The sequence below is a fragment of the Heterodontus francisci genome, chromosome 2 (genome assembly GCF_036365525.1).
Source record: "Heterodontus francisci isolate sHetFra1 chromosome 2, sHetFra1.hap1, whole genome shotgun sequence".
Taxonomy (NCBI): Eukaryota; Metazoa; Chordata; class Chondrichthyes; order Heterodontiformes; family Heterodontidae; genus Heterodontus; species Heterodontus francisci.
In genome coordinates, this window is record NC_090372.1 from 43,228,062 (window position 1) to 43,372,240 (window position 144,179).

The 144,179-nt window shown below is 44.9% G+C and overlaps 2 protein-coding genes and 1 pseudogene across 5 annotated transcripts; all 3 read left to right on the forward strand.

Annotated features, from left to right (window-relative positions):
• The first annotated feature begins 19,063 nt into the window (after positions 1-19,063).
• Positions 19,064-19,616, forward strand: LOC137380574 (histone chaperone ASF1 pseudogene; annotated as a pseudogene).
• A 6,362-nt stretch (positions 19,617-25,978) lies between these two features.
• On the forward strand, positions 25,979-81,606 carry LOC137384085 (uncharacterized). 4 transcript variants are annotated; one of them, XM_068057678.1, is made up of 9 exons: positions 25,979-26,355; positions 31,912-32,020; positions 34,201-34,334; positions 34,760-34,909; positions 35,018-35,045; positions 58,778-58,831; positions 58,944-58,988; positions 62,493-62,550; positions 80,737-81,606. In XM_068057678.1, exons 2-9 carry the CDS (start codon positions 31,966-31,968, stop codon positions 80,927-80,929), a joined length of 717 nt encoding a protein of 238 aa, XP_067913779.1. In that variant the 5' UTR covers positions 25,979-26,355; positions 31,912-31,965; the 3' UTR covers positions 80,930-81,606. The 4 variants fall into 4 exon arrangements, with proteins under 4 accessions (XP_067913779.1, XP_067913789.1, XP_067913798.1 ...); XM_068057688.1 differs by lacking the exon at positions 80,737-81,606 and adding an exon at positions 69,539-70,080; XM_068057697.1 differs by lacking the exon at positions 80,737-81,606 and adding an exon at positions 64,611-64,751.
• Positions 81,607-87,159: 5,553 nt separating this feature from the next.
• On the forward strand, positions 87,160-88,609 carry LOC137380581 (general transcription factor II-I repeat domain-containing protein 2A-like). The gene is made up of 3 exons (XM_068052622.1): positions 87,160-87,474; positions 87,616-87,879; positions 88,001-88,609. The coding sequence occupies exons 1-3, from the start codon at positions 87,160-87,162 to the stop codon at positions 88,607-88,609; spliced, it is 1,188 nt and encodes a 395-aa protein (XP_067908723.1).
• Positions 88,610-144,179: the final 55,570 nt, after the last annotated feature.

Genomic DNA, 144,179 nt, shown 5'->3' on the forward strand with positions numbered 1-144,179 from the left:
CAATCAGCGGGCCGGCAGCTCTTAGTCTCAGCAGCGCCAGTGGGAGCGGTGGCCACTGCTGGGACTGCAACCCAGCCGACTGAGGAGGACGCAGTGGAACCAGGCAGAAGGTAAGTTCGGGCAGCCTCACCAGGTAAATCGGTCGTGCCCTGGTGAGGCTAGGGTGGTCGTTTGTGGGGAGAGGGGGCGACTTGCATCCCGGGGTTGGGTTGGGAGGCAGGGGTGGCCCTCAATCTGGCACCCTGTGCCTGATTGTCAGGCCCTCCCTGGGGTGTGGAAAGGCCGGCAGCTATAGCTGGGCGGCCTTTCATGTCCCCGGCACACCCGCTTGTCATGGGTAAAATACCCGTGGAGGCGGGCGAGAGCCCTTAACTGGCTGTTAAGTGGCCACTTAAGAGTCTTGATTGGCCTTGGGCGGGCTGGCCGCTTCTCACACCTCCGCCGGACCTCCGTAAACTTGGTCGGAGGCGGAATCGGGGCGGTTAGGCCTCCCGGAGCCTGCCGCTCAATTTTACGCCACCCCCACGTCACCATCCGACCCGCTGAGGAGGCGTTAAATTCCAGCCGATATCTCTAGAACTGGAGTAACATTCTTTGTAGATGCTTTGGAGCAGATAGGGACTTGAGGAAAATGCTTTGAAGTGGTTTGTGGTTGGACTCGATTGTCACTTTGTCTCTTCCAAGTAGTATTGATGAAAATGTTCACAAACAAAGACAATGGCCAGGCACTCTTTCTCGATCTCAGTGCAGCATCGTTCCGCTTGCATTAATGCCCTGGATGCAAATGCAACGGGTTTTTCTGTTGCATTAGGGTTGCTCCAAGTCCTATCTCACTGATGTCACACTGCAGGGTGACTTCATCGTTTATATCATAGTATTTCAGCACTGGCATTGCTGTCTGTTACAACCAGGTGAGAAAGGGGTCTGGGCTTCCCTGTCAGCCTTCACCTGGTCTTACTGTAACAGGCTTTAATTTTTTGTTAAAAACACCATGTTTTAGCTCCCCCTTAGTGAATCCTTGTTTACTGCTTTCCAATTATAAGGCAAAGAAACTAGCCAGACAGGTTTTCTTGGGTTTAAAGAAAAAAGGTTAAACTTTATTAAAATTAAACTCTAATTTGGTTAACGCCTACAGATATGTGGCACGCCCATGCTAGCATGCTCGCGCAATACACACATGCAGATAGAGACTGAAAAGAGCAGAAGAAATAAAGTGGAAAAGTTTGAGGCAATATCTGAAGATGGTTTTGGTTACTGTTTATTCGCGCTTGCTGTAAAGTCCTCGATTGTAGGTATGTCTTGCTTTTCGTTGGGGCCCTGTATTCTTCGTAAACCTTGTTTGAGGTAGGAGACTTTTATCTCTTGGGGTTCATGTGTCCTCAGTGGGTCCAGAGGCTTGTGAGAAGGAGATGGAAACAGACAGGAAAGGTTTTATCACTCCAGGAGCAAACAGTCTTTGAGTTCAAAAACTCTGTGGCTAGTTCAAAAAACTCTGGACCAGACAGTTGGTCATGTGACCAACTGGTTTAACGAGTCCTGGCTTTTGTGGATTGCATCACCTTAGCAGTGACCAGAATGCTCTTCCTTACACCTTCAATGTCTGGTGATCAAAATCCATTGTGGGTTGAATGTGTCAGGGAATGGTCCTTTTGTCTCCCCAAGCACTGTCTGTTAGTATGCAAATGTTTTTCAGATAAGTATCTGGAAGCCCTTGCAACAGGCCTTCTCTTCTTCCCAGCAAGTTTAAAATCAATATTCAGATGACAAAATTAATATGCCTTGTTCTTGGCAGGTGTGGGGTCTGCTTGACATCTTCACTAGTTGCTTGATTTTCGTGAACACTGCTTCTTGTTCTGTCTTGCAATTCCACTGCACATCCTTAGCAGTGAGTTGGCATAATGGTTCACACTCCAACAACAAATTGGGTGAGAATTTTGCTAAATAGTCGACAAATCCAACAAATCGTTGCACTGCTTTTATATCTGTTGGTCGCTGCATCACTGCTACTGCTCTCACCTTTTTTGGATCTAGGCAGAGATCTTTTGCTGTCAGTACATGACCTATGTACTTGAATTCGGGCATCTTTAATTGCAATTTTTTCTTGTTCAACTTCAGGTTCGTCTGGCGAGCTCTGTCCAGCAATCACACTAACGTTTGAGCTTGGCCAGTAATGGCTTCATCCATAGAATTATCCATTCTAGCTTCCACTCCGGGAAGATCACCAACTGTCTCATGCTGTCTGTGTTGATACTCCTTTGGAAACGTGGAAGTGCCAAACAGCATGCACAACCATCTGTATGTCCCGAACAGCATTCAGAATGTAATTAGAAAGCTGCTGCTTTCATCCAACTTCACTTACCAGTAGCCATCCTTCGCATCTAGGGTAGTGAAGATTTTTGCCTTTGCAAGTTGTGGCAAAATTTCTTTGATGGTTGGCATGGGGTAGTGAGATCTCTTCAGAGCTTTATTTAGATCCTTTGGGACGATGCATACTCTCAGCTTTGCAGGTTGTTTCACTGCTACCATGCTGCTAATCCATTCTGTAGGGGTTGTCACTTTCTTGATTACTCCCTTCTTTACCAGCTCTTCTATCTTGTCGTTCAGGCTGGCCTTGAGGTCAGCTGGAACTTGCTTTGGCAGATGCTGAATTGGTCTTATCCTCTAATCTACTTCAAGATGATATTGTCCAGGAATATATCCTAAACCTGTAAACACATCATTGTACTCCTCTAGGATCTGTTCCACGGTTGACGGTTTAGTGTGCTGCAACACGTTGCACATCTCCTTTTGCACGTTGAGGTTTACCAGTCCAAGCTTTTGACTTGCTCCGGCCAAAGTGAGTAACTTTTGCTTGCCATAGATTATCTGGAACTCCAGATCTTCATTCCTGTCAGTGCATTGGGCTCTGAGGAATTTGTCCTCTTAGCACTAGTATGGTGCCATTGTATAGCCTGAACCTTACTTTTGAGGGCTTCATTTTTAGATTGCTATGTTGAGCCACTTTACACATGTCTGTGAAGGTCATGATGTTGCATGATGCACTGGTGTCTATCTGACACTTTATGTTGACTTGATGTTCTCCTTCGGCAGTCATCATTCCAACAGTCACAAACCATTTATCACTTATCGATCTGACTGAACCAACCTGTTTTATGGTGTATAATGATTCGTCAGAATCTTTGGCTGATATCTCTCCAGTGGCAATCTGTATCTGTTGTGCTTCCTTCTAGCCAAACACTTGTGTGCAAAATGATTCAGCTTCTTGCAGCGAGAACACTGCTTTCCTCATGCTGGATCCCTTCTTTTCCTGTGTGTGATTTCCTCTGCAGTATTTGCATCCTGCCCTTTGTCCATGATCTTTCTGCCCTTACGTTCTGGAATGTCTATCAGCATTATGAAAAGCCTGGTCTGTTCTGCAATGAATATGCCCTAGCTGCTGATTTGCAACTGCAGCACTTCTGCACATGTCAATCACTTTCCTGAGAGTAAGTTTGTCTTCTCTCAGTAGACATGCTCTCACTGCGGGATCTCGTGCCTAATGCAATCCTGTCTGAAATTAGATCATCTTTTAGTTGCGCAAATTCACAGGATTTTGTGAGCTGTGTTAATGCAGTTACATATTGATCAATGGACTCTTTTTCACTTTGGGCCCTAATGTTGAACACATGCTGTTCATTTTATGTTCAATTGGGGTTCAAAGCATGCCTTCAAGGCTTTCAAAATTTCTGCTGTCTGCTTTTTTTTTTCTTGAGAGATTTAGGGTAGAATACATTTTTGTAACAGTCTCTTCCCAACAGTGATAAAAGTGTAGCTACTCATAGCTGCTATGATTTGTTAATTAAATCTGTCACAATTTTGTAATTGTGCCATTGCATGTGGAAAAATTGCCAGTTCTGCTTCATATCACCTTTCATTTCTACCGGCACCGGGAGAGGAAGATTTGCAGCTATTGTGTCTTACCCGGTGCTTTCAGTGCTTCTTTGTTCCTTTTCTGTGGCTTTTAGCAGCTTTCAGCTACTCTGAACATTCCTGTGCTCCTCTTTTTTTAGTACGTGATGAAAACCACACCTGCCAAGAATGAGGCATATTAGTTCCGTCACATGGAACATTAATTTTAAACTCTTACTGGACTGAAAACGTGGCTGCACCTGCATTCCAACAGGACAGTGGCTGGAAACATTTGCATTCTAAGAGACAATTGCCTAGAGAAGACAATAGAACTGCTCCTTGATTCAATTAACCCAAATGGATTTTGATCACCAGACATTGAATGTGTGAAAGTCAGCATTCCAACCCCCGAGTGAGGATGTCTATTAAGATTGAAAGAATCCACAAAACCTCGCCGGGCAGGTTGTCTCGAAAAAAAAGAACTAGTCACATGACTGGCCTGCTGGCCCAGGTTTGGTTTGAATTGTGTTCACAGAACAGTTTGAAGTTAGACTGCAACTGAAGTTGAAGGAAAGCAGCATCTCCCTGTCTCGCTCTCTCACGAAAAGAAGAAACTGCAACTGGATTTCAAGAAGACAGAAAACCATCGAAACAAGTTTGAAAGTGTGTACTGGGCCCCAATGAGGTGGCAAGATTTAATTGCAATCAAAGACTTTATATTGAACTCAAAAGACAGTAAATGAACTCCAGCTATTGCTTCAAATCTTTCTCCTTTTCTGTATCTATTTGCATATAGGTTCATCGCGTATCATGCTAGCATGGTCGCGTCACATATTTTTAGTAGTTTTAAGGTTAATAAACATACACCTTTCTTGTTTAAATCTAAGAAAATCTGTCTGCTTAATTTCTTTACCATTATAATTGGAGCACAGTGAACAAAGATTCACCTGAGAGGAAACTAAGAACACGGTGTTTTAAAAATTAAACCCTGTTACGATCAAACCAGGAAAGGCTGAGAGGGAACCCCTAGACCCCTTTCTCACTTGCTCGTAACAAGTAGCTGTGCTTCTATACAGCTGTTCCATATTCAATCTCAGCTCCACTTTGACACCATGTTAATGAGTTCACAGGACAACAGTCTTGTACTGTGTCTTTATTGAACTGCCTTCCGATGGATGTCTGCAGTGAGTGCCTCATGGTAGAGGTCACATGACTATGGCAAACCAGGAGGCACATTAGTACAATATTGCACTTCTCTCCCAAACAGTTTCCAAACTTCGCCTTATGGCAACCATTCCCTGCTCCCAATGTTAAGCGGATCCAAGCTAACTGGCGATGAACAAAACAATAGACAGATCCTTGTCTTGATAAAAACAAGAAATGCTGGAAATACTCAGCAGGTCTGTCAGCATCTGTGGAGAGAGAAGCAGAGTTAACATTTTAGGTCAGTACCTGACAGAGGTAACTTTTGCTAGTTCCAAAGAAGGGTCACTGACCCGAAACGTTAACTCTGCTTCTTTTTCCACAGATGCTGCCAGACCAGTTGAGTATTTCTAGCATTTCTTGTTTCTATTTCAGATTTCCAGCATCTGCAGTAATTTGCTTTTATTTAGCCTTGTCTTGATATCTGGTTTATTTTCAGAATGCAGCATTACATATCTCTGCCTTCTGTTCAATAACAATGCTTGTGAAGAGCAGGCTTTCTTTATATATAATATATAAAAGCAAAATACTGCAGATGCTGGAAATCTGAAATAAAAACAAGAAATGCTGGAACCACTCAGCAGGTCTGGCAGCATCTGTGGAAAGAGAAGCAGAGTTAACGTTTCGGGTCAGTGACCCTTCTTTGGAACTAGCAAATATTAGAAATGTCAAAGGTAATAAGCAAGTGAGGCGGGGGTGGAGCAAGAGGTAACAAAGGAGAAGGTGTAGATTGGACAAGGCCACATAGCTGACCAAAAGGTCATGGAGCAAAGGCAAACAATATGTTAATGGTGTGTTGAAAGACAAAGCATTAGTACAGATAGGGTGTTAACGGACTGAAGATTGAACAGCAGCAAGTACAAACATGAAAAAAAAAAGTGGGTAAGCAAACTGAACAAACTAAGATGAAATGAAATAAACACAAAAAAAAATTGTAAAAAATGTAAAAAAGAAAAAATAACTAAAAATAAAAGTAAAATGGGGGGCCCGTCATGCTCTTTCAAGCAGGTTGCAGAGTCGCCTGCAGATTTACAATATTTGTATGCAAAGAACACCAATTACCTTGTGAAGCAGATACGAGAAAATCATCGTAACCTGTACGCAGTGAATTTTTTAATAAAAACAGCAGGAAGCAGGCATAATCACTGTGACTGAGTACACGCTATAGACACATGACGGCTGAGCTACCTACAGCTACACCTTCTGGATTCACCAGTTGTTGCCTCTGCAAGTATGCTGTCGTTGTGCAGAGGCCTTTATTTTTTTTTCTGGGGAGACTTTTCCTTGACTGCCGTTGTTGACCATCTCGGTCAGATAGAGCTGGCTGCTGGAATTGTTGTTACCGAAGCCCAGACACAGCCACTAAGCAGCTGTGAGAAGCATCATATTGTTGCAGACATCACACATTAACTCCAACCTTACCAGCAGCGGAACAAAGATTTTCCACCCAAGAGTTGACTATTTTGAACAATAGATTCACAAATGGCAGCTAGGACTGGGAGATGAAATCGAATGTCTTGATGTAACCACTGGGCCAAGTAATGTATTGCAGACTTTGCATGAAGTGGCTTTGGATGAAGCAGGCTCCATTGTCCCAGCTGCCTTTGGTGACTCTACGAATTGCATCCATGGTCTTGAGGATATAAACATCATGTCACCATCACTGGCTGGCAATGATTCTAGGAATACGGAATTAGTGTAGGATTAGTATAAATAGGTGGTTGATGGTCGGCACAGACTTGGTGGGCCGAAGGGCCTGTCTCAGTGCTGTATCTCTAAACTAAAAAGCTTCTGGTCTCCTGAGCACTTTGATCATACAGCTAGCTAGAATTATAAAATCATAGAATGGTTACAGCACAGAAAGAGGCCACTTGGCCTGTCAAGCCCATGCAATTGTCAAGCCCATGCAATTGTCAAGCCCATACAACCCCACTGCTGGCCACAGCCTCAGTCATGGCCACTCCAATGATTGCCAGCATCATCATCTCCATGTGGCTGATGGCGTGCAACCATGCCTGTCTCCTTGCTGGTTAGCTGCTGCTGCTGCCTTTGGTTGTGCGTCACCTTACCCTGCAAGCGAGAGGAATGTATGTCAGTGAATGTGATGCAATGTGTTTGGGTGATGTGCCTGTCATGGATAAATAGCTGACCGTGTCTAAGCTGTGAGATGTGAGTGTAGGCTTGCAGCAGTGCTCAGTGTGTGAGGATGAGGTGAAGCTATGAATGTGAGGTATAAGTGGTGATTGTTGGAGATTGATGATAAGTGAGTAAACGGGGTGGTGGTGAATTGAACAGTGTGTGAGGCTAGTGGTTCAGTTGTAAGAATATGGCATTTGAGGATGAATTCACTGACCTTGAGCACTAATGTGAGATCATTAAACTTCTTCCTGCACTGCGTAAAGGTCCTTGGGGCTACATTGCTTGCATTGGCAACAATGGCTGTCTGCTCCCATTGCATTTGTAAAGTTTGTCTGGCAGGCCTCCTGGCCCTCCTTGGAAAGAGGACATTTCACCTCGTGTCTACCTTATGCACCAAGATCTCAGTGCTGTGTAATTTTCTGCCCTGTAGTGCCATATTCACATTTCTTCCTGCACACAATATCTTCCCCAGCCACTTCTAGCACCTACTCCAGGCAGAATGCAGCATCCCTTTAAAAGGTAAAAACAGGTGAAAAGTACTCATAAGTACTCAGCCTCACCCTCTGCCTCCATGCGTAGGTCTCCTTTTTGGTCTCCAATTAGCCCTACCCCTCTTCTTGCTCCTAACCTTTTTACTATTTATCCACCTATAGAAGACTTTTGGATTCCCCATTATGTTAGCTGCCAGTCTTTTCTTATACTCTTACTTTGTCACTTTTTATTTCTTTTTTCACTTCCCCTCTGAACTTTCTATATTCAGCTTTGTTGTCACTTGTATTATCAAACTGACCTGTGTCATATGCCCCCCTTTTCTGCTTCATCTTGCTCTCTATCTTTTTTGTCATCGAGGGAGCTTTGTATTTGGTTGTTTTACCTTGCCCCCTCATGGGACTATATGTCGACTGTACCTGAGCCCTCTCCTCTTAAAGGCAGCTCATTGTTCATGCCTTTATAACACTCCACTTTACTCAGTTGAGCAGCCCTCTTCTCGGTGGTCTGTCACATTAGAGGAACCAGACACCTTACAGCCACAATTGTGGAAAGCAATGCCATGTACACACAACCACCAGCTTCCTTGTGAATTCTGACTTCTGAGACAACTGCACTGTTCCTTCTAAAGCTCCAATGTTGTTGGCTGGTGGCTGCCAAACAACAAAGTTACCTGAAGGGACTGAGGGCTTGGAGAACATTCAGTAAGGAGAAACAGTGAGGGGTGGGGTGGGGGGAAAGAGAAAGTGACACAATCCACAGTTTCTACATGAGTAGCCCGCCCAACCATCAATGCACAAAGCTGATGATTTCATGGATGGAGTGTGAATGTGGACGCTCTTGCTGGTTCCACCTTTGCACATTTCTGTGTTAGTGATTTGCGTAAGAAGATAAGAAGAGCAGGAGTAGACCATTTGGCCCCTTGAGCCTGCTCCACCATTCAATAAGATCATGGCTGATCTAATTGTGGTCTTAACTCCAGTTTCCTCCCTGCCCTATAACCCTTGACCCCCTTGTAGATCAAAAATCTGTCCAACTCAGCCTTGAATATGTTCAATGGCCCAGCCTCCATTGCTCTCTCAAGAAGAGAATTTCGAACACTAATGACCTCCTAAGAGATGAAATTCCTCATCCCCATCTTAAATAGAGATCCCTTAATTTGAAATTGTACCCCCTAGTTTTAGATTCCCCCTCAAGGGGAAACATCCTCTCAGCATCCACCCTGTCAAGCCCCCTCAGAGTCTTATACATTTCAGTAAGATAACCTCACAATTTTCTAAACTCCAATGAGTATAGGCCCAACCTGCTCAACCTTTCCTTGTAAGATAACCCCTCATCCCAGGAATCGGTCTAGTAAACCTCACTGAACTGCTTCCAATGCAAGTATGTCCCTCTTTAAATAAGGTGACCAAAATTGTACACCGTACTCTCGGTGAGGTCTCACCAATGCCCTGCACAGTTGGAGCAAGACTTCCATACTTTTATACTCCACCCCCCTTAGCAACATCAGAAATAGGAGCAGGAGTAAGCCAGTCAGCCCCTCGAGCCTGCTGCGCCATTCAACAAGCTCATGGCTGATCGTCTATCTCAACACCATTTTCCTGCACTGTCCCCATATCGCTTGATAATCTTTAATATCGAGAAATCTATCGATCTCTGTCTTGAACATACTCAATGACTGAGCCTCCACAGCCCGCTGGGGTAGAGAATTCCAAAGATTCAGCACCCTCTGAGTGAAGAAATTCCTCCTCATCTCAGTCCTAAATGGCCTACCTCTTTTATTCTGAGACTATGTTCCTTGGTTCTAGACCTCCCCTGCCAAAGGGGAAATCTTCTTTATGCATTTACCCTGTCGATCCCAGTAAGAATTTTGTATTCTTCAATGAGATCACCCCTCATTCTTCTAAACTCTGGAGAATATAGGCCCAGTCTCCTCAAACTCTCATAGGACAATCCCACCATCGCAAGGTTTCATCTGGTGAATCATTGTTGCACTCCCTCTATGGCAATTAAATCCTTGCTTTGGTAAGGAGACCAAAACTGTACACAATACTCCAGGTGCGATCTCACCAAGGCTCTATACAACTGCAGCAAGACTTCTTTACTCCTGTACTCAAATCCTGTTGCAATAAAGGCCAACATATGACTTGCCTTCCTAATTGTTTGATGCACCTGCATATTAGCTTTCAGTGACTTATGAACAAGGACACCCAGGTTGCTTTGGACATCAACACTCTCCAATCTCTCACCATTTAAGAAATACTCTACATTTTTTTCCTACCAAAGTGGATTACATCACATTTTTCCATATGACATTCCATCTGCCATTTTCTTGCCCACTCAATCAGCCTGTCTAAATCCACTTGAAGCCTCTTTGCATCCTCCTCACAACTCGCATTCCTGCCTAGTTTTGTGTCATTGGCAAACTTGGAAATATTACATTTAGTCCAGCAGGCCCCGGCGATGGGGGGGATGTGGGTGAGCAATGAGTGCGGGGGGAGGGTGTTATCGGAAGTGGGTTATTTGCTGCTGAGGGCCCTCCGTGGGCTCCAGCTTGCCCACAGAGGAGGCACACCCCCACCAATGTCAGCAGGGAGGTCTCCTTGTTTCAGAACTGATGAAAGGCCACTGACCAGAAATGTTAACTCTGCTTCTCTCTCCACAGATGCTGCCAGACCTGCTGAGTATTTCCAGCACTTTTTGAATTTATTTCAGATTTCCAGCATCCGCAGTATTTTGCTTTTATTATAGAAATGGCTCTCTCTCCCTTATTAAGAAGGAATCTATAGCACGCGACCAGCAGACAGATACAGGACAACGTTGGCCTGTTATCTCTGCCAAGCACATGACTCAAGCACAGGCTCTGAAACAAGACATTCCTAAAGCTGATAAGATGAAATCTTGTACCCTCTCTAGAAAAGTGTCTGGCAGAAGTTAACTAAGAGTACCAAGTACCAAACACAAGATAAACTTTAAGGTGACTTCGGGGACAGAGTGATGGGCAGGGGAGGGGTTTACTTTGGGTTCTTAATCCTTGGTGGTTAGGTAATGGGATCAAACAAGTGATTCACATGGGATACCCACCAGCCTCAAGAAGTAAGGTACATAACCAGATGCTTGGGAGGGATGTCTTCATTCTTCTTCGGATGGAAAAAGACTACTTTGGTTATCTCAAGAAGACTGACAGCAGAAGACACTGCTGCCACCAGCTACGAAGACCAGCACTCACTCCGTCATCCATACGTTCATCCTCTAGGACCAGTAAACCATTCCCATCTGTCACGGGTCGTATATCTTTTCAGTCTATTTAGTTTATGCATCATTATATTTAAACTGCTGCTTCTTAACAAATTACTTTAAAACCACCTATGACGTTAACCCCCTTTTTGGGTAATCTGTGAGTCTCAAACCAAATCTTACCGGAAAAATCCCCAAGGTAGATCCGACGCTAGCTTCGGCTTAACATCTTTAGCCAGCTCGGGGGACGACCAAAGGAGAAGAGATTGTTATCACGAGCTGCAGAGATCAAACCACTTCGTCTCATCTATCTGTCCGATCCAGAACCAGTAAACCATCCCCACCTGCTACAGGTCATGTGTCTGCTTATTCTGATTATGCATTGTGTTTGATTTGAGCTATCGCTTCTCAATAAACTACTTGTAACTCCTCAATTGTTTTGGGTAATCTGTGACCCTTGAACAAATCTTGCAGTGGTGTCAGAAATAGTAGGGGTCATACAGGCCTTGGTTGGAGAACTGATAAATTTGGTCAATGTGGTAGGAAATCTTGAGAAAGAGAGGCCGTTTCGAATGAGTAAAGCCAGAAGTACGATGGCATTGGCATATCACAGGTGTTATGACCAGGTGTGAAAGGTGTCTAGGGGTCCCTCTCAGCCTTCACCTGGTCTTACCGTAACAGGGTTTAATTTTAAACACCCTGAGTTTTTATCTCCCCCTTTGATGAATCCTTGTTCACTGCTTTCCAATTATAAGGCAAAGAAACCAGCACGAGCAAGCTTTCTTAGGTTTAAAGAAGAAGAGTTGAAATTTATTATACTTAAACTTGAACTCTAATTCGGTTAACGCCTACAGATACACGATGCGCCCGTGCTAGCATGCATACGTGATACACACATGCAGATAGAGATAGAACAGAGCAGAAGAAATAAAGTGGGAAAGTTTGAGGCAATATCTGAAGAGTTTTTGTTACGGTTCTTTGAGCTCACTGTAGAGTCCTTGGTTGTAGATAGATCTTGCTTTTCGTTGGGGCCCAGTATTCTTCTTAAACCTTGTTCTCTGTAGGAGATGTTTCTCTCTTGGGGTTCATGTGGATTCAGAGGCTTGTGAGAAAGAGATGGGAGCAGACAGGAGAGATCTTCTCAGTCCAGGAGCAAACAGTCTTTCTCTTAGTTCAAACTGTTTATACAATTCAGAAAAACCCAGGTTGCCAAGCAGGTTAGTCATGTGACTAACTGGTTTGACCACATCATGGCTCTGTGGATTGTATCATCTTAGCAGGGCCTGGAATGCGCTTCTCTGCCTTCAATGTCTGGTGCTCAAAGTCCATTGTGGGTTAAATGGATGAGGGAAGTGACCTCTCTTGTCCCTATTGGTATGTAAATATCTTCATGCCAGTGTCTGGCAGGTCTTATAACAGGCCTGCTCTTCTTCCCAGCAACAGTTTGGCGAAATTAATATGCCTCATTCTTGGCAGGTGGGGGTCTAGCATGACACAGGGAACAGTTTATTGATAGTCTGACAGAGAAAATAGGATGCCTGGGATGAAAGACACCCTATGAATTTGAGGATTGTAATGGGGATTAGAATCGCATTCATGGTTGGCTTTCTGAGGCTGTCTAGAAATACAGGCTTAAGATATAAAAGGGCCAAGCTAAGTTGACCTATGGGGCGCACTTGTTAACCTCACAGTTAAATAATATAAACAAAGAATTGAAAAGAACAGGTTGAGAAGTTACAATAAGAAAGCAAAGATTGTGCAGGGATGGCAATGCTGTCCTGCCAATCAGTTACAGTGGGAAGAGGAAGCACATGACAGGGCATGTTATACACTGAAAAAGCTAGAGCAAATACTGGAACAAAAAATTGAGCTGCAGGCAGAAAATACCAGACTAGGTGAAGAGTTAGGAGATGCAAGGGGATCTCTGAGGGAGCTAGTCCAGCATCAAACTGTTGCCTCCCCCAAAGCACACTACGCCCTGTGTTTCGCTAAAATCTGACAGCGTCAGGCACAAATCAACCAACAGCAGGCAGTGGTGTTCTGTTGTCTCCAGAACCAGAGCAGGAGATCCCAGCCCTTGTTGGGATAATATAGTTAAGAACCTCACTCCCTCTGCTCTGCCTCTTCCATACAAGGACGGCAAGACAAATGGTAAATACCAATGTGGGCTGAATTTTACAGACCTCCTGACATCAGGAGTCGTGGTGAGCGGGGCAAGGAAATGCCTCCGGGAGAGGGCCACCGCAGACCCTGATGCTGGGAGGGCCCAGCCCAATATTGCCGGCAGCGGCGAGGCTTCGGTGATGAGACCCCCACTGCTCGGTGATGAGACCGCCACTTGTATATTTAAATAAATTTAAATCTTTGAATTAATTATATTCACATTCCCGTCGTCTGTCCCGGTGTGATCGTCACGCTGCTGGCCAAACTCCTGTGCATTTGCATCCCTGTCCAGGGAACCGAGGCGTAACACTGGTGACAAGGGGGTAAGAGGTACATTTCTCAGTGCAGGGGTGTGAGGGAGGTGGGGTAACTGGGTTCAAAGTAATATCATTTGTGTAGGGGATGGTGGGAAGGGTCATATTTTAAAGTTTATGCACTTTGGCAGGGGGAAGGTCAGGTGGACAAGGTAAATGTTTTGGGGGGGGGGAATGGGAAAGTAATTAATTCTATGGTTATTGGGGGGGATGGAAGAGGGGCAAAATAAATGTTTTTAATCTTCATTCAATGTCTCTTTAAAAATTTAAATTGAATGGTCGGGCTCAAAGCCCTTTAAAAACGGCAGCAGTGCCTGCACACAGGCAGCTGACGCCATTGCCGGGAACGAACAGCCCACCTCTTCCACATCATCGGGGGAAGGGGGAAGGGGGAAAGGGAAAGGGGAAGGGGAAGGGGAAGGGGAAGGGGGGCCCGCCCCGGCTATTTAAATGAGCTGCCGCGCTTAATATTGCGACGGCTCTGCGATGTGCAGTCTGCGCCGATTTCAGCAGTAGGAGTACAAATTTCAGCCCTCTGTGTTGTCACCTGATCCAGGGCTGCATGCCAACTTAGGCACAGGACTGATCGAGAAGGGGCCAACAGCCTACCATCCACGACCACTGATGATGAGGAGAGTCCACCACCACAACCACGTGTAAGTTTCTTACCTCAACTGAGATCAGGGCTGTAAAGGATGAACTGGGAAAGGTGGACATGAACACCAGCTCCCTCGACCTCATACCAAGGTGGAAAATTTTTATTTTAGGGTCATTCAGAAAGAACTAGAAAGGAACAACTTTAAACAGGTCCTCCTGACCCCACATTCCTTGGAGTTAAAATGAGGGCATGGTCGAGGTGATGGAGGCCGATCTGAGCAGGATGCTGGGAGCATTGATTTCTACCAAGTCCTGGCCAATACCAAGCAGGACCATACCGATAGCCTGACTGTCTTCGCAGAAGGGCTCCATGACATCTTCCAGCGCTCTACAGATATTAGACAGGAGCACTTTAACTCCCTGGGCTTCAAATCTTGTTTTTGAACAGCTTCCAACCATTAGTCCATAATGCGCTGGGTGTCTACGTCACCAAAAACAGAAGCTGGATGGATCTGTGCACCCACTCCAGAAATGTTTGGGAGCAGATCCATGCCGGTATTCCCCAAACATCCACTAAAGCGAGGTAGTGGCTGTGGAGGGTCCGCTATCGAGTCAGGGATCCAGGCAATTCAGAACACCTGTTCCAAAAAAAGGGAGCTCTGATGCGTTGTTTTAGTTGCTACCGCCTGGACCACTATGCCGGGAACTGCCACAATGGACACATTGATAAGTCCGACATCAAAGGTGATTCCTGCTATTCTCCGAGCCAGTTGGATCCCAATGATCAGCGGCAGGAGAGGATGGAGGCAGCAGTAGAGACCAGGCAGATCTGTAACCGGGCTTGGCTGGTTGCCACAGTGCATCAGGCACCCAGGCAAATGGCTGAAGATCCTCAGTGACTCCAGCAGGCCTTCCAGGTAGGGGTCGTTTCCTCTCTCTGATATAGGGGTAGTGGGAGACCGGTAGTCCACACTATTGATACTGGAGGCCAACAACAATTAATGTTACTAACGTAATTACTCTGGCTCCTCTGTCACAATCATTCACGATCTACACCCCAACCCTCTGAAAGGCATGCCCCAAGTTTTATCAGGCTTTGAAAATTTGACCCAGATAACTTTACAAGGATCCCTTTCCCTACAGCTAGACATAGATGGGGTCCAAGTCACAGTTCTGTTCCCCATCTATATGGGCATGTATAATGGGCAGAGACTGCTGGGGAGCAATGTGCTCAAAAGTAACCTTAAAAACAGACCCACAACTCTGGAGTTTAGCGTGCACTCGGTATTCATGATTAAAAAATCAGAGAAGTACAAATTAGCCATCTCTGATGACCCTGATGTACAGCCAGTCCGAGAGGCAGCGCCCGGCGTGTTCACAACCCATAAACATGATTGCGGAAAAACATGACCAAACCCGATACTCTTATCCAGCCGAGAGCATATTGTACATTCAAGCCACCGTCGAGTCATTGTTAAAGCCACGTGTTGTTCACAAATATCAAAAATTGAAAAATTAGTTTGAGAAAAAGTGTGGAAGGGTTTGGAAACAATTGGCGTTTAATCTCAAAGTTTTCCTTTGAAGTTGATAATGTTTCAAATGATTTCTGTTTTCAATTCTTAAAGATAAAATTCATGAAAGTTTAAAAAGTTACTAAAACTTGGGGAAAAAAGTTTAAAATGGGAAATTTTTCAATTGGGAAAGTTTTTAAAAAACATTACGTGATGTGATGCAATTCTCTGCGTCCGAGAATGTTTTGCTACGCCTCTTGCAAACAAGCAGAGAAGTGCTAACTCTTTTTGATGAGAGCTTTTAAATTTTTTTGTATTGTTGAATGCATTTTGGACATTATTACATTTTAAGTTTTAAATTGACATTTTAAGTTCCAAATTGACATGATTGAATGAATTAACCCATTGGGCTCTTAGGCAGAGCCCCACTGAATTTTGTTTTTCTTTTAAACAGGTGACCATGGTTTTCAGTAATAAAAAACAAGAAATGCTGGAAATACTCAGCAGGTCTGGCAGCATCTGTGGAGAGAGAAGCAGAGCTCACTTTTTAGGTCAGTGACCCTTCATCAGAAATGATAAATCCTGATATCATGGCAAGAGATCCAGCAGCTTTAAGAACTTATCTACAGACATCAAATATCACAGCATGGTGACAATTTGGATTAAAGACTTTGCCTTTCAAAGACCAGGCTTTAACCTGTTTGTTATATTCAGAGACAAAATGCTCCATATGGGCGCGATATTAGCTGCCAGCACCATGTGAAACTATCAAGCCTGGGCATTACTGTTTCAGATATTAGAATTGATAAATTGGCATGAGCTGCTATTTCGAACACTTGAGGAGGGAAAATCTACCTGAAATTTAAGGGAATAATCAAATTTTCAGTAAAAAAAAACGAATGAAAAGAAGTCTGCATGGTTTCTGCGTATCAGGGAAGGAAATTCTGGGGGGAAATAAAATTGAACATTAGCAAAACCTGTCAGTACAACAATACTGCCATTTGTATTTGGGATAACTTTCAAAGGATAAGATGTCAGGTAGAATACAAAGGGTTATTTTTGGGACATAAAAGGTCATCTAAAATAAAGAATAAACAAAATGTGTTAATAACTGAGACCATGAGGAAACATTTGATTTATATTTTAAAAATATTATGAGAATATTGTATTGGACAGTAAAATTCCTCCAGGGCTCATGAATGAGATAGATTGGCAACTAGAGTCATACAGCACAGAAACAGGCCCTTCGGCCCATCGTGTCTGTGCCGGCCATCGAGCACCTAACTATTCTAATCCCATTTTCCAGCACTTGGCCCGTAGCCTTGCATGCTATGGCATTTCAAGTGCTCATCTAAATACTTCTTAAAAATTGTGAGGGTTCCTGCCTCTACCACCTCTTCAACTAATGGGTGCCCCACTTAGGATAGAAGATAGAGACAGGAAAAGCACAGTAACAAATGGGAATTGAAATAAATCACTCTGGGTGTAATTCAACGAAATATATCAATCTAATATCAATGTACATTCTATTGAAAGTCAGGAAAGCATAGTTAAGAATTGTAAGTTGGCAAGTTTCTTTTTGGAGATGTTTGTATCCTTGTCTATGAACTATTTAAGAAAACCACATTTGATAGTCTGGCCACTACCTGAGGCATTGTGACCATTCAAGGGAAATAAGCAGATACCCCAGACAAGTTTGAAAGGATATATTTGTCTCCGGTCTCCTATCAGCTACCCCCGAAGTCTGCTTGCAGGTTAAGAGAGGTCAGAGACTGATGTGGATAGAAAGCATCATGACAGCTCCCTGGGAATCTGGCACACACCTGCATAAACCTTTTCCTGTTGTTGCACAGCAGCTGAACATTGATGGAGTGGAACCCCTTGCAGTTTATGAATATGCCTGGCTAATCTGAGGGTGCCTGGATTGCCATGCTTCTGCAATCGATGACACACTCCACCTATTGGAAACGAGCCAGAGATGCAAACCTGAGTGCCTGCTGATTCTGACTGATGTCCTCACTGGTGAAGTTAACTAAAGTTTGCCAGCCCCGGCAAACAACCCATTGGTGATGTGTCTGATGTATTTATGTGCAGTTGACTGGGAGATCGTGGATATGTCTCCGGCGACACCCTGGAAGTCTCTGGAGGCAAAAAAGTTGAGGGCAGTTGTCACTTTCACAGCCACTGGTAATGACTTTGCAATCACCAGGTCCAGTAGGTAGCAGGTCTTCTTCTAGGAGGCTGCAGATGTCTGCCACCACTTCACATGACAATCTGAGCCTCTGGAAACACTGCTGTTCCAAGAGGTGAGCAAAGCTGAACCTCTGCCTGTACATCCTGTTACATGAGTAGTGCCTCCTGAAATCTTGACCCCTCTGGAATCTATAGTCAAGACAGAATGACTGCAGGCTTCGAGAAATTTGAGCTGATTCGAGAGATCAGATGTGGATTTGTAAAAGGTCGATCATGTCTAATGAACCTAATTGAAATTTTTGATTAAGTAACTAAAGTAGAAAACAGGAAAATGAATTCAAGAAGGCATTTGACAAGACTGCTCGTAAGAGACTGTTAGCTAAAATTAAAGCTCATGGAATTGAAACCAAATTATTGACCAGAGATTGGTCTGATGGTGGAAGACAGAGAGTAGGGATAATGTGTATGCAATCAAAATGGAATGAAGTAGCTAGTGGTGCCACACAATGATTTGTGCTGGGCCTCAATTAATAACTATATTTATTAATGATTTAGACAATACAATAGCAAGCCATGTATCCAAGTTAGCCAATGACACAAAGATTTGTGGCATAGTGAATAGTGTTTTTTGTTCATTCTTGGGATATGAGCATTGCTGGCAAGACCAGCATTTGTTGCCCTTCCCTTAATTAACCTTGAGAAGGTGGTCATGAGTCGGTAAACAGGAGCATAAAATTACAAAGAGACATTGTTAGATTAAGTGAGTGAGCGAAACTGTAACAGTTTGATTTCAACACAAGTGTGAGATCCAAGTATCTTTTTAATGGTGAAAAGTTAGGAATGGTGGAGGTCCAAAGAGATTTAGGGGTCCTTATGCACCGATCACTAAATTGTAGTAGTCAGCTACAAAAATAAAGAATGTTAGCTGTTACAGCTACAGAGTAAGATGATGGTCATGCTGACAGTTGAAGTCACCTGGAGAGCGACAGACTCACTGTCAAGGAGATGAGCCCGCTCCAGTCTTCTTGGCTCATCCATTGTGGTGTCTGAGTATAACTCAGCCAGGCAGTGTTTTCATTTTCCACCAGCCAACGAAGTCATAAAAAATAAAAACAGAAAGTCCTGGAAATACTCAGCAGGTCTGGCAGCATCTGTGGAGAGAGAAGCAGAGTTAACGTTTCAGGTCTGTGACTTTTCATCAGATTCAGAACCAAGACTTGGGGCCTGTCTCACTCTGACAAGCAGGCCCACAGTCTCAGTTTCTGCTTTGAATTGGTGCAGGTTGGCCTGAGGTAGAGTTTAAAAAATAAAGAGAAACACGTAGTGGACATGGTGAAAGTGCAGGTGAACAACATGGTGGTGCTGGACAGCCCAGTGCTGTTTCTCAACCCTTTTCAGTTTGATATCACCTTTGAGCACATCGAAGATTTGTCTGAGGACTTGGAGTGGAAAATCATTTCTGTGGGTTCAGCTGAAAGGGAAGAATGTGACCAAGACTCAGACTCTAAGCTAGTGGGACATATGTTTGTCTTTCAGACTGATCCAGCAAATCCTTCCCTTATCTTAGGTGCCTATGCAGTTGAAGTAGGTATAATTTTAATAGCCTGCACTTACTGAGGTCAAGAGTTTATCAGGATTGGATATTATGTATACAATCGAGAGCAGCGTGAAAATCCTCCTGTGAAACCAGATTTTTCAAAACTCCAGTGGAACATTTTGGTATCAAACCCATGAGTTACAAGGCCCCATCTCAACTGGGATAACGGCAGTGACAAAAAAAGATGTTTCTGAGAACACAAATCCTGATAGGCAATCTATTCTTTTCACAAGATCATTGCCTTCAACTTCAAAGGGCTTCAGAGTGGCATCAGGGAAAAATTGAAACAAAATGCTAAAGGCATTATATCTAAATGCATGAAGCATTTGCAATGAAAAAGACTAATTATTAGCAGAGATAGAAATTAATGAGTTTCGTCTAATGGTCATTACAGAAATGTGGTTGCAGGGTGACTAGGGTTGGAACTAAATATTCCTGGATACTGGACTTATAGGAGAGACTGGCAAAATGGGAAAATGGGGAGAGGTAGCCCTGATAATAAAGGAGGGGATAAAGGCAATAGAGAGAAAGGATCTTAGCTTGGAAAATCAAGCTGTAAATCAATTTGGATGGAGCTAAGAAACAACAAGGGACAGAAAAAGCTGATGGGAGTAGCTTAGAAGCCCCCGATCATTTGTTGTAGTGTCAGGCAGAGTATAAAACAGGAAATTAAAGGTGCACGTAACAAGGTAATAAAGTAATCATGGGGGACTTTAGTTTTCATATAGACTGGGCCAATTCTAGAGTGAAAGACTCTTCCACAAGTGCTGCAGATAAAATTGGTTGTCAGGGCTGTTACACAGTTGGCTCTCCCCTTGCACTTCCGTCTTTTTTCCTGCCAACTGCTAAGTCTCTCCGACTCGCCACACTTTAGCCCTGCCTTTATGGCTGCCCGCCAGCTCTGGCGATCACTGGCAACTGACTCCCACGACTTGTGATCAATGTCACAGGACATCATGTCGCGTTTGCAGACATCTTTAAAGCGGAGACAAGGATGACCGGTGGGTCTGATACCAGTGACGAGCTTGCTGCACAATGTGTCCTTAGGGATCCTGCTATCTTCCATGCAGCTCACACGGCCATCTCAAGCGCTGCTGGATCAGTAGGGTGAATATGCTGAGGATGTTGGCCGCCTCGAGGACTTCTGTGTTGGAGATACGGTCCTGCCACCTGATGCCAAGGATTCTCCGGAGGCAGCGAAGATGGAATGAATTGAGACGTCGCTCTTGGCTGACATACGTTGTCCAGGCCTCGCTGCCGTAGAGCAAGGTACTGAGGACACAGGCTTGATACACTCGGACATTTGTGTTCCGTGTCAGTGTGCCATTTTTCCACACTTTCTTGGCCAGTCTGGACATAGCAGTGGAAGCCATTCCCATGCGCTTGTTGATTTCTGCATCGAGAGATAGGTTACTGGTGATAGTTGAGCCTAGGTAGGTGAACTCTTAAACCACTTCCAGAGTGTGGTCGCCGATATTGATGGATGGAGCATTTCTGATGTCCTGTCCCATGATTTTTGTTTTCTTGAGGCTGATGGTTAGGCCAAATTCGTCGCAGGCAGCCGCAATCCTGTCGATGAGTCTCTGCAGATACTCTTCAATGTGAGATGTTAATGCAGCATCGTCAGCAAAGAGGAGTTCTCTGATGAGGACTTTCAGTACTTTGGTCTTCGCTCATAGATGGGCAAGGTTGAACAACTTGCCAACTGATCTTGTGTGCAGGAAAATTCCTTCTTCTGAAGACTTGAACGCATGTGAGAGCAGCAGGGAGAAGCAGATCCCAAACAGTGTAGGTGCGAGAACGCAGCCCTGTTTCACGCCACTCAGGATAGGAAAGGGGTCTGATGAGGCGCCACTATGCTGAATTGTGCCTTTCATATTGTCATGGAATGAGGTGATGATTCTGAGTAGCTTTGGTGGACATCTGATCTTTTCTAGTAGTCTGAAGAGACCACGTCTGCTGACGAGGTCAAAGGCTTTGGTGAGATCAATGAAAGCAACGTAGAGGGGCATCTGTTGTTCGTGGCATTTCTCCTGTAGCTGGCAAAGGGAGAACAGCATGTCAGTGGTGGATCTCTCTGCTCGAAAGCCACACTGTGCCTCAGGATAGACACGCTCAGCCAGCTTCTGGAGCCTGTTTAAAGCGACTTGAGCGAAGACTTTCCCCACAATGAACTGGAAAGTAGGTTAAAAGGTAAGACGGTAGATAAGCAGTGGCAGACATTGAAGGAGATATTTCATAACTCTCAGCAGATATATACTATCAAGAAGACTTTAGAAGAAGGATGTACCATCTGTGGCTAACTAAGGAACTGAAGGATGGTATCAAATTGAAAGAAAAGGCCTACAATGCTGTGAAGATTAGTGGGAGGCCAGAAGATTGGGAAAAATTTACAAACCAGCGATGGATGACTTTAAAAAAAAAGGGAGAAATTAGAATATGAGAGTAAACCAGCAAGAAATATAAAAACAAATAGTAAGAGATTCTACAAGTATATAAAAAGGAAGAGAGTAGCTAAAGTAAACATTGATCCCTTCGAAGATGAGACTGGGGAATTAATAATGGGAAAGAAGGGAATAGCAGAGAATTTGAACAAGTATTTTGTATCTGTCTTCATGGAAGAAGACGCAAAAAATATCCCAAGAATAGTAGAAAATCAAGGGGCAAAAGGTAGGGAGGAACTTAAAGCTATCACTGGAGAAAAGGTACTAGGAAAACTAATGGGACTAAAGGCTGACAAGTCCCCTGGACCTGATGACCTGCATCCTATGATCTTAAAAGAGAGGCTGCACAAATAGTGGATGTGTTGCTTGTAATATTCCAAAATCCCCAGATTCTGGAAAGGGTTCAGAATTTTGGAAAACTGCAAACGTAACATGTCTATTCAAAGAAAGGAGGGAGACAGATAGCAGAAAACTATAGGCCAGTTAACCTGAGACAGATATCAGGAAACTATAGGCCAGTTAGGCCTAATATCTATTATTGGGAAAATGCTAGAATCCATAATTAAGGCAGCAATAGCAGAATATTTAGAAAATAATAATGCAATCAGGCAGAGTCAATATGGTTTTGCGAAAGGAAAATTTTGATTGATAAATTTAATAGAATTCTTTGAGGATGTACCAAGCAGGGTGGATAAAGGGAAACCAATAGATGTAGTGTATTTGGATTTTCAAAAGGCATTCGATAAGGTGCGACATGAAAGGTCACTACACAAGATAAGAGCTCATGTTGGGGGTAATATATTAGCATGGATAGAGGATTGGCTGACTAACAGGAAATGGAGAGTTGGGATAAATGGGTCTTTTTCAGGTTGGCAAAATGTAATGAGTGAAGTGCCACAGGGATCAGTACTGGGGCCTCAACTATTTACAACCTGCATTGATGACTTGGATGAAGGGCTCGAGTGTATTGTAGCCAAATTTGCTGACAATACAAAGATAGGTAGGAAAGCAAGTTGTGAGGACGACATAAGGAGTCTGCAAAGGGATATAGATAGGTTAAGTGAGTGGGAAAAAATGTGGCAGATGGTGTATAATGTGGGGAAATGTGAGGTTGTCCACTTTGGCAGGATGAATAGAAAAGCAGAACATTATTTAAATGGGGAGAGACTGTAGAATGCTACGGTACAGAGGGATCTGGGTGCCCTCGTACATGAATCAGAAAGTTAGCATGCAGGTACAGCAAGTAATTAGGAAGGCAAATGGAATGTTGGCCTTTATTGCAAGGGGAATGGAGTATAAAGTAGGGAAGTCTTGTTATAATTGTACAGGGTGTTGGTGAGACCACACCTAGAGTACTGCATACAGTTTTGGTCACCTGATTTAAGGAGGGATAATTTGCATTGGAGGCAGTTCAGAGAAGGCTAATTCCTGGGATGAAGGTGTTTGCCTTATGAGGAAAGGTTGTGCAGGTTGGGCCTATACTCATTGAAGTTTAGAAGAATGAGAGATGATCTTATTGAAATATATAAGATTCTGAGGAGGCTTGACAGGGTAGATGCTGAGAGGATGTTTCTCCTCGTGGGGGAATCTAGAACTAGGGGTCAGAGTCTCAAATGAAGCGGTCTCCCATTTAAAATAGAAATGAGGGGAAATTTCTTCTCTCAGACGGTCGTTAATCTTTGAAATTATTTATCCCAGTGAGCAGTGGAGGCTGGGTCATTTAATATATTCAAGGCTGATCTAGATAGATTTATTACCGACAAGGGAGTAAAGGGGTATGGTTCAGGCACAAAAGTAAAGTTGAGGCTACAATCAGATCAGCTATGATCTTATTGAATGGGGAAGATTTAAACTAAAATGGCAGCAGGATGGGAACCTTTGCAAGGAGTCAGAGCAGGGGGATCAAAGACAAGAACAAAAGAAAGTAAGGGGAATAAGAAAAGTGATAGGCAGAGAAATCAAGGGCCAGAATCAAACAGGTCCACAATGAAAATTAGTGGGAAGGGGACAAGTGATGTTGAAAAGACAAGCCTTAAGCCTTTGTGCCTTAATGCATGGAGCATTAGCAATAAAGTGGATGAATTAATCGCGCAAATAGATGTAAACGGATATGATATAGTCGGGATTATGGAGACATGGCTGCAGGGTGATCAGGGATGGGAAATGAATATCCAGGGGCATTCAATACGGTACCACAGAAGAGGTTACCACTCAAAATTAGGGCTCATGGGATTGGGGGTAATATATTAGCATGGATTGAGGATTGGTTAATGGATAGAAAACAGAATAAGAATAAACAGATCATTTTTGGGTTGGCAGGCTGTAACCAATAGGGTACCACAAGGATCAGTGCTTGGGCCTCAGCTATTTCCAATCTATATCAGTGACTTAGATGAGGGGACTAAGTGAACTAAGTTTGCTGACGATAGGAAGTTAGGTGGGAAAATAAGCTGAGGAAGATGCAAAGAGGCTGCAAAAGGATATAGACAGATTGAATGAGTGGGCAAGAACATGAAGAATGTAATGTAATGTGGGAAGTGGGAAGTTATCCACTTGGAAGGAAAAATAGAAAAGCAGATTATTTTTAAAATGGTGAGAGACTGGAAAATGTTGGCATTCATAGGAACCATACACGTATCACAGAAAGTTAACATGCTAGTACAACAAGCAAATAGGAAAGCAAATACTATGTTAGCCTTTATTACAAAGGGATTAGAGTATAAGAGTCTTACTGCAATTGTATAGTGAAACCACACTTGGGGTACTGTATACAGGTTTGGTCTCCTTACTTCAGGAAGGATGTACACGCCTAGGAGAGAGTGCAATGAAGATTTACTAGACTGATTTCTAGGATGAGGTGTTGTCCTATGGCAGAGACATTGGAAGGACTGGGATCATATTCCATGGAATTTAGAAGAATGAGGGCTGATCTTATTGAAACACATAACATTCTTAAAGGGCTTGATAGGGTAGATGCTGGAAGGATGTTTTGCTTGGCAGGAGAGTCTAGAACTAGGGTCATAGTCTCAGAATAAGTTTTCAGCCATTTAGGACTGAGATGAGGAATAATTTCTTCACTGAAAGGATTGTGGATCTTTGGATTTCTCTACCCAAGAGGGCTGTAGAGTCTTAGTTGTTGAACATATTCAAGACAGATATTGATAGATTAGTGAATACTAAGGGAATTAAGGAATTATGGGGATAGCTCAGGAAGGGGGAATTGAGTTAGAAGATCATCTATGATCATACTGAATGACAGAACAGTCTCAAGGGGTTGAATGGCCTACTCCTGCTATTATTTCTAATCCTAAGTGCAGGGCTGGAACATAAAGGGAAGGAAGTTTTACTGCAGTTATTCAAAGCCATGGTTAGGTCACATCAGGAATAAGGTGTACAGTTCTGGGCACTGCACCTTAAAAAGTATGTATTGGCCTTGGAAAGAGTGCAGCACAGATTCACCAGAATGATACCATGGCTCCATGGATTAAACTACAAGGCAAAGTTACATAAATTAAGCATTTATTCCCTACTATATAGGAGGTTAAAGGGTTATTTGATTGAAGATTTTAAAAGGAATTGATTCAGTAGATAAAGCGTTTTTTTCTGCAGGTGGGCGAGTCTCGGATAAGGGGGCAAAACCTTTAAATCAGTGCCGGGCTATTCAAGAGAAATTAGAAATCACTTCTTCACATAAAGGGTGGTAGAAGTGTGGAACACCCTCCCACAAAAAGAAGCAATGCCTACATTAAACAGTGACTATATTTCTGAGGTACTTCATCTGCTCTACAGTGCTTTGAGACATCCGGTGATCATGAAAGTTGCTAAATAAATGCAAGTCTTTCTTTTAGCTCAATTAATGATTTAAATCTGAGATCAATAAAGTTTTTTTTTTCTGTCCAGGGGCATTAAGAGATAGGGAGTCAAAGTAGGTGAATGGAGTTAGGGGACAGATACTAAAACCAACACAGACATTGTTACAATTATATTAGGAACAAGGTGGGCGGGAGCAATGTGGGGCCAATTGCCAACCCTCCTGGATTGTCCTGCTGTCATCACGATTTAAAGATTAATCTGGAAACTGTGATGGAAAACCTATGAATGTAGGATAACGTATTATATTGGGTTGTTAATGATTTAATTCTAATTGTTTAATATGCCAATCATATACCGTGTACGTCATCACAAGAAGTGATGCAACTTCACATGATTTGTGCTGGTACCGTCCGGGAAAATGTAAGGCAGCGGAGTTCGATGTGTTGTAGTAAAGCTCCTGTTTTATACACCTTTGCAGACGTAATACGTATCCAACACCGTTTACTAGTTATAAAATATATTGAGGGTGGGAGGAGAGGCTGTTAGACTGACCGTCTAACAATAATTCACCCGGTCAGAGATGCTTGTGCAAGGAGTTGCGGCTTCCTGTCTCTGTTACTCAGGTTGTGTGAACTGTGTGGGTAATAGTAAATAAGCAGAAACATTAGCAGCGTTAGAGTAGGATCCATCAAGAGGCCGAGTCTCCCTTGGGTGTGGAGGAATCCAGCCGACTGTTCCAGGTCTGTCTACAGTTGCAGTGTGAGCCGGTGAGTTTACAGTCTCTCTATGTATCTCTATCCATTGATTGTGATTTGGGGAGGAGGGGGAGGGTGGTTGTGGTTAGCGATTGTGGACAGAGGGGAAAGGGATTAGGGAGCTCTCTGCTCTGTCTCTGATTTAGTGCCTTGGGCTGTGGTTACTCTGTTCCCGCTCCTACTCGGGATACTTGGAATTCCCCCGTACCGCCGATCGACGCGAATTGAAACGATGGCTGAAAGTGACCGGACAGATCTTCACAAATGTTACTTGGGAGAAGTTGCAGTCCCCAAGCCAGCAGGTGAACAGGAGAGTGAACTGGAACATTGCAGTGTTAATCCTTCAACACATACTCTCAACTGATCTGACGCTAAAATGTGTTTCCTGTGAATGGTGCTTTCTGCTGCACTGAGTGTTCGGCGGAGCGGGTTCCTCGGCGATGTGCTTTCATCACGGCGGCCTGGTCCCCTTCATTTAAATAGAAGCGCAGGCGCTACTTTTAAAGGGCTGTCAGCCTTACTATTTTTAACTTTTAAAGGGACATCAGTAGTAATTTTTATTAAATATAAAATTAAGTGATGGAGGCCCTTCCCCAACCCCCCCCCCAATAGTTATTTAATTGCCCCAAATGACCAACAATTGACTTCTCATATACCTAAACTGCCCCCCCCCTTCCCACCATCCCCACATCCAATCAAAAATTATTTTTCCCGCACCTCTACCCATCCCGACCTGAAATTTTTATTACTCCCCACTGTCTGATGGATGGTGGGCAAAAGTGTTTTTCTGCACAAACTTTTTCATGAAGGTTAGATGGTACGGCATGGTCCAACTGAATGGAGTATCTGCGGCAATGTGGCCAGATCCATCCTGCACAACACCGGGGACGGATAGAACCTCAATATGTAGTGACAGTTGGCATTTGCATACCAGGGCTGTATGGACAGCTTGATGCAGCCGCACGCAAAGGTGTCCATCAGGATTAGGGCAATGTTGGGTACGTTGTTTCCCCCTTTTATCTGGAGGTTTGAACATCATGTTCCTCCAGACAGGATCCATTTTGGATTTCCAGATAAAGCAGAAGGTTGCTCGGGTGACCGCCACAGCGCAGGAGTGGGGTATAGGTCAGACCTGCGCCACGTTAAGTAACAACATGAGCAGTTCGCACCTGATGACCAGGTTCTCCTGCAATGGAGAGGGGACACTGCTACCACATGCTCAGTGTCATGCAGACCCCCACCTGCTAAAAATGAGACATATTAATTTCATCATATGAACACTGATTTTAAACTGTTGCTGGAGTGAAGAGATGATTTGTTTGAAGATCACCAGACACTTGGCTGGAAGAACATTTGCATACTAAGAGGCAGTGCTTTGAGAGACAAAAGAATTGCTCACTGATTCAAGTAACAGAGATTGGGCTGGGCAATGGAGAGCCACATCTTGTCGGTGTAAGAGACAGAACTACACCCCACCACCGAGAGCTTTGAAATCCACAAAGACATGAGTGGTTAAGCCAGCTGGTCACATGACTGACCGGCTGATCCAGGCTTTTGAATGAGATACAGGACAGTTTGAATTGAGATTAGAGTTTGCAACTGAAGCTGAAACAAGACCGCCTCTCTCCTGGCTGTCTCTCTCTCGCTTTCTCCTAAGCCACCGGATCCCTGGAAGACATGTAAACCTCGAGAGAAAAATCTCCTACATTGAAACAAGTTGAAGTGTGCACTGGGACCCAACGAATTGCAGGACAAAGACTCCACATTGAACTCAAAGGACTGCAATTATATTCCCAATATTGCCTCAAACTTTTCCCCTTTTATTCTTTTCTGCTTTTTCTGCCTCTATCTGCGTGTGTGTTTACCACGCTTGGTCACGTCGCATATTCGTAGTTGTTAACTGGATTAGAGTTTAAGATTAATAAACGTCCACCTTTCTTGTTTAAATCTAAGGAAAGCTGTCTGATTTCTTTGCCTTACAATTGGAGCAGTGAATGCGGATTCACCTGAGGGGGAGCTAAAAACACGGTGTTTCTAAAACCCTGTTATGGTTAAATCAGGCAGAGGCTGAGAGGGAACCCCTAGACCCCTTCTCACCTGGTCGTAACATCAGTTTATGGTTTACCATGGATACTCACTCCTTCCAGGTTTTGGCACATGCCCTGGCCTCTCTGAACCATATCCCCAGCACGTTCAGGTAGTCTGATCTGATAGTGAAGGGGACAAAGGATCGGTCAGCCCAGTTCCTAAAGAACATGACCTCGCTTTTGCCACGATTTACTTTGGCTCCTGAGGCCCGTTCAAACTGGTTGCAGATGCTCATCAGCCTACGAACGGACAGTGGATCTGAGCAGAAGACAGCGACGTCATCCATGTTCAGAAAGGCTTTGACCTGAATGCCTCAGCTGCCTGGGATTGTCACCACTCTTATGCCTGCATCCTTCCTAATGGACTCAACAAATGGTTCAATACAGCAAACAAGCAAGACATGGGAGAAAGGATTAGTCCTGTCTGACTCCAGATTTGATCAGGTAACTTTCCAATTCCCACCCATTGATTGAGACTGCGTTACTGATGTTTGTGCAGAGCAGTTGGACGCAATTGCGGATTCCCTCCCCAACCCCCATTTTGGAGAGCGCGTCCATGTACGTGTGTGATATCCTGTCAAAAGCCTTTTCCTGGTCCAAGCTGGTGTCCACCCATCCTGTCCTGCATATAAGTGTTCGTATCCCTGAGTAGCGCAAGGCTATCGGATCTTCCTGCCGGGTACAGTACAGGTCAGATCGGGGTGAGTTACCAACTCCAGAGCAGACTTGACTGGTGATGGCTTTGGACAGAATCTTGTAGTTTACGTTAAGCAGTGAAATGGGCTGCCAATTTCTGATTTCTACCCTCTTCCCCCTTCCTGTGACTGACCAAGTCACACTTCGCAACTGCAGCAACAATGTCTTTTGTGAGCTGTAGCTTTATACCCCTTTCTGACCCTGGCCTCTTGACATATAAGGTACTATTTTGAATTGGGTCATCCAATTAGGTTTCAGTGCTATATCAATCCCACACTGGCTATGCAAGACCACCTGCATGTGGTCATATCCTGCTCTCAGCACGGTGGTGGGGGCGGGGGGTTGGGTGCATACCACCCATGGATTTGATTTCTGCATCTTGATAAGGTAAGAAGGAAACCATTCACACGTATTTCAAAAGGCCATTGCCCATGAGAATGGCTGTTGACAGGCTGTCTGATATTGTAACAGCCCAGGCTACGCCAGTGGCATGTCCTGATTTGTCTGTCTGTGTTTGGGGGTCCTTTGTTCAGTTACATTTGTCTTTTTAAAATAAAAGTCCAATATAAACCCCAGCGATGCTGTCTTCAGTCAGAATTCTTCTTCCTTTGTCACAATATCCTCCGCCTCTATATTTTTACCACTCGATGAGTCCCACATGCTAGTCCACAGAACAACTGGTTACATTTTACTAATACAAATGCAAGAGATATTAACAAATGCATCACAATATTTAAAAAAAAAAAAAATCCAAATGCTTTACAATGTGAGGTTCCTTGAGAGGGTGCAGATGATATTTACCAGAATGGTTCCAGGGATGGTGGATTTTAGTTACAAGATTGGGTTGGAAAAGCTGTGTTTGTTCTCCCTTAGAACAAGGGGAGATTTAATACACGTGTACAAGATTCTGACGGGCTTAGATAAGTTAGACAAGGAAAATCTGTTCTCATTAACAAACGGTACAGGGACTAGGGGACACAGATTGAAAGTTTTGGATAAAAGATACAAGGGGAATGTGAGGAAGCACTTTTTTATGCAGTGGGTAGCAATGACCTGATACTTGCTGACCACGAGGGTGGTGGAAGCAAAGATGATCGGTGACTTCAAGAGGAAGTTGGATGGCCACCTGAGCGAAGTAGACTTTCCGGACTACGGGGATCGAGCTGGGGAGTGGGACTGACTGCATAGCTCCATGGAGAGCCAGCATGGAATCGATGGTCTGAATGCCCTCCTTCTGTGTTGTAAATGACTCTGACTCATCAAATCTTTCATTCTCTTTTTTTTTCTGTGCTGTAAATGACTCTGTCTCTGAGTCATCAAATCTTTCATTTCCTGCCTCTTCTACATTACAATAGTGACTGCAGTTCTAAAGTATTTCATTGGTTACAGTTGTAAGGGTACCACCAGAGCAGAAATCATTCAATATCCTTGCACTTTAATTAAAAAAATTTTTAACTCCGAGGAAGTATTTCTGTTTAATCCTGCTGCTGCCAGTCAGAATGTGGAATCGGGCTAAATGGAATATGGGCTGGAATTGAACTGAGGCGGTGGCCTTGACTACCAGCTGGAAAGTCAGGGGAGAGCCCACCTCCACGGGGCCTGGAAGAAGTTCCGCCTCCAAGAGCTGTGGTATGCCCCCCCCCCCCCCCGCCCAACCACCTAGCCCACTGCTGGGGCAGTTTGGGGGGCGGGGGGTAGAGCCATGGTTTCTGTCACCATTAAATGTATCAGGGAAGGAGCAAGCTCCTAGTAAATGAAATCACAATGGGAAAATTCTTGTTAGCATCCAGAACCAGGTTGCCACGGCTTGCAGATAATCTAAGGTTATACAGACATCTTATCTAATTTTATTTAGACATATCAAGGTAGCTCTGAATGCAGATCATTATAGCCTATCCTATCCTATCCAATGAGCCTTTCTTTTTTCCCTTCAGGTTAGTGAGAGTTTTGTTTGACACTGAATTTTAGTTGAACAGGGTGTTGCTACTAACCTTGACTATGGTTGAATGGAAAGACCGGCCCACCACCTGCTTGCTGCTATTTTTAAAGTGCAGTGGTCTGAAACAAGCTTTACAACCTTTAGCAGAAGGTATGGACATTTCATTTCATGGGTAGCACAGAAATCCTTGACCTTTCCTGTTCATAAAAGGGAACCCATTGGTTTACTGACCCTTCATGAACTTTTTTTTTCAAGCATGTGGATGGGCTTCTCCCATTCTCATCTTGCATGCGATAGCTGGCAGTTGGGTTATCTGTTGGTGCCTTGTGGGGCTGTGAATCAGACTCTCACCAGTCTCCTGTGCTGGACCATTTGTCACATTGCTGGAACAAGTGCAAGAGTCTGAGGTGTTCCCTGAGTCTTCGACATACAACACCCTCTGCTGTAATTTGGGTGCAGGCTGAGCCCCCACTATTGTATACACTAAAGGCAGTTCCTAGAACTAAATCTGCTTTGGTTGTTGAATGTTTCCTGTTGTCTGCCATCCATTCAATGACTACACGTGTTTGCAGTAGCTGCAAACACCCAGTAGTCAAAGAGAGAAAGAGGAAATACCTTTGATTTATGTAACATCTTTCACCACCTCAGGATGTTCCCAAAGTGCTCTACAGCAAATCAAGTACCTTTCAAATGTAGTCACTGTTGGAATGTCGGAAACACGGCAGCCAAATGGCAGCAGCTGCTAATCACTACAGTTATCATTCCATAAAGCATGTAAATGCCTTAACTACTTTTTCCTTAATGTTTTCATTTTTTTTCGGACTCCTTGTTTCCTTTTTTTTCCAGATCCAGTGTGACTCCAGCTTCCTCTGTCTATCGGAGCAGTTTGGTCCGATCGCGATGCTTCAGAGTCAGAAGCTGATCTTTTTCATTCTCCTCATCGTAGCAACAAAATGTAGGTGAAGCATTGTTATGATATCTTTTGTTTTCTGTAGGAGTTACCAGTTATGCTGCCTAGTGAATTCACAATTGATGCAGAAAAATGTTAAATGCAGGAGATCATGGCTGTTGTAAATTGAGGCTCTTCCACGCTTTCAATTATGGGTATGGTGGCATAGGGTTAAGTTACTGGAGTCTAATCCAGAGGCCTGGACGAGTGATCCAGAGACATGAGTTCAAATCCCACACGGCTGGGGAATTTAAAGTCAGTTAATTAAATAAATCTGAAATAAAAATCTGGTATCAGTCATGGTGACTGTGCAACTACTGAATTATTGTTTAAAAATAACCCTTCTGGTTCACTATATGACTTTTAGGGAAGGAAATCTGTCCTAACGCAGTCTGACCTGTACGTGGTTCCAGACCCACAGCAATGTGGTTGACTCTTAACTGTCCTTTGACATGGCCTAACAAGCCATCCAGTAGTCTCGAGAGCAGTTAGGAATGGGCAATAAATGCTGGCCCTGCCAGAGGCGCCCATGTCTCATGAATGAATAAAATAAAGGATCCTATAATTTGATACTAGGGAGAGAATGTTTACATTTATTTCAGTGTGCTTCAGAATGTTGGATGATGTCCTGGTCTATATCTTGTGATCACAGCACAGATTGTAATTTTGCTTAATGATGAACACCCCAAGCTTAGTTTTATTTACCATGAACTTCTTCAGTACAGAAGGCCCACTGTGCCTGTGCTGACCTCTTGTAGCACTATCCATTAGTCCCACTCCTCTGTTCTTCCCCTGTAGTCCTGTAAATTTTTTCCCTTCAAGTATTTTACCAAGTTCTTTTTAAATGTCGCTTGTGAATATGCTTCCATCAGCTTTTTCTCAGTGCATTTCATGTCACAGCAACTTGCTGTTATTTAAAAAAAAAAATGGTGTCCTCATGTCACCTCTGCTTTTGTTACCTTAAATCTGTCTATTCTGTTTACTGACCCTTCTGCCACTGGAAACAGTTTCTCTTTATTTATTCGATCAAAACCATTCATGATTTTGAACACCTCTGTCAAATCTGCTCTTAACCTTTTCTGCCCAAAGGAAAACAGTCCCAACTCCTTATGTCCACATAACTGAAGTTCCTCATCCTTGGTATCATTCTAGTAAATCTCTTCTGCACCCGCCCTAAGGCCATACCATCCTTCCTAAAGTGTGGTGCCCAGAAATGAACGCAATACTACAGCTGGTTTGCAATACTTCCTTGCATAACTCTATTAATAAAACCAAGGACCCTGTATTTTTTTTTAACAGCCTTTTCAATTTGTCCTGTGTACCTACACCCCCAGATGTCTCATTTCCTGCATTCCCTTTAAAATTGTAAAATATAAAGGCCCTCAACTTTCTGTCCACCACAGCATTGTCTGAACTTCAACAGGACAGGATTCCTGCCCATCCCCTTCGTCATGCCCCCAACACCAGCCCATTTCATGGGGTCAGGAGCAGTTAAATATTTTGCCTGGGGAATGGGGCCTGTGTGGCACGACTGGGGTACCATTTCCCCCACCCCATCTCAGGTGGAGCAGGAGGGAGGGCCTCTGATGGCCTCGGGAATTTTAAAAACTGTAAAAAGTGGGAAGCTGGTCCTTTCAAATTTAACCTACCCAACCCACTGTCAGTCCTTCACGCACTGAATGCTAGGGCGACGCAGGTATCCCTTGTGGTCAACATTGCAAGGTGAAATTGATGGAGAAATGTGTTGCGTGATGCACTTTCCTCATTTGCATATTGTGTTCCTATGCCTGCCCACTTCTGGTGGGCAAAGAAGAAAGCAGCAGTAATCCAACATTTCCTGCTCAAATTATACTAGATTCCTGGTGCAACAGCACAAGAAATTCAGGGCCAAAGTTTCCCATTGAGAGAATGAAGTAAAACTGTAGTAATGGTGCTAGCATTTGCACTATATGATGCAGAAAGTTGCATTGATACCTATGCTGGCATTAAGATGGGTATAAAACAGAACAAAGCTGGCATGGTAAATTAACAGTACAAGTTTTTTTTTGTCTGTATTGAGCACACGTATATAATAAAGTTCAAAAATGACATCATGTTACAGCACAGAAACAAGATATTCAACCCACGAAGTCTGTGTAGAATCTGTACACTGCTATAAGTTCTTATATAGTGCTTTCAATTTACAGTTACTGCAACAGAAGCAATAATTCAAGAGGAAACTGACATAATCATTGATGAAAATGAATGTAGAATTGAGACTAAAAGCATCTCTTCTGACTGCCCAGTTGGATCTCAAGATGAAAAAGAATGGAATGTGAATGTAAGTTTTGAGTTTTAGAATCTTGTTTCCATTTGTTCAATATCTAACAGGAAGCAAAGATGCACTTGGAGCTTAAATTTCCTCTGTGATGGATTTGTGTCACCACAGGGTAAAGGCAGTACAGTGGAGCTCAGTTCTCTGCTCCTCCACCACTGCACCCCCCACCCTAGCCTGTCCCCTTGCTTGTGCTCACCCCTTGCCTCTTCTCTCCTTTCTCTCGTAAGTGGGGAGTAAAAATTGAATTGTAGAGATCATTTGGCTGATGCACTAGGGGGTTCTATTCAACATCATTGCTTTCTGTTTATGGTTTTTTAATGTGTTATTTCTAATTTCATAGTAAATTTGAATTCCTTTTGCAAGAAGTAATTTATAACTGGATGTCATTGAAGGAAATAAAAACATATTTAATTTTTTTCTTTCCACAGAACAGAGTCATTGCTATTTTGGAGAAAGGCAAACCATTAAATTGTATTGAGCCTTGCAAAAATCTACTGCCACATGCGATCTGGTTTAATTGCACTTCATTGAAATATCTGTTATTAAAATATACACACAGATGCACAAAAGATAACCGGGTAAGATTCGAGTGGGAAAAATCAGTAAATGATGTTTAGTTTGACTATTTGAATATTCATTAATTTCTAATGTTCTAATCAGCATGTTCTTTTTTATTTTAAATTCAGGTTGTTGAGATCATCTTTCCCATCAGAGGCAAGTATCAGTTTGGATTTTCACCATTTGAAGTAGCAAAATACTAAGGGCTGAATTTTACCGGCCCCTCGAAGCCGCGGGTGGCAGTGCAGGGGCCAGTAAAATGTTGAGGGGAGAGGTCCGCCTCGACCCGTGACGTTGAGAAAGGCCCGCCGCATATTACTGGCGGCGGGGGGATCTTGGGCGATGTGCCTGGACCATACTTCATGGGCAGAATCCTTTGTGTTTTTAGGCAACTCCATGACAGGGATTTTCTGTGGAGATGGAAAGAGAGAGGAAGAGTTCTTGCGATAGGCATTGGAAGGTGGCTACACTGTCCCAAAACTGCCAGCTGAGGAAGGGGATAAATTTGTTTTAAGTTTCAAATCGCAGGGTCAGGGAGTTGAAATGATGACCTCCACGTGGAACTGGCAGCACTCTAACACGAAATTTAGGCCACGAGTCTTTCTGCTGGTTAACAAAGGCAGTCAATGAGAGTATCCAATCAAAAACTAAGGCCTACAAAGTAGTGCAAACTGGTGGTAGGACAGAGGATTGGGAATTTTTTCGGAACCAGCAGCTGATGACTAAAAAGCTAATCAAGAGGGACAAAATTGTTTTTATATTTATACCAATTTACTTTCATAATCAATCAGCAAGAGCTTTTTAGATTAGAGATACAGCACTGAAACAGGCCCTTCGGCCCACCGAGTCTGTGCCGAACATCAACCACCCATTTATACTAATCCTACACTAATCCCATATTCCTACCAAAAATCCCCACCTGTCCCTATATTTCCCTACCACCTACCTATACTAGTGACAATTTATAATGGCCAATTTACCCATCAACCTGCAAGTCTTTTGGCTTGTGGGAGGAAACCGGAGCACCCGGAGAAAACCCACGCAGACACAGGGAGAACTTGCAAACTCCACACAGGCAGTACCCGGAATCGAACCCGGGTCCCTGGAGCTGTGAGGCTGCGGTGCTAACCACTGCGCCACTGTGCCGCCCTAGCTTTTATGGGTATATAAAAAGAGAGTAGCTAAGGTGAGCATGGGACCCTTGGAAGATGCGACTGGAGAATTGATAATGGGGAACAGGGACATGGCAGATAATTTAAACCAATATTTTGCATCGGTCTTCACGTGGAGGACACGTGATCCCACAAATATCAAATAAGCAAGGAGCTAATGGGTGGAAAGATCTTGTAACAGTCTCTTATCACGAGGGACAAAGTATTTGACAAACTAATGGGACTAAAGGCAGACAAGTCTCCAGGACCTGATGGCCTACATCCAAGGGTTTTAAAGGAAGTGGCTGTAGAGATAGTGGAGGCATTGGTTGAAATATTCCAGAACTCACTGGATTCCGGGAGGGTCCCAGTGGATTGGAAAATCGCTAATTTGATGCCCCTGTTCAAGAAGGGAGGGAGACAAAAAGCAGGAGACTATAGGTCAGTCAGCCTAACATCGGTCGTTGGGAAAATGCTAGAGTCCATTATTAAGGAAGAAATAGGACATTTAGAAAGGCTTAATACAAACAAATAGTCAACATGGTTTTGTGAAAGGGAAATGATGTTTGACAAATTTGCTAGAGTTCTTTGAGGATATAACAAGCAGAGTTGGTAAATGGGAACTGGTAGATGTAGTGTATTTGGATTTCCAGAAGGCATTTGATAAGGTGCCACATAAAAGATTATTGCATAAGATAGGAGCTCATGGTATTGGGGGTAATGTAATAGCATGGATTGAGGATTGGTTAACTCACAAGACCGAGTCAGGATTAATGAGTCTTTTTCAGGTTGGAAAGACGTACCTAGTGGAGTGCCACAAGGATCAATTCTGGTGCCTTAATTATTTATTATCTATATTAATGACTTGGAGGGGGGGGGGGGGCAGAGTGTAATATATCCAAATTTGCTGACCATTCAAAAATAGGTGGGAGGGTATGTTGTGATGATATCTATATCCCCTTGCAGATTCCTTATGTTTTTTTTTCAATTTAACGGCTCCATTTCTACTCCAGAGACTTGCCATCTTGGATTCATGTAAAAGATTCCAGTATTCGAAGAAAAAAAAGGGAAGTTCTTCCAGTCTCCTGGCTAATATTTATCCAAAAAGCAATAGTTCAGGAAAGCAATTATCTGGTTATTACCACATTGCTGTTTGTGTGTCTTTGCTGTGTGCAAATTGACTACTGTGTTTCCTACGTGCCAACAGGTACTCCATTTCAAAAGCACTTTAGAATGTCCTGAGGTTGTGAATGCACTGGGCTAAAAATTGACTTGTCCTGATTTTTGGCATAAGGTATTGTGATTCGTGCCCTGCTGATACTGGTTCTGCTGGACGTTGGCAGCATGCAGATTTGGTACTGCTGCCTCATTTACCTGATAGTATCAGAAGGCTGAACGTCTTCCACACTGCTGGCTACTCCTGTGCTCTGTGGGGGGAGTGGGGGGGCAAGCTAATTTGTATTGATAGCACATGGTGCAGTCAGTCTTCTGTTCTTAAAGCAGTCTGCCCCTTTTAAAGGAAAGCTGCACTGAATTAAAGGAGGCTGCTAGCGAATAGTGTGGATGGAATTCTAAACCAGGAACTTGGAATACCAGTAAGAGTTCACTTGGAGAGTAGGAAACAGCAAAATCAGAGCGGAGCATAAAGAGCCCAGGGGAGAGAGCGAGAGAGCAAGAGTTCACTCAGATTGCAGGAAACAGCAAGAGACGAGCAGAGCTTAATGAGCCCGGGCGAGCGAGAGAGAGAGAGTTCACTCGGAGTGGGAAACAGCGAGCGGAGTGGAGCATAAAGAGCCCGGGGAGAGAAAGCAAGAGTTCACTGAGATCGGAAAACAGCGAGAGAGGAGCAGAGCTAGCTGCTGCTGTCGCTTGTCTGAGGGTTTTCGGAAAGAAAAATCGAGCTGTGAAATCACAGGGAAGCAGATAGGTGATTGGCTGGTGAGTGTTGCCGAGTTATCGAAACAAAGAAATAAACTGGTACGTCTTAGCTTTTTTTTAATGGTAACGTTTACTACTACCACCAGTAAGGTTTATTAACATTAGTAAGGAATTGCAGGGCTTCTCCAACCTCTAGAGTGCACATCCTGTGCTATGTGGCAACATCAGGACACTTCACGTATCCTGAATAAGCATATGTGCAGGAGGTGTCGTCAGTTGCTGCAGCTTGAGCTCCAGGTTTCGGAAATTGAGCAGCATTGTGGTGCATCCGCATGGGTGAGGGCTTCATGGATAGCACGTTTATAGATGTAGTGTCCCTGCAGCTTAAGAGTATGCAGGGAGAGAGAGAATGGGTGACTGCCAGACAGTCAAGAAGAAATAGGCAGGTAGTGCAGGAGACCCCTGAGTGCATTTCACTTTCCAACACATATTCAATTCTGAATAGTGAGGAAGGTGATGGTGCATCTGGGGAGTGCAGTCAGAGCAAAGACCATGGCACCATGGGTGATCCAGCTGCATAGGGCGTTACAAGGAAGACTGGAAGACCGATAGGGATAGGAGATTTAATAATCAGGGGAACATCCAGGCGTTTGTTGCCTCCCTGGTGCCATGGTTAAGGATGTCACTGAGCGGCTGCAGAGTATCCTGAGTGGGGAGGGTGAACAGCCAGCAGTCATGGTCTACTTTGGTACCAATGACCTAGGTCCTGCAGAAAGAATTTAGTGAGCTAGGTAAGAAATTAGCAAGCAGGACCTCAGAAGTAGTAATTTTCGGATTACTCGCAGGGCCACGCACGAGTACAGGAATAGAAGGATAAGACAGATGAATGCGTGGCTGGAAAGTTGGAGCAGCAGGGAGGGCTTTAGATTCTTGGGACATTGGGACCAGCTCTGGGGGAGATGGAACTCGTACAGGCTGGACGGGTTGCACCTGAACAGATCCAGGAGTGAGTTCCTTGCGGGACGTTTAGCTCGTGCTGTGGGGGGAGGGTTTAAACTAGTTTGGCTGGGTGATGGGGACCTGAGGGTAGACTCAGTTGGGACAATTTCAGAAATGAAAATGGAAGGCAGAAAATTAGTGGATGAGTCTGGAAGGCAGAGGAAACAAAGGTTAGAAAATTTAAAAAAAAGTTTGGCAGTGCTCAAGAGTATCTACTTCAATGCAAGGAGTATAGCAAATAAAGCAGATGAGCTGAGGGTACAGAGGCACATGGCAGTATGATATCATAGCAATTACAGAAACATGGCTTAAGGAGGGACAGGAACAGTAGCTCAACATTCCTGGTTACAGGGTTTTCAGACACGAGAGGGAGGGGGAGAATTAAGGAGGAGGAGTGGCAATTTTGGTCAAAGAAATAATTACAGCTGTGAGGAGGGATGTGTTGGAAGGTTCATCAAACGAAGCCATATGGATTGAACTAAGGCACAAAAAAAAGAGGATGCAGTGGCGTAGTGGTAATGTCATTCGACTAGTAACCAAGAGCCCCAGGCTAATGCTCTGGGGACATGGGTTTGAATCCCACGACGGCAGATGGTGGAATTTGAATTCAATTGATAAATCTGGAATTAAAAGGCTAGTCTAGTGGTGATCATGAAACCAATGTCGATTGTTGTAAAAACCCATCTGATTCACGAATGTCCTTTAGGAAGGAAATCTGCCATCCTTACCTGGTCTGGCCTGCAGGTGACTCCAGACCCACAGCAGTGTGGATGACTCTTAACTGCCCTCTGAAATGGCCTAGCAAGCCACTCAGTTGTATCAAACTGCTATAAAGTCTAAGAAAGGGAATGAAACCAGATGGACCACCCGGATCAACTTCTGCACCGGAAACAACTGCAAACGCAGCCCTGCTGACACTGCAAAGTCCTCCTTACTAACATCTGAGGGCGTATGCCAAAATGGGGAGAACTTTCCTACAGGCACTTCAAGCAACAGCCTGATATAGTCATACTTATGGAATCATACCTTTCAGACAATGTCCCAGACACTGCCATCACCATCCCTGGGTATGTCCTGTCCCACCGGCAGGACAGACCCACCAGAGGTGGCAGCACAGTGGTATACAGTTAGGAGGGAGTTTCCCTGGGAGTCCTCAACGTTGTGTCCAGGTCCCATGACATTTCATGGCACTAGTTCAAACATGGGCAAGGAAAGCCCCTGCTGATTACCACCTCGGCTGATGAATCTGTGCTTCACCATGTTGAACACCAATTGGAAGAAGCACTGAGGGTAGCAAGGGCACAAAATGTACTCTGGGTGGGGACTTTAATGTCCATCATCAAGCATGGCACCACTGACCGAGCTGGTCAAGTCCTAAAGGACGTGATTGGGTCTGCAGCAGGTGGTGAGTAAATTGCTCCATGTGACATTAGGAAATGGCTGAAGGCAATGGATACTGCAAAGTCTATGGGCCCTGACAACATTCCGGCAATAGTACTGAAGACTTGTGCTCCAGAACTAGCCGTGCCCCTAGCCAAGCTGTTCCAGTACAGCAACAACACTGGCATCCGACAATGTGAAAAATTGGCCACGTATGTCCTGTGCACAAAAAAAGCAGGACAAATCCAACCCAGCCAATTACCACCCCATCACTCTACTCCCGATCATCAGCAAAGTAATGGAGGGGGTCGTCGACACTGCTATCAAGCGGCACTTGCTCAGCAATAACCTGCTCACTGATGCTCAGTTTGGGTTCCACCGGGGCCACTCAGCTCGTGACCTCAATACAGCCCTGGTCCAAACATGGACAAAAGAGTTGAACTCCAGAGGTGAGGTGAGAGTGACTGCCCTTGACATCAAGGCTGCATTTGACCAAGTATCGCCTCAAAGAGCCCTAGCAAAACTGGAGTCAATTGGAATCAAGGGGAAAAATCTCTGCTGGTTGGAGTCATACCTAGTAAAAAGGAAGATGGTTATGGTTGTTGGAGGTCAATCATCTCAGTCCAAGAACATCACTGCAGGAGTTCCTCAGGGTAGTGTCCTAGGCCCAACCATCTTCAGCTGCTTCATCAATGACCTACCCTCTATCATAAGGTCAGAAATGGGGATGCTCGCAGATGATTAGTACAATGATCACCATTCGTGACTCCTCAGATACTGAAGCAGCCCATATCCATATGCAACAAGACCTGGACAACATCCAGGCTTGGGCTGATAAGTGGCAAGTAACATTCGCGCCACACAAGTGCCAGACAACGATCATCACAAACAAGAGAAAATCTAACCATCTCCCCTTGACATTCAATGGCATACTATCATTGAATTCCCCATCATCAACATCCTGGGGTCGCCATTGACCAAAAACTGAACAGGACCTGCCACATAAATGCTGTGGCTACAAGAACAGGTTAGAGGCTGGGAAGTTTGTGGCTTGTAACTCGCCTCCTGTCTCCCCACTGCCTGTCCACCATCTACAAAGCACAAGTCAGGAGTATGATGGAATATTGTCCACTTGCCTGGATGAGTGCAGCTCCAACAACACTCAAGAAGTTCGACACCATTCAGGACAAAGCTGTTGCTTGATTGCCACCCCATCCACCACTTTCAACATTCATTTTCTCCAGCACCAATGCACAGTGGTAGCAGGTGTACCAACTACAAGATGCACTGTAGCAACACACCAAGGCTCCTTCACCAGCACCTCCCAAACCCGCAATCTCTACCACCTAGAAGGATAAGGACAGCAGATGCATTGAAACACTACCACCTGCAACTTTCCCTCCAAATCGCACACCATCCTGATTTCGAAATATATCGTCGTTCCTTCACTGGTCATTGGGTCAAAATCCTGGAACTCCCTGCCGAACAGCACCCAAGGACTGTAGCGGTTCAAGAAGGCAGCTCACCACCTCCTTTTCAAGAGCAATTAGGGATCGGCAAAAAATGCTAGCCTAGCCAGCGATGCCCACATCCCCAGAATGAATTTTTAAAGGGGGCAATCTCACAGCTGAGAGTAAACTATAGACCCCCAAACAGTCACAGGGAGATAGAAGAGCAGATATGTTGGCAAATCTGAAGTGCAAAAACGATAGGGCAATAATAAGGGATTTTAACTACCCCAATATTAACTGGGATAGTTTTAGTGTGAAATGAATTGAGGGAGCAGAATTCTTGAGGTGCAATCGAGAGAACTATTTTGGCCAGTATGTAGCAAGTCCAACAAGAGAGGATGCAGATTTAGACTTTGTTTTAGAAAATGAAGATATGCAGGTGGAAGGAGTGGCAGTAGGAGAGCATTTTGGTGGTAATGATTATAATTCAGTCAGTTTTTACATAATTATGGAAAAGGACAAGGATAGAACAGGAGGCAGACTTACTGGGTGGGCAGGAATGTGGCAGATGGAATATAATGTAGAAGAATGTGAGGTTATCCACTTTGGTAGCAGGAACAGATGTGCAGAGTATTTCTTAAATGGTACGAGATTAGAAAGTGTAGATTTACAAAGGGACCTGGGTGTCCTTGTCAATAAGTCACTAAAAGCTAACATACAAGTGCAGCAAGCAATTAGGAAGGTTAATGGTATGTTGACCTTTATCGCAAGAGGATTTGAATACTGGAGTAGTGAAGTCTTGCTTCAATTGTATAGAACCTTGGTTCGTCCACACTCAGAGTACTGTGTGCATTTCTGTTCCCCTTACCTTCTGAAGGATGATATTGCCATAGAGGGAGTGCAACCAAGATTCGCCAGACTTGTTCCCGGGATGGTGGGACTGTCCTGTGAAGAGAGATTGGGGAAACTGGGCCTGTATTCTCTAGAGTTACGAAGCACGAGAGGTGATCTCATTGAAACCTACAATATAGTTAAAGGGATAGACAGGGTAGATGGTTCCCCTGGTTGGGGAGTCTAGAACCAGGGGACACAATTTCAAAATAAGGGGGAAGCCACTTAGGACAGAGATGAGGAGACATTTGTTTACTCAGGGTTGTCAATATTTGGAATTCTCTACCCCAGAGGGCTGTAGAAGCTCAGCCATTGAGTATGTTTAAAGCAAAGATTGACAGATTTCTAAATACAAATCACATAAGGGGATATTGGGATAGTGTGGGGAAAAAGGCATTGAAGTGGATGATCAGCCATGATCATATTGAATGGTGGGGCAGGCTCAATGGGCTGAATGGCCTATTCCTGCTTCTATTGCCCTTCTAATTGGGGCACGGCCAACTTTACTAAGCTGAGGAATGATTTAGGGAAAGTGGACTAGAAACAGCTATTTGAAGGTAAATCAGTGTCGGAGCAGTGGGAGGCATTCAAAGCAGAGATTCAAGGGGTTCACAGTAAACGTGTTCCCACAAAGAAAAAGGGTGGGACGGCCAAATCTAGAGCCCCATGGATGTCAAGGGACTTGCAGGTTAAGATAAGGCAGAAAAGAAAAGCTTATGTTCAACACTGAGAACTCAACACCACAAAAAGCCAAGAGGAGTATAGGAGGGGGAGGGGTGAAATCAAAAAAGAAATTAGGAAAGCTAAGAGAGGGCATGAAAGAATTTTGGCAAGCAAAATCTAGGTGAACCCAAAGATGTGTTATCAATACATTAAGAGTAAGAGGATAACTAAAGAAAGAGTAGGACCCATAAAGGACTAAAAGACCAAAATGTTAACCTATGTGTAGGGGTGGAAGATGTTGGTATTGTTCTTAATGAGTTCTTTGCATCTGTCTTCACAAAAGAGGGGGACGAGGCAGATATTGTAGTTCAGGAAGAGGGATGTTGAGTATTGGATGTGATAAACATAGGGAGAGAGGAAGTATTAATGGGATTAGCATCCTTTGAAAGTTGATAAATTACCAGGGCCAGATGAAATGTCCCCTAGGCTGTTAAAAGAAGCAAGTGAGGAAATAGAAGAAGGTATGACCATCATTTTCCAGTCCTCTTTGGATACAGGTGTGGTGTGGATGGATTGGAGAACTGCTAATGTTGTACCTTGTTTTTTTTTATATACATTCATGTGATGTGGGCATCGCTGGCTAGGTCAGCATTTTATTGTCCATCCTAAATGCCCTTGAGAAGGTGGTGGTGAGCTGCCTTCTTGAACCGCTGCAGTCCATGTGAGGTTGGTACATCCACAATGCTGTTAGGAAGGGAGTTCCAGAATTTTGACCCAGTGACGGTGAAGGATGGGCGATATAGTTCCAAATCAGGATAGTGTGTGACTTGGACGGGAACTTGCAGGTGGTGTTCCCGTACATCTGCTGCCCTTGTCCTTCTAGTTGGTAGAGGTCGCGGATTTGGAAGGTGCTGTCTAAAGAGCCTTGGTGAGTTGCTGCAGTGCATCTTGTAGACGGTACACACTGCTGCCACTGTGCGTTGGTGGTGGAGGGAGTGAATGTGGATGGGGTGCCAATCAAGCAGGCAGCTTTGTCCTGGATGGTGTCGAGCTTCTTGAGTGTTGTTGGAGCTGCACCCATCCAGACAAGTGGAGAGTGTTCCATCATACTCGTGACTTGTATACAAGCTTTGGGGAGTCAGGAGATGAGTTACTCACCGCAGGATTCCTAGCCTCTGACCTGCTCTTGAAGCCACGGTACTTATATGGTTACTCCAGTTCAGTTTCTGGTCAATGGTAACCCCTAGGATGTTGATAGTGGGGGGATTCAGTTTTAAAGAGGAGCGAGGGATAGGCTGAATAATTACAAGCCAGTCAGTCTTAGCTCAGTAGTGGGCAAATTATTGCAATCAATTCTGAGAAACAGGATAAGCTGTCAGTTAGCAGGGCACAAATTAATAAAGGGTAGTCAGCATGGATTTGTTAACGGAAGATCTTTTCTGACCAACTTGATCAAATTTTTTGAAGAAGTAACAAGGAAGATTGATGAGGGTAATGTAGTTGATGTGGTCTGCATGGATTTTAGCAAGGCTTTTGACCGGGTCCCGCATGGGAGATTTCTTAAGATAAGAGCCCATGGGATCCAGGGCAATTTGGCCAATTGGATCCAGAACTGGCTTAGTGGCAGGAGGCAGAGGGTAATGGTCGAGGGTTGTTTTTGTGAGAGGAAGCCTGTGACCAATGGTGTACCACAGGGATCGGTGCTGGGTCCTTTTGTAGTGTACATTAATGATTTTAGACGTGAATATATAAGGTATGATCAGTAAGTTCGCAGATGACACGAAAATTGGTGTCATAAATAGTGAGGAGGAAAGCCTTAGATTACAGGATGATATAGATGGGATGGTAAGATGGGTGGAGCTGTGGCAAATGGAATTTAATCCTGAGAAGTGTGAGGTGATGCATTTTGGGAGGACTAACAAGGCTAGGGAATATACAATGGATGGTAGGACCCTAGGAAGTACAGGTGGTCAGAGGGACCTTGGTGTACTTGTCCATAGATCACTGAAGGCAGCAGCACAGGTAGATAAGGTGGTCAGGAAGGCATATATGATACTTGCCTTTATTAGCCGAGGCATAGATTATAAGAGCAGGGAGGCTATGATGGAGCTGTATAAAATGCTAGTTAGGCCACAGCTGGAGCACTGTATACAGTTCTGGGCACCGCACTATCGGAAGGATGTGATTGCACTGGAGAGGGCTGGAGCATTTCAGCTATGAAGAGAGACTAAAAAGGCTAGGGTTGTTTTCCTTAGAGCAGATAAGGTTGAGGGGAGATATGATTGAGCTATAGAAAATTGAGGGGCATTGGTGGGAAGAAATTTTTTCCCTTAACAGAGGGGTCAGTAACCAGGTGGCATAGATTTAAGGGAAGGTGCAGGAGGTTTAGAGAGGAGTTGAGGAAAATTTTTTTCACCCAGATGGTGGTTGGAATCTGGAACGCACTGCCTGAAGAGGTGATAGAGGCAGGAACCCTCACAACATTTAAGAAGTATTTAAATAAGCACTTGAGATGCCATAGCGTACAAGACTACAGGCCAAGTGCTGGAAAATGGGATGAGAATAGTTAGATGCTTGATGGCCGAAGGGCCTGTTTCTGTGCTGTATAATTCTATGACTCTATGGCAGACTGTTTTTAAATAAAAAAACCATGGGATCCAGGGAAATGTAGCAAGGTGGATACAATATTAGCTCAGTGACAGAGACAGGTGTTTCTGCGACTGGAGGGCTGTTTGCAGTGGCGTTTTGCAGGGCTTGGTACTGGGTCCCTGCTTTTTGTGGTATATATTAACGATTTAGAGGTATATGCAGGGGGCATTATCAAGAAGTTTGCAGGCGACACAAAGATTGTCTGTGGTTGATAGCGAGGCTAGCTGTGGGCTGCAGGGAGATATTGATGGACAATTCAGATGGGCAGAAACGTGGCAAATGGAATTCAACCAGGAGAAGTGTGAGGTGATGCATTTGGGGAGGTCAAACAAGGGAAAGGAATACACGATTAATGGGAAAATACTGAAGTGTAGAGGAAGTGAGGGACCTTGGCGTGGATGTCCACAGATCCCTGAAGATAGCAGGACAGGTCTATGAGGTGGTTAAGAAGGCATATGGAATCCTTTATGAGCTGGGGTATAGAATATAAGGGCAGGGAGGCTATGCTCGAACTCTATAACTCATTTGTTAGGCCACAACTTGAGTATTGTGTGCTGTTTGGTCACCTCATTACAGAAAGGATGTAATTTGCACTAGAGAGGGTACAGAGGAGATTTATGAGGATGTTGCCGCGACTGCATAAAATTGTGAGGGGCCTGGATAAAGTGGATGTGAAGGGCCTACTTACATTAGCAGAAAGGCCAGTGACTAGATGGCATAGATTTAAAATGATTGGTAGAAAGATTAGAGAGGAGATGAGGATTTTGTTTTTCACCCAGAGGATGGTGGGGGTCTGGAACTCACTGCTTGAAGGGATAGTAGAGGCAGAATCCTCAACTCATTTAAAAGGTGCCTGGATGTGCACCTCAAGTGCTGTAACCTGCAGGGCTACGGACCAAATGTTGAAAGGTGGAATTAAACTGGATGGCTCGTGTTTTTTTTTTTTAGCTGCCACAGACACGGTGAGCCAAGTGGCCTCTTCCTGTGCTGTAAACTTTCTATGATTCTAAGGAGGGCTCCAGAATCACAGATGTGGAGATGAACAGCATGAGATGCTGAGGTTCCACAGGAGGTCCTCGAGGACCACCCTCAGAAGGGATTTGTGAGCCGGTGGCCAGGGAGGTCAATTCCAGGTGTTTTGACCAGGACCTGGCAGCAGGGCCACAGGCAGTCTATGTCCTCATATGGCTCGTCAAGGTCAGTGAACGCATCTTCACTTGACATCTGTCATCCACTGTTCCGCCAGTCTCTCTTGCTGCTCAGTGCACCACATCACTCATCCAGTAGCAGTCCCTGGCACTTGAGACACGTATAACATCCAGATACTCGAGATATCTATCAATACTGCCAGCCTCACATTCACCTCTTGCTGCCTCCAGCTAATCTGTCAAGGCAGCCACATCATCCAAACACTGTGCTACACAATTAGTAGCATTCTTCCCTCGCTCTCTTGCAGGACTAGGTGGTACACAGTAGATGGAAGCAGAGCAGAGCTGGCGGAGGGACAAGAGCGCCTGCATCTCCTGGACCCTATGGAGGAGATGGTTCTTCACATTATGGGGCCAGCTGCAACGGAGCCTGTGGCATTCGGTGTCACTGAAAACATTGAGGATGGCGATATGTTTCTGCCTTATCCCCCTTCTCAACTCTCCCTCATCCTGCTATCTGGCATGATCGGCAAGTGCAGGTGATGGGGTGTCTTGCTTTGCACCCCACCCATTTCCCTCGCCCCCAACCTCTCCTTTCTGGTTCTCCAATTCCAGGCACCCAAGAACAGCCACAACAGCCCAAGGAGGAAGGGAGAGAGAGCAATAACACAGCAATGATGAAGAGGCCCATCACTTGATCTGAAACTCTGAGCCACTAGCGCAAATACTGGGACTGCACATATCTAATATAGAATTGGGCTCAGAATGTGCTGAGTCACTGGGCACAAATGAGTTGCAATCAGGCCAGGGGTAAATAATGGCTTGTTTGTCAGCTCAACAGAGAGCGAGGTTGCAAAAGAGTTCTGCTACAGGGAACTCAGATGAGCACCTTGAAGGGGCAACATACAGGAGAAGAGTACTGCACACAGTTCCAGCCACCACATTACAAGAATGATGTGACCACCTTGCAAGGTCTGCTCTTATCGTCCCACAGACATGATGGGCTGAATGGCCTCCTTCTTTGCCCGAAATTTTCTATGTTCCTTAGACCTCTGGGCATGCAGACAAAAGATGCAAGTGTATTGGTTAGGCTGCCAGGGAGCCTCCTGTCACTGTTGAGCATGGAGGAGTCTGGCTGCAATTTGGCAGAGGGCATCGTGCAGAACTTGCTCTCTCTTCCTCTGCTCCATCTCCCCGTCCTGCTGCAGACCCAGAGACACTGCAACTGCAACCCCCATCTCTGTTCCAGCCTTTTTATGGACAAGTCACCTAATCCTCTGTCATCCCTCTGAGGATGCAGCAACAAACCCTGCCAAATTCAGGAACTCCCCACAACCCTTCCAGAAACATTACAGAGTACATCCACACACTTTGCAATATAAGAAATCCTTTGAATTTACCTTGCATGCAATTTTGGTGGCGGGTCTTTTAAGTAATGCTAGTGCTGGACCCTTCGTGCTTGACATTTGATCCTTGGTCAGTGATATACAAATCTGTTGAATTGACTTGTGTGGTCCAAATTAAGGTAATAGGCATCACATCAGTCTGTAGGGCTGTGTGATATCCTGTTGGGACGCATTCAGCTGTTTCCAGCGCACGCAGGGGACACCCGTACAAGAGCCCTTTTCAAGGTAGTGTGCCAGACTGGAAGTGGCTGACATTGCAGCACATTGCCCCAAGAGGGCAATAGACCTACATAGCACCGCCTTCAATGGTGGTACAGATATCATTGTGAATTACAATACTACATTGTATAAATGCAAGTTCTTTCTTTAAAGTTAAAGGCTGCAGCTGCTGTTTAAAAGCAAGTGGTGAAATGTAGGAAGTTATATTGGATTACGTTATATTTAAAATGACAACATTGCTGGTAGAAAAGCAGCCCATTAGCACTAGACTATCAGCATTGATGCTTATGTATAAGTCCTGGAGTGGGATTTGAACCCCTAAACTTCTAGCTCAGAAGCAAGTGTGCTACCAACTGAGCCAAGCTAACAGCTGTCAAGATGGCTCCTGTGTTATAAGCTCCCTAGGAAGCTCCCATTCTGTGCAACTCTATCCATGGCCATCTGCTCCCTTTCTTAGTGCTTTCTCCCCCAATCTACCCTCTTAAACTGTTTAAATTCCCCTGGCTCTTTACTCAGTACATTTTAGCCCGAACTACAAGTTAACAGCTAGTTTAATGTTACCTGGGCCCACTGCCCTCCCCCAGCCATCCCAGCTCTTTGTTTTCCTCATTGAGCACTCAATGAAATTGAATGAAATCCAGACGAAATTGCAAAGTACAGCTGGTGATACTCTGATCTTCTATCCTGTTGTCTACACCGTCCAGATTGTCCGTGGCCACGGCGTGCGGTAAGTCCATTGTGGAGAGGAAGGAGCAGCGGAACCCTAGGGTAATAAGACTATTACAGAGGGGAAGCCTTGAGAAAAAGGTGCCCCGAACACGTAAAAAGCTACGAACGGCTCCTCGGCCACAACTTCAAAGCACCTGCAGGAGATGTGAGGCTCGTAGCGTATCTGCAGCGCAATGTCGGCGAATTCCTGCTGGTACTGGCGCCCGAGGCTGTCGCTCACCTCCCAGAGGACGCGGATGAGCTTTCCCGGCGTCGATGGTGGGAACTGATGAAATGGTTTATTACCTGCACCCCCTTTTTCCTCCCCTTCCCCTTCCCAGCTCCCCCTCGCACCCCTTTCCCTCCACCCCTCCCCCTCCTCCCACCGGCATCCTCCTACAACAACCCCACTGCCTTGTGGGCGTCTCGGGAGAGACCAAGGCTAAGGGAGTAAACCCTAACAAAATCCGGAGCGGAACCCCGTAGGCGGTCATATGTCTCCTTTGGCATGTTTCCGGCAGTTCCTGCAGCCATACCGGTGTCAAACATCGTGCTCTGCACTCCTTTGGACCCCACCAGAAAGGCCGAGAGGGGGGGTTTTGACGCTTGGGCAACTCTCAACCTCCATACATTCGCCCAGGCATGCGCCATGGAGAGGTCACTCCATAGTCGTCTCTCAGTGACCGAAACAACACGGAAGGCAGCAGTTACGGGTTGTAAGACCAGCTCAATTGGCGTAGAGATTGGGCGCCACGGGTTGCCTTTGTCAGCGGGAGAGGTCATCGCACCTCACTGGACAGCTACTGCCCACCTCAAACTGGGCAGCCCCCGGTCAGTAAGGTTCTGTCCCGTCACAGTCCACCTGCTTCAATGGGTGCTTGGAGCTCAGGGTCATTGCCCGAAAAGTGGACTGCAACACCGCACCAAACAGCACGAAAAAAGGAAAGAAGGTACCAGCCCTTCGTTTTGCAAGCTGGAACGTCAGAACTATGTGTCCTGGCATGTCGGAAAACCTTACACAAATCAACGATTCTCGGAAGACCGTCATCATTAACAATGATCTCAGTAGACTCAATGTAGACATTGCAGCACTTCAGGAGACACGCCTCCCTGTGAGTGGATCTCTAACAGAGCAAGACTACACCTTCTTCTGGCAGGGTAGGGATCCTGAAGAACCAAGAGAGCATGGAGTGGGCTTCGCCATCAGAAACTCCTTGCTCAGCATGATAGAGGCTCCCTCAAATGGCTCAGAACGCATACTGTCCATCCGATTGCTCACTGCCTCTGGTCCAGTACACCTACTCAGCATCTATGCTCCAACACTCTGCTCCCCACCTGAAGCTAAAGACCAGTTCTACGAGGAACTCCATAATATCATTAGTAGCATACCCAACACCGAACACCTGTTCCTGCTGGGGGACTTTAATGCCAGGGTTGGGGCCGACCATGACTCATGACCCTCCTGCCTTGGGCACTATGGTGTTGGAAGGATGAATAAGAATGGACAGAGACTGCTTGAGTTGTGTACCTATCATAACCTCTTCATCACCAACTCGTTCTTTCACACTAAACCCTGTCACCAGGTTTCATGGAGGCACCCAAGATCACGTCGTTGGCACCAGCTGGACCTCATCGTCACAAGGCGAGCCTCCTTAAACAGTGTTCAAGTCACACGCAGCTTCCACAGTGCGGACTGCGATATCGACCACTCTCTGGTGTGCAGCAAGGTTAGACTCAAACCAAAGAAGCTGCATCACTCCAAGCAGAAGGGCCACCGCGCATCAACACGAGCAGAATTTCTTATCCACAGCTATTACAAAAATTTCTAAATTCACTTGTAAAAGCCCTTCAAAACACTCCCACAGCGGATGCTGCGACCAAGTGGGCCCACATCAGAGACGCCATCTATGCGTTAGCTTTGACCATCTATGGCAAACGTGTGAAGAGAAATGCAGACTGGTTTCAATCTCATTTTGAAGAGCTAGAACCTGTCATAGCCGCTAAGCACATTGCACTGCTGAACTACAAGAAAGCCCCCAGCGAGTTAACATCCGTAGCACTTAAAGCAGCCAGAAGCACTACACAAAGAACAGCCAGGCGCTGCGCAAATGACTACTGGCAACACCTATGCAGTCATATTCAGCTGGTCTCAGACACCGGAAACATCAGAGGAATGTATGATGGCATTAAGAGAGCTTTTGGGCCAACCATCAAGAAGATTGCCCCCTCAAATCTAAATCAGGGGACACAATCACTGACCAACGCAAGCAAATGGACCGCTGGGTTGAGCACTACCTAGAACTGTACTCCAGGGAGAATGTTGTCACTGAGGCCGCCCTCAATGCAGCCCAGCCTGTACCAGTCATGGATGAGTTGGACGTACAGCCAACAAAATCGGAACTCGGTGATGCCATTGATTCTCTAACCAGCGGAAAAGCCCCTGGGAAGGACGGCATTACCCCTGAAATCATCAAGAGTGCCAAGCCTGCTATACTTTCAGCTCTGTATGAACTGCTATGCCTGTGCTCAGAAGAGGGAGCAGTACCACAGGACATGTGCGATGCCAATATCATCACCCTCTATTAAAAACAAAGGTGACCGTGGTGACTGCAACAACTACCGTGGAATCTCCCTGCTCAACATAGTGGGGAAAGTCTTTGCTCGAGTCGCTTTAAACAGGCTCCAGACGCTTGCCGAGCGCGTTTACCCTGAGGCACAGTATGGCTTTCGTGCAGAGAGATCGACCATCGACCTGCTGTTCTCCCTTCATCAGATACAGGAGAAATGCCGCGAACAACAGATGCCCCTCTACGTTGCTTTCATTGATCTCCCCAAAGCCTTTGACCTCGTCAGCAGACGTGGTCTCTTCAGACTACTAGAAAAGATCGGATGTCCACCAAAGCTACTAAGTATCATCACCTCATTCCATGACAATATGAAAGGCACAATTCAGCATAGCGGCACCTCATTAGACCCCTTTCCTATCCTGAGTGGCGTGAAACAGGGCTGTGTTCTCGCATGGGATCCCACACTGCTGGGATTTTCTTCTCCCTGCTGCTCTCACATGCGTTCAAGTCTTCAGAAGAAGGAATTTTCCTCCACACAAGATCTGGTGGCAGGTTGTTCAACCTTGCCCGTCTAAGAGCGAAGACCAAAGTACGGAAAGTCCTCATCAGGGAACTCCTCTTTGACGATGCTGCTTTAACATCTCACACTGAAGAATGCCTGCAGAGTCTCATCGACAGGTTTGCGGCTGCCTGCAACGAATTTGGTCTAACCATCAGCCTCAAGGAAACGAACATCATGGGACAGGACGTCAGAAATGCTCCAGCCATCAATATCGGTGACCACACTCTGGAAGTGGTTCAAGAGTTCACCTACCTAGGCTCAACTATCACCAGTAACCTGTCTCTTGATGCAGAAATCAACAAGCGCATGGGAAAGGCTTCCACTGCTATGTCCAGACTGGCCAAGAGTATGGGAAAATGGCGCACTGACACGGAACACAGTCCGAGTGTATCAAGCCTGTGTCCTCAGTACCTTGCTCTATGGCAGCGAGGCCTGGACAACGTATGTCAGCCAAGAGCGAAGTCTTGACTCATTCCATCTTCGCTGCCTCCGGAGAATCCTTGGCATCAGGTGGCAGGACCGTATCTCCAACACAGAAGTCCTCGAGGCGGCCAACATCCCCAGCTTGTACACACTACTGAGTCAGCGGCGCCTGAGATGGCTTGGCTATGTGAGCCGCATGGAAGATGGCAGGATCCCTAAGGACACATTGTGCAGCAAGCTCGCCACTGGTATCAGACCCACCGGCCGTCCATGTCTCCGCTTTAAAGACGTCTGCAAACGCGACATGAAGTCCTGTGACATTGATCACAAGTCGTGGGAGTCAGTTGCCAGTGATCGCCAGAGCTGGCAGGCAGCCATAAAAGCGGGGCTAAGGTGTGGCGAGTCGAAGAGACTTAGCAGTTGGCAGGAAAAAAGACAGAAGCGCAAGGGGAGAGCCAACTGTGTAACAGCCCCAACAACCAATTTTTTCTGCAGCACCTGTGGAAGTCTGTCTCCTTATTGGCCTTTATAGCCACTCCAGGTGCTGCTCCACAAACCACTGACCACCTCCAGGTGCTTACCCATTGTCTCTCGAGACAAGGAGGCCAAAGAAGAAGATATTTAAAAATATTATGGCATGAAGTATCTGGATAGTACCAAGTACCTCTTGGGAGGGGGGGCGCGGGGAAATAATAATGTGGAGTAGCAAGAATGTTGAGCCAGGAAGCAGAGAATTTTGTCTTCACCATTTGGGTGGTAATATGAATTGTCAATATGGATGGAAACAATTGGAATAAAAATGGGGCCATTCTACAATGGGTACACACAGGTGGTAAAGACAAATATTAACCCCTGCGCCTCTGGGCAAATCAGGACAAGGCAGTAACATATGTGGTGAAATCAGTTGCAGGGCCGTGTCTTGATCAGCATAAAAAGACACATTGGCACATTGTCACTGATAAACACTTGGAATTAATCACGTCACTTACTGTAGCTACTAGGAGCAAAAGAACATAAGATGTCGGAGCAGGAGTAGACCATGCAGGTCTTCGAGCCTACTCCATTAATCAGTAGGATCATGGCTGATCTTCTACTTCAACACCTTCCCACCCTGTCCTCATATCCCTTAATTCCCTTAGTAACCAAAATCTATTGATGTTTAATTCAAAGCAAAATACTGCAGATGCTGGAAATCTGAAGTAAAAACACGAAATGCTGGAAATACTCAGCAGGTCTGGCAGCATCTGTGGAGAGAGAAGCAGAGTTAATGTTTCAGGTCAGTGACCCTTCATCAGAACTATTGATATTTGTCTGAATGTACTAAATCCCTCAGCATCCACAGCCCTCTGGCATAAGAATTCCAAAGATTCACAACCTTTTGAGCAAAGAAATATCTCCTGATTTCAGTCCTCAATGCCTGATCCCTTATTTTAAGACTCCAAGTATGGGGACATTCTCCCAGCATCTGCACTGTCAGGTCCCTTAAGAATTAGAGGTTTCAATGAGATTGTTCGTTGAATATTAACCTAAAAAAACAGGTGGGTTTGGGTCAGGTGGAGGGTTAAAGTCTGAAGAACTGTTTCCCCATCCAAACCCATCTGCTTCTGTTTCCAGATTTAACTGAGGCCAACCCACTCTAAAGAATGTTGGGAAACCCAACAGCTTTATTGAGGCGGAGTATTGGTAGTTTCAGGAGAGAAGTGCCTTCACGCCTACCTCCTGAATACGGTTGCCTGTCTGAGAAGCCTTCTCAATTGTGCACCCTCCCCCCGAGGCCTCTGATCTACAGTTCCCTGGCCTCCAAACTTTGTTTCTCTCCCTCCCCATGTGGTCGACCTACCCCTGGTCCCTGGCACGGACTTACCTGCTGCTGCGACCTTCACTGAGCAGCTTTCCACCCGACTCTAGGCCCAGTCTGTGAATCAAGATGTCCTCTGGGTGGGGAAATGATCAGTCACTTCACTGATGCTATGGAGTTAAAACTGCTCTTCAGACATTCACTTCAATCCAGGAAAGAGTCTGCTAAGCCTACTTTACACATCCTCTAAGGCAAATGTGTCCTTCCTTAGGTCAGGAAACCAAAGCCACTTAGGACTAGTAGTATACGTTATAAAAGAGGCACGTTATCCCTGTCACTGGAGGACTGTTGGGAAAATAGTAAAGGTATGTTCGTGGAATTCACATACACAAATAAATTGATTTGAACATTGTCCAGAAAGTTTTCTTTTTGATTGTCATGAGAAGTGCAGCGATGCAAATACAGAAGCAAACTGAAGAGTTATATAAAAAAAAAATTGGAACAGTTTTAAAGAGACTGGTACATGTGCTGTCAACAAAATGGAGGACCAGACATCTGACACTCAGCATCTCTTGCACTCAAATCCACATCTGTTTCTGCTAAGATTGAAAAACAATTAAGCCTCGTCTGTATGGAAATGTACAAATAACCACACCTGGATGTGAGCTATACTCAAACACAATGAGACAAGACCTTTCTCAGAGTTCTCATTCCCAACTAACCTCCACTACAATGGAGTGTGAACGACCCTTATCTCGTCAGAATGGGGCTGTCATCAAAGCCTTTATACAGTCCAGCTCGGACTGAAACTTGAAATCGCATGGGCGAAGCCAACTCATGTAAACTTCACTTAAAAGGTAATCTTTTTGAAGAAAAAAGGGAAGTCCTTTCAGGACAGGACTAGAGACATCATCATCAGTCTGGTCTGTCCTCAGCCACGCAGTGCAACAAAAAGCCATTTTGAATTCCAGCAAGGCTGAGAGATCATTTCCAGGCAATACAGTTGAACCCTGCTGAGACATGTTGGAAGCTAGCTCCAGCAGAGACAAGAGAGTGCCTTGGCAAAAATTACTTTTCTACTAGTGAGAATTGGTCTGAGACATCAGCACCATCTTCAACCCAAAGTGAACTACCAGGAAACAGCAATAGCCCAATGCATACAAGACAACCAGCAAACTGGCCTGCAACTTTAAAAATTCACCTTCCTAGGGGATCCCACAGGTTATTCCTAAAACAACAGACTTTTACAACATGATATCTGAACACCTTCTACCCTGTATGTTTCTCTCTATAATCTCTCTCGAGTGCATATGAGAGTGAATGCATGCGTGAGTAGTGTTGTGATCATTTGGGGATTTGTTTAAAATAAATAGTTTTTTTTTTAACCTATGAGAAAACCTGTCTCTGTCTATTTGGCAAATAAAACACAAGCGACTAAAATACTAGTAACAAAAACACTTGCTGTGGTCACCTGGGACATGAATAGTGGAAACCAGCCATGCCATCACCAACATGGCCATAACATGATGTAGAAATAGTAGCAACAAATCAAAGGATGGAGAATCATTGCATTTGAAATAGTGTAGGTAATGGAGATGGTCTGGTTGAATCAAAATGGTTAGTTAATTGGCTGATTCGAGGCACCCAAGTGAATCTCTCGTCTCGTGCCTGAAGTACTCGTCCTTCTGGCTGCATCAGTGCTTCATTGTTGGTGTCCTGATGTGAGCTTGCCTGTAGGTCGGCCTCGACCTCCAAGGTTAAATGTCTTTGATGGCAAAATTCTATAATATGCAGCAGACACTGATGCTCTTGGAGACCCTGGTGAATCTGTTTTGCTAGTCCACTACCTAATCTGTATAAGCATCTGAAATGCTGCTTGAAGATAACAGTAGTTTGTTCTATAATCACTATAGTAGATAAATTGTCCATTCTGTCTGTGATTCTCAAGACATTTGCCAAGGCTATGGATGACTTTGTCTCCTCAGGGCCATTCATCCAGCCTATCTTCCCCTTCAAATAATGCATCCTTGTGTGTGGTTTCGAATAAATGAATCCTCATTACTGCTTGAGGAAGTGTCTGTTGGGCTGCATGATCCTAATTTGCAAGCCATTGACCACTTGGACTTTGGATTGGAACCCTTTGCAGTTCCCAGACATGAAAAGATTGTCGTACCTTCTCATTCTGTTATTGCTTTACTGTCAGGAAAGGAATGAAGGTGTTTTCTCTGGTGAATAAGGCCAGCTTGATACCTCAGTGCATTATGTACTGACTGTTATTGTAAATATCCATTGCAGTGGCTTGGAAAACACTGGAAGCTATAACGTTCATGGTTGTCATGACCTTGACTGTCACTTGTAATACTGTGCAGTGAACTGTTGTAGAAGTTATTAGCTGGTGGTACAAGTCTGTAACTGCTTCCCTGGTGAAGCTTGGCCTGTAAATGAAGTTTTCTTCAGCCATTTCCAGATAGCTGTGTCTGGTCTTTAAACAAGGAAGTGTTGGTAATGGCAGGTGTGTGCAGTCCACCTTGGGTGCAACAGGACCTCCCTCTCATCCCTTCCTTCGTCCACTTGCATCTCCAACAAACCCACCATATCTTGTTCCATGCTGAGTGTTACTTGGAGTCTTTTGAGACTTCATTGATCTTTTACCTCCATTGAGTTTTGTGATGACCCAATTACTGATCCTGCCACATCGACAGCTGCAGTGTGGCTCAGTTGGTAGCACCTTACCTTCTGAGTCAGATATGAATGCATTCTAGAACCATTCCAGGAGTTAAACACATGATCTAAGCTGAAATGTAGTACCAAGGGAGTGCTGCATTGTTGGAGGTGCTACCTTTCAGGTGAACATAAACGATACCCTGGTGGTATTATTCAAAGAAGCATAGGAGTTCTCCTCTTGTCCTTGCCAGCATTTCACCCTCAACCAACATAAACAATAACTGATTAATTGGCCGTTCAATTCATTTGCTGTGGTGGGATCTTGCTGAGCCCATGTATCAACAGTGACTGCACTTCACTTCAAAAGTAGTTTATTGGAGGTGAAGCACTTAGAGCTGCATTAAAAACAAAAAGACAGAATTTGTGTCTGACATCTTTCGCATCCTTTTCTTCACATTCAGTTACATACTGTAGAAATGCAGTCACTGTTATATATTTAGGAAAGATGGTATCAACTTGTGAGCAACCAGGTCCCTAAACATTAATCTGATATTGTCCAGATAATCTGGGGTTTGAGATGTTGGTGAAGAATTCTGGGAGAATTCCCATGCTCTTCTCAGGATCGTGCCATGGGATCTTTTATAGCCACCTGAGAAGGAAGATGGGGCCTCGGTTTAACTTCTTATCAGAAACCAGTCGTCTCCTACATTGCAGCACTCCTTCTGTAAAGCACTGGAGTGTCAGTCTAGATTATGTGCTCAAGTGTCTGGAACACACAGCCTCTGCTAAAGGTGAGTTCTGCCACTGAACCTGATGACTGCACATATGGAAGTTCTTTAACTTAAATTTAGTTCTTTCTCTTTTTAACTAGGCATGAGTTCTTTCTCTTTTTAACTAGGCGTGAACCTTGCTTAGAAAAGAGAAGGAAGGAGGAAGAGTTATTTAAGACAGTTTAGAAGGAAATCAAGAGAGAATTTGCAAGTTCTCCCTGTGACCGCGTGGGTTTTCGCCGGGTGCTCCGGTTTCCTCTCACCGCCAAAGACTTGCAGGTGATAGGTAAATTGGCCATTGTAAATTGCCCCTAGTGTAGGTAGGTGGTAAGGAATATGGGATTACTGTAAGATTAGTATAAATGGGTGGTTCTTGGTCGGCACAGACTCGGTGGGCAGAAGGGCCTGTTTCAGTGCTGTATCTCTAAATAAAAATAAATAAAAAATATTGCGTCAAGTAAAGTGTTGAAAAAGTGCATTTACACAGAAATTAGTACTTTTCTGAATTTCTTAATTTATCAAAGGTGTTGTTAAGTCTCAAAATAATCTTTCCTTTTCTAGCAATTATTCAGAAGCTGGTACCCTCTTTTCCAAACCTGACATCAGTTACTCCAGGTAAGCTCTTTGCAAATATTTCTGGGCAGCCTACTGAATTCCTTGTACTTCCATAAAATGATTTCCAATCGTGATTAATCCCACACTTTTTTTGTGTGCTCTTTCCATGCAGGACCCCAAACCAAAAAAATAGACCCGGAGAAGAATACGCATATAGGTAAATCAAAAAAAATCTAAATCTTAACCTGTATGAAAGTATGGTGAAAGTATTCAGTGTTACTGCTAATTGATGTGCAGCGCAGTGGTTAGCACCGCAGCCTCACAGCTCCAGGGACCCGGGTTTGGTTTTGGGTACTGCCTGTGCGGAGTTTGCAAGTTCTCCCTGTGACCGCGTGGGTTTCCACCGGGTGCTCCGGTTTCCTCCAAAGACCTGCAGGTTGATAGGTAAATTGGCCATTGTAAATTGCCCCTAGTGTAGGTAGGTGGTAGGAGAATTGAGGGAAGGTGAGGATGTAGTAGGGAATATGGGATTAATGTAGGATTAGTATAAATGGGTGGTTGATGGTCAGCACAGCCTCGGTGGGCCGTAGGGCCTGTTTCAGTGCTGTATCTATCTATGTATCTCTCTATATCTGCATCAAAGTTAAGGTAGCTTGGTGTCAGTAATAATGGAGCGCCCATCCCTGTTCCCAAGGCTCCTTCAAGGAAATCCCAATTTAAATGTGTTAACGTGTTTGTTTTTTGGTTTCTTATGGATGTGTTCAGCATCAATTTATGTGCACATGCAAATTTGCAAAATTCCTTAAGGGTCAGTTTTTGTACCTCTGTTCCTGATTGAGATAAATAACCTGGATACTAAATCAACTGCAAGATTATCACATTTATGGATGACATTAAAATGAAACGACCAATAAAAGCTGACATGTAGGATTTGGATAACTTTTTTTTGTTCTTGGGATGTGGGTGACCTTGATAAAACAGTATTTATTGTCCATCTTTGCCCTGAAGACGAGATTCAATAACTGGGGTCATGTTTAGGCCAGACTGAGTAGGTGCAGTAGATCTCTCCTTGAAGGATACTGGTGAACCAGTTGGAAATTTTCAACAATCAGTCGTTTTCATGGTAACGTTGCTAGTATTAACTCACAAATGACGAAATTTATTGAATTCAGTTTTACGATGGTGGGATTTGAACTCATGGCTGTTGGATTATTAGTCCACAACTATAACCACTAGGCTACCATATCTCTGCTAGTAACAAATGGTAGATGAAATTTAATGCTGAAAAATGTAGCCTGTTTGTAGAAATAGTGTGAGACACATGTAATTTGGATGGAATAAGATTAGGTGATTCAGAAAGGGACATGGGGGCAAGAGTGGACTGGTCACATCAATGTTTAGGCAATATATTGAGGCAAGTAAATAGCTATTATAAGCCCCACAATTGTGTGGCCTCTTACAGAGTCTTATTTGATAGGAGTGTAGATTGGAGATTTGGCTGTGGAGGTCTGTGTGCGTTTGTGATCCATAACTTTATAATCAGAGGTATACAGTACAAAAAAAACAAGCAAGTTATGCTAAGCCTTTTAAAATCTTCAACTGGCATATTGTTTTCTATTCTGGGCACCAAATCTTTTAGGAAGGATGTCAAAGTGTTAGAGAGGGTGCAGAGGAGATTTGCTAGAATGGTACTGGGGTGTGGAACTTCAGTTATGTGGACAGACCATGTGAGTCTGTGATTGTTGTCAGAGCAGAGAACATAAAGGGGAGATTTGATTCAGGTGTTCAAAATCCTGAAGGGATCGGGTGAATAAGGAGAATAAGAACTGTTTCCAGTAGCAGAAGATTTGGCAACCAGAGATCTCAGATTTAAGGTATTGGCAAAAGAAGCAGAGGTGAGATGAGAATTTTTTGAAATGCAGCAAGTTATGATGATCTGGAGTGCACTGCCTGAAGGAGTGGTAGAAGCAGATTCAATAATAACTTTCGAAAGGGAATTGGATAAATACTTGAAGGAGGAAAAATTGCAGGGCTAAGGGGCAAGGTCTTTTTCAAAGAACTGGCACAGGTATGATGGACTGAATGGCCTCTTTCTGCTATATCATTGTATGATTGAAAGTAACAGTGCAGGTCATAAACAAATACAAAATTCTGGGGTTCATTTCTAAATGAATAGAATTGAAAAGTGGACAGTTTCTCTTTATTCACTGCATCCCTTCAGGATTTTGAACACCTGCATCAATGTCTCCTTAATGTTCTCTGCTCTGAGAACATGTACAGTACTGGTCTCTGCATTACAAAAAGGATATAGCAGCACTGGAGAAAGTGTTAAAAAGTTCCCAAATCTGAGAAGGTACGGCTGAGGGGTGCCTTCTTTAATATTAGTAAGGGTTTCAATTTGGGTAGACGTAGAGAAGATGCGAATATAAGATGGTCACTAAAAAATCCAAGAAGGAATTTAGGAGCAACTTCTTTTACCCAGAGAGGGGTTAGAATGTGGAACTTGCTACCGTGTGGAGTAGTTGAGGCCAATAGCATAGATGTATTTAAGGGGAAGTTTGCTAGGACAAGAGGGCATAGCCTCAAGATTAGAGGGAGCAGATTTAGGACTGAATTAAGAAGGAACTTCTTCACCCAGAGGGTTGTTAATCTATGGAATTCCTTGCCCAGTGAAGTAGTTGACGCTTCTTCAGTAAACGTTTTTAAAGCTAAGGTAGATATCTTTTTGAACAATAAAGGAATTAAGGGATACGGTGAGAGCATGGGTAAGTGGATCTGAGTCCACGAAAAGATCAGCCATGATCTTATTGAATGGCGGAGCAGGCTCGAGGGGCCGGACGGCCTACTCCTGCTCCTAGTTCTTATGATCTTATGAAGTTAGATAATTACATGAGGGAGAAAGGGATGTTGGTGCCATCTAGTAACAATCTCAATTCCTGGAGAAGTGTAACATAGTTGGATTGAAATGATAGTATGCTCAATTTCAGCCTCAAAATGATCCCTGCTTAAAACAACTTGATACTTCCATTTACCACCTTGGGCATGCCATGCCTTTTTGGAGTAGGATTGCTGATCTAATGCCAATTTAGACTAAACTAGGAACAGTTTTACTCTGTTATAGACTGCCAAATGTATTTCAAGTAATATTTTTACAATTAGCAATCAGCTGTGAATCAGAAGGTTGTAATTCAAGTCCCAGTGCAAAGACTTGAACACATAATCCAAGGTGACACTTCAGTGCAGTACTGAGGGAATGCTGCACTGTCGGAGATGCCATTTTTCAGATGAGATGTTAAGCCAAGTCTCTATCTGCTCTTGCAGCCGTGCATAAAAGATCCCCTGGCACAACTTGAACAAGAGCAAGGGAATTCTCTCAGTATCCCGGCCCTCATTTGTTTCTCAACCAACACCACCAAAACAAATTATCTGGTAATATATCTCATTGCTGGCTCTAGGGCTTTGCTTTGTGAAAATTGGCTGCCATGTACCAATATAATAACAGTGACAGCACTTCAAAAGTACTTAATTTGCTGCAAAACATTTTGGGATGTCTTAGGATGTGAAAGCTACTAAATAAGTGTAAGTTCTTTGTCTGTGTCATCAAGCTTCTTTTGCTTGTGTGTGCGTGTGTATATAGGAAGAAAATATAGTGACCAAGAAACACTGGCACGAAAACAACCTATTAATTTAATTGTAATATTCACTAATCATTTTTCTTTAGGTATTTTCATATTTCTTGGGTTTGCAGTTCCAGCAGCATTAGTTATCTGCTTAGGAAGGTGAGTGGGACTTTGAGCATCTAATTTTGAATCTTTACATTTTCGGGGCTGTATTTTATAAGCCGGCGGCAGGCGAAAACAATGACAGCCCACCTGTGCGGGATGCACGCCAAAGAGCCACCGCGATTCCAAGCACAGCAGCTCACAGCCGCCCCTACCCCCCGTCATGTGGAGGGGGCCAGCTGCCCGTTCCTGGCAATGGCGTCAGCTGCCTGTGCGCAGTTGATGACGGCATTTTTAAATGGTTGTTAGCCCTCCCGGTAAATTTAAACCTTTAAAGAAACATTAAATGAAAGCAAATAAATACATTTCTTTTGCCCCTCCCCCACCCCCTCCCATATCAATTAAAGTAATTATTTGCCCTTTCCCCCGCAAAAACACTTCCTTCACAATTTGACCTCACCACCCCCAAAACTGCACAAACTTTCAACTATAACCGTTCCCACCATCTCTACGCCCGCGACGTTCATTTGATCCCCACCCACACCCTCACACTGATGAACTTTACCTCCTCCCCCGTCACTACCACTGTTGCGCCTCATTTCCCCAGACGGGGATCCAAAAGCTCTGCAGTGCTGGCCACCGGGCTGGAGGTTGCGGTGGTACTTCAAGAGGCAACAGGAAAGTCATTACTGCAGGTAAGTAAATTTATTTGAATATTTAAATTATGGTCCCGTCGCTAAGCAGTGGGGTGGGGGGGTTGCGGGTGGCCACCATGAGGTCTCGTCGCTGCCGGCAATATCGGGATGGGCCGGGCCAGCCTTGAGGCCCGTGGTGGGGCTCATCCGGGGCAATCTTCATGTCCCTGCCCCCTCACCCCGCCACGGATCCCGACATCAAGGCCTCTATAAAATCCAGCCCTCTTTCATTCTGGAAGACCATCTGAAGAGATCTAAATAATCAGTTTTGAGATGCATTTAATTCTGGGTCATTGGTCAATCATGTATTACTAACAGCTTCAGACTAGCATAAAAGCTGATTTGATAAATTCTCCCTCCTGGTCGGGATCTTCAAATACGGAGACTTTGTATCTGAAACTGAGGAGCCCAAACTCTCCATGAGTTTCTAGCCATTCATTTTGGACACAAAATTGTGGAGAGCGGCATCAGAATTCCTGTGATGTGCTGCAGGCAGAAGAGGCTCCTTACCAGGAGAGTGATTTTATTTCATTTAATTCATTATGACATTGCTAACAGAGAATTCTGTTCTGTTCTTTGTTTGAAACTCAGCAGCGAGTCAGTGAATAATACCAATTTATTTTGCAACTGACATTTTCTGTGGCCAATTACACCAGCGTGGAATTATTGAATTCAATATCATTATAGTTGGATTTGGCCTTATGATCGCTGGATTACTAGTCCAGTGCTATAACCAGTAGGTTACCATACATCTGAGGGTCATTAACCAAACAATGAGACAAATGGGAAATAAAGTTTAACGTTGCCAGATACAATGGCCTAGAAATTGGATTGGATTCAAACTTGACTCTGTTTCTGGTGCTCTGCGTACACCTAATGAGGCCGAAGGCAGGACCACAGCAAATTTGTTTTGCTGGCATCGTGGGGAGTGAATTCGGCCAGATTTGACACTTGCTGAGGTCCAGGGGCAATTGGGTTGCTGGTATGTGTGGGAAGCACACTCCTGCTCTTCCAGGTTCTACAATAAGGTCCATGAAAACGTGAAGACATAACCCTTCAGATGGCAGCTTGTAGTGGTCCTTTAAGAGCTGCTAGGTTTGGCTGTTAAGCACCTGAAGGAACTGACAGCAGCATGCCTGGAACGTGCAATTTTCCAAAAGAGCCTGTATTTACATATGTGTAAGACTTAACACCTGTTTCAGACACGCACACTGCACCCACGATATTTAGCAGCTAATGATGCTACCATGAAATGAGCAAGCCAGGGATCAGACTGGAATTATATCATGGACTCTTTGCAGAGCCACACTAAATTGGCCATGCAATGCAGCTACTGTCATGGACCAAGGATAGTTACTATAAATAAATACAAGTTAGAGAATGGATGCATGTCATAATTCACTATAATCTATCTGTTTCCAGTTTTAGGCAATGCAAGAGAACCAGAAGAGCAACTGAAAGACTGAATGAGTTGAACTTATGAATGAAACAAACTCTGCCGTGCAGAAAAGCTGTGACATGATTGGGGAAAAACTTAGATATTTCATTAAATTTTATATAATATATCTTGACTTTTTAAAACCTAGGGAAATATTTATTATATGGGGTAGGGTTTCCGTTTTGGCGCACATTGTGCTGTTTAACTGAAGTGAAATCATGGTTCAAGCCTTTGCTCAAACATAGCTGCAAAATCAGACATAAAGGCCAGAATTTTATGCACCTCCCACCAACCCCCACACCCTTCCCCCCCTGCACCCACACCCTGGGAGTGGCTGGAGGTGGGGTAAGAGGCGTAAAATTGCATGGGAGGCCGGGTGCTGTTCCCGTCGCCTACCTGCTCGTGCTTTCATTTTACCAGCAGCAGGGGAGGAGGCAAACAACCCACCCGCCCCAGGCCAATTGAGGCCCTTAAGGGGCCAATAAATTGCCACTTGAGAGCATCCTTCCACTGCCGCTGGAATATTGACGGCTGGACACCACTTCAACTTGGGAGGCCGTCGAGTAATATCGTGTCCAGTGGTTTTTGGGGGGGGGGGTGGGTTTGGTGGGAGGTGCATAAAATTCTGGCCTTTATGGAAGGCCCCAGCTGCCTGAGGGTGACCTGAACTGGTGCTGGACTCACAGGCACTGCAGCTGCTGGAATTGAGCTCACGGGCTGAGGAACCGGTGTCCACACTGAGTGCCCTGAGGGGAACTCCCAGCTGTGGAGGACATCCCCTCCTCTCCTCTTCCCAGAGAAGTTTGAGGGGCGGGAAAAGTCTCCTGGTTCCTGGTCCTCCTTTTGCCTTGCAACTGTTGTGTTGAGCTCATGGCCAAGGTGGTAGTGTGCAGGTCTACACACATTTGTGGGATCTGACTCTCCATGAGGGTCGCTAAACTCTTGATGGAGGAAGACGTGCTCATATGCCTGAGACATGCAAAGAACAGTACAGCACAGGAACAGGCCATTCGGCCCTCCAAGCCTGCGCCGATCTTGATGTCTACCGAAACTAACACCTTCTGCACTTCCGGGGCCCATATCCCTCTATTCCCTTCCTATTCATATATTTGTCAAGATGTCTCTTAAACGTTGCTATCGTGTCTGCTTAGCAACGTTTAAGGGACATCTTGACAAATATATGGCAGCACTTGTGCCATGGATGAACTCTTCCATTGTCTGGTCATGTCAGGGGAGTTGATGGGGGTGAGTTATGAGGGAAAGTGGCCTGTGGCTGCGATGCAGCCATGCATCTGTCAGGATGAGGTTATACCCTAGACACTCTGCTATCACTGTGATATTGCCACCCTCCCCATGTCATTTACCCTCCCATGTAGTCACATGCAATTTCTGAAAATGAGAATAGTATGGAGCACTCACCTTGGCTAATGGCAGGAGGTCATTGACCCTCTTCCTGCACTGTACCCAATTCCGGTGGGTGACCCCTTGGCTGTTGACCTCCTCTGCGATCTCTACCCAGGCTTACTTGGTTAGGTGGGAGGACCTCTTCTTGCCATCGTAGGGGAAGAGAACCTGCCTTTCCCTTGCAGCCTGAAGGAGAATCTGCAGCAAGCCATCACTGCAGCATGGGGCCACACTTTGTCTTGCCTCAGCTATCCTGTGTTATTCCCCTCAGCGGGTTGGGGGGGATGGATACAAAAATCAGTCCAGCACCATTTTCAGCTGCACAAAACTAACAATGACTTTAAGGCATGCATGAATGCAGGGCTGGCAGGCTTTAAATACAGCACCAGCACCTGTTCCAGAGTCATCTGACGCTATGATTGGCGACCCGCGTCCTATCCCGCCATGTGATTGGGGTGGAGTGGGCAGGTGGCTTGTCCCCAACATGCAAAATGGCCGCCTGCCACTTGATCACTATGGAGTGGTTGCCCATGTGACACACGGGAAAGGCACCTATTTCTGAGCCTGCCACCAGGTCCGGCAGCAGGCTCATTAAATTCAGCTAATCATGAACAAATCAACTGCGAAATCGAGGCAATCAGCTGTAGATTATCTTCTGAATTCTGAGGCCAGAAGATGGTCTTTTCCAATCTTCCTGTAGAATTTTTCAAATATACATTGTCAGCGGGTGAGGTTTCTCACCGACCACGTGCATTTGTGAGATCGTCACTCTAGTCCGAACTCTTATTTGAAAAGAAACAGAGATGATCAATGCCAAAATGCTGAAGTTTGCTCGATCTCCCCTTAATTGACATGTTAAATTTCACCTAGCATAAGAGGGCTTGCAAAGAACTTTAGCAATTACAATATAAGCACTAAGAATCAACAAGCATTGGAGGTAATTTCCCCAATATACTGGCAGGTGGGCCACTTTACCTGCCACCAGCTGACTGGAGCTAACATTAATGGGAATCCCAAAGTTTTCTATAGATATATAAATAGTAAAAGGAGGAGTGGGGACCAGAAAGGGGATTTACACATGGAGGCAGAGGGCATATCTGAGGTATTAAATGAATACTTTGCATCTGTCTTTACCAAGGAAGAAGATGCAACCCAGGCAATGGTGAAAGAGGAGGTAATTCAGACACTGGAAGGGTTTAAAATTGATAAAGAGGATGTATTAGATAGGCTGTCTGTACTTAAAGTGGATAAAGCACCAGGACTGGATGAGAAGCATCCAAGGATACTGAGGGAAGTGAGGGTGGAAACTGTGGAGACACTGCCATAATTTTTCAGTCTTCCTTACACTCGGGGGTGGTGCCAGAGGACTGGAGAACTGCAAACGTTACACCCTTTGAACGTGGCGGGGCGCCCGCATTTGCCAGCCGCCGCCGAGCCCCCGCGATATTACTTGCAGGGGCTCATTAAAATCACTGCGCCGAGCCGCCCTCCCCCTATTACGCGGGGTGAGGCGGGACAGTCGGCGCAGTGGGAGAGTTTTTGACAGCTGTGCAGCAGGTGCTGGGACCTTATTTTAAGCGCTCCAGCACCTGCTTCCTGACAGCTGTCAAAGAAATCATTACTTGACTGCTGAAGAGTGGGGTTGCTGTCAATCTGGCAGCAAAGCAGAAAATCCTGCAGAAATCCAGCAGGTCATGCAGCATCTGTGGAGAGAGAAGCAGAGTTACTTGTACAAGTTCACAGACCTGAAAGTTAAGTCTGCTTCTCTCTCCACAAATGCTGCCTGACCTGCTGAGTGACCCCAGCACTTTCTGCTTTGCTGCCACATACTTGCCCTGCTGTGTCCCAGTGTCCTGTGAAGTTGCGATCCTCTTCTACCACTCAAGTGGAACATTCCTTCTTGTAGGCGTGCCGCACCAGGGTGAATAATCTTAATTTTACACATTCCAGGACGTGAGGCTTAAATAGACCATAAAAGGTATTACAGAAGTTTACAGAGAACACACTGGCACAAATGGGAATGTGCAGGTATCACAGCACTGTAAATACGTCTTTCACTGAATGTTCCTCACCAACATGTGTGTCCTTTTCTCTGTGGGAATGATGTGTGCCAGCATGTAGCGCCAATGTCACATCCCTTTGCACCATTGGCCCTTCAGGAAAGCCAACGTATGCACTAACACCATTGCCATGCCACCATTACTCATGAGCGTCTCCATGGATTCAGTGACATGGACATTGGCTCAGTCAGCTGCTGCCTCTAACAGTTTACACAGGGATGCTGCAGATGTAGACTGGTGCACAGCAGGTGAGCGAGGGTGACGTGTGGCTTGCAGAGCTCATGTTGGTTCCTATGGAGCAGACAGCCTTTATCTGATAAGACCCTTCCGTATGTTCGTAGCTCACTGCTAGCCCTGCGTGCAGAGCCTGGGTGCCATCTGCCCTCCCAGGTGACTTTCATATTGTAGGTCCTCACTGTCCTCATAGTCCGAGGAGGAATCCTGTTGACGTCTGTCCTCATCATGCCAGGCCTGGCCCCTATTGGGTGCGTAGATGTGCAGAGCAGCAAAGAAAGGAGCTGGCCTTTTCGGTTCATAGCGCAGGGCATCAGCCTATCCATCCAGGCATTGGAGGCGCTCTTTCAGCATGCCAATCTCCTGCTTAATGGCTGCTCATGTAGCTCAGTGGCTGGCGTTGTATCTCTTCTCTGCAGCAGTGGTGGGGTCTCTCACTGGTGTCGGGAGCCATGTCTTCAAAGGATAGCCCTTATCTCCAAGAAGCCACCCCTCCATCTGAGCCAATTCAGTGAACAGCGGTGGCAGCCGGGACTGGCACAAGACCTAGGTGTCATGGCAGCTGCCTGAGAAGCGGTCACACTTTCACTGCAAGCAGCCGTGGTGAAAGGTCACCATAAAAAAACAAACCAGGCCCCTCTTCCACCCGCCCGCCCGCCCCCCCCTGCAATGATATAGAAAAGTTTCATTTTCCCTTCGCACTCCCCACCACCCCCCCCCCCCCCGCCCCCAACCAGCCGAAAACAATGCTTTGCCAGTCATGTCCTAACACCCCCAAACTGAAAAATCTTTATCTTTCAACCCATTCCCACCATCCCCTCAGCCAATGGAATCAGTTTTCTCTTCTCCCACCGCCCCCCCACTCCCGACCTGAAAATTACACTCCTCCCCACTCCCCACCAGCGTCTCACCTCGGTTCCAGGTACGGAGCGGCCACCCCCTTTATGTCATTGGGGGTGGTTGCTCCGCCCCCTCCATTTAAATGAGCCCCCCTGCGAAATATCGCAGGAGCTCAGCAGCGCAGGCAGACCACCAACTTGAAAGCGCGCCGCTGTGATTTGTGGACGCTACTAAAATTTAGGCCAGTGGGTGCTCTTCAAACTGAAGTGGATATGAGGAGTGATGTGATTGAGTAGGCTTGACAAGACAGTTGTGAGGGAGGGGTGGATGCATTACACGATGACTCTGTAACTGTACTCACCTTTCCTGGTTAGGTCATTAAAGCACTTCCTGCACTTGATCCAGCTACGGGCCACAACACTCCTGCTGCTCAGCCACCTCTAACCACTCCGTCTTTGTCTCAGCAACAAGCTTCTCTTTGCGTTGCTGGGGAACAAGCGATGTGCCTTTGGAAGATCCCATGTCCATTTTATACAATTGCTGTCACTTGCAAAATTTCTCAACTCCTCCAAGTTCCATCTTTGAATTAGCCCTTAATAAACTTGAGTTGAGATTGCATCAAGAGTGTGCACACTTCACTGACATAAGACCGACCGGTCAGGTGATAGTGAGTATACCTGAACACTGTAAGTAAATTTTGTCTATTGTGGTTTTATTCAATAAAGAGCATTGAGAATGGGTTTGCAACCAAATTCTGGTGTTGGTGTCTCATCTTGTAATTGTAGTGTTTAAGAAAGGGAATTGAACAGCCACACGTCAGGGACGTGTAACCCGGGCGGGGTGGGGGACACAGGAATTCTTCCTGCAAGTCATAGAATCATAATGGCACAGAAGGAGGACATATAGCTCATTGAGTCCATGCCGGCCCTCTGTAGAGCAATCCATTCAGTCCCATCCCCATTCTATCACCATAGCCCTGGAAGTTTATTTCCCTCGAGTGCCCATCCAATTTCCTTTTGAAATCATTGATTGTCTCCACTCTCAGCACCCTGGTAGACAGTTCCAGGTCATTATCACTTGCTGCATAAAAAAGTTCTTCCTCACTTTTGCCCTGTATCTCTTGCCCAAAACTTAAAAATCTGTGTCCCCTGCTCCTTGTACCATCACCTATTGGGAGCAGCTTTTCTTTGTCTATGTTATCTAAACCTGTAATGATCTTGTTCACTTCTGCCAAATATCCCCTCAACCTTCTTTGCTCCAGGAGGAACAGCCCCAGCTTCTCCAACCCAACCTTGAAGCTAAACTGCCTCATACCTGGAACCATTCTGGTAAATCTCCTCTACTCTCTCTCAAGGACCCTAACATCCTTCCTAAAGTGCAGTGGCTAGAACTGGACACAATTTCTGGTTGTGGCCTAACCAGAGCATTATAAAATTTTGTACTCAATGCCTTAGTTTATGAAGCCCTGAAGTGATTTATGACTTTAACCCCTTGTAGGGACTAAACCAAATCAGGAGCACATCCCCACAAATCTCCCTTAATCAAGTTCAAACCAGACAAATTCTCAGGCACTTATTTGGGTCCAAAGAATTGCACTAACTTTCCCTCAAAGAAAGAAAACCAACAGACAATTTTACCATCTTTCGGATAGTCAACTTCCAATATTTTTATGGCTAAGTCATAAATATCTCAGATATTATAAGGGTCTGGGAAACTCTCTTCAATACATATCTCTCCACTTAAAGAGATACAGAGAGGGAGTTCTTGTAGTTGTATACAGAATGCTACATGAGACGATTTATTAACTTTTATATATTTATTCAAGAATTTAACATGCAATAAACTTCTTTAGTGGATAAGTATATCACAATATAAAATATTACTGAGAGATGTAACCCATATTCTTATTTCTAACACAGAATCCACCTTGCTAATGTTACAGCAAAATTATCTTAGAATATCCAGATTATCCATCAAAATTTAAAGTAAACTTGTATCTTAAATGCCATGTAGTTGAGAAGCATTGTTGAGGATACAACACTTCCAAGTGTCTGCGGCAGAACCTTGTATTTTTATACTATTTCTAAGGTGTCATATGACTTTTGCATTAGATGTGACCTTTCTGTGTTCCCTTTTAAAATCTATGTCTTTAATGTTTTACTGGAATTTGAAATTTGTGAGCTTTTATCTGGTCAAAATGTTTATAATTGTGTTTACCTGACCTCTCTTGTTCCTGTGAGTACATTCCATTTATTGCTAATTACCCTTTCCATGGTACCCATAGCAACCTCCGGAGCTGACCTGTCTGAACAACAACGCCACAAACCAAATTAAGTTTTATTGCTACCTCTTACTGAGGTCACACAGGATATTTCAATGTGTGTGTTTATCTTTCAAGTCCCTGGTAACAGCAATTCTATTCTAACATAGACTTTGAAATGTTTAACTCTACCATCTTAAAGGGGAATTTCAGTGAGCTCTGAAAACTAACCATTTATTCAATCTTTAACTCTAAAGGCACAATACACTGACTATTTCCAAATTCTACTTAATCAAGCCTATTATACCTATATTCCTTCACAGCCCAAGATCCCATTTGCTTTGCTAATTACTCTCTGAATAGATCCCCACCTTCAAAGATCTTTGCACATGAGCTCCCAGGTCCCTCTGTCCCTGTACTGTGTACAATAGTACTGTGCTATTAAACCTATATTGCCTCTCCCTATCACTTCTGACAAAATGAATCCCCTCACATTTTCCTGTATTAAATTCCATCTGACACTAGTCTGCCTATCTATGCCCTGTTACAGTCGATTGGTATTATCCTCACTGTCTGCCTCACCTCTAAGTTTGGTATCATTGGCAAATTTTGAACTTTTACTTGAATATTCCAATATCATGCACGAGGACACCCAGAACCCTCTGCACCGAAGCACTCTGAAGTTTCTCTCCATTTAGATAATAAATTGCCTTTCTATTCTTCTGACCAATATGGATAACCTCACACTTATCCACTTTAAATTCCATCTGCCAATGTTTGGCCCATTCACCTAACCTATCCATATCCATTTGTAAATTTCTTATTGCTTTATTTCAACTTACTAACCCACGTATTTTCATGTCATCTGCAAATTTGACTATAGTACCTTCTATCCCTGCATCCAAGTCATTAATATATATTGTAAATAGTTGGAGCCTGAGGACTGAACCCTGTGACACCCCACTAGTTACATCTTGCCAACCAGAAAAAGGACCCATTTATCCCGACTCTCTGTTTTCTGTTGGTTAGCCAATCCTCTATCCAAGCTAATAAATTGCCCCGAACCCCATGTGATCTTACCTTGTGTATTAACCTTTTGTGCGGCACCTTATCAAATGCCTTCTGGAAGTCCAGATATACTACATCTACCGGATCCCCATTATCCACTTTACTTGTTAACGTCTTCGAAGAACTCTAGAAAATTAGTCAAACATGATTTACCCTTCATAAAACCATGCTGACTCTGATGGATTGCGTATTGACTTTCTAAATGTCCTGTTATTACTTCCTTAATAATGGATTCTAACAATTTCCCAATGACAGATGTTAAACTAACTGGTCTATAGTTTCCTATTTTCTGCCTCCTTCCCTCTTTGAATAAGGGCATTATATGAGTATTTTTCCAATCCACTGGAACCTTTCCCGTATCCAGGGAATTTTGGAATATTATAACCAATGGATCCACTATCTCCGCTGCTACTTCCTTTAAGACCCTAGGATGTAGGCCATCAGGCCCTGGGGATTTGTCTGCCTTCAAGCTCAGTACTTTTTCCCTAGTGATGATGATTGTTCTAAGTTCCTCCCTTTCTATGACCTCTGCATTACCTGTTACTATTGGGATGGTGCTAGTGTCCTCCACAATGAAAACTGAGGCAAAATACTGATTTACTGTCTCCCACATTTCTGCGTTCCCCACTATTAACTCCCCGGTCACATCCTCCAAGGGATCAACATTCACTTTAGCTACTCTCTTCCCTTTTATATACTTATAGAAGCTTTTGCTATCCGTTTTTATATTTTGCACTAGTATAATAATCAAGAGTGCCAAGAGTGCCAAGCCTGCTATACTCTCAGCACTACATGAACTGCTATGCCTGTGCTGGGACGAGGGAGCAGTACCCCAGGACATGCGCGATGCCAACATCATCACCCTCTATAAAAACAAAGGTGACCGCGGTGACTGCAACAACTACCGTGGAATCTCCCTGCTCAGCATAGTGGGGAAAGTCTTTGCTCGAGTCGCTCTGAACAGGCTCCAGAAGCTGGCCGAGCGCGTCTACCCTGAGGCACAGTGTGGCTTTCGTGCAGAGAGATCGACTATTGACATGCTGTTCTCCCTTCGTCAGATACAGGAGAAATGCCGTGAACAGCAGATGCCCCTCTACATTGCTTTCATTGATCTCACCAAAGCCTTTGACCTCGTCAGCAGACGTGGTCTCTTCAGACTACTAGAAAAGATCGGATGTCCACCAAAGCTACTAAGTATCATCACCTCATTCCATGACAATATGAAAGGCACAATTCAACATGGTGGCTCCTCATCAGAGCCCTTTCCTATCCTGAGTGGTGTGAAACAGGGCTGTGTTCTCGCACCCACACTTTTTGGGATTTTCTTCTCCCTGCTGCTTTCACATGCGTTCAAATCCTCTGAAGAAGGAATTTTCCTCCACACAAGATCAGGGGGCAGGTTGTTCAACCTTGCCCGTCTAAGAGCGAAGTCCAAAGTACGGAAAGTCCTCATCAGAGAACTCCTCTTTGCTGACGATGCTGCTTTAACATCTCACACTGAAGAATGCCTGCAGAGTCTCATCGACAGGTTTGCGTCTGCCTGCAATGAATTTGGTCTAACCATCAGCCTCAAGAAAACGAACATCATGGGGCAGGATGTCAGAAATGCTCCATCCATCAATATTGGCGACCACGCTCTGGAAGTGGTTCAAGAGTTCACCTACCTAGGCTCAACTATCACCAGTAACCTGTCTCTAGATGCAGAAATCAACAAGCGCATGGGTAAGGCTTCCACTGCTATGTTCAGACTGGCCAAGAGAGTGTGGGAAAATGGCGCACTGACACGGAACACAAAAGTCCGAGTGTATCAGGCCTGTGTCCTCAGTACCTTGCTCTACGGCAGCGAGGCCTGGACAACGTATGCCAGCCAAGAGCGACGTCTCAATTCATTCCATCTTCGCTGCCTTCGGAGAATACTTGGCATCAGGTGGCAGGACTATATCTCCAACACAGAAGTCCTTGAAGCGGCCAACATCCCCAGCTTATACACACTACTGAGTCAGCGGCGCTTGAGATGGCTTGGCCATGTGAGCCGCATGGAAGATGGCAGGATCCCCAAAGACACATTGTACAGCGAGCTCGCCACTGGTATCAGACCCACCGGCCGTCCATGTCTCCGTTATAAAGACGTCTGCAAACGCGACATGAAATCGTGTGACATTGATCACAAGTCGTGGGAGTCAGTTGCCAGCATTCGCCAGAGCTGGCGGGCAGCCATAAAGACAGGGCTAAATTGTGGCGAGTCGAAGAGACTTAGTAGTTGGCAGGAAAAAAGACAGAGGCGCAAGGGGAGAGCCAACTGTCCAACAGCCCCAACAAACAAATTTCTCTGCAGCACCTGTGGAAGAGCCTGTTACTCCAGAATTGGCCTTTATAGCCACTCCAGGCGCTGCTTCACAAACCACTGACCACCTCCAGGCGCGTATCCATTGTCTCTCGAGATAAGGAGGCCCAAAAGAAAAGAGTATTCTTTCATAATTTACCTTTGCTCTTTTTATTACTTTTTTAGTAACCCTTTGTTGATCTTTAAAAGTTTCCCAATCTTCCAGCCTGCCACTGGCCTTTGCAATATGGTATGCCTTAGTTTTTGTCTTTATGTTATCCTTAACTTCCTTACTTAGCCATGGATGTTTTTCCCCCTCTTGCAATCTTTCTTCCTCTCTGGAATATATTTTAGTTGGGAAGAATTGAATATCTCCTTAAACATCTGACACGGCTCATTAACTGTCCTACCTTTTAGTCTTCCTGCCCAGTCCACTAAGGCCAAATCTGTCCTCATGCCTATGTTTAACTCCAGAATGTTAGTGTGGGACTCCAGTTTCTCGCCCTCAAACTGAATTTGAAATTCTAGCATGCTATGATCATTCTTCCCTGGATGATCCTTAATAATGAGATCATTAATTAATCCCACCTCATTACATAATCCCAAATCTAGAATAGCCTGCTCCCTGGTTGGTTCCACAACATATGGCTCCAAAAAACAATCTCTAATACATTCAATGAACTCTCCCTTGAGGCTACCCTTGCCAATTTGATTAATCCAGTCTATATGCATATTAAAATCACCCATGCTCATTGCCATGCCTTTCTTACAAGCCCCCAGTATTTCCTGGTTTATACTGTGCCCCACTGCAGAGCTATTGTTTGGGGACCTATAGATTACTTTTGATGGCCCCATGTTGATATGAGGACTGTTCACACTCTATTCTGGTGAAGGGTAGTTGGAGATGTAGAGTCTGGGAGTGTCTTTGTTTTAGCTCATTTTGTGTATAGTTCACATCTATGTGTGATAAGCTGTCTCATTTACATGTAGACAGGGTTAATTGGTTTTTAGTTCTAGTAGACATGGATGTGTATTGTAGTGCAGGAGGTGGTATTTGTCATGTGACTGTCCTCCATCTTGTTAACAGCAAATGTACCAGTCTTTTAAAATTGTTCTAATTTTTTAACTTTTCAGTTTATTGTTTTGTATTTTCATCACTCACTTCTCATAAGCGTGACACTTCTTTAAAATCCATATACACAACATCCATTACATTGCCTTCATCAACCTTATTTTTTATTTTTTTATTTAGAGATACAGCACTGAAACAGGCCCTTCGGCCCACCGAGTCTGTGCCGACCAGCAACCACCCATTTATACTAATCCTACATTAATCCCATATTCTCTACCACATCCCCACCATTCTCCTACCACCTACCTACACTAGGGGCAATTTACAATGGCCAATTTACCTATCAACCTGCAAGTCTTTGGAGGTGGGAGGAAACCGGAGCACCCGGCGGAAACCCACGCAGACACAGGGAGAACTTGCAAACTCCGCACAGGCAGTACCCAGAACTGAACCCGGGTTGCTGGAGCTGTGAGGCTGCGGTGCTAACCACTGCGCTGTGTTATTTCATCAAAAAGTTCAATTTGATTAGTCAAACATGATCTGCCTTTTACAAATCCTTGCTGGCTCTCCTTTAATTAACTCAAACCTCTCCAAGTGCCTGTTGATTTTTCCTCGATTAGTATCTCTAATGATGTTAAACTAACCAGTCTGTAGCTGCTAGAAATGTCTTTACACTTTCTGTTGAATAAGGGTGTCACATTTGCCACTTTCCAATGCTCTAGTACCTCCTCTGTATCTTGGGAAGTTTGGGAGATTATAGCAAGCCCTCCTGTGAGAGATGTGTTGGAGAGGATTGTTTGGTCAACCTTGTCAAAGGCTGCAGGCAGGCACGAAGGATGAAGCAAATCAAGAAGGATGAGGAGGGATAATTTACCATGGTCACAAGCATATAGGAAGTCATTTGTGACTTTGATAAGAAATGTGATTTTTATTGTTAAAAATATGGTAACATGTTAATGGAGGTGGAACACAAACACTGCTGCATGATACGGCTGTAAAGTGATCCTGTTGGAACTCCTCCCGTTTACTGTAGAAATCCAGATACGTCTGTTGTATTGACTAGAATAGCCATCATAGACATCAGCACCTCAGGAAAATTGCAAATTGATTAAACGGCAAACATCAATTAAGGTAAACAGAAGGCTCATCAACGACAATGTGAGTGAGATGAGCTACTAAATGGCAGTCACGACTCACATCTAGTCATTCGTCATTCTTGACTTTATGTTAATTTCTGTCAAGACATTTGATAAAGTACCACCTAATAAACTGGTTAGCAACACTAAAGCACATGAGATTAATGGGGCAGTGGCAGGCAGTACTGTGATGAGGATAAGCTCTGTATCCAGACTCTTTAATGACTTGTAGCTTCAGTACATTCAAGCAGTAGAGGCTATGAGTCCCACCAACCCACCCTCCTTGTCCAATGCCTCAAGATTCATCAAACTGCATCTTAATTTTTCCAAGACTATCAACTTCTCTGGGCTATCGATCCCACCATTCACCACCCACCATGATATGGTTTGGTGATAGGGTAGGATAGGGAGGTTACTGTTGCTGGCCCTCAGGAGGCAGCAATGATTGACTCAATGGGTTCTTCAGGGGATGCCAAGAGAGGCACAGAGGGAAGCTGTAGGCTTAACCAAGAGAGGGTCAAACCTGAGATGGCGGCAGGCGAATAGGATTTAAAGAGTGTTGAAGGGTTGGAGAAGGGATTTGGAGAGCAGAGTACCCAAGAGGGGAGAAATGAAAGGAGGCACAGTGACAAGAGAAAGGGGCCTAGGAGAGTGAGAAGAAAGGAGAAATAGAAGTGATGGGAAATGGTTCAGAGCAGAGGCAAAAAAGTGTACGTGCATGGACAAAGGGAAACTCAAGTTATATAGGCATCATTACATAGCAAGGTTAAACTCGGTTGGTCGTGGTAATGAGAAAGAAGCTATTTTGAAGGGTTGAGTATTAGATGATGCACTGCTAGAAGTATTTCCATAGGAATCAAGAGCCAGGAGGTTTTCAGATTCAATCTCCGGCAGAAACATAACATAAAAGTTGGAGGTCATGATGAAATTCAGAAGCTGCAGAGAAATGGACAATGGCCCAGGAAAATGAATTTCTGGCTGAACAGACATAAGCGTGACAGATAACACAAAGTCGCAGCAGATAATACAATGTCCAGTGGAGTAGTGTAGATTTAATGTCAGAGAAGTACAGGAATTTGGAAACCAAATTTGAGCATGGTAGGGGTTGGGAGGTGTGCATAAGTAACTTTAACCTTGGCACTTGAACTTGTAGTTAGGGCTAAAATTCACCCACTATTAGAACCAGAGGAAATTAAACAATGGAAGGGAGGCGATTGTGGAAAAAAAGGGAAAAGGATGGCAATGGATGGCCAAGGATAGAGCTGTTCAGCAAAGGAATTCCCTGGGGAGCTGCAGCACAGGAACTGTGTAACCACTCACAAAGTTAAACAATTCTGATATTAACACAATAAACTTTAGATATTAATCAAGATATTTAAAGCAAGATAATCTCATTTACATCAAGGTGCTTGCTGTTCCTCAGGATGTTTACTCTCGATGCTGTTTTGGTTTGGTGGAGCTTTCAAAGGTCATGGTGGAGATGGCAAAGTGAAATGTTTAAAGGTCGTGCCAAAGGAACAGACATCTGTTCAGGTGTGCTGACGTTGCTGCGTGGACTGCATGCAGTAATCCAGTCGCTCCACAGAGTTGTACAAATGTGTGGTGCTGCACATGCTCAAGGGTGCATGCTGTAACGCGGCTATTAGTCGAGTGCTTTCAAAAAGCCTTAGATGAGTTGACAGTTGAGACCTATGCGACGAGTAGACAGATTTTGGGTTGGAAAATAATCCATTCCATAGACACTGACTCCAACCTTCTCCCTGGAAACTGTCCGAGACTGAACCAGACTGATTGCAACCTTGGTGTCATATTTGACCCTGAGAGGAGCTTCCGAGTACAAGCCCTCACCATCCCTAAGTCTGCCTATTTCCATCTTTGCAACATCGCCCAACTCTGCCCCTGTTCAGCTCCTCCATGCCTTAGTTGCCTCTAGACTTGACTATTCTAATGATCTGTTGGCCAGCCTCACATCTTCCACCCTTCATAAACTTGAGGTCATGTATGAGACAGTAATATTTTTAACAAAGTAATTCATGACAACGCTACTTCATCGGACACGTCATCAGGATGCGCTGCGGTGCGCACATGCGCAGACGGTCTCATGCCCCCTGCGCATGCGCTGCGGTCCGGCTTACCAGGACCGCTTTGCGCATGCGCAGATGACGCGTACGCGCATGCGCACACAGTCTCTTCATCTCTGCGCGTGCGCTGCGGTCCGACCTGCCGGTAAGGTTGCGCGCATGCGCAGATGACGTCATCGCGTTATTTCGTCTTCCTCGCCAACGCGCCAGTTTGGCCTCTGCGCATGCGTCAAAGCTTCGGCGCGACTTTTTGAAAGTGGAAGGAGGGGAGGTTTCGTCGGGCATCTTATCTGAATTATTTATTCGTTTTGGAGACTTGCTTCATTTTTATTTGACACAGGAGATTGTTCCAAGGTAAGTTGCTCTGCCTTTGAAGTTGCTCTGAAAACATTTCCATTGTCTGGGCCATCGCATGTTCTCCAGTCCCTGTTGTGAGTTGCTCTGAAAACATTTCCATTGTCTGGGCCACCGCATGTTCTCCAGTCCCTGTTGTGAGTTGCTCTGAAAACATTTCCATTGTCTGGGCCACCGCATGGAGCAGGATGAAGGCACAGTGACTGTGATTTCTGGCGCCAAACAGTACACACTGCAGATACATGATGGCCAGGCTACCTGCATCTGCATCTTCTCCATTCAGACTTTGTTGCCCTGCAAACATGCTGTTGTTGTGCAGAGGCAGCTGGGTCTGCCTTTGGACAGGGTCGCCCCCAATTGTCGCTGGCGTGCATCTCAGACACCAACGACGACAGGCATGGCTGCTGCCATTGTGATTACAGAGGAACAGCCAAGGCCCCTCAGCCACAATGAGAAATACCGCTTGCTTTCAGATCAAATGTACCAGCTACAACAGGCCGTTCTGCAGAGTGCAACGGCAGCATTCATGAGGAGACTGGACTGGCTGCGGCAACAGACTCTCTGCTGGCAGCAAGGACTGGCTGATGAGATGGAGCCATTTACTATGCCCAACAATTGCCCGGAAGCACCTTCGGATGGAGGTGGCCGCGCGCTGGACATCAGTCACGTGTCACAAACCCTGGATCCTGAGCGTCTCACTCCCTGGCCTAATGATCTGATGGACCATACATATGCCTGCCTGTTCAAATCTCCACTTCCCCTACCTGTGGTACCCTCTCCTTGCTGCTCAGTTACACAGTCACCTGCTCCTACACCCATCAGGGCAGTGCACATGGACACACAGTTACCTGCTCCTACACCCATCAGGGCAGTGCTCATGGGCACACAGTTACCTGCTCCTACACCCATCAGGGCAGTGCTCATGGACACACAGCCACCTGTTTCCCCATCCGATGTTGAAACAACCATGCAGAGCCTTGTGAGACTCCGCAATTGCCAGTTGCTGTCTGTCAAGCAGAGAGGGCGTCCAAAGGGGTCAAGCACTTGGGGAACATTCAGCAAGAAGAGACTGAGCACTAAAAGAAACAAGCATGCCGTGTCCAGTGGTAGTAGAAATGTGAATGCTCTTGCTGTGAACACAACTGGTGATAGTAGTAGGCAGGATTAAATGGGAATGGATGGGAAGACGCACGAGTAACATAACCACTAGCAGGGAACTGCTGGGCTAAATGGCCAGCTTTATGTTCATAGCCCAAATGAAATGTGCTTCTTTTCCAGCACCCTCACATCATTCATGTTTTCCCTGAGAGCAGCATTGAACCATCACGAGATAGGGGCAGTAACATCATCCTGCCTCCTACAGCTGAGGTGGGTACTAAGTGATTCATTGGCGGTGTTATCAGTACATGCCTTTACCGCAGAACACAAAGCATTCTCAACAGTAATTTCATTGGAGGGAGGGAAGCTCTGACACTGATGTTCTTTCCTTATTTTCTTTCATGTAAAACGTGCCCTTGAGAAAACAATCCTCGACACTTAAGGACGGCATTCAAGGAAAGGAGGCAGTGCGGGAGAGGACGCAAGGATGTGCTGATTCCTGCACCTGAGGTGGGTAATAAGTGCTTCATTGGCAACGTTATCAATTGGTGCCTTCACTGCAGAACTTAAAAAGGTGTGCACAACAGTAATTTCAGTGGATGGAGGGAGGTAAGCTCTGACTCTGATTTGCTTTATTTCTTTTCATGTAAAACATGCCGTCGAGAAAACAATCCTTGAGACTTAAGGTCAGCATTCAAGCAACGAAGGCAACTGGATCATGCTGCGGAGCTCATCACGATGTGGAAAGGAACATTGCATTTATGGATGAATTGGGAATGCACATTGGGATGCGCTTGGGGAACATTCACCAAGAATAGACTGAGCTCAGACTCTTGTGACTTTGCCTTCTTCACATGGACAATACAGTAGTGGAATAGAGAGCCATGCGTTTATTCACCACAAGGCTCTCCAGGAACAATCTCTTTAGCTGTGCATAGCAGAGACCCGGCCTGTCTGTCTCACGGGAATGCTGGACACAACACTCATGTATCCATGCACAGCAGTTCCTCGGATACTTAATGAACTTAATAAAACTTTTCAATAATTAAACCCAGAATTGTTGAGGTTTTGTTTTGCATGCTATTTCCCCGACTTTGCAACTGCACTTCAGATATTCAACTATGGTGGGGGGGTAGAGGGAGGGGTGGGTGAAGAGGGGGAGGGGTGGGGAGTGCGGGGAGGGGTGGGGAGAGGGAGCATGCAAAATGCAGGGACCAAACAGTTGCAATGCCTGAAGTATTGTGGAGAAGTAGAGAAAGCAACTGGGTAGGGGAGAAAGCAACTGGATTGGGCATCCGCAGCTGGAGGGAACGGCTGAATGGAGAGGGCCGGAAGCGAGAGGCCGTTGAGAGCCGCGGGGAGCGAGCGTGCGAAGACCTTGGTGTCACCGGGTCCAGGGACTGGCCAGTAAGTCTTTTGCTGTTGTGTTTATGGCGCATGCACAGAAAAAGGCACTCCTCTTCCGTTCCGCTTCTCCCCCCTCCACTCTCTCCCCTTTCTCCCTCTCCCCCCAGCTCTCTCCCTCCCCCCTTCCTTGCCCCTCCCTCTCCCTCTTTCTCCCCCCCTCCCTCTTTCTCCCCCCCCTCCCTCTTTCTCTCCCCCTCCCCCTCTCCCTTTCTCTCCCTCTTTCTCCCCCTCCCTCTTTCCCCCTCTCCCTCTTTCTCCCCCTCTTTCTCCCCCCTCCCTCTTTCTCCCCCCCTCCCCCCCCTCGCCCCCCGGCACTGCTACCGCTGGTCTCCCCGTGCTGCTGTCCCCGGCCCCCGCGCTGCTCTCCCCGGGCCCCGTGCTGCTGTCCCCGGCCCCCGCGCTGATCTCCCCGGCCCCCGCGCTGATCTCCCCGGCCCCCGCGCTGCTCTCCCCGGCCCCCGCGCTGCTCTCCCCGGCCCCCGCGCTGATCTCCCCGGCCTCCGCGCTGATCTCCCCGGCACGCTCCACTCTCTCACTCCGGCCATTGTATACTGCCACGTGTTTGTCAGGTTTCATCTCTGTGATTCTTTGAACAGCGCCATCTTTAGTCCTGGCAGCTGCTACAGTCGCAAGCTGTGACGTTTTCGTGGCACATGCTGTATTTGCGCATCTGCCAAAACCACGCCACCTACCGATCGCGTTGTCAACAATTGCGGTCTATTTTTAATTTGTGGTTGAGACTTGTGAGACTATCCAACCCAGTAGCATTTATAGTTTAAATGAAATAAAGGAAGCTGTGCTGTATACAGGTGTACAGAAAACTGACCTAATCTAACCAGCATACATTGTGAAGGCCAAAAGGGCTTTGAGCTAAAGTAACCTGTTAACAGCTGCAAGCTGTCTTCATTAAAAATAAACAAAGTCACTGGTGAAAAAACACTTTAAGGCTATGGAATGTTTAACAAAAAGCAGAAAAGTCATAAAAATTGCGTTGAAACCTATAAACAGACATACTTCAAAGCAATGGTTTGCTTTGATGCTGAATTAGAACTTTGGAAAAAAATTCATGTGCGGAAAAACATGGAGCTATGGTATCTGAAAACATGAAGATAATAGATCATGTTTTAAAGGTTGCTAATTTAACTGCCCTATGTGGTCCATAGTGTTTTGAAAAGCTGCAAGAGAGTGACAGAGACTTAAGCTGATTGATAATGTCAGAGTTTGCCTTCTTTTGAAATGCAGAGAAGCTAGAAATTCTCTAAGCAACAGCATGTAGGAAATCAATAATTTAAAGGACTCTGATTTTGTTTAATTGCCCTGTGGTTTTAAAATGTGTGTGTGTGACCAGGAAAGGATAAAGATCTTGAAGGCATCTGCAACATCCACCAGAGATGAAGAAATTACTGAAAGAAATATAAACATATGCTCATCATCAAGACAGTTTGAACAAAGAATTAGATGCCTCATTGGACTTAAGGTGTAGCTTAAGGTGTATTTTGATAGGACAGTATGAAGTGGTCAATGAAACATCCTGCCCACCTTGGGAAAAAAAGGTATAAAAATCATTGCAAAGAGTGATTCGGTGCTTAAGTCAGGTAGCTTGGTCAACTACTGCAGAGAACGATTGGCAGGGAAGTGACTGCTCGCTGGGTGATCATGTATGTATAATTCTTTGTAATGTATTTGTGGGTAATGGGTGTATTGTTAGTGGGTGTTTTGTATTGTTAGCTAGTATTCCTACTGAACCTAGTAAAGCTGTTAGTATTTAATTTGAGCTTTGAATGTTGTCTCCTTATATCTCCTAATTCTCATGTTCGAACCATGGAGTGACCAGTCAAGGGGAAAATGTTACATCATCCAAAACAGTTGCCATATCCTAACTCACACCAAGTCCTGTTCACCATCACCCCTGTGCTTGCTGATGTACATTATCCAACAACACCTCAATTTTAAAATTCTTTTCCTTGTTTTCAAATCCTTCCATGGTCTCGTCTCTCCCTATAACTGTAACCTCCTCCATTCCTACAGTTGCCTAAGCCTTCAGCTCTTGAATTCCCTCCTTAATCTTCTCCACCTCTCTACTTCTCTCTCTTCCTTTAATGATGCTCCTTAAAACCTACCGCTTTGGACAAGCATTTGGTCATCTGTCCTACTCTTTATATGGCTCGGTGTCCAGTTTTGTTTGATAACACTCCTGTGAAACACCTTGGACATTTTGCTATGTTAAAGGCACTATATAAATGCAGATTGGTGTTGTTGGTTGTATTCTCGAAGATGCATTTAACGGTAGTGATGCTGTGTGGGGAGCAGTCACTAGCAGAGTCCTGCAGTGAGCAGTGTTCGGGCTGTTGCACTTCACTAATTTTATCATTGACATGAATGAATGCATTGCAGGAATTGTCCACAAGTTCTCGGATGATAAAATAAATGAAAAGAAAAGATAAAAGTTGTAAGGACCTTTAAACCAGAAAAATAGTTTGCTGGTAAATTTAGATGTAATATGTCTATATCTAGCAGATGTCTTTTAAAATAGAAAAATGTAGTGTTATAACACTAGGGTAGGAGATAGGCAAGAATCCGTACATTGTTATGGGCAGGTGGGTGATGGCATGGCTTGTTTTACACTGTTCACTTCCCAACTGACCATAGCAAGTGTTTCTGTTACTAGTGTTTTAACCCCTTGTGTTTTATTTGCCAAATAAACAGACAGATGACAGGTTTTCTCGTAGATAAAAAAAAATAACCATTTTAAACAAATCCCAAAATGATCGCAGCACCACTCATGCACGCATTCACTCTTACATGCACTCTCAAGAGAAAATAGATAGAAAAGTATGGGTTAAAGGCGTTCAGAGTTCAGATTGTAAAAGTCTGTTGTTTCAGGAATAATCCTGTGGGATCCCCTTGGGAGGTGAATTTTAAAGTTGCAGGTCTGTTTGCTGGTTGTCTTGTAATTGTTACGTTTTGCGGTTTGGCAGTTCACTTTGGGTTGAAGACGGTGCTCATGTCTTCGGGCAATTCTCACCGGTAGGAAAGTCATTCTTACAAAAGCACTTTCTTGTCTCTGCTGTAGCTGGCTTCCAACTTGTCTCAGCAGGGTTCAACTGTATTGGCTGGAACCGATCTCTCTCTGTTAATTCTTGTTGGAATTCAAGATGGCTTTATGTGGCTGAAGGCAGACCAGACTGATGTTGTTGTCTCTAGTCCTGTCCTGAAAACACTCCCCCTTTGTTCTTCAAAATAATTACCTTTTAAGGTGAATTTTACAAGGGTTGGTTTCACCCATGTGATTTCAGGTTTCAGTCCTAGCTGGGCTGTAAAATGGCCTTGATGATGCCCCATTCTGAGGAGATCAGGGTGGTTCACACTCCATTGTAATGGAGGTTATTTGGAGACAAGAACTCTGAGAAAAGTCTTGTATCATGGTTTTTGAGTATAGCTCTCATCCAGGTGTGATTATCTGTCGCATTTCCATGCAGACGAGGCTTAATTGGTTTTTCAGTCTTGGTAGACACGGATGTGGACTTGAGTGCAAGAGATGCTGAGGGTCAGGTGTCTTGTTCTCCATTTTGTTGATGGTACATGTACCAGTCTCTTTAAAAATTGTTCCAATTTTATATAACTCTTCAGTTTGGTTCTGTATTTTCATTGCTGCACTTCTTTTGAGCGTAACAACATACATGTATACCAAGGTCGGCCAACATACGGCCCGCAGGCCAAATTCAGGCCCGCCAAAGGCTTTGATCCGGCCCACCAATCATGGTGGGCACTTCATTACGGCCGGCCAATCATGGTGCTATCAATCGGGGCACTGGTCAATAAAAAGCATTGGGGCGCAGCGGGGTAGGTGAGCTTGTTGAGTTGGCGGACAGAGGAGGTGAGTTCACAGAGACTGCAGGGGAGCGGTGAACTCGGAGAGACTGTGTTGCGGGGGAGGTGAACTCGGAGAGACTGTGTGGAGGGGCAGGTGAGCACATTGAGACTGTGTGGAGGGGGAGGTGAGCACACACAGACTGTGTGGAGAATTGGGGGAGGTCGCAGAGACCGTGTGGAGGGTGAGGGGAGGTCGCAGATTGTGTGGAGGGGGGAGGTGAGTTTGCAGAGACTGTGTGGATAGGAAGGTGAGTTTGCAGAGACTGTGTGGAGGGGGGAGATGAGTTTGCAGAGACTGTGTGGATAGGAAGGTGAGTTTGCAGAGACTGTGTGGAGGGGGGAGATGAGTTTGCAGAGACTGTGTGGATAGGAAGGTGAGTTTGCAGAGACTATGTGGATAGAAAGGTGAGTTTGCAGAGACTGTGTGGAGGGGGAGATGAGTTTGCAGAGACTGTGTGGATAGAAAGGTGAGTTTGCAGAGACTGTGTGGAGGGGGAGATGAGTTTGCAGAGACTGTGTGGAGGGGGAGATGAGTTTGCAGAGACTGTGTGGATACAAAGGTGAGTTTGCAGAGACTGTGTGGATAGAAAGGTGAGTTTGCAGAGACTGTGTGGAGGGGGGAGATGAGTTTGCAGAGACTGTGTGGAGGGGGAGATGAGTTTGCAGAGACTGTGTGGATAGAAAGGTGAGTTTGCAGAGACTGTGTGGAGGGGGGAGATGAGTTTGCAGAGACTGTGTGGAGGGGGGAGATGAGTTTGCAGAGACTATGTGGATAGGAAGGTGAGTTTGCAGAGACTGTGTGGATAGGGGGGTGATGTCCGATTCAGAGTGCTGGGCAAGCACAGAGCGGCAGTGTGTTTCCGCTCCTTGTGTATGATGGGTGAAGGGAGGAATTGTTGGAAGATGTTAGTAATTTTTTGAAATGCTGTATGTCCTATTTCTTTAACCCAGATTGGCCAAGATTTTAGTTGTGTGCTAGGAGCTGTCAACCAGGGAAAGCACAAGACTCGCTGGTAGTTTTGTAACCATTTGGAAGTTAGTTTGTTCATAATTAAGAGTCGCTTCCCTCTCATAGATGACGGCTCATGAATACAACAAGAAAAGGAAAATTGATCCTGAAGTCGAGCATTCAAATGCTCTTGGGATGATGATTTTTAGTTATTGAGCACAACGGGGGCAAATTTGTGTCTGATATGTTAAGAGAAGATAGCTATTTTGAAGGAATACAATATCAAGCAACATTATTCTACGAAACACGCTGGCAAATTTGACAGCCTCATGGGTCAGGTGAGAATCAATTGAGTGAACTCGCTGAAACAAAACATGATCGGTCAACAATCTTTCTTCAAAGCTGCAAACCAGAGTTCGGAGGCAGCAGCCAAGGTCAGTTTTTTGATAGCCGCAACAATATCTAAGAGAGGGAAACCTTTGTTTGATGGGGAATTTGTGAAAGACTGCTTGAGCATATTTACATCTGTGGCATGTCCTGACCAAAAGCTGGTGGTAGAGAAAACCAGCCTTTCACATCAGACCATTGCTAGAAGAGTAGACGACCTAGCATTCGACATTCAAAATTCTGTGGTCAAAAGACGCAATGCCTGTCAGTTTTACAGTCTGGTGCTCAATGAAAGCACCGATGTGAGTGACACAGCTCAACTGGCAGTCTTTGTATGAGGAGTCACTGAAACCTTTGAAGTCGTTGAGGATCTGCTCGACCTACGTCCAATGAAAAGCACAATAATGGGTCAAAACATTTTCAATGAAGTAAAATGTGTCTAGGTGAAATTTGATCTTTTAGAGGACAGACTTTGCGGTCTAACTGATGGAGCCCCTGCGATGATAGTCAAGCACAATGGATTCATCAGTCTAATGCTCAAATCAATGCCTCGTGAAGGCATCAAACATCACTGCATCATTCACCAAGAACTGTTGTGTGTAAAGACCCTGGAGATGAAACATGTGATGGAAAAGGTTGTTTCTGCAGTCAATTTCATAAGGTCCAAGGGGCTCAATCTCAGACACATCCAAGCCTTTCTTACAGAGGTAGGATCAGACCATGATGATGTAATTTACTTCAGCCATGTTCGGTAGCTCAGCGGGTTGGCCACACTAGCCAGATTCTGGTCAATGCATGAAGAAGTAAGAACCTTCATGACAAGCAAAGGCAAACTTCAGGGACGACAATGAGTGGTTGAATGACTTGGCATTCCTGGTTGACATCACCAAGTTTCTTGCAGACATGAATGTGAAACTGCAAGGAAAGGATCAATTTGTCCACAAACTGTATGAGCATGTCCAAGCGTTCATTCAGAAATTAGAATTGATTCAGAAACAGTTGATTCTGAAAAAAGCTATTCACTTCACAACACTATGCACAAGGCATGCTGAGACAGTGAACCATGAAAAGTATTCTGCACTGATCGGCAGCTTGAGAGATGAAGTAAAACAAAGGTTTGCAGATTTCAGGGAACACTGTGGTGAACTTAAGTTGTTCGCAGATCTATTTGGAACTGATGCCACTGATGTTCCTGACATGTTCCAACTGGAACTAAGTGAGCTCCAAAATGACAGTGACATGAAGAAAGCTTTCACAGAACATGACCTTCTGACATTTCATAATGGATATGTTCCAGCAGTGTCTTATCCAATTCTATCCAAACATGCACTTCGATTCATTGCACTGCTTAGTGGCACATATTGCTGCACAGCTTTCAAGAATGAAAAGCACCAAAACAAGATCAAAGTCACTCCTGACAGATGGACATCTATCTGAAATACTCTGCATCGCTACATCAAGTGTACAGGCTGACATTGACTGCCTGTGCAAGCAAAAACAATGCCAGGAATCTTACTAAATCAGTGTTCAACATCACGATGTGAAAGTAAACTAATAAATTAGTCTTCTCATTTAAAGCTTCTTTACAAAAATTTTAATTTGTTGTTTTGATGACCAGTAAGATAAATTTTTAATGCTTTATCTTTCCAAAATTTGCTCACTGGCTCCTTATGTAGGGCAAAAATTGTGATGTGGCCCCTCACGCAAAAAGTTTGGATACCCCTGGTTTATACCCTAAAGGCTGGTGGGCTTAAGAACCTGGGTGTTAACAGTGTTCGAGTCACTGAAGGTCCGTGACCAGGACTGTGAGGCCATTACAAAAAGCAAAGAGTTAGGATGTATCGCTCGGATAATTAAGCACAGAACAAGAAATACTATTCGGTCTCTTCAAAGGCCTTGCTCAGCCTCATCTAGAGTTTTAGTCCCTGTAACGAAAAGCTTTTTATGTTGTCTGATGCAACATAAATGACTTGCCTGGAATTCAATTGTTGAAGTTCTCAAACAGGTTTATTGAACAGCTAAACTATTAAACACAGTACAGAGCTAACTAATTATAGGACTTGCCTCTTGATGTTACACTTACAGAGTGAGTTACAGAGTTACATGACTGCACATGATGCTCATTAGCATCCTAAGATCTTAAAGGAACATCACTCTTAAAGGCAATCAGACAACAGTTCCCTGTAAGCAAAGTACTTTTGAAGGCTTCCATTTTAAAATAAGGACTCTTATATAAAATTATGGCTGCAACATTGGGCTCCGTCATGCTGCTGATACTGGTGTCTACGTGGTGCCCCACACTGGGAAGGGCGCTAGCATGGGTGTGCTATTGCTGTGAAGGTTGCTAGCATAGGTGTGCCTTTTACTGAAAGGTCACTAGCGTGGGTATGCCATGCTAGGAAGCACACGAGCATGGGTGCGCCATGCTGGAAAGGGCGCTGGCATGGGCATGCCATGCTGGGAATGATGCGAACATGGGCATGCTATGCTGGGAAGGGCACTAGCAAAAGCGTGCCATGCTGGGAAGGGCAGAAGCATGGGCATGCAATGCTGGAAAGGGCACTAGCATGGGTGTGCCATACTGGGAGGGGCACAAGATTGGGAATGCCATGCTGGAAAGGCACTAGCATGGGCATGCCATGCTGGGAAGGGCACTAGCGTGGATGTGCCATACTGGGATGGACACTAGCATGGGTATGCCATACTGGGAAGGGCACTAACATGGGTGTGCCATGCTGAGAAGGGCACTAGCGTGGGTGTGCCATGCTGAGAAGGGCACTAGTGTAGGCCTGCCTTCCTGGGAAGGGCTCTAGCATGGCCTGCCATGCTGGGAAGGCCACTGGCATGGGCGGCCATGCTGGGAAGGGTACCAGCCTGGATATGCCATGCTGGGAAGGGCACTATCATGGGTGGCTATGCATGATCTGGAACAGATCACAGTGAACAGATTATGATGACATCTGGCTTGTCAGGTTGATTTGATGCACATTCTGGAAACTTGGACCATGTGGTAAAGGCCTGCTCAGGTTAGGAAAGAAAAACCCGTCGCCAACCCAGCCCGAGTCCCTCCATTTTTTCCCACGCTCAACCCGGCCCGACCACCGGGATGTTCACTTTACCTACCTTCCCATTCCGAATCTGCATGAAGCTGCAGCATGAGCATGATGATGTCATAGAGACGCTCACTCACTCACTGCGCAGGCTCCTTAACGTCCAGACTCCCAGCTCAGGTAGGCATTTCAACTTTTGACACTTACCAGCAGAGCAAATTGCAATACTTACTATGTGTGTTTGACCTGGACCTGGCCTGACCCAAGCCCGAAAGCCGGACCAGGAAGAGCGACTCGACCTGACCTGAACCCGACACATGTCGTCGGGTCCGGGTCGGGTAGCAGGCCTTTACTGTGTGGATCCAGTGAATGCTTCTGTTAATGCATGAGGGCACCACCCCACCCACAAGCACTATTTAAAGGGCCAGTCATCCAACTTGCAGGTGAGATGTTTTTATTTATTTTATTTAGAGATACAGCACTGAAACAGGCTCTTCAGCCCACCGAGTCTGTGCCAACCAACAACCACCCATTTTTACTAACCCTGCAGTAATCCCATATTCCCTACCACCTACCTACACTAGGGGCAATTTACATTGGCTAATTTACCTATCAACCCACAGGTCTTTGGCTGGAGGGAGGAAACCGGAGCGCCCGGCGAAAACCCACACGGTCACAGGGAGAACTTGCAAATGCCGGACAGGCAGTACCCAGAATTGAACCCGGGTCCCTGGAGCTGTGAGGCTGTGGTGCTAACCACTGCGCCACCCTAGTGACTTAGTTCTGCTGTTGTAAAGTTTGTGCAAGTGTTTTGGAGGTGTTGTTGCGAGTTAGTGGATTTGGAAGGAGTATTGCTGCATCCATGCAGAGAGGGCAGAGGAGTTTTGTGACCTGTCCACACAAAGGCTGCAACAGTTCAGAGGGCTTTAGTTGCAGTGCCTCTGGATCTGCAACACAACAAGCAAATGGTGCAGTGGCTGTGGAGAGGGGAAACTTTGTGCAGAGAAAGGAGGAGGAAGGCTCTCCATAGAAGGGCCTAGCCACCATGGGATTTCAGGAAGCACTTCTCCTTCTGCCATTTCAACCAGGAGCAATGTCTGAAATTCGCCAGGGGGGTTCGAACTGAACTTTGCCACTCCTTCAACAGGACTCCAGCTTCATAGCAGGGCGAGGACATGCTGCCAGTGGTTGTCAAGGTGACTATCGCTCTAAACCTCCTTCTGGGAGCAATGACATTGTGAACATATCCAGGTATGCCATCCATCGCTGCATCCGAGAGGTGACGGAGGCCCTGTATGTGAGGAGAGGTGAGTTCATAAGATAAGCGGGTATGTGGATTTGCCAGGGTAGTGACATTCCCAATGGTGCAAAAGACCATCAACTGCACCCATATGGCTCTGTGGGCCCTTCCTGTCAACAGAGAGAGGTACAGGACCTGCAAAAGTATTGACTCCATTAATGTGCAGTCGGTGTGCAACAATGACCCTCTATCCTGGCAGCAACCATGATGATGCCTTCATCCTGAAGCAGTATGCCATTCATGCCATCTTCGGGACACCACAAAGAACCAGAGGCAAGCTGCTTGAAGACAAGGAATACACCACTGTAAACATGGTTGATAACCTCCCTCCACCACCTAATCAAGGACAACAGGTATAGAATGAGAGCCATGTTACCACCAGGAACATCATGGAGCAGACCATCAGCTTTCTTAAGCTATGGTTCTGCTGCCATGGACAGCTCTGGGGCTCCTTCCAATCACCAGAGTATAACTCCAAGTTTATGGTGCTCTGCTGTGTCCTTGACAACCTTGCTATTATGAAGGGCACAGCCATTGCCACCAGGCATCCAGATGCCACCTCAGGAGGAGGAGGAAGAAGAAGAGAAGGCAGTGAGGAGGCATTTGGGACCCTTACCCCCAGACATGCCTATTCAGACTCCAGTTTCCTTAAGATATCATCCCTTCACTACCATTACTCCACTATTCTTCACCTTGCCATCTATCTGTGATGTTCTATCACAATATCGACTTGGCCATAATCCTGCAATAAAAGCCACCAATAAAACCTTTTTTATAACATTGTTATCCAATAACACACCGAATTATACAAACAGAAATGGGCTATTCACCCTTGAGCATTCCCTTAGTGTCTGTCCTGTAGGTGCCTTTGGCTAACTTAGTGCTTAAAAGCAGTGCTGCCCCAATGGCTGCAGCATGGCTGGTGGAAGGCTCTTGACTTTCACCAGGGGAGACTGCAGATGGTCTTGCAGGACAACCTCAAGTCACTCTGGGCCTTGTGGGTGGTCTTCAGAATGCACCACATTGACATGGGCAGCAGCAGTCTGGGCTGGCTGACTGAGAGGCAGCACCAAAGGCACTGGTGGAGTGGCAGTGGTAGGAGCACAAACGCTGTCATCCTCGGCAGTTTGCTGCCACTCCCACGGGGCGGTGCCTCAGCAATCCTAGTAATTTGTTGGCAGACTGATTGCTGGACTGTTGCGAGAGCCTGCATGTCCCTTTGAGCACTAAGATCTGCAGTCATGATGGCAACAGTCTGAGGCTGCTTGGCAGCAAGCATGGATCTCATGCCCTCAGTCTGAACTTCCACTGCAGCACTGAGACATCAAGAGGATTCCGCCTGTGCTGCCGTGGAAGCTGATTCAGCAGCCACCATACTCTGCATCACAGGTGGTCTGCAAGTTCTCTCGTTGTGTTGGTCATTCCTTGACGGCAACAAGAGGCTGTCTTGCAGACCTGTGATGCCCCAAGTATCTGGGTGCATGCTTCATCAGAATTTCCCTGTAGGCCTTCCCATCAAAGTCCTCATCTGGATCCCCGTGGCAGAATTCTCCTGCAACCTCGCCTTCTAATGAGTTAGCACACAATTCTTTCCCACTGGCCTGGCTTGCAGTCCACTCTTGCCTAGGGACTCACCACTTGCAGATTCTGATGCTGTACTAACCTCTGAGGTTCACACAGTACCAGTAACTGAGCTGCTGGTTACAAGTGTCAGATCAAGTGACGAGGCTTCTTCAACAGTGGTGTGCTGGTGCTCTCTCTCTTCCTCCCTCTCTCTCTTCCTCCTGGATGTGCTGCGGCTTGGCAGGCGGCAGCTCTTGGATGTCTGAAAGCAGAGAACCAGAAAGGGAAGGTTGGGGTGAGGGACAGTGGGTGGGGTGTAAAGCAAGAGGTCCATGTTCACACCATCAGCAGCTTGCTCTTCATGCCAGATAGCAGGATGAGGGTAAGTTAGGAATTGACAAGGGGCATAAGGCAGGAACATACCATCATCTTCAATGTTCTCGTGACACCAGATGCAATGGGTTCAGTCACAGCCGGTCCCATGCTGTGGAAAACCATCTCCCCCAGTAGGCCTCAGGAGGTGCAGGCATGCCTGTCCCATGCCGGTTCTGTTCTGCTCCCTGAGATTGTGTGCGATCTTATCCTGCAAAAGAAAGGGAAAAATGGCAGTCAATATGTTGCACAGCATTTGGGTGATGTGCCTGCCGTAGCTGAATAGCTGCACGTATGTGGAGGCTGTGAAGACTGCATGAAAAGCTTGCATCATTACAAGGTGTGTGTACATGAGGTGGAGTATCTGGTTATTAGGCCTGAATCCTGAGTGCTAGAGACTGTTGATTGGAGAGCGATGGGGGTGTGGTGCTTTGAGCAGTGTGTGAGGTTGGTAGTGCGGTGGGCATGAGATGTCTTTTGAAGATGCATTCGCTAACCATAGCCACCCACATGAGGTCATTGAACCTCTTGTAGCACTGCTGACAGCTCCTCATGACCAGACTCACTGCATTCACCTCCCAAGGCCACCTGTTTTCCATTCCCTTTTGAGTGTGTTCCTTGAAGGTCTCCTCCTCCTGTCAACCTCCATTGCTAAGGCTGCCAGCACTGCATCTGTGAACCTGGGAGCCCTCTTCCCTGCTGCTCCATTTGTTTAGCTTCTACTTGCAGTCAATTGCACGACAGGCATTCACCAAGACCTTCCTTCCAATGAATACAGAACCCCTTGAAGAGGTGCAGGTTAGGTCTTACCTTGCCAATACTAATTCACATCCTTTCTCTCTGCCAGGGCTTTCAGGTGTATAGCAGGAGTCGATGGAACTTCCAGACAGCGGATCCTCAGAGGAGCTGATTCCTTCTGAGGGTGCACAATCACAGAACTCATGCTTATGGTCTGTGTCATGCCCCCTGCAGTGTTCTCTGCTGCACTTTCTGATGGCTGTCCTCCCTCCCGTGTCACAATTCTCCCAACCTGCCATTTGACCAAACCTATAAGGGGTCATCGGGGTATTGGGTCCCTCAGACCTCGATCAAAATGATGACTTTTAGTTGTCATCCCCCTTTCCTTTCTGTGAGACCAGCCCAGTTTGTACCTTCATTCCCCACTATCATCTCTCCCAATTACACAGCACTAACTTAAGACATGAACCACTTTCCTATGGGATTTTATTGTTTTTTTTAGAGATACAGCACTGAAACAGGCCCTTCGACCCACCGAGTCTGTGCCGACCATTAACCACCCATTTATACTAATCCTACACTAATCCCATATTCCTACCACATCCTCACCTGTCCCTATATTTTCCCTACCACCTACCTATACTAGGGGCAATTTATAATGGCCAATTTACCTATCAACCTGCAAGTCTTTGGCTTGTGGGAGGAAACTGGAGCACCCGGAGGAAACCCACGCAGACACAGGGAGAACTTGCAAACTCCACCCAGGCAGTACCCAGAATTGAACCCGGGTCGCTGGAGCTGTGAGGCTGACCACTGCGCCACTGTGCCACTGCACTATATCTTTATACATTTATTGTGATGAACCCGTTGTTGATTCACATCTCTTTCATTTTTCCTAATGTCGGCCATGGTTTTTGTAGCCGCAGTCAATTCGCTGATCATAACCTTCCCTTTCTCCAGTTTACATTTAAGTTCCTCTGACTTTGCCTGTTTGTGAGTAGCTTCATATGTTTTGCTGCTTGCTCCCTGTATTTCCTTGTGTGCTATCATGACTGTATATCGTCAGTTTTCATTTTCATTCTTGTCATGCTGTTCCTCAACCTTCTCTGCCTTAGCTTTTAGCATTCAACTCTCAGTCTCAATTGCCTCTAATTGACCCTTTAATCTTCTGAAGTTGAAACAGTAGCACACCTGCATTCCAATCATTACTTTGATTATATTTTCCTTAGTTAACTCCATCTTGTCCTCAATCTCACAAAGTCTGACATATTTTAACTAATAAAGCACAAGTTCCTAGCTTCTCCTGGATATTTTTCTTTATTTTATCTACCAGAGGTTTTATTGGTTATCCTCCTATCATTCTGGAACTATTAAAACTATCACGCGTTGGACTTATCAGCTATCTCAGAACCCATCGAACCTGAGGGCCTACCTAAGAAGATTAAAACCATTACAGACTATTCCTGCAGCCTCTTTGTATCCTTCTCACTGCTTGCTTTTCCCACCTAACTTTGTATCACCAGCAAACTTGGATACGATACTCTCAGTCCCCTCAAGTAAGTCATTGATATAGGTTGTATATAGCTGAGGCCTTAGTATTGATCCTATCCTAACCTGCTAGTTACAGCCTGTCAACTGTAAAATGTCCTGTATATTCCTATTCTGTTTTCTGTCCATTAACCAATTCTCAATCCATGCTAACATATTACCCCCAATCCCATGTGTCCTAATTTTGTGAAATAAGCTCTTGTCTGGCACCTTATTAAATGTTCTTTGAAAATCCAAATACACTACATTCACTGCTTCCCCCTTATACAATTTACCAGTCAAATCACCAAAAAACTAACAGATTTGTCAAACATGAGTGAGTGCTGTATGAGATGTGAGTCCTGATATTTAATTCTGCCACGAAGTATCTGGAAGGTTCCAATCTTTCCATCTCGATGATCAGGGCTGCCAAAATGCCACTGATCTCCAGCGCTTCCTGCTCTGCAGCTGTCAACTGGGAAATCTGCGGAGGACTGCCTCTGGTTTTCTCCCCTCCCCCTAATGTTTTGCGCTCTTTTCCCCTGTAACGGGGGAAAGAACAAACCTAAAATTGACTGTATTATACATATGTTCACCCAATGGATGCAGTGCATTTGGAGAAGGTGACTATCAGGGCAAGGCATGAAATTGTATAAAGATGAGGGTGAGTGGTGGATGGATAGATGGGGATGTGAGGAAGTACATAGAAAGAGAATGATGGGTGCAGGTGCAAGTGTGTATGAGGAATACTGTGGTGGACTAGGCTTGACAAGGCAGAGTTGTCGGAGAGTGAGGGGAATCACTTGCACAACGGATGTAGGTGAATGTGCAATTGCACTCACCTTTCCTGGCCTAGCTAGGTCATTAAAGTGCTTCCTGCACAGAAACGTGTGGCACAATAGTCTTGCTGCTGACCACCCCACGCCCCCCCACCCCAAACTCCCCCACTGGGCCCACCTCCAGCCAAGCCTTCTTTGTGAACAGTAGGTTTCTTCCACCCATTGCTGGGGAAGTGTATCCCTATCCAACTCTTCACTGCACACCAGCAATGCATCAACTGTGTAAGGCCTTGTCTGTTCTATTCTCAGACTTGCAGTTCATTTTGATCCATTAATTACAAGGGAAATAATTAATGAATCAATTAAAAGCTCTTAAGTTAAATAAGGTCAATTATTAAAGGAAAAGAGAGAAAAGAAGAAAAAACACTTCTAGATTTAAATGGCCCTTCTTATTCTACTCGTAGCAGTAAAGATGCTCTTACAATACAATTCCCAAATATTTTCTAAATAAATAGTCATACAATCACTGTGAAGTGGCTAGTTCCCATTGGTTGCCTTTTGCCAATCGGTCGGGTTCCCTCCTTTCGACTTCTTGGCTGCAGCAACGAAGTTACCTTAAGAGCTTCTTATATATGTTTTCCTTTCAGTGGTGGACAAGATGTTATAGTACCAATGCCTCATTGACATATCGATGAAACCCTTAGATCAGGATAGCCAATAATATCTCGTGTTTTTGTTTATAACTTAAAGCCCGCATGACACTGCTCATCTTACTTAAACTTCCTTTCAGTAAATTCCATCCTGCGAAGACTACAGTAACAGTTGAGTGGTTGGAGAGCTCACACAATTCTCAACCATCTAGCTGGCAAACTTTCTGATAAGGATTGTTTATTGAAGAAACCCATTGAGTTCTGTGTAATCTTATCAAGGCCTCATCATTTACACAGATGTCTCCTTTCGCTACACATTGTCTTTATTCTTTCTTGATAGCACCGTCTGGTTTTGCTGCTTTGCAACAGTTTGGCAGGTTTTCAATTTTAAAACAAATTATTCCCCCATCACTACTGTTCCCAGCTTGAAAATTGTGTCAAAAAAGGCTTCTCTTCCTTACAGTGATGCATCATTAAAACAAGCCACAGCTTGAGGGAGGGATGGAAGGAAGGGAGGAAGGAAGTGAAGGAGGGAGGAAGGAAGGAAAAAAATTATATAGTGCCATCACAACCATGGATGTCTTAGTGTTTTCCAGTCAATTAACAACCAATGAAGTACTTTTGAAATGTAGTCTCTGTTGTAATGTTGGAAACACGGCAGCCAATTTGCACACAGCAAACTCCCATAACAGCAATGTGATCATGACCAAATAATCTGTTTTTGTGATGTTGATTGAGGGATAAACATTGGCCAGGCTATTGGGAATAACTCCCCTGTTCTCCTTCGAAATAGTGCCATGGAATCTTTTTCATCCACCTGAGCAGGCAGATGGGGCCTTGGTTTAATGTCTTATCTGAAAAGCGGCACCTCCGACAGTGCAGCATTCCCTCAGTACTGCACTAGAGTGCCAGTGTAAATACTCCAGTTGAGTCACGTCATGTAGGTCCACACCACATCCACTGCCAGGTATTTGACACAAACCCAGAAGTAATGTTATAATTAGGCAGTGGTGTTAAAATGTCGCAGCACGACGCACTGAAAGATGTTCTGAGATTCTCACCCAATGTTGCAACAACAGCTCTGAACACGTCGCAGAGTTAATATCAGGGCTGTATAGCTATCTATGTATGAAGAAAAAATAATGGTCAGGTCTTGCTGTACCCATTAGAAAGGCCATTTTCAATTTGAAAGCAGTCTTTTCATTGGGAACAGGAATCACTGGCATGAGTACCGTAGGAAGAGGAAGGATGTACAGGAGCTTGCGGGTATGTGCCACTCTCAAACTGGTACTCAGCTTTGGAGACTACTAGGAGTGATGACACCTTGAAGGAGCGCAGTCCAGACCATGGCACCTATGAGCAAGGGACTGCAAAGGAGGTAACAGCAAAGAGTAGAAATGCAGTCGGTATAGGAGATGCCATAGTTAGGGGGACAGACAGGCATGTCTGTATCATCAACGCGAGTCTCGCATGGTGTAATTCCTCCCTAGTAAAGGACATCACGGAGAGGGTGCAGAATATTCTGCAGGGGGAAGAGAGTGAGCCAGAAGCTGTGGTACATGTGGTACCAACAACATAGAGAGGGCAAGTATTGAGGTCCTATGATCAAATTTTCAGGAGCTAGGGAGAAATTTAAAAAGTAGGACCTCAAAAGTAGTAATCTCTGGATTACTCCCAGTGCAGTGTTGCTTGCGAGAGCAGAAATAGGAAGATAGGCAGGATCAACATGAGGCTAGAGGAATGGTGCAGGAGGAAGGACTTCAGATTCTTGAGGCATTGCTGGATCTGGTGCTGAGCCATATGGACCAAGTGTCTGTAGAGGAATGCTTGGGTAAGAGTGATCATCGTATCATAAATTTTAGATTAGTGATGGAGAAGAGCAAGGAACAATCTAAAGTAGATTTCTAAATTGGAAGAGGGTTAACTTCAATGGGATGTGGCGGGCGGGGTGGGGGGGTGTGGATCTAGCCAGGGTAAAATGGAACCAAAGATTGGCAGGAAAACTTGTAAAGGAACAATGGGTGATCTTTAAGGACCAATTCTGGGCAGGAGGCACCTATTCGAAGGGGACAGGTCTCACTTCAACAGGACTGGGACCAATGTCCTCGTGGGGAAGTTCATTAGTGTGGTTGGGGAGGGTTTAAACTAAATTGACAGGGGTGGACATCAGCATATAGAAGTAGAATGTGACAAAATATAGGTATAATAGGAATAATTAGGAAAGAATATAGATAATTAATATGTACACTTTATTAGGTAGAATTCAGATATAATTAATACATTATGTACAGTTAAAGACTGAAAAAACATATGGAATAAAGATTCATTTAATACAATTAAAGATTGAATAAATTAACGGTTTTCATGATTCCCTGGATTCCCTTTTTAAAAGCAGGGTTAAAAATTCATGATTTCCTTTTAGTTAAAATTCCATCCCACCATCTCTGCTACATTGGAATGTGTAAAAAAAAAAGTTCACCTTTAGGCTAAACAGGCCTCGAAAAAACATAATGATGTCCACATGCACTATTGATAAATTAATTGAATTAAGACACACCATACAGGGCACACACTGATATCTATAATCCTGACGAGCTGGCTTTTTAATATAATGATATAAAACATAGCTCGGTTGTCTTAAGAAGGTGGTACAGGATATTACTAGGGAACTATTATCTGAATGATCAACCACAAAATGGAACATCACCTATAAAAAACAGATTTAACTGAGTTAACCCAAAAGAAAAAGAGGTTTCTGAAAAAATCTTTGTTAAAAAAAGGCTTTTAAGAATAAAACACAATTATGAAAATAAGTAACCAAGAAACTAAGGTTATCGTGTTATGATATAACACTACAAGCATTTGACCAGATAAAAGCTCACAACTTCATGATAAGGGAGTTATCAACAATTAAATAATTAATGATGAATGACCTTATATGGATAATGAAAGAGGGAGGAACATTCACAGAGAGGTAACACCCTCATATGCAAGGGATGACCTAATCAGGTTGGAAACAGTATAAAGATAGAAACTTTACAGTCAAAAAATTAGAAGTATTGAACCTCAACAATGGTTCTCAACTCATGGTAAAGGAAGCTAACTGCAGGGTAAGATAATTCTACTCTTAATCGAGGGGGCTTATCTTGCTAGGCAGGAGGCTTACTCAGGAACATAACGTAACAGTTTACTTTGAATTTTGATGGATGTTCTAAGATATTTTGCTGTAATATTGTTGAGGTTGAATTTTTGGATTCTATTTTAGAGATAAGATTATGCCTTCACCTTTTAGTAATCTTTAATGTTGTGATATACTTAGCCACTTAAAGTGTATTGCATGTTAAATTCTTTAATAAATTTGTAAATAAGTTAGTAAATTGTCTCAAGTAGTATTCTGTATGCAAGAACCCCTCTCTGTACTCCTTAAGTGGGAAGATACATATTGAAGAGTCTCCCAGACCTTTATAATTTCTGGGATATTTATGACCTAGCTGATTCTTATTTTTAAAAAATAGGCCATCCGAAAGATGGTAATATTCTCTGCTGATTTCTTTCTTTGAGGGAGAGCTAGGCCAGTTCTTCAGACCCTAAACAAGTTTCTGTGAGATCTGGCTGGTTTAAGCTTAAGTGAGAGAGATTAGCAGGGAAGTGGTCCTGATTTGGTTTAGCCCCTGTAAGGGGTTAAGGTCATAAATCACTTCAGAAAAGAGGAATAAGGTGCATAAAAGAGTGAGAGTGTTTGATAGTACTGGAGAAGGAAGTAGTACAATATTCGATAGCAGCAGACTAAGAAGGACTACGAGGAATACAAAAACAGGTTCAGAATGCATGTATGTAAATGCACAAAGTGTGGTGAGTAAGATTGGTGAGCTACAAGCATAAGTAGCCATGCGGGAATATGATGTTGTCACAATAATGGAAGCGTGGCTTAAAAATGGTGAGGACTGGGCCCTTAATATTAAAGGACATAAAGTGTTCGGAAAAGATAGGGAATGAAAAAAAGGAGGTAGGGTGACAGTACTGATTAGGGAAGACATATCACTAGGGTGATATACGCTTAGGAGTGCAGGGTAAAGCTAGAATGTTGAAAAGAAAGGATGTCCTTGCAGGGGTAACAACTGAAACCGTTTGGTTGGAGCTGAGAAGCAAAAAGGGTATGATCATGCCACTGAAGCTATTCTATAAGCCTCAAAATAATGAAAGAGAGATAGAAGAGCTGTTGGAGGAATTTTCTTAGCTTTGCTAATTATTACTTAACTTTGTAGAAGCAGAAAAGCAGGACACAGCTTGTAGCTAATCTAACCACAACCAATGGTCATAAATTGTAGACAGAGCAGCTAACCACAATCAGATATGGTGTCTGGAGTGGGCATTGAATTAAGGAACTAGCTTGTTATTGTTGAAACTGATGTTTTGCTGACCTCGGACCCTGCATGGTGCACCGTTACGTAGGCACTCTTGTGGGTGCTTATCTAATTGTGAAACTGTTAGCTCTGCCTTTTTTATACTATATAAGTCCACGGCGATCTGTAGCTCTTTGGGAGTAGCGCTGGACCGCATTTAGGTAAGGTGTGCTCCCCCATGATATCATGCAATAAAGGGTTTGATTCTCAACGTCTGAGTCCGGAGAATTTGTTCAACAATTGGGCACAATCTGGATTTTCTCCAACAAGAGCAAATCTGTAGTGAAATCATAGAAATGTGCCAGAACTATGGAGTGGTGGTATTTACTTACCCAAATATTGATTAGGATAATGTTAGAGTAAACGGAAAGGAGGGGGGAGAAATTTCTGAAATGTGTTCAAGAGAACTTCCCTGGCCAGTATGTTGGTGGTCCAACTAGGAAGGAGGCATTGCTGGATCTGGTGCTGAGGAATGAGTGAGCCAAGTGTCTGTGGGGAACACTTGGGTAAGAGTGATCATTGTATCATGAGGTTTAGATTAGTAATGGGAAAGAGCAAGGAAAAATCGAATGTAGAACTTCTAAATTGGAAGAAGGCTAACTTCAATTAGATGAGAGGTGATCTAGCCTGGGTAAAATGGAAACAAAAATTGGCAGGTAAGACTGGAACGGAACAATGGGTAATCTTTAAGGAGGAGATGTTTCAGGTACAGGCTAAGTACATTCCAACAATGGTGAAAGGTAGGGGAACCAAAGCCAGGGTTCCTTGGATAACGAGAGAGATAGAAAATAGGATGAAACAAAAAAAAGGAGTGCATGATGCATGTCAGGTGAATTCTTCAAGTGAAAATCAGGCCAAATATATTAAGTTTTGCGAGGAGAAGTGAAGAGGAAAATAAGACTGAATAAGACTGGCAAAGAGAGAATATGAGAATTGAATGGCTGTTAACATAAAAGAGAACCCAAAAATCTTTTACTGACATGTAAACAGTGAGCGGGTAGTAAGCAGCAGGGTGGGTGATATATGCTTAGGGGTGCACGGTAAGGCTAGATTACTTAATGAATACTTTGTATAGGTGTTTACTACGGAAGAGAATGCTGACAAAATATCGGTGGTGCAGATTTCACGACAGTTCGGGGTTTCTCCTCAACCTGGCACATGTGGCAACTTCTACAGTACTCCATCACATCTTTGTGGAGTTTTGGACAGTCAAACTGCTGTCTTATACAGGCTTTGGTTTTTCGTATACCGACATGTATAGCCACCGTAATCTCATGGGCCATTCTTAATATTTCTATCTACAGTATCACTACCTGGTGAACCATTGTCTACTCTTTGTCCTAAGGTCTGTGAGGAGAATTCCACTATCTCATCAGTACCTCATTCTTTAAATAGTAGCAATCAGTGACTCCCTCTGCTTTAATTTCAGTCTGGGCAACCTGTGCTAACTCTCAATACTGGGTTGGCTCGCTGAGCCTCAACTAGGGGAGATCCATTTAATCCATTCCCTGGGTCCTCTATTTTTCCAAAGAAAGTTTCAGACAGACAGACCTCATGGTCATTTGTCTGTAGCGCCAATTCAGTCTCCTCTAGGGGAGCTGGTTTGGTCATGGCCCATTCACTACACATTTATGGGAATTGCAGAGGACTGTCTCCTGCCACTGCCCTGTCTCTCTGACCTTCTTGGGTCTCTCTACCACTACTGGGGGGGCTACCACTTTCACCGCCACCAGATCATTGCCTAGGAGCAGGTCAACCCCATCCACAGGCAAACTAGGGACAATCCCTATGGTCACTGGTCCCGAAACTAGGTCGCACTCCAAGTGCACCCGGTGTAAAGGTACAGGCGTACACTGCCCTCCAATAACATTCACCACCATTCTGATGTTTACTGCACTCTCTGGGGGAAAGATCAGGCCTTTTCCGAGTAAAAGGGGTCTCGTGACCCCTGTGTCTCTGAGGATTACTATGGGCTTGCTTGCCTCACTCGATGGGTATGGGGTTACTCTCCCTTTGGGTACAAAATCCTGATAACCTTCAGAGATCCTCTTAAATTTTCCTGCACCCACAGCAGTATACTTTCTGGATCTTACTTTTGCTGCAGTTAAAGCCACAGCTTGTTCAGCTGTGCTTTCCATCATGGTCCTTTCTCCTGCACTGAGCAGGTGTGCCCTGATTAACCCTACAGGCTTTCCCCATAGTTTCCAGCAGTCAGCTCTTAGATGACCTGCTTTATTACAATGGAAGCACACTGGTCTCCGGGTCTCACTCCTACTTACAGCAACTTCCTTTTCGGCTGGAGGAGGGCCCCCTGTATCTCCTGCTTTTCTTTCTCTCCCAGGACTGCTCGGGCTCCTATCATCTTCCCACCCGTTGTCCTTTTCAGATTTGTGGGGGTGACTAGGAAAGATTTTCCCCTGGGAACCGACTTGTATATTAGAGCAAACTCATCATCCAGAACTGTGGCTTGCCTCGCTCTATGTACTTTTTGTTCCTCCACATGGGTCTTTATGGAAAGTGGGAGAGAGTTTTTAAATTCCTCTAGCAAAATCACCTCTCTAAGGTTTTCATAGCTGGGCAGCACTTTAAGAGCCCAAAACCACTGGTCAAAAACATAGAAACATAGAAAATAGGAGCAGGAGTAGGCCATTCGGCCCTTCGGGCCTGCAGCGCCATTCAAAAAAGAGCATGGCTGATCATCTAATTCAGTACCCTGTTCCCGCTTTCACCCCATATCCCTTGATCCCTTCGGCATTAAGAAATATATCTATCTCCTTCTTGAATATAATTAATGGCTTGGCCTCCACTGCTTCTGCGGTAGAAAATTCCACAGGTTCACCAACCTCTGAGCGAAGACATTTCTCCGCATCTCGGTTCTAAATGGCATACCCCGTATCCTGAGACTGTGACCCCTGGTTCTGGACTCCCCAGCCATTGGGAACATGCCCCCTGCATCTAGCCTGTCTAGTCCTCTTAGAATTTTATAGGTTTATATGAGATCCCCTCTCATTCTTCTAAACTCTAGTGAATATAGGCCTAGTCGACGCAATCTCTCCTCATATGTCAATCGTGCCATCCCAGGAATCAGCCTAGTAAATCTTCTTTGCACTCCCTCCATGACAAGAACATCCTTCCTCAGAAAAGGAGACCAAAACTGCACACAATACTCCTGATGTGGTCTCACGAAGGCCCTGTATAACTGCAGTAAGACATCCTTGCTCCTGTACTCAAATCCTCTTGCAATGAAGGCCAACGTACCATTCGCCTTCCGAATTGCTTGCTGCACCTGAATGCTTGCTTTCAGTGACTGGTCTACAAGCGCACCCAGGTCTCGTTGCACCTCCCCCTTTCCCAATCTATCACCACTCAGATAATAATCTGCCTTCCTGTTTTTACAACCAAAGTGGATAACCTCACATTTATCCACGTTATACTGCAACTGCCATGCATTTGCCCACTCATCCAACTTGTCCAAATCCCATTGGAGCCTCTTTGCATCCTCCTCACAATTCACATTTCCCCACATCGCCCCAGCTTATTGTCATCTGCAAACTTGGAAATGTTACATTTAGTTCCCTCACCCAAGTCATTAATATAAATTGTAAATAGCTGGGGCCCAAGCACTGATCCCTGTGGTACCCCACTAGTCACTGCCTGCCACCCGGAAGAAGATTTGTTTATTCCTACTCTCTATTTCCTGTCAGTCAACCAATTCTCAATCCATGCCAGTGTATTACCCCCAATCCCATGTGCTTTAATTTTGCACACTAACCTCTTATATGGGATCTTATCAAAAGCCTTCTGAAAATCCAAATATGCCACATCCACTGGTTCTTCCTTATCTATTCTACTAGTTACATCCTCAAAAAACTCCAGTAGATTTGTTAAGCATGATTTCCCTTTCGTAAACCCATGCTGACTTTGCCCAATCCTCTTTATGCTTTCCAGGCGTTCTGATATCACATCCTATATAATAGATTCTAGCATTTTCCCCACTACTGATGTAAGGCTAACTGGTCTGTAGTTCCCTGTTTTTCTCTCCCTCCTTTTTTAAATAGTGGGGTTACATTTGCCACCCTCCAATCTGTAGGAACTGCTCCAGAGTCTATAGAATTTTGGAAGATGACCACCAATGCATCCATTATTTTCAGGGTCACTTTCTTTAGTACTCTAGAATGTAGATTATCAGGCCCTGGGGATTTGTCAGTCTTTAACCCCATTAATTTCCCTAGCACTATTTTTTACTAATACTGATTTCCTTCCGTTCCTCCCTCTCATTAGACCCTTGGTTCCCTAACATTTCCAGGAGGTTATTTGTGTCCTCGTTTGTGAAGACAGAACCAAAGTATGTGTTTAATTGTTCTGCCATTTCTTTGTTCCCCATTATAATTTCCCCTGTTTCTGACTATAAATGACCTACATTTGTCTTCAGTAATCTTTTTCTCTTCACATATTTATAGAAGCTGTTACAGTCAGTTTTTATGTTCCCCCCAAGTTTACTCTCATACTTTATTTTCCCCCGCTTAATCAACCTCTTTTTCCTCCTTTGCTGAATTCTAAATGGCTCTCAATCCTCAGACTTGCTGCTTTTTCTGGCAATTTTATATGCCTCCTCTTTGGATCTAATACTATCCCTAATTTCTTTTGTAAGCCATGGTTGAGCCACCTTTCCGGTTTTATTTTTGCACCAGACAGGAATGAATAATTGTTGTAATTCATGCACATGTTCTTTAAATATTATCCATTGTCTATCCACCGTCAACCCTTTTCGCAAAGTTCCCCAATCTACCATAGCGAACCCGCGCCTCATACATTCATAGTTTCCTTTATTTAGATTCAGGACCTAGTTTCGGATTCAACTACTTCACTCTCCACCTTAATGAAGAATTCTATCATGTTATGGTCGCTCCTCCCCAAGGGACCCCACACAACAAGATTGTTAATTAATCCTTTCTCATTGCACAATACCCAGTCTAGGGTAGCCTGTTCTCTAGTTGGTTCCTTAACGTATTGGCCTAAAAAACTGTCACATGCACACTCCAGGAAATCCTCCTCCACAGTATCATTGCTAATTTGGTTTGACCAATCTAATGTAGATTAAAGTCACCCATGATTACAGTTGTACCCTTATTGCATGCGTCTCTAATTTCCAGTTTAATGCCATCCCTTACATCTCCACGACTGTTTGGGGGCCTACAGATAACCCCCACCAATGTTTTCTGCCCCTTGCTGTTTCTTAGCTCCACCCATACAGATTCCACATCATGATTTTCTGAGCCAATATCCTTCCTCACTATTGCATTGATTTCTTCCTTTACTAACAATGCTACCCCTCCTCCTTTCCCTTTTTGCCTGTCCTTCCTAAATATTGAATACCCCTGGATGTTCAGTTCCCATCCTTGGTCACCTTGCAGCCATGTTTCCGTTATCACTACAATATCATAACCGTTGCGCTGTTAATTCATCTATTGTGAATGCTCTGTGCATTAAGACACAATGCCTTTAGACTTGTCTTTTTAACCTTGTTAGTCATCTTAGCTTTATTTTGTACTATGGCCCCATTTGTTTCTGGCCCTTGTTTTCTCTGCCTTCCATTTTTGCTTCTTACCTTCTGTCTTTCATTCCTATCATTGTTTCCCCCTCCTCTGTCTCCCTGCTCAGATTCCCATCCGCCTGCCATTCTAGTTTAAACCCTCCCCGACAGCACTTGCAAACATCCCCCCACCCACCCCGAGGAAATTGGTCCCAGTCCTGCCCAGATGCAACCCGTCCAGCTTGTACTGGTCCCACCTTCCCCAGAACTGGTCCCAATGTCCCAGGAATCTAAATCCCTCCCCCGTACACCATTTCTCCAGCCATGTATTCATCTGATATATCCTGCTATTTCTGCTCTTGCTAGCATGTGGCACTGGTAGTAATCCTGAGATTACTACTTTTGAGGTCCTAGTTTTTAACTTACGCCCTAAATCCCTATATGCAGCGTGTAGGACCTCATCTCTTTTTTTACCTATGTCATTGTTACTGATATGTACCACGACAACTGGCTGCTTGCCCTCGCCCCTCAGAATGCCCTGCAGCCACTCAGAGGCATCCTTGACCCTAGTACCAGGGAGGCTACATACCATCCTGGAGACTCTTTTGCGGCCACAGAAACGTCTGTCTGTTCCCCTTACAATTGAATCCCCTATCACTATAGCCCTGCCACTCTTTTTCCTCCCCTCTTATGCAGCAGAGCCACCCATGGTGCCATGATCTTGGCTCTTGCTGCTTTCCCCTGAGCCATCTCCCCCAACAATATCCAAAGCAGTATATCTGTTAGAGAGGGAGATGGCCACAGAGGACGCCTGCACTACCTGCCTTCCTGTACTCTGCCTGGTGGTTACCCATTACATTTCTGCCTTTGCAGCAGTTGCCAGTGGTGTGACTGCTTCGCTAAAAGTGCTATTCACGACCATCTCAGCATTGTGGATGCTCCACAGTGAATCCATCCGCAGCTCCAGCTCTGTAATGCGGGTAGCCAGTAGCTGCAGATGAATACACTTGCTGCACACATGGTCGTCAGGGACACTGACAGCATCCCTGATTTCCCACATAGCTCAGAAAGAGCATATCACGGGTGTGTGCTCTCCTGCCATGACTTACCTTTAGATTACTTAGTTACTTCCTTTAATTAAAAAATATTAATTATGCTTGGGGCCTTGTTCTACTCCAAACACTATCCACTACAATCTAAAGTCCTTAATAAATTACACTAATTAAAAAAAACACACTTTAGTAGTACTAACCTTATCACTTATAAGGTGGGTTTTGAGATTTTTTTCAAAAAAAAGAACTTTCCCCTTATTCTTTTAAGCTATTTACAGGCATTAACAGCTGTTACTTACCCAACCATTCAGTTTACAGATTTCCCATGATGTCACAGTAAGTCTTTTTTTTCCTCTTTTGAACCTCAGCACACGCCGCACAGAGAGAGAGAGAGAGAGCCTACTGCCACTCCGGTCCTCAGGTAGGTAAGAGCCTCGAGCCCTGCGCTCTCTTCATACAGGTCCCGCTTGAGATCCGCCTCCTCCCAGGTCCGCCTGCCAGCACTCCGGTCGACAGGTAGGTGCTTACTTCTCTCAAACTCCAAGTAAGTTTGACCAATCTGTTTCCTGAGGTTCAAAACTTCTGGCGGTAGTCTTCTGCTACTAGCTCATATGCCCTGAGGATAGCATTTTTTGTCAGTTCATAATTTGATGAACTCTCATCTGGCAACAGGGAATAAACCTCATGGGCTTTTCCTGTAGCTTACTTTGCACCTGAAGAGTCCATCTCTCAGCTGGCCATTTGAACTGCCTTGCAAGTTTTTCAAAAGATACAAAAAATGCTTCCACATCTTACTCATTGAATTTTGGAAACAGTTGGGAAAATTTTTAAAATTAAGTCCACAATCCCACACTACTTGTATTTTCCATGCTTTCACTGGGGTTACTCTGTCATCCCCTAGCTAACTCAAGCTGCCTCAGCTCTCTTTCCTCCCATTCCTTCTGGAAGGTATTTTCTCTCTCTCCTCTAATTCAAGTTTCCTCTGTTCCAATTGTATCTTTGCTAACAATACCCTGTCAGAGTCTATTTCTAACCCTGTTTCTGATTCTTCAGATTCGAGGGAAAGGTGGTTGGCCACTAGTCTTAGGAGTTTGGATTTCCTATTCTTGGCATAGAGAGTGATCCCACACTGCTCAGCCATATTCCTCAACTCTTCCATAGACAATGCCTTTAACTTATCCCAAGTTACTTCACCCTGGTTTGGGGAGTTACTGGTTTCAGTTGCAGACATGTTAGTATTCTGGTACACACAACCACAAGAAAACCTGTATTGAAATCTTTTTTCTTTTTGATTGGGATCAATTTAACTTCCCACTTCCAATTTCTCATTTGTCTATGGGTCCAGTCTCAGAAGCTAGCCCTCAAATTTCTGTTTTGACCAGGTGAGAAAGGGGTCTCAGGCTCCTGTCTCGCCCTTTTCCTGGTTTGGTTGTAACAGGGTTTAACGTTTAAAACTCAAGTGTTTTTAGCTTCCGCTCAGTGAGTCCTTGCTCACTGCTCTCTAATTGTAAATGTAAAGGAATCAACCAGACAGGTTTTCTCAGGTTTAAACAAGAAAGGTGTAAGTTTATTAACCTTAAAACTCTAACTCAATTAAAACCACTAAAAATATGCGACACAACCAGATAAGCATGCATATGCGATAAACACACACACACACACACAAATAGAGACAGAGGAGAAGAGAGAAGTAAAGGGGAAAGGTTTGAAGTCGTAGATGGAATTCAGTTATTGGCTTTGGGTTGGATGTAAAGTCTTTGATTGAAGTTAAGTCTTGCAGTTCTTGTTAGAGCCCAGTGCACACATTCAAACTTGTTTCACTGGACCAGAAGACTGCAGGGGTCTTCTGTCTTGAGGCTTAAATGTGAGAAAGAGAGAGAGAGACCTTGATTCTCTTTGGTCTTCAAATTGCAGTCTGTTTCAAAACTTTTCTGTGAGCACAATTCAATCTATTCCCAGGTTGGCCAGCAGGTTCATCATGTGACTAGCTCTTTGTTTGAGACGGCATCCCCTGCAAAGTTTGTTGATTCTTCAAAGCTTACTAGACACACTCAGTTGGAGGGAGGGGGGGGGGGTGGTGGGGTGGCTGGCGGGGGGGCAGGTGGTGGTGGGGGGGGGGGCGGGGTGTGCTGGTGGTGGTGGTGGGATGCTGGCTCTTATGCAGACAGTGATTCTCAATGTCTCAATCTTGACAAAACCCATCTGGCTAATTGAATCAGGGAGCACTCCTATTGTCTCTCTAGCCAAATGTCTCTCAGAATGCAAATGTGCAGCCATGTTTTCAGCCACTGCTCTGTGGTCTCTTTTAAACAAGTTATGTTGAATGTCCAGTAACAGTTCAAATAGTGTTCCATATGACGAAATTAATAAGTTTCCATTTGGCAGGTGTGGTTTCCGTCACAACGCCCTATTGCCATTATATGAATTATTAAGCTGGTGCATAACCAATGAATGGATGCGTTGATGTATCACATGAAGATAATATTACAAGTCAATGCTGCCGTTTAATGGTCAGAAGATCATGGGTAACGTGTCTGAATTTTCAATATGCAAATGCTATATAGGTGGCTCTGTGGTAGCATGCTTGCCTCTAAGTCAGAAAGTCATAGGTTCAAGTCTCATTCCAGGAACATGAGCTGCTACCTTTCAGAAGAGACATGAAACTGAGGCCCATCTGCCCCCTCAGGTGCATGCAAAAGATCTCATAGTACTATTCAAAGAAGAGCAGGTAAGTTCTCCCTGGTGCTCTAGCTAATATTTATCTCTCAAAACAGCATCACTTAATTATTATATCTGGTCACTATCTCATTGCTGTTTGTGGGAGTTTGCTGTGCAAAAATTGACTGCTGACTTTCCTACATTAAAACAGTGACTACACTTCAAAAGTATTTCATTGGCTGTAAAGCTCTTTGGGATGTCCTGAGGTCATGAAAGACACTTAGAGAATTGCAAGTTTTTCTTCTTCCTACAGGTTAAGCAGCCCACTCCCCACCACCCTCTCCTCCCACCCCAGCCATGTAAAATTGCCCTCTTTGTTTATTACAATACTGACCAATTGGTTGAAATAGCCATCAGACTGAATACTTTTGACCATTTCCCTACCTATTGACTCCATAATTCTTTGTTCCCATAAAGTTGTCGTTCGAGCTGTAGACCCAAAGGACCTTAGGCATCTCTCTCCATTAGGAAGAGACAGTTGGTAATGTCTAGCTTAAGGGTCACCACTCCTCAAGTGTGCAGCAAGGCGAGGAGGCGGAACTCCATGACTATCACAGCCAGTACGGGGATAGAACCCACACCTAGCTTTTAGCCAACTGAGCTAACCAACCCCATTTCCCATAGACATAATGGTCGTGCAATTCCCAAGGATTTTCTGCTGTTGCATCACTGTAACTTTGTCAGAAGTGCAGTGGAAATCCTGTTTCAAGGGAAAGCAATGGAAATGAAAATTGGGAGAGATGTATAGCAGGAGGCTGATCTGCTATCGCACGTTTTACCCCATCGCCCAAAGTCAAATATACCCCTCCCCCACCCAAGTATGGATTTGCTAAGTTTACCCATGCAGTTGCCACACGAGTATTATACAGATAAAGGTATGACTCATTTTAACTGTTATTGATATTGACAATACTACAGATCCCTATACCAGTCATTAGTCAACTCAGTATTAAATGTGTGATTGGGATGTGCCAGGCAAAAAGCACTGAATCAATATATGAGACATATTGTGTTTTTAAAAAAACACCTTATACTTACATAGTTGCCTCAATGCAGAAATCTCACCCAGGTTCACAGAGGCATAATCAAAACAATGGACCATGAGCCTATGAAGCAGACATTAGGAGAGGGGGCCAAAAGGAGTTGGAGAGTTGAAGGAGTTTAGGAAGGGAATTCCAGAGCCCGGTGCCAAGATATGTAAGGGAGCAATGCAGAAAAGGCTTGAGTCAGAGGACCAAAGAATTTGCGGAGGGAGCTATTTGGCTGCAAGAGGTTTCAGAGACAGGGAGGGAAAAGGCCTTGAGGAGTTACAAAATGACAGATGAGCATTTTAAATTGGAAGCAGAACAGGAGGCTGGTGAGTGGGACTTGCTGTGGAATAGGATGAGCTGAGGTTTATAGAGGTTATGTTTCATTCATTCATGAAATGTGGGCATTGCTGACCATCCCTAATTACCCTTGAGAAGGTGGTAGTGAGCTGCCTTCTTGAACCGTGACAGTCCATGTGGTGTAGGTACACCCACATTGCTGTGAGGGATGGAGTTCCAGGATTTTGACCCAGTGACAATGAAGGAACGGTGTTATATTTCCAAGTCAGCATGGTATGTGACTTGGAGGTGAATTTGCAGGTGCTGTTGTCCCCATGCCTCTACTGCCCTTGTCCTTCTAGGTGGTAGAGGTCAGAGGTTTGGGTGGTGCTGTTGAAGGAACCTTGATGAGTTGCTTCAGTGCATCTTCTAGATGGTAGATAGTGAGCCTATGGTGCAAGGAGTGAATGTTTAATGTGGTGGATGGGGTGCCAATCAAACCGGCTGGTTTGTCCTGGATAGCATCAGGTTTCTTGAGTTTTGTTTCAGCTGTACTCATCCAGGCAAGTGGAGAATACTCCATCACATTCCTGACTTGTGCCATGTAGATGTTGGACAGGCTTTGGGGAGTCAGAAGTTGAGTTACTCACTGCAGAATTCCCAGCTCTTGTAGTCAGAGTTTTTATGTGGCTGGTCCAGAATTTTGATGATGAGGGATTTAATAATGGTAATGATGGAATGTCAGGGAGAGATGGTGAGATTTTCTCTTGTTGGAGATGGTCATTACCTGGCACTTGTGTGGCGCGAATATTACTTGCCACTTATCAGTCCAATCCTGAACGTTATCCAGGTCTTACTGCATGCAGGCACAGACTGCTTCGGTATCTGAGGAGTTGCAAATGGTACTGAACATTGTGCAATCATCAGCAAACATCCGAACTTCTGACCTTATGATGGAGGGAAGGCCATCGATGAAGCAGCTTAAGATGGTTGGGCCTAGGACATTATCCTGAGGAACTCTTGAAGCGATGTGCTGGAGCTCCAACAACCACAACCATCTTCCTTTGTGCTGGGTATGACTCCAGGCTGTGGAGAGCTTTCTCCTGATTCCCATTGACTTAAATTTTACCAGGGTTCCTTGGTGCTACACACCTTGATGTCAAGGACAGTTGCTCTCACCTCATTTCTGGAATTCAGCTCTTTCTTCCATGTTTGTACCAAGGCTGTAATGAGGTCTGGAGCTGAGTGGTCTTGGCAGAACTCAAACTGAGCATTGGTGAGTAAGTGTCACTTGGGAGCACTGTTGATGACACTTTCCATTATTTTGTTGATGATTGAGAGTAGACTGATGGGGCAGTAACTGGCTGGATTGGATTTCTCCTGCTTTTTGTAGACAAGACATACCTAAACAACTTTTCACATTGTTGTAGCTGTACTGGGACAGCTTGTCTAGTGGTGCGGCTAGTTCCAGAGCACAAGTCTTCAGCACTACCAGCCGGGATATTTTCGGAGACAATAGCCTTTACTGTCTGGTGGAGGATTGGATTTCAAATGCAAGGGTGAGGGTTTCAGCAGCAGATGGGCTGATGTTGGGGCAGAGGTAGGTGGTATTTGTGATGGAGAGCATATGAGGTCGGAAGCTCGGCCCGAAATCCAATTAGACGCCGAGCTTCAATTGTAAACTAACTTGCCTAGTGAAAATGGGGCACATTCTGGTCAGGTGTTTAATTTACAGCCTGCTCAATTTTACACTCCATTAACTTCAATGGAATTGTACATCGGGTGGAGTGTAAATCAGGGATCCCCATTCTCACTGAGCGCATTAGGTTAATATCAGGCTTCAAAGATATGGACAGTCTCATTCACCCTGAGTCAAAGGCTGAGGAAGTGTTGGAATTTATGGAAAAGGTATAGAGTTCGTGGTTGGGGCCAAAATTGATGGCTTTAGTCCTCCCAACTTTTAACTGGAGACAATTGTGGCTCAATTGAGAGCAGATGTTAGCTATACAGTCTGACAACACAGGGGCTGTGGAGGGATTGAGGGAGGCAGTGGAGAGGTAGAGCTGAGTGTCAACAGCCTGCACACGGAGTGTGCCCCCCCACCATCTGTGGATGATGCCACCAGGGGGCAGCATATTAATGAGGAAGAGTATGGACCAAGAATGGATTCTTGGAGGACTCCAGAGGTTCTGGTGCTTGAAGTGGGTGGGTTGGGAGATAGTGAGATAGTGGTGATGCTCTGGCTAGGATTAGGTAAGTAAAAGTGGTGCCAAGTGATGGTATTCTCACTGAGCTGGACAATGGAGGAAAGGCACTGGGGGAGAAGGATTGTTTGATAGACTGTGTCAAAGGCTGTAAAGAGGTGAAGAGGACAAGGAGAAAAATGTACGACAGCCACAAAGAATGCAGAACTTGATTGGACTCAAACATAGAATTGTGAAACAGATGGGCATGAATTTGGGAGATGACGACAATGCTGTCAAAAGACTTTGAAAAGGAGAATGAAGTGGGAGATGAGCTAACAGTTTGCAACGGCAAAGAAATTGCGGGTGGATTTTTTGAGGAGGGGATGATGATTTTCAAAGGGAAGGAGGGAACCATTTACAATGTGTGCTAACCTGGGGGCAAGGGAGGGAAGCATATAGTGGGAATGGGCCAAGCGAGCAGGAGGTGCACCTCTCAAGTTTGGAAAGGGCATCAGGGGAGATAGGAGAGAAAGTAGAGACAGAGGGAAGTTCAGAGCTAGGATGGCAGGGGCGCCTCTGGGAGAAATTTGGCTTGCTGGATAAGGAGAAGGAGGGAAGAAGTAGAGGCAACTGAACAGGAGGTCCCAATCTTAGTGACACAGTCCATAAACTCGTACTTGTTGCAGTTGGGGATGGAGGCAACAGGAGGAAGGGGTTTAAATAGATGGTTTGTAGTGAAGAAAAGAAGCCAAGTGTGACAGAAAACTAGTATTAACAGAAACATCAGTATTTAGAAAAAAAAACAGATCCCTCTCCTTTAGTGCCCTTACCATACTCATTATTTTGCAAGACCCAATATTGATGTCAGCAGGCACCAGGGTGAATTTGGTAGTGAACCAATGGAGCCACAAGGGGGGAGCAGAATATAATGAATACATTCAGCTATGGTCCTATGGTAATCAAAGCAAAGGAAATTCCCATCTCACATGGTTGTCGGGTTTCAAATGAACGTTTTTAAAAAGAATTGTCCATATACACACATTCAAGTTTCACATATGCTGATGACAAACAACTTTGCTTTGCCACCACCAATCTTGACTTCACAACCGCCACAGTGGTGTCTGCAGTCCAACATTAAGTTTTGGATTAGTGGAAACTTCCTCCCACATAACAGTGGCAAGACTGATGCCATCCTGTTTTGCTCAAACTTTACAATCCAGTCCATCAATTGTATTCCACTCTCCTGTTGTTCACTTAGGGTGAACCCAGTGATATACAGGGGCAAAATTCGATGGCCCCTGAAAACGAGCATCGGATCACGAAATTAAATTAACCTATGCCCGTTCCTTCTGGCAAACTTCGAACTGCCTGCTAATTTAAATGATAGCTGCGTGCAGCCCAGCGCTAAATGCGTTGTCAAGTGGCGACATGCCTCAGCAGGGGGCGCAGGTTCGTGCGCTGTGCTACTTAAAGGGATGGTGCAGTCTGGCTAGAGTAGGTGCTAGAAGTGACTGGAGAAGATATTGGGCTGGATTTAATGGGCACCCAGAGATGAGCTAGGAGGCAGGGGGACTCTTAGAATTGTGACAGAAGGTGGGGGAAGGATTGCCCGTTGCATTCCCATCACACTGCAATTATGTCGGGGTGGGAAAGGTCGAAGACGGCCTTCCTACCCAGAGACCAATTGAAGCCCTTAAGTGGCCAATCAGTAGCCATTTAAGGGCCTTTCCTGCCGCCACTAGAATGAAACCAGTGGCAGGAGGCCTCTGTCACCTGGAGAGGTCACGCAGTGAAATGAGGTGGCCTCTCTGTGGGCTTGGGGGGGCGGTGGCCTCCTCCATGGGCAATCTGTGTGCCACCTTGTCCTGCAAGAGAGAGGGTAGTGCGTCAGTGAGTGTGGTACAATATGTTTGGGTGATATGGCTTTCATGGTTGAATAGCTGACATTGTGTGAGATGTGAGTGTGAAGCTTGTAGCAGTGCTCAGTGTGTGAGGGTGAACTGAAGCTATGAATATGAGGTATAAGTTGTGATTGGAGATTGATGACAGGTGAGTAAAGGGGGTGGTGGTGAATTGAACATTGTGGGAGGCTAGTGGTTCCGTTCTAAGAATACCCAAGAACTGCAACCTGATCAGGCAGTGGTGCATAAGCAAGAAGTGGTAGAAGAAACAGAGATTGATGAGGAAGCAACAGTGTCACTCGCCCTCACACTCAGACCAGCTCCGGTACTGACACTGTACTTTAGACAATAGCTTAGAGGTGGGATCTGCACATGGTGAGACACCAGGCACGAGTGGCTTGCATCCAGGGCAGGGAGAAAGGGTAATGCAGTTGCCAACTCACTGGGTTCTGCTGCAGAGGACTCAGATGAGGACTTTGATGGGGTGGCGTAATGAATAAGTCACAGAAAAGCTTTGTGCATTGACAGGCCTACAGAAAGCCTGTGGTCACTGTCTAGGAGCATGGGGGAGTTCAGCACCAACCTTGCACAGGGCTTTGCGCAAAGCTCAGAGCCCATCCTTTCCAGTGTGCAAGTGGTGGCCAGTTTCATGAGAACACTTGCAGACCGACCCATAATGCAGTGTCTGATGGCCAATGTCTCAGCTTCCATGCAGCACAAGCAGAAGCTACACATGTGTGAGTGCTGGAGTGGAAGATCAGACTGATGCCATGCAGGTTCAGACTGGAGGTAGAAGCAGGCTGTGTAGGCTTGGGATCATGAGGTTTGGAGGCCATGGAGAGAAGATCTCCGGAGGAGATGAGGTCAATGACAGTCTGAGAAATGTTGGCTTGATGTTTAGTGGTGGGGTCATGGTCCAAGGACGAGTAGGAGGCGATGTCAGAGAGTTGGCCTCCACAAGGTAGAGGTATATTCGCAAAAGAATGACAGTGCTGCCTTTGTCAGTAAATTTAATGACAATGTGAGGGTTGGAGCTGAGAGAACAGATTGCTGTTCAGAGAGAAGTAGTTTAGAGTGAGTGAGGGGAATAGAGCAATTGAGATGGCTGATGTCACACTGGCAGTTCCCAATGAAAAGATCAGAAGAGAGTAGGAGAGGGAGGGATCCGGGTGGAACAAGAATTCTGAAGACAGGAGAAAGTGTCTGCTGTGTGGCGGGAAGACTGCTGGCTAAAGAAGTGGGTATGACGGCAATGGAATAAAGTTGTTTTTGTTAAAGCGCTGGATGAGGTAAAGGATGAAATGGAACTGTGGACCAAGACAGCTCTGAAATAGAAAGTGTTGGTGCTAATGAAGAGAGATGTCGAGAACATGCATGTGGTGATACAAGGTGCCAGCATGAATCTCAGGAAACGGCTTATGGAATGCTGCATATCCTGGCGATATCTGCAATCGAGGGTGGATCTGAAACATGAAAGGGGGAATTTAAGTTGGAATCCACATGGAATCAGTTGGAGCTGGAGACAGTTGCTGAGGAAAGAGATGTTGTGAAAAAGAGTTCTGGTAGATATCACAATCAAATGTGAGAAGGAAAATAGTAGGTACTGTAGCTGAACAAGGTAAAAGAAATAAGTGGAAATCTCAGAGAGAAGAGCAATACATGTTCTAGGGCATTCCTGGAAGAGAGATGACAGTGAATTAAACACAGCAACATAAACAAAGTATAGTGGATGCTGGAAATCTGAAATAAAAACAGAAAATTCTGGAAACAGTCAGCAGGTCAGGAAGCATCTGTGGGGACAGAAAAGATTAGCTGTTAGGAGGTTGTTCTTTTGTGAGAGAATAGTAGAGTGCTGGAACAGGCAGCTGGCTCATACACTGAAAGCTATTCACTGAATTCCTTTCAACCTGAATCATACTCATTTCTGCCTGGGGCGGAGATCACCTCCAACAAAAGGTGGGTACTGCGTGGCATTATCAGAACCAGGGGGATCTTCTGAACTAGTTTCGATCACCTCAGGGGGGCTCGAAGAGGAATTTCCTAGTTGCTTTTTCACTAAAATTTACCTGGGTTCGGATGTGGTTTCTCGCCACTTCCAAGAGGTCACATGGCTTTAGGCTGGGGTGGAGTGTATATATTGTTATATAATAACTATTCAATTGTGTGGGACAGACTGGATAGACCAGATTGTCTTTTCCTATTCATCGGTGTTGTATGTTCGTATGACCATTGAGTATTATACCTAGATCACATAAAAATCATAGAATCATACAGCATAGAAGCATGTCTTTTGACCCATCATGTCCGTTAAAAGAGTTATCCAATTAATCCTGCTCTCTTGCTTTTTATCCATAGCCCAGCAAAATATCCTTTTCAGATACGTATCCAATTCCCTTTTGTAAGATAATATTGAATCTGATTCCACCAATGCTTTTCAATGCGCCGATATGCAATTCTATAGGCACTGGAGCAGTTCCTACAGATTGGAGAGTGGCAAATGTAACCCCACTATTTAAAAAAGGAGGGAGAGAAAAAAACAGGGAATTACAGACGAGTTAGCCTTACATCAGTAGTGGGGGGAAATGCTAGAGTCTATTATAAAAGATGTGATAGCAGAACACCTGGAAAGCATAAACGGGATTGGACAAAGTCAGCATAGGTTTACGAAAGGGAAATCATGCTTAACAAATCTACTGGAGTTTTTTGAGGATGTAACTAGTAGAATAGATAAGGAAGAACCAGTGGATGTGGTGTATTTGGATTTTCAGAAGGCTTTTGATAAGGTCCCACATAAGAGGTTAGTGTGCAAAATTAAAGCACATGGGATTGGGGGTGGTATACTGGCATGGATTGAGAATTGGTTGACAGATAGGAAACAGGGTAGGAATAAATGGGTCTTTTTCCGGGTGGCAGGCGGTGACTAGTGGGGTATCACAGGGATCAGTGCTTGGGCCCCAGCCATTCACAATATATATTAATGACTTGGGTGAGGGAACTAAATGTAACATTTCCAAGTTTGCAGATGACATAAAGCTGGGGGGCAACGTGAGCTGTGAGGAGGATGCAAAGAGACTCCAATGTGATTTGGACAAGTTGGGTGAGTGGACAAATGCAAGTCAGATGCAGTATAACGTGGATAAATGTGAGGTTATCCACTTTGGTTGTAAAAACAGGAAGGCAGATTATTATCTGAATGATGATAGATTGGGAAAGGGGGAGGTGCAACGAGACCTGGGTGTCCTTGTAGACCAGTCGCTGAAAGCAAGCATTCAGGTGCAGCAAGCAATTCGGAAGGCGAATGGTATGTTGGCCTTCATTGCAAGAGGATTTGAGTACAGGAGCAAGGATGTCTTACTGCAGTGAAACAGGGCCTTGGTGAGACCACATCAGGAGTATTGTGTGCAGTTTTGGTCTCCTTATCTGAGGGAAGATGTTCTTGTCATGGAGGGAGTGCTAAGAAGATTTACTAGGCTGATTCCTGGGATGGCACGATTGATGTATGAGGAGAGATTGGGTTGACTAGGCCTATATTCACTAGAATTTAGAAGAATGAGAGGGAATCTCAGAGAAACCTGTAAAATTCTAACGGGACTAGACAGGCTAGATGCAGGGAGGATGTTCCCGATGGCTGGGGAGTCCAGAACCAGAGGTCACAGTCTCAGGATATGGGGTATGTCATTTAGAACAAGATGAGGAGAAATTTCTTCATTCAGAAGGTAGTGGAGGCCAAGTCATTAAATATATTCAAGAAGGCGTCAGATATATTTCTTAATGCTGAAGGGACCAAGGGTTATGGGGGAAAGTGGGTACAAAGTACTGAATTAGACCATCAGCCATGCTCTTTTTTGAATGGCGGAGCAGGCCCAAAGGGCTGAATGGCCTACTCCTGTTCCTATTTTCTATCTTTCTATGGTTTCTATCATAAAAACAACAGGTGCGTTTTGCACTTTTGATCGTTAAAACCCACCCTCCACAACAACCCTACCCAACCCTCTCCTTATTTACTCTATCAAAACTTCTGTATTAAATCTCCCTTTGGTCTTGGGTCCTGTTTTGATCCTTGTATATGGTGAAGGATAGCAAGGCTTTGGAGACTGTGCAGATGAGGGTGGCCAGGTTGTATTGAATGTTTTATCTGGTGTAGCTAAGGGCCTTGGATACAGGTGCGGACATTCAAAATTCAAAAGGCTCATTTCAGCAAATCAATCAACATTTGAAATTTGAAAATCCAAAAGCTGGACAATTCTAAACACTTTTCTTTCAATTCTCACAGGACCACTGCTGTGACAAAGTCACACCATTGGCACTGTGAATGATGCTGGCACCTACTTGCTCTATGGAATTGTTCCTGGCCCCAGATATGGGCAAGACTCAGAGATACAGCCCTGGGAGGTGCAGAAGTTCAGAATCATCTCAAATCTACCCTGTAAAGGCCTCCCCAAAAGTTTCCAGGTCTTGTCAGATTTCTTCTGCAATGTGTTGCTGAAAAAGTAGATTCCAGTCCAGGAAAAGAAAGCAACAGATAACTCAAAAAGGGTTTAGTCATTTGAACAACCTATAGGTAAACAGGATTGAGATGATGGGCTGGATTTTCCCATTGGCTTTGGGACCCCGACGTTGGGACCAAATGAAGATCCCAAGCCAGCACTTTCCGGCAGCAAGGCCGGCTCAGCATCCAATTAAGATGGCGGGTGGGATGTAGATGCTGCTGGCCCAATCGGAGAGCCGGTAGGTCTGAAGCCTTGGCAGCTCCACCAAGAGAGGTGGGCACTGCTGAGGCAGTTCGGAGAATGCAAGGGTGCCCCATAATGGAGGCTCCCGCAGAGGGGACATTTTAATACAATATTTGGACGGCAAGGGAAAAGGCCCAATAGGGAAGAAGGGAAACCGCTCTGGACTGCTCGTTGGGGCTGTGGGGTCAGCCTTTCCATCCTGCGGCCCCCTCTTTGGAGCATGGAGTCCTCAGCTCTGATCGCAGCCCCGGATGGCCACATGGAGGCCGCGTCCATGAAGCTGGTGGTTGGTACACGTGGCGAGGCCCACCTCTGATAAAATGCTGTTGGCAACTTCCTGATAGCAGGAATGCATTGGGGAGCAGTCCCAACACAGCTGCCCACTGTTTTAAATAGGGGCAGATTACTGAAATGTAATCTGGGGGCCCAGGCTAATTCCCTGTGGACACAGTTTCAAATTCCATGGCAGCTGGTGGAATTTAAATTCAATGAATTAATAAATTCAATGAATTAAAAACTTTCTGGAATAAAAAGCTAGTCTCAGTAATGGTGTCATGAAACCATCAGCAATTGTTGTAAAAACCCATCTGGTTCACTAATGTCCTTTTGGGTCCTTACCTGATCTGGCCTACATGTGACTCCAGACCCACAGCAATGTGGTTGGTGCTTAACTGACCTCTGAAATGGCCAAGCAAGTTACTCAGTTGTCATGGGCAATTAGGGATGGGCAACAAATGCGCACCTTGCCAGCAATGGCCACATCTCATGAAAGAATTTAAAAAATTCTGCCTGTGCGGGCTGAATTTCTTGGGTCTCCAAAGGACAGGAACAGAGGCCGGGGAGTCCCATAAAATTGCATTGCAAGGTGGGGATAGAGTGCCCATCGCTTTCATGACACCTTTCAATTTAGTCCAATTACTGACCACTTAAGGGCCTCTTCCTGCCTCCACCTCACTTTTATTGAAGGCAGAGGCCCCCGCCCTCACGGGTAGACAGCACCAGGTAAACTCTGGTGGCCTCCTAGCGGGGTCAGGGGGTGTCCCTCCTTTGGGGACAATCCAGGGCCCCAGAGGGCCTCCCTTGGCGGCAATGGCGACCCCCTCAGGAAAACACCCCACTCTCACCAACACCTCCCCCCCACCCAGTTGCCAGGGCCTGCCTGAATGGCCCCTGCGACCCCGACCCCACTTACCTGTCCTGGGATCTCCACCATTCCCCAGTACTGCAGGACCTCCTGCAAAACCGGCAGTGGCCATGCTCCCAGTGGCGCTGCTGGTACTGTAGACCTGCCAGCCCTCCAATTGGCCGACAGCTCTGAAGCAGGGTCCTCATCCCTTAAAGGGATATCAGCCCCGACAGCGGGCAGTTAATTGGCTGCCTGCCATGCAATTGCAACAGGGGTCCGATAGCTGAGGCAGGGTGTTATGACCAGGTGAGAAGGTGTCTAGGGTGTTCCCTCTCAGCCTTTGCCTGGTTTAACCGTAAAAGGGTTTAATTTGAAAACACCGTGTTTTTAGCTCCCCCTTAGTGAATCCTTGTTCACTGCTCCAATTGTAAGGCACAGAAATCAAACAGGTTTCTTTAGATTTAAACAAGAAATGTAGAAGTTTATTAATCTTAAACTCTAATCCGGTTAACGATTAAGAATATGCGACGCGACCACGGTAGCATGCATACGTGATAAACGCATGCGCAGTTAGTGACGGAAAAAGTAGAAGGAATAAAGGGGAAAGGTTTGAGGCAATATCAGGTAGTTACAGTCCTTTAAGTGGAGTCTTTGGTTGCTGGTCAGTCATGCAATTCGTTGGGGCCCAGTTCATGCTTCAACCTGTTCCGATGTAGGAGTCTTTTCTCTCTTGAGGTTTATATGTCTTCCGTGGGTCCAGTGGCTTGGGAGAAAGCAAGCAAGAGAGAGAGAGAGAGACAGCCAGCAGAGAGACTTGCTTGTTTCAGCTTCAGTTGCACGCTGCCTTCTGATTCAAACTGTCCTGTTGCTAGTTCAAAAAACCTGGACCAGCCAGTTAGTCATGTGACCAGCTGGTTTAACCAGTCCTGGCTCTGTGGATTGTATCATCATAGCAGAGCCTGGAATGCACTTCCTTACACCTTCAATGTCTGGTGATCAAAATCCATTTGGGTTTATTGGGGCAGGGAACAGCCCTTTGTCTCCACATGCAGCGTCTCTTAGTACGCAAATGTACTTCCAGCCCAGTGTCTGGTGATCGTCAAACAAGTCATTTCTTCACTCCAGCAACAGTTTAAAATCAATGTTCATATGACAAAATTAATATGCTTCATTCGTGGCAGGTGGGCGTCTGCATGACAAGGGAGTCCCGTCACCAGAATAAAATTCAGCCCTGCATGTCTGTTTCTGCCACTCCCTAAGCGTTTGTGCCTTCTGTGAGTTTGTGATTGTCAAATTCGAACTAATTAATGCAGAATTGAATTTTAAGGCAATTTTCTATGTTACGTCCATCCAAATCGGATTGTCTGAACTCATCATTCAGGATCCTTAGCAGCTGTTAGGGAGAAGAAACCACTGACTGTATTTAAGGAGGATTCAAACTGAAGTCCCAGAGGTGCAGGGTCAGTATTCAAGTATACTGCGTCACAGTCTCGGACTGTCCAACACTGAAGTACTGTCATTGTTTCCAGTGGGCCTTTTTCACATGATCATCTGTAACATTCGTACATTATATGTCCTATTTTCTTTTACAGCAACGCTAATAATGAAACAAAAGCAGTGTTTCAAATTTCCTTGTCGGAACTTAAAGCTACGTTGATATTCAAAGTGTAATTGGTGGCTCCTCCTCAGAGCCCTTTCCTATCCTGAGTGGCGTGAAACAGGGCTGTGTTCTCGCACCCACACTTTTTGGGATTTTCTTCTCCCTGCTGCTTTCACATGCGTTCAAGTCCTCTGAAGAAGGAATTTTCCTCCACACAAGATCAGGGGGCAGGTTGTTCAACCTTGCCCGTCTAAGAGCGAAGTCCAAAGTACGGAAAGTCCTCATCAGAGAACTCCTCTTTGCTGACGATGCTGCTTTAACATCTCACACTGAAGAGTGCCTGCAGAGTCTCATCGACAGGTTTGCGGCTGCCTGCAATGAATTTTGCCTAACCATCAGCCTCAAGAAAACAAACATCATGGGGCAGGATGTCAGAAATGCCCCATCCATCAATATTGGCGACCACGCTCTGGAAGTGGTTCAAGAGTTCACCTACCTAGGCTCAACTATCACCAGTAACCTGTCTCTAGATGCAGAAATCAACAAGCGCATGGGAAAGGCTTCCACTGCTATGTCCAGACTGGCCAAGAGAGTGTGGGAAAATGGCGCACTGACACGGAACACAAAAGTCCGAGTGTATCAGGCCTGTGTCCTCAGTACCTTGCTCTATGGCAGCGAGGCCGGGACAACGTATGTCAGCCAAGAGCGACGTCTCAATTCATTCCATCTTCGCTGCCTCCGGAGATACTTGGCATCAGGTGGCAGGACCGTATCTCCAACACAGAAGTCTTCGAGGCGGCCAACATCCCCAGCTTGTACACACTACTGAGTCAGCGGCGCTTGAGATGGCTTGGCCATGTGAGCCGCATGGAAGATGGCAGGATCCCCAAAGACACATTGTACAGCGAGCTCGCCACTGGTATCAGACCCACCGGCCGTCCACGTCTCCGCTATAAAGACGTCTGCAAACGCGACATGAAATCCTGTGACATTGATCACAAGTCGTGGGAGTCAGTTGCCAGCATTCGCCAGAGCTGGCGGGCAGCCATAAAGACGGGGCTAAAATGTGGCGAGTCGAAGAGACTTAGTAGTTGGCAGGAAAAAAGACAGAGGCGCAAGGGGAGAGCCAACTGTGCAACAGCCCCGACAAACAAATTTCTCTGCAGCACCTGTGGAAAAGCCTGTCACTCTAGAATTGGCCTTTATAGCCACTCCAGGCGCTGCTTCACAAACCACTGACCACCTCCAGGCGCGTATCCATTGTCTCTCGAGATAAGGAGGCCCAAAGAATTGATTAGTTTTGGATGAAATAGGTTTAAAGGGACACTGTCACCGTGTTTCATGTTCTGCACATGCAACACAATAGCATCATTTGTGTCACCTAAAAAAAAGCCATTAGGATAGGTTTTGAGTCCTTGCCCATTGCAAGATGCATTGGAAAATTGTGTGCTCACTGCCCATGGTTTTCCAATACCTGCTCGTGACGTAGTAGAATCACAGGATCATACAGCACAGAAGGAGGTGATTACGTCCTTTGTTCCATTATACCTCTTCTGGCTCTTTGAAAGACCCACTGTCTGCTTTATCCCCATAGCTCTGCAAATGTTTTCTGTTCAAATATGTATTGATGAATTCTATTTTGAAAAGCAATATTGTATCTTCTTACACCAGCCTTTCAGGCAGTGCTTTCCAGATCAAAACAACTCACTGCAAAAAATATGTCTGCTCATCTGCTCTCTGGTACTTTACCAATTACCTTAAATCTGTGTCCTCTGGTTACCAATGTACTGCTTGTGAACCCTTGACAACTCAAAAGATCAACCGGATCAAGAGAAAAGGCACCACATCACGCGCATCATGCACTGAATGATTCTTTTCACTTTCCCCCCTCAAAACTGTGATGGTACCCCTTTAAATCCTTTGCATGGGTGCAATTTGATTATGTTTTAAAATCTCCGGTTGTCCAGTGTTATCAATTTGAACTGAAGGCTTGAACTCTTCAGTTTATCCCTGCCCGAATGTGTAAACCTGCTTCCAATTCCTTTCTTGCAAGCGCTCATTTTAAATTTGATTTGTTATTCAGCTATTACTTAGGATTGAAGCAGAACCCTCATTGTAAGCTTTCAAAAACAGAACTCCGATGAAAATTATACCAAACTTATCGACAAACAATTAATGAAACAAAGTAATAGACACATTTTGAACAAAGGGGAAACGACTGTGACTGAAACCATGCGGTGACAGAGCCTTGTGGTGGCTCAGGTTATCAAGGTGATCTTTGAGTGTTTTTAGATAGTGATTAAACTAACCCAGCAGGAAAGACAGATACAGTGCTGAAACAGGGATTTGGAAAGCACATTGCTGCCTGGAGACTACACCTCAAACAGTGCTGGTGACTATGAGAGGACAATAAATTAGCTGCAGAAACATCCAATCATTTGGAAGAATGATGCTTCAGTTATTTGCAAGGGCTGTGTGCTTCAAATGATCGAGAAGAAAGAGGGCAAGAATAAGAGAGGAAGATGAAAAAGAAGCATGAGAAAACTCTCTTCAAACAGGCTCCATCTGCCTCGTTACATGAACAACAAATAATGGCCATGAAAACCAGAATATATTAACAGCCGCATCATCACAGATTGTGACGGCTCTTGGAATAATGATGGCTGCTGCAGTGTGCCAAACCAAAGTCAGGCAGGCCGACTGGATGAATAAACATAAACCCCTTAAAACAGGGAGTCAGAGTGACAAGAGTTGAGGGGATGACTTGTATGGGATCACACATTAGTTAGTCTGCAGCCTGCACTTAGAGATCGCTCAGCTCCTCAGAATGCCATGGCATCTTCTACATCCAGTAGCCAATGGAAGATTTCAGAATTTCATTATATCACCTCAGCTGTCACACTTACTGGAAAGAAGGGAATTCTGTGCAGAGCAGCACAAAGACACATCAACTGGAGGTGAAAGTTGAGGCTGGATGCAACACCTTTCATGAATTTAGGATAAGGCTAACCTGATGCCAAATATGTTTACTGTAGTTTATGTTCCTTTCAGCATGAATCTCATTGCAAGAGCACAGAGGTTGAATAAAGCTCCCCTATCAGAAGCAATCTTTGATAGATTCAATAGGGTTAGAGACCAGGATTAGAAAGACCTTTGATTGTTGAAGTTGTATTTATTTTAAGAAAGATTAAAGAAAAATGTTTTTACATTGAAAGAACACTTCATTGCCTGGTCAAAATAATCCAAAGTTCATTAGTTACATTAGCTAAATTGGGGGAAGGCTAATTATAACAATATTAGGCAGGAACTGAAGAATTTAGATTGGGGGCGGCTGTTTGAGGGTAAATCAACATCTGACATGTGGGAGTCTTTCAAACGTCAGCTGATTAGAATCCAGGACCAGCATGTTTCTGTGAGGAAGAAAGACAAGTTTGGCAAGTTTCGGGAAGCTTGGATAACGCGGGATATTGTGAGCCTAGTCAAAAAGAAAAAGGAAGCATTTGTAAGGGCTGGAAGGCTAGGAACAGACAAAGCACTTGAGGAATATAAAGACAGTAGGAAGGAACTTAAGCAAGGAGTTAGGAGGGCTAAAAGGGGTCATGAAAAGTCATTGGCAAACAGGATTAAGGAAAATCCCAAGGCTTTTTATAGGTATATAAAGAGCAAGAGGGTAACCAGGGAAGGGATTGGCCCACTCAAGGACAGAGATGGGAATCTATGTGTGGAGCCAGAGGAAATGGTTGAGATGCTAAATGAGTACTTTGCATCAGTATTCACCAAAGAGAAGGACTTGGTGGATGATGAGCCTAGGGAAGGGAGTGCAGATAGTCTCAGTCATCTCATTATCAAAAAGGAGGAGGTGTTGGGCGTCTTGCAAAGCATTAAGGTAGATAAGTCCCCAGGGCCTGATGGGATCTACCCCAGAATACTGAGGGAGGCAAGGGAGGAAATTGTTGGGGCCTTGACAGAAATCTTTGCATCCTCATTGGCTACAGGTGAGGTCCCAGAGGACTGGAGAATAGCCAATGTTGTTCTTTTGTTTAAGAAGGGTGGCAAGGATAATCCAGGAAATTATAGGCCGGTGAGCCTTACGTCAGTGGTAGGGAAACTATTAGAGAGGATTATTCAGGACAGGATTTACTCTCATTTGGAAACAAACAAACTTATTAGCGAGAGACAGCATGGTTTTGTGAAGGGAGGTCGTGTCTTACTAATTTGATTGAGTTTTTTGAGGAAGTGACGAAGATGATTGATGAAGGAAGGGCAGTGGATGTTATCTATATGGACTTTGGTAAAGCCTTTGACAAGGTCCCTCATGGCAGACTGGTACAAAAGGTGAAGTCACACGGGATCAGAGGTGAGCTGGCAAGATGGATACAGAACTGGCTCGGTCATAGAAGACAGAGGGTATCAGTGGATGGGTGTTTTTCTTAATGGAGGGATGTGACTAGTGGTGTTCCGCAGGGATCAGTGTTGGGACCTTTGTTGTTTGTAGTATATATAAATGATTTGGAGGAAAATGTAGCTGGTCTGATTAGTATGTTTGCGGACGACACAAAGGTTGGTGGAGTTGCGGATAATGATGAGGATTGTCAGAGGATACAGCAGGATATAGATCGGTTGGAAACTTGGGCGGAGAAATGGCAGATGGAGTTTAATCCGGACAAATGTGAGGTAATGCATTTTGGAAGGTCTAATGCAGGTGGGAGGTATACAGTAAATGGCAGAACCCTTAGGAGTATTAACAGGCAGAGAGATCTGGGCGTACAGGTCCACAGGTCACTGAAAGTGGCAACGCAGGTGGATAAGGTAGTCAAGAAGGCATACGGCATGCTTGCCTTCATCGGTCGGGGCATAGAGTATAAACATTGGCAAGTCATGTTGCAGCTGTCCAGAACCTTAGTTAGGCCACACTTAGAATATTGCATGCAATTCTGGTCGCCACACTACCAGAAGGACGTGGAGGCTTTAGAGAGGGTACGAAGGAGGTTTACCAGGATGTTGCCTGGTCTGGAGGGCATTAGCTATGAGGAGAGGTTGGAAAAACTCGGATTGTTTTCACTGGAACGACGGAGGTGGAGGGGCGACATGATAGAGGTTTACAAAGTTATGAGCGGCATGGACAGAGTGGATAGTCAGAAGCTTTTTCCCAGGGTGGAAGAGTCAGTTACTAGAGGACATAGGTTTAAGGTGTGAGGGGCAAAGTTTAGAGGGGATTTGCGAGGCAAGTTTTTTACACAGAGGGTGGTGAGTGCTTGGAACTTGCTGCCAGGGGAGGTGGTGGAAGCAGATATGATAGCGACGTTTAAGAGACATCTTGACAAATACATGAATAGGAAGGGAATAGAGGGATATGGGCCCCGGAAGTGCAGAAGGTTTTAGTTTAGGCAGGCATCAAGATCGGCGCAGGCTTGGAGGGCCAAATGGCCTGTTCCTGTGCTGTACTGTTCTTTGTTCTTTGTTGTTTGTACATTTTGTTTTGAAATGCAGTGTCCTTTGTTTCCTTTTATTCATTCTTGGGCTGTGGGCATCACTGACAAGGTTGGCATTTCTTACCTATCCCTAGTTGACCTGAAGTGGTAGTGGACCTTCTTCTTGAACCAATAGTAGTGGTTTGATATAACTGAGTGGCTTACTAGACCACTTCAAAGCATCGGTACGGGACTGGCGTCACTATTGGCATAAGACTGGCATTACTGTTGGCATGGTACTGGTGTCACTGTTGGTATGGGACTGGAGAGACCTGGTCAGGACAGCAGGTTTCCCACTTGTTTCATTCAGTAGCTACATGGTTACCTTTTACCGATACCAGCATTTCAAGATTTTTTTAAACTGAATTTAAATTCTCAAACTACCATGGAGGGTTTTAAACTCACATCCTATGAGATTACAAGTCCAGTAACATAACAACTATGCTACCGTACCCCTAGGTAGTCAAAATATGAGGACAGATTCTCTGATTGGGTTGTCCCAGTGAATAGTGTCACTTACTGGGAGTACTGGTTGGGAAACTGAAGGTGCGACAACTCCTGATTTTCTATGGAAAGTCAGGGGTTGCGGGGCCCAGGACTTCCCGACCAGTGCTCGCAGTGAGTTCAATCTCTCACTGAGAGAACCTGACCAGTTCAACATCCCAGACCTTCTTGTTCCAGAAGCCAGACTTAAGGGCTGGCTCATGGGAGACAAGGGATACCCACTTCAAACTTGTCTCATGACAACTATGAGGAACCCCACCATTGAGGAGCAGGAGCGCTACGATGAAAGCCACAAGAACACCAGGTGTGTCACCAAGCAAGCCATTGGAATATTGAAGATGAGTGTCAAGCACCTAGATAGGTCTGGAGGCGCCCGTCAGTACTTGCCAGCCAGGGTGTCCAAAATAAAGTGATGTGTTGCATCCTGCGTGGCATTGCACAGTAGAGAGGATTGCAAGTGAAGAAGGACAAAGGGGCTCATTACTTATCTTCGAATAAGGAGAGCATGCATAAGCAGAAGGAGGATAAAGATGGGGCACCCATCGCCAGATCTGCTTACATTGGGATGCCAGGGATGCTCTACTATCTGGAAGGTTCACCTAGAGTGAAACATAACAAATGCAATTCTGGGCCTGGATTTTATCCAGGCGACGGGGGCCTTGACCTCTGGCAAGAGCGCCGCACCTCTCCTTCTGTGGGACACCCGCCAAATCAAGTGCCAATTAGGCAGTTAACTGGACAGTGGCAGACCTTCCAAGGGATCAAGCTCACCAGCAATGGAAGTCCCGCCCTCTGAGAGCTGTTGGACAATCAGAGGCTGGCAGCTCTTTAACTGAGCAGTGCCAAGGCTCAGGAGCAGCATTGGAGCCAGGCCACAGGTAGATCAGGGTGGGAGGGGTCTTGTGAGGCGGGGGTCGTGGACAAGGGTGTGTAGGGGAGCTGGCAGCAAGGGCAGAGGGGTGGATCTCAACAGGCCCCCCTTTTCCTGATGCACTTAATGCCTTTTAATGGGCCCCCAACAACCCCGGAGCCGGCCGGCAACCCACAAGGTTTTTCTTGCCATGCCCGCTGTGCTGCGACAGGCCCACCTGCCGTTGTGCTAATTGCAGTGATGGTGGGATGAGACCCTTAATTGGGCATTAATTGCCCACTTAAGGGCCTGAATTGGCCATGGGGCAGGAAGGCTATTCATAGGCCTTCCCGCCCCAGACTTAATTTTGGCAAAGATGGGAAGGATTTTTTTATTCATTCATGAGATGTGGGCATCGCTGGCTGAGCCAGCATTTATTGCCCATCCCTAATTGCCCTTGAGAAGGTGGTGGTGATCAGTCTTTTTGAACCGCTGCAGTCCATGTGGGGTAGGTACACCAACAGTGCTGTTCGGAAGGAAGTTCCAGGATTTTGACCCAGCGACAGTGAAGGTCGTCCCCACCAATGTCCCACCCGATTACCAGGTCTTCCCACCTTCAAACGCGCCACGGGGGAGAGCATAATCTTCCCCCACTGAGGTCCGCACCCACCACCTGGACCAACCCTGCCCTACCACCTTTGAACTAAACAAGCCTCAACCACTCATCAGCCCAACAGGCCCTGCCATATATTGGCATTCATCATGAAACAAGTGAAAGGGCGAGCTAACACTCAGGACAGAATGTTGAGTAAGATGTGGAAGCAGTGCAAACAATAAATTTTATCTGGCATCATAAAAAATGGAAATGTAACTCTCTAGCATTTTGTGAAACACCCATGTTCATACCTTTGGTGAGTTACAATTTCTTCAATTTACACTTGCTACTACTTCTACATTGTGCCTTCATGTGGCTTCAACAGAGGTATCTCCAGCAGATACTTTAGCTATGAGACAGTCTCCTTGTGAAGTGGAGGTGCCATTCTCTTCAGTGTCCAGGAAGGACTGTTTAAGTTCTGTCAATCTGTGTTCTGGATATTGACATGTGTCTACACAACACACGATGCACAGTCACACTTGCATTAACCCCTCAAGAACTGCTCTTCCTCCTTGCAATTTAGAAGTGGACTCCAAAGAAACTCCTATCCTGTCCACTTTTGGATTCTGCCATGAAATAATGGCTGTTTTGAAAAAAACTGTTGGAAATCAAAGTCTTGCAATGCAAAGGATCAGGGCTGAGCAGCAACAAAAGTTAACGTGCAAATAAAAATTCAGCAAAAGCTCAATAATAAGATGGAAAACTTTCCAATCAACAAACAAAAGTGCTACAAGAGCAAAATACTGCGGGTGCTGAAATAAAAACAGAAAATGCAGGAAATTCTCATCAGGTCTGGCAGCAACTCTGGAGAGAGGAACAGAGTTAACATTTCAGTCAGCTCCTGGAGTTCATACTGTGTGCATACTGTTGGGCTAATTTATTATGGACATATAGATCTCTCAACAACAACAACAACCTATATTTATATAGCACTTTTAAGATAATAAAATGTTTCAAGGCACTTCACAGAAACATTATAAAACAAAATATGACACCAAGTCACGTAAGGGCATATTAGGACAGACAGGAGAGTTGGACAACCTACAGCAGGCACCTCAAAGCAATGGAGGTGCCTCTGCAAAATCCTCCAAATCTGGTGGCAAGAAAGGTAGTCCAACAGCGCCGAAGCCAACCTGCCCAGCCTTGAGGCACTAATCACCCAAAAGCAGCATGGTTGGGCGGGACATGTCGTTCGCATGCCTGACACCAGACTCCCGAAGCAGCTGTTCTATTCAGAAGTTGATCACAGTAGCAGACTCTCAGGAGGACAGTGGAAATGCTTTAGAGATGTCCTCAAAGCATCCCTGAAGAGATCAAACATCCCCGTCAAGTCGTGGGGTGGGGTCCCTGGCTCCTGACCATCCTAGATGGAGGCAGTGCATTTGTGAAGGCATTGTACACCATGAGGGTTTTTGACAGGAACATGCAGAGATGAAGTCGATATGTCGGAGAGAGTGCACAAACCTCCGAACTACTCACCTACCTGACCCTTCAAGCAACACCTGCCCCTCATGTGGCAGAGTCTGCAGATCACACATCAGCCACTTCAGAACCCATCGAACCAGAGTCATCCATGATCCTGAGGGACTGCCTAAGATGCAAGATTAGGACAGATGGCCAAAAGCTTTGCCAAGGAGGTAGATGTTAAGGAATGTCTTAAAATAGGAAAGGAAGGTAGGAGGCAGAGAAATTTAGGAAGGGAATTCCAGAGCTTGGAACCCAGGCAGCTGAAGGCACGGCTAACAACTTTTTTTAGGCTAAAGGATTATTATTATGGATTTATGACCTGTGGAGAGAGATACAGCACTGAAACAGGCCCTTTGGCCCACCGAATCTGTGCCGACCATCAACCACCCATTAATACTAATCCTACACTAATTCCATATTCCTACCACATCCCCACCTGTCCCTATATTTCCCTACCACCTATCTATACTAGGGGCAAGTTATAATGGCCAATTTACCTATCAACCTGCAAGTCTTTGGCATATGGGAGGAAACCGGAGCACCCGGAGGAAACCCACGCAGACACAGGGAGAACTTGCAAACTCCACACAGGCAGTACCCAGAATTGAACCCGGGTCACTGGAGCTGTGAGGCTGCGGTGCTAGCCACTGCGCCACTGTGCCGCCCATTTGATTTGGAATTTCTATTTGATTTGAATAAAGGAGCCAAGTTCCAGGTACAAGAGCATCCAGAAGTCATGGAGCAGAAGCATTGCAGGCAAAACTTCTTTCTCTTTCTTTTCCAAATACTTTTTTTTTATCAAGCTGTCTATTTTTGTTGCTTTGATTCACAGCACAGATAAAAGAAAACTAAAAGTAAGACTTGTTCCTTTCATAACTCCTAGATATGTGAGGTTATCCACTTTGGTAGCAAAAACAAGAAGGCAGATTATTATCTGAACAGCTATAAACTGAGAGAGGGGAATATGCAGCGAGACCTGGGTGTTCTCATACACCCGTCACTGAAGGTAAGCATGCAGGTGCAACAGGCGGTAAAAAAGGCAAATGGTATGTTGGCCTTCATAGCGAGAGGATTCGAGTACAGAAGCAGGGATGTCTTGCTGCAATTATACAGGGCCTTGGTGAGGCCACACCTTGAATATTGTGTTCAGTTTTGGTCTCCTTATCTGAGGAAGGATGTTCTTGCTATAGAAGGAGTGCAGCGAAGGTTTACCAAACTGATTCCTGGGATGGTGGGACTGACGTATGAGGAGAGATTGAGTCGATTAGGATTATATTCGCTGGAGTTCAGAAGAGTGAGGGGGGATCTCATAGAAACCTATAAAATTCTAACAGGACTTGACAGTGCAGCTGCAGGAAGGATATTCCCAATGGTGGGGGAATCCAGAACCAGGGGTCATAGTCTAAGGATACGGGGTAAACCTTTCAGGACTGAGATGAGGAGAAATTTCTTCACCCAGAGAGTGGTGAGCCTGTGGGATTCGCTACCACAGTAAGCAGTTGAGGCCAAAACATTGTATGTTTTCAAGAAGGAGTTAGATATAGCTCTTGGGGTGAAAGGGATCAAAGGATATGGGGGGAAAGCGGGAACAGGCTACTGAGTTGGATGATCAGCCATGATCATAATGAATGGTGGAGCAGGCTTGAAGGGCCAAATGGCCCACTCCTGCTCCTATTTTCTATGTTTCTATATCCCAAAGTACTTTACAAGTCAAGTAAAGTACTTTTCTGACGTGTCACCACTGTTTTAAGGCTGGGAATTTGTACACAGCAAGGTCACACAAATTGAAATGTGCCAATGACCTGAGAACTTGTTTTTAGATATTGGTTGAAGGATATGTTTTGGCCAGGACACCAGGGACAACTTCCCTGTTCTTCTTCAAAATAGAGAGCCATGGGACCTTTTACTTCCACATGAGAGGGCAAACAAGTCCTCAGTTTAACATTTCATCAGAAAGATAAATCCTCCAACTGTGCAGCACTCACTCAGTAATGCACCGGAGTGTTGGTCTGGATAGTGTGCTTAAGTCCCTGGAGTGGAATTTGAACCCACAGTCTTCTGACTTGAAGGCATGAATGCTACCACCGAGCAATAGCTGACATGCATTTGGGGCTTTTAGCTATTGTGGGAGATATGCTGGCTACATTCCAAAAGGTAGGAATGGAACCATGATAGAATAGTGCTTTGGAATAGTTGTGGAGGAGGATGGCAGTATTGGCTACATGGACCCTTTAAACAGGACGCAGATGTTCTGAAGAACATAGGGCGGCACAGTGGCGCAGTGGTTAGCACCGCAGCCTCACAGCTCTAGGGACCCGGGTTCGATTCCGGGTACTGCCTGTGTGGAGTTTGCAAGTTCTCCCTGTGTCTGCGTGGGTTTTCTCCGGGTGCTCCGGTTTCCTGCCAAAAGACTTGCAGGTTGATAGGTAAATTGGCCATTATAAATTGTCACTAGTATAGGTAGGTGGTAGGGAAATATAGGGATAGGTGGGGATGTTTGTTGGGAATATGGGATTAGTGTAGGATTAGTATAAAATGGGTGGTTGATGTTCGGCACAGACTCGGTGGGCCGAAGGGCCTGTTTCAGTGCTGTATCTCTAATCTAAAAAAATCTAAGAGTAGAGAAACAGTGCCAGATGCAATGGAGAAGTTAATTTTGTAAATTAGCACAACATTATGTGCTCAAGTCTGTGGAGTGGAACTTGATAAGTGAATTAGAAGAGACTGAAAATTGTAGGGTAGAATGCCTGTCATTTTCCTTGTAAGCATGACCTCAGGTGCCAACCAGGAAAGCCCACACTCTGTTTCAGGGTAATTGAAGTATTGCTGCTTAGAACAGCTATCCTCCAGGCTAGTACAATGGGCTTTTTCAGCAACAATAAGTATCCGACTTAATCAATAATTTGAATTAAGCAACATAAGTAACAGTGAAATGGGAATTTAGTGCATAAAGAATTATTGGATAACATGAATTAACTGATTTAAAAACAATGTATATTCATGAAGACTTTAATGCTGGAAATTAAGGTGCATTTTTATAGTAAATATTAAAAGCTTTATTGTATGTGCCAGTAATTTGATAGAAAATGTTTTGCCAAAGAAGGTAACTTTTGGAGGGGGATGTGTGTGTGTGTGTTTGGTAACGAGAGCACTATTGACTGTTCGTAGCAGCATCTGTTAATACACAGACCTAACTCTCTTTTTGTGCAAGCAGCTTACTGATGGATGAATGATGAAGCTAGGGAACATTAACTTCTGAAAAGAAGCTTTTGGATGCCACCAAGTGGGAGACTTCTCTTTGTTATTTCATGAGTTGCTTTAATGGAAGAGTTCCATAAAATGAAGGACCACAGATTTGTGCTGGTTTTGGAAATTGTAGATGGTCCACAAAATGTGAAAAGAACCTTGTGTTGTGATGTTGGTATTTTTCTCATTTTGGTTTTAAGTACATTGGTTTCAAATTCAGAAAGGCACAATTCTAGGCTCAGTTTTTGTATAAGTAGTACAGTTTTGCTGAGAAAGTTTAGATTTTTTTTTGAGGGGAAATGCTGAATAAGTAAGTGGGTGATTTTTTGTTTTTGTTTTATTTCCATTACTGCTCCACTCCAAAATGGCTGCCTGGTACTGTTAGAAACTAAAATTGTGTCTCCAGTAGCCAGCTGGCAAGATGGATACAGAACTGGCTCAGTCACAGAAGACAGAGGGTATCAGTGGATGGGTGTTTTTCTGAATGGAGGGATGTGACTAGTGGTGTTCTGCAGGGATCAGTGCTGGGACCTTTGCTGTTTGTAGTATATATAAATGATTTGGAGGAAAATGTAGCTGGTCTGATTAAGTTTGCAGACGACACAAAGGTTGGTGGAGTTGCGGATAATGATGAGGGTTGTCAGAGGATACAGCAGGATATAGATCGGTTGGAGACTTGGGCGGAGAAATGGCAGATGGCGTTTAATCCGGACAAAAGTGAGGTAATGCATTTTGGAAGGTCTAATGCAGGTGGGAAGTATACAGTAAATGGCAGAACCCTTAGGAGTATTGACAGGCAGAGAGATCTGGGCATACAGGTCACTGAAAGTGGTAACGCAGATGGGTAAGGTAGTCAAGAAGGCATACGGCATGCTTGCCTTCATCGGTCGGGGCATAGAGTATAAAAATTGGCAAGTCATGTTACAGCTGTACAGAACCTTAGTTAGGCCACACTTAGAATATTGCGTGCAATTCTGGTCGCCACACTACCAGAAGGACGTGGAGGCTTTGGAGAGGGTACAGAGGAGGTTTACCAGGATGTTGCCTGGTCTGGAGGGCATTAGCTATGAGGAGAGGTTGGAAAAACTCGGATTGTTTTCACTGGAACGACGGAGGTGGAGGGGCGACATGATAGAGGTTTACAAAGTTATGAGCGGCATGGACAGAGTGGATAGTCAGAAGCTTTTTCCCAGGGTGGAAGAGTCAGTTACTAGAGGACATAGGTTTAAGGTGCGAGGGAAAAGTTTAGAGGGGATGTGCGAGGCAAGTTTTTTACACTGAGGGTGGTGAGTGCCTGGCACTTGCTGCCAGGGGAAGTGGTGGAAGCAGATACGATAGTGACGTTTAAGAGACATCTTGACAAATACATGAATAGGAAAGGAATAGAGGGATATGGGCCCCGAAAGTGCAGAAGGTGTTAGTTTAGGCAGGCATCAAGATCGGCGCAGGCTTGGAGGGCCGAATGGCCTGTTCCTGTGCTGTACTGTTCTTTGTTCTTTGTTCATTCATTGAATGTTCCTGGGTACTGTGGAATAAAATGCATGTTCCAGAACAGAATGTTCCTGGCCCACTTCATCTGAGTCTCAGTCCCTGTGAAAGCACTTTCCTGTGTTATTCCAGAATTTGAACATTTATTTAGATATAATTAAGGAATCCATTTCTTAATCCTGCCAGTCCAGCTTTCCTTTACCCTGCCCACCGCACCAGCTGAAATAACAGGTTTAGTAGAGAGGTTGATGCTGTTATCATTGTACTGTGACTTTCCTGGTGAATAGTCTTCGATTCTGGGAGGGTGGGAACATACAGCTTCAATTTGCTCAGCCTAAGGTTGTTTTGCAAGTTGTTGGTGTTGTTTCACTATTGCCCTCTTCACCCTCACCTACAATTCCATGGATGTCTTTATATGAAATGATCAGCTCAGCTGTTTCAACCTCCTTTAGGCTCCTACCTCTCCTTCTCTTGACCACCCCAACAACAGTCGCACCATTAATGTATTAAAACATTCCAAGGCACTTCACAGGAGTGTCGTCAATAGAAATTTGACACTGAATTACATATGGAAATATTAGGACAGGCAACCAAAAGATGATCAAAGAAGTAGATTTTAAGGTGCATCTTACAGGAGGAGAGAGTAGTGGAGAAGCAGAGAGGTTAAGGCAGGGAATTCCAGAACTTAGGGCCAAGGCAGCTAAAGGCACGACTGCCAATGGTGGGATGATGAAAATGCGGGATAAACAAAAGGCCAGAATTGATGGAGTGCAGAGACCTCAGAGAGTTGTGGGGCTGGAGGAGGTGACAGAGATAGTGAGGGGCGAGGCCATGGAGGATATGAATGAGAATTTTAAAACTGAGATGTTGCCAGAGTGGGAGCCAATGTTGGTCAGTGAGCACAGCAGTGACGTATAAATGGGGCTTGGTCCAAGTTAGGAACATTACATTTTGTCTATTACCAAGAATGCTTAGAAGGAAAGAAAGAACTTGCATTTATATGGTACCTTTCATGTCCTCAGGATGTCCCAAAGTGCTTTGTAACCAATGAAATGCTTTTGAAGTGCAGTCACTATTGTAGTGTGGGCTCAGCTCAACCAAACTGCTGAAACCCTCAACTACACCTTTATCTCCAGGAACAACTTCTATGATCCTTGGGGGCCCCCTGCGATCCATCCTACATAAACAGCAACTCATCCAGAACTCTGTCCCCTGAATCCTATCCTGTCCCAGGTTGGGCTCATGTGTTATCTGTCATCTCATCAAACTCCCATCCACCTATGCACTGTGTAGAATTAAATAGAATATACAGCATAGCAACAGACCATCCAGCCCAATCAGTCCATGCCACTATTTAGGTTCCACTCGAGCATCCTCTCATCCTTCCTCATCTATCAACATAACGCTCTATTCCCTTCTCCTTCATACACTTATCTGACTTACTCTTAAATGCATCTGTAACATTCGCCTCGACTACTCCCTGTGATATCGAGTTCCACAATCTTTTTCTGAATTCCCTATTTGATTTATAGTGGCTGTTTTATATTGTGGCGTCTAGTTTTACTCTTCTCCACAAGTGGAAACACACGCTGTGGCCGGGATTTTACTGAGCTCCCGACGTCGGGCTCTGTGGTGAGAGGTGAGGGGTGGGTGGCGGTGGATGGGGATGGTAAGATCTTTCTGGCAGCAGCCCACCCAAGAGGCCGAAGCTGGGCGTGTCGGGCCTGATCTTCCCGGCGGTGGCGAGGCTCATTGGTAGCCCCCCCGCCAGTGGGTGACAGGACCAGGATTAACATATTTAAATAAAGGCAATGAATACATTTAAATACCATTCACCCATGATCCTACCTTCTTCCCAGGATCTTCTGAGTAGTGGCCGGCACTCACGCGCCTTCACTTTCCAGTCCAGGGAAAGCTGGCACCACCGTGGTGGGGCAGGGGGGAAAACGTATGATTTTTTGTGGGGTGGGTGGGGAGTGGGAGGAGGAACTGGGTCAAATGTAAATGACTAGTGTAGGGGACGGTGGGAAGGGGTGACCTCTGCACTTTGATCAGTTTGGGGGGGCGGGGGAAGGTCAAGTGTCACAGCTAACTGTTTTGTGGGGGAGAGGGCAAATATTGCATTTAATTGTTATTGTGGGGGAAGGGGTAATAGTTTTTTCTGCAGCACCTTGGAGGGGTAGTCCTTTAAAAACTTAAATGAGCCGGCAGGGCTGGCGGCCCTTTAGAAATAGCGCCAGCACCTGCGCACAGGTAGCTGACGCCATTGCCGGCATTGGAGAGCCCACCCCCTCCACGTGATTGGGGGGGGGGGGGGCACGGCCCAACCTGTGCATTATCCGGGGCCGCTGTGAGGTAGATCGCAGCGGCATGACGGTGCGTGACCCCACATGTGGGCTGCCACCTTTTTTGCCTGCCGCTGCTCCTGATGATGGGAGAAGAAAATCCAGCCCAAGTTTCTACTCTATCAAAACCTTTTATAATTTTAAAGACCTGTATCATGTCACCCACATACCATCTTATTCAAAAGAAAAGGGATCCCGCCTATTCATCCTTTCCTGATAGGTATAACCTCACAGTTCTGGTATCATCCTTGTAAAACTTTTTTTGCACCCTCTCCAGTGCCTCCATATCCTTTTTACAGTATGAGAAACAGAACTGCGCACAGTCCTTCAAGTGTGGTTTAACCAAGATACGATGCAAGTTTACACAGCTTCTCTACTTATCAATTCTAAGCCTTTAGGAACAAGCCCTAGTGCCTGGTCTGTTTTTCTTAATGGCCTTGTTAGCCTGTGTTGCTACTTTTAGTGATTTGTGTATTTGTACCTCCAAATCCTTTTGTTCCCGTATTTCGATTCTTATTTTCTAAGTAATATGTGACCTCCTTATTGTTCTTACCAAAATATAATACCTCACACTTATGTGTGTTGAAATTCATTTTCAAATTATATGCCAATTCTGCAAGTTTATTCATATGTTCTTGTAATTTCTTACAGTCCTCCTCAGTGTTTAATATTCCTCCTAATTTGGTGGAATCCACAAATTTAGAAATTGTATTTTTGATTCCAAAGTCCAAATCACTAATCTAAATTGTGAACACTATTGGTCCCAGCACTGATCCTTGTGAGACCCCACTTCCTACCTTCTGCCACTCTGAATAGATACCCTTTACCCCTACTCTCTGCTTTATGTCTTTCAGCCAGTCAGCTATCCATTCTGTGACTTCTCCCCTGACTCGGCATGCTTTGACCATATTCATTAGTCTTTTATGTGGTAGCTTATCGGAGACCTTTTGGAAATCTCGATACATTACATCTACAATAATACCCTTGTCTAGTCTCTCTGTTACCCCTTCAAAGAAAATCAATGAGGTTGGTCAAACAAGACTTTTCCTTTTTAAATCCATGGTGATGATTCATTTTTATATTTTTGGTTTCCAGATGTCTTTCTGTTTACCCTTTTAGTATAAATTCCATTATTTTTCCTACCACCAAAGTTAAGCTGACTGGTCCATTGTTCCCTGGACATGTTCTATCTCTCTTCTTAAATGTAAGCATAACATTAACTATCTGCCTGTCCCCTTTTCTAATGTATTATTTATATGTGTAACAGTGCTCCTGCTACTGCTTCCCTGGATTATTTTAGAATGGGTAGATGCAATCTGTCCAGAACTGTTGATCTCAAAATCATCGTTGTCCATAAATCCTGGCACAGTGGTTAGCCCTGCAGCCTCACAGCTCCAGCGACCCGGGTTCAATTCTGGGTACTGCCTGTGTGGAGTTTTCAAGTTCTCCCTGTGTCTGCGTGGGTTTTCGCCGGGTGCTCCGGTTTCCTCCCACCACCAAAAGACTTGCAGTTGATAGGTAAATTGGCTGTTATAAATTGCCCCTAGTAGAGGTAGGTGGTAGGGGAATTGAGGGAAGGTGGGGATGCGGTAGGAATATGGGATTAATGTAGGATTAGTATAAATGGGTGGTTGATGGTCGGCACAGACTCGGTGGGCCAAAGGGCCGGTTTCAGTGCTGTATCTCTAATAAAAAAATTTAAAAATACCCCTCCGTACCCATTTCACCATTAGTGGTAGGGCTTCTGTCATTATTCCTAACACTCTGCAACTCCCTTCCCAAAGCCCTCTTATCTTGACATATCTCCACCCATTTTCAAAAACCTTCCTGCTATCTGCCTCTTGAACTACACCTTCAGGCATCTGGCGTGATCCCACTCCTAAATTCCGGTCTGTATGAATCAGCTACTCACTGTACAAACTCACTTAACTATAGGGAATGCTACTCTGGAATTAGTTCAAGCCTTCCAAAGCATTTTTATAAAAAATTCAAATTAGTCTTCATTTTTCTTAATTCTATTGCAAGAACATTATTAATTCCAAGCAGTATAGCACATTAATCATTCCTTTCTTGCTGTACTGATGAATTTGCCATTTTATTGTTTCTCTCAATTGCCCCAGGAATAGTATCTCTTCAATGCTTGTTACATATTACATAGAATTTACACCACAGACTATTGGTCAAAGCTGGTGTTTATGCTCCACAAGAATCTCCTCACATCTTACTTCATCTCACCCTATCAACAAAAGGGGAGTGCACAATGAGCCAGGTGGAGCTATGACTTAGCACATCTGATAGACTCATTGGACTGCATTTTAAGAGTCTGCCGCCGAAGGGGACTCTTAAGGACATAAAGGAATGCGCCCCGCCTACATGGCCACCGTGGCAAATTTGCATGGCCGCGGTGTCCACCCCCTGCGATTCACGTGGAGGGGGTGGGTGAGCCGTCGTAGGCAATGGTGTCCAGCGCCAATGTGCAGATGCTGGCACCATTTTTAAAGGGTTTACAGCCCTTAATGGAGAATTTAAAATTAAAGGACCAGGTAAGTTCAATGACCAAAAAAAATAAAATTACCATTAAATTAATTTTCCCACTCCCCCCACCCCCAATGACATTTCAAAACATTCCTGCCCTTCCCCCTCCCCCCTGGAATTTGTTTATTAAGAATTTGACCTCCCACACAAAGTTTGGCACCTTTGCCCTTTGCCGTCAACCCCATCGACCAATCCGCAGTGATGTCACCCCATTCCTCCCCTCCCACACAGAAAAACTATCTTCCTCCCCCCTCCCCATAGGTGTCACGCCACCTTTCCCTGAATGGGGATTCGAAGGAGCTGTCGGCCGCCCGAATGAAGATCGGTGCTTTGATCAAGGAGGCGACGGGACGCTTAGTAAACCAGGTATGTAAATTAGTTTACATATTTAAAATGGGGGTCCTGTTGCTGAGCAGCGGGGCGGCCACTACAAGGACTCGCCGCCATTGGCACAGGGCCTGTCACTGTCGGGGTTGGTGGTGAGCCTCTGCCACACCAATCCTCATTGCCCCCCCGACAACGTTCCCAAAGGTAGAGGGGCTTTACAATCCAGCCCATTGGGTTTGAAAATGTCCTCAGTTAGTCTGTCATAAGAGGTTCTGTGCCTCTTGTTTATATAATGAGAAGCAAAGGTCATGTGGGGGCAGCAAAGAATAACTAACAATTGCACTGTAATCAATCCCTTTGGATTGTTCAATTACGCAACTTTTATCTGTAGTACAATTTTTTTGGCAACTATTGCTTTCTATTTTAATGCTGCCAGGTGATGCTGGAAAGGCTGCATTTATTGAATTAATGAATTAAATCATACAGAACTAGTGACAAATGCAGTCACATTATTGCAGTCACTGACACCTGTTAACCCTTTGAGCATTGCCAAATATTTCCACATTAGAAAAAATTACAATTGTTAGTAACTCCAGTTTTTCCATCGGCTGCTTAAATCTCACTCTCCTTGTCAGTCGTAAGAACAGCAGAACTGCTTTGCTATTTTGCATCAATAACTTGCAGTTTTCAAGTAATTATTCTGAGGGAGCAGCAATTTAGTGTTTTGGAAATGCCATTTGTTATCAAAAGATGAAGGACTTGCATCACTGATGGCTGAAGTACATGGGCAACTGGAAATATTAATATATGACTAACCTTTGCGCAGATAAATGTTGTGTATTTTTCCCCAAATTAAATATAACACAAGCTTTATTTAAATGATCATTTTTGAAAGAATAATACAATAATGTTTTTCCACTAGCTAGCATGCCAGTTAGAAATTATGTAGTGCTTGGGACACATGTCTAATACCTGCACAAATAGGTGCCAGGTTCAGCTCATGTTCCAGTAGACGAACTGGTACAAATAGGTGACATGCTCGTGTCGTTCTTAGCTGCAACACTAGATGGAGCATTTCACCATCGGGGAGTGCGCTGGTAACAAAGAGAAAGCTAATTCCATTTTTTTTAACTCCGTAAAATTATACTTTGATACATAGGATGGAGGGAGGCTCTGCGGCCTGCTCCATCAATTTATGATTTATTCATCTCTTTGCATTTTAAAGCAACCTTACTGATGTGTAATGCTCCCTTCATCAGTATTCTGTAAAAGTTTCAAAGTGTAATGTAAATCAATAGGATCAATGCAAAATACCTTGCAGAAATGTATCTGGTGTAATCTCAATCATTGGGTTGAAATTGTTTTAATGTTGATTGATTGGCTAACAACCAGCTCAGAGTGCAATAATTAATTCTTAACATGACATTTTTTACTTAATTGAAATAAATGATTCTACGGAGTATAGTTTACCCTTCCATTATGCAGGTAAAGGACTAGGATTAGAGTGGATGTTTGCAGTAACAGGAAACAGCCCTGTCATCATCCGATGCATGAGCATTAGTGAGATGGGAACGACATTGA

Coding starts and splice junctions, on each gene's coding strand:
- LOC137380581 (XM_068052622.1), top strand. CDS start 87,160: ATGATCGGTCAACAATCTTTCTTCAAAGCTGCAAACCAGAGTTCGGAG. Junction 87,475..87,615: donor TGCTCAATGAAAGCACCGAT/GTGAGTGACACA, acceptor AAATGTGTCTAG/GTGAAATTTGATCTTTTAGA. Junction 87,880..88,000: donor TCCAAGCCTTTCTTACAGAG/GTAGGATCAGAC, acceptor TGACAAGCAAAG/GCAAACTTCAGGGACGACAA.
- LOC137384085 (XM_068057678.1), top strand. CDS start 31,966: ATGCTTCAGAGTCAGAAGCTGATCTTTTTCATTCTCCTCATCGTAGCA. Junction 35,046..58,777: donor GATCATCTTTCCCATCAGAG/GCAAGTATCAGT, acceptor TTCCTTTTCTAG/CAATTATTCAGAAGCTGGTA. Junction 62,551..80,736: donor TTAGTTATCTGCTTAGGAAG/GTGAGTGGGACT, acceptor CTTCTTTTCCAG/CACCCTCACATCATTCATGT.